Here is a 107,866-nt window from a genome sequence, read left to right as displayed (position 1 = left end):
TTTCTACAGTACAAAACTAATACAGAAAACACATTTGGAAAGATCACAGTGTTTAGAACATTGTAACAGCAGTTTTCAAAACAGTAAGATGCATCTCTAAGCTTCTGACTCAATCCTGCTTCTAAAGAGATTTCATTATACCATGCAGTGGCTGTGAGCAAACCCCTCATCTGAAGGAGAGGCAACATCAACTGACTGGAGCACTTCTCCCTCCAGGAACGACCAATAACAAAAGCTGAAATCTGATGAGCATTTGCAAGTTGATCCTTCTCAGTCTGCACACCAGATAACTTGTCCCAGTGACTATGCTTTATGTATTATCATTTGCCATTTTGTCCTTGAGAACCATGTGTGCATTCGAGCTTATGATTGCTAGTTTCCCTGTCAAATACCTAAATGGATTTTGACTAAAGATCAATTTAATGTCATGTATTGCATTACACTTTCTTGCTAGGACTGAAATACCTATTATTCTTTTTAAATATTATATACACAATAATAGACTTATAGAAAGTGGTTTTTTGGTATAATAATATGTAAGATACCAGAATACTTGAGAATTTGGTTTTATTATAAAATATAGTACGATAACATTTTGTGATACAGTAAAATTTCTGACAGAATGTTCTGCTCTAAATTTAGACCTAACTGCTACAGATATGTCTTTGAAAGTGACTCAAAGTACCCCTAAAGAAATATAATAATTAGCAAGAGGTCATAGAACCTGTTTTTGGCAAAAGGGCATTTTTAAAGAAGCCTCTCATTTCGTGTGCAAGACTTTCAAAATTTTAGTTATATACAACAGAGAATTGGTGTTGGATTTAATGCTAATGGAAATTAGTAGGATTTTAAAGTAATAATAACCCATCTCCATTATTTGGTGTATTTTTTTATAATTTTATGTTTTTAACTCTGCATTTGTGCTGAGGTAAATGTATTGCAAAGAGTATAATTTTATTAATAATACTAATTTATTGAGCAGTCCTTCAAAATTCAATAGTCCTTTAAATAATAGTATGTATTCATTCCTAGATACAATTAGGAATAAGCAGTTATATTCCACTGATAGATTATTCTTTTGTATCCCCCCAAATAATTAAGGAATTACACTAGTTTATTTGTGAATATGAAATGTATCATTAGAAAGGTGAGCTTTTTTCCTCCAATGATACAATCATATTTCTATAAGTATTGTGAATTGTGCAAAAATTCTTTTTGGTGAAGTAAATTCTATTCACTTGGGAAATGCACATTCTGAAACTAACATGTGATGCTTGACTACTCTCCACTATATGGCTTTGCAAAGTGTTTCCCCTAATAATTCGATTCTACAAAATCCATTTTAAAAGTTTTTGTTAATTTAGCGCCATTAAATCCATGAGATTAAAATGCAGACTTCCTTTCCAAGTAGAGCTCCCCCAGATGTTTAACGTTGGAAAAGCTGTTACCTTTTTAGAGAATAGGCTGCCCTTTCTTGTAGACAGATTCTAAAACCAAACTTTTGCACTTAGAATGTTCCACTCCTTCTCCTGGAGACTCCATATAAAACTCATGGTATACTTCGCATTTTCAAGAGCAAAAAAATTCTACTGCTGCTACAGTTTTCAGAAGATATCTCTAATATTGAAATACTAAAGTCCTAAAAAACAGAGACAAAACAGATCATTGAAATCAATCTTATTTGAATACATCCACATATAAGGCTTACCACAGTCAACTTGGACCAAATTCAGCGACAGAAGTTATCTAACTGGTAATTTCCACTTAAGCACAGATCGTAAAACAAAACTTATGGGAGCAGCATCAGAAGTCCCACTAAGACAAAGGCAAAAAGATCATTTGCTAAAGATTGACAGTTGTCAAGTATAGTCTATATCTTCTTTAAACTGATTGCTAAGTCACAGCTACTCTACAAAAACAGTACCTACTCAAGCATGTAAAATAACACCACACAAAACAGAAAAAGAAAGCATCAGCAGGAAGGATTACTCTACTTAAGAAACTGTATTCTGTGTTTACATGTATACACATTCAGATGGTTCTCCTCTCATCTTTTGAGAGTGCTCATAATTTCTGAAAGGCGTGTATTTGGGTATTTTCTGAAGATCTATGTCCATGTGCAAGACATTAAAGCCATCTGCTGGTTTCAACTTAGTAGGGGGTTCTAGAACAAAAACATATATCTTGGCTCTCAGGTGATTCCAAATACAAAGAATAAGTAAAGATAGGCTCCAAAAAGAGTGGAGAAGGAGGGGAAGACACCAAGTTTTTCTTATGTAGAGACACTTGTGGCAATTTCCAGATTCTTTTTCCCAAAAGTGTAGTAAAGAATGACTTCAGGTCTTTGTGAGGGCAAGATAATTAATAGGAATTAATGCTCTGGGACAGAACCATAGTTCTTGTATCTTTAATGGGCCTTGGGTGGGGAGGAGGGGAAGGGGTGCTCTGCAGAACAAACAAATGTTATAAGCATACCATAACCAACCATACCATGCCAGACTAACCATGTTTTTATAGTGGTAGCTGAGCAACAGTGACAATAAGGAGATTGAACCTTACAAACACAGAACTCAACAACTTTAAACACGTTTCTTTACCCAGGAGAGTGTTCTGAGAATCTGTGATATGTTAATGCACCATGTAAATCTCCAAAAGGGAGTAAAAGAATAGAACTTTCTTAATTTATTCAATCATGGAATCTATTTTTCCACAAGGCAGCTCTTGGGACTAGTGGTCCACATTTAGGGAAACAGCACGGTACTCAAATAACATGCAGTGTTTTGTTTCTATTTTCTCTTGTAACAACAAAAACATACATAAGCTGTATGTATCCATAAGACCTTATCAATACTATGAAACAGCAGTGGGATGCTAGCCCTGTGCTATGGCTCTTGAGCACTTGAGATGTGGTAGTCCAATTTGAGATGTGCAGTAAGTGTAAAATACACACCAGATTTTGAACGCTTAGTAAAAAAAAAAAAAGGTAAAATATCTCATTAATAATTTTATATTGATTACATGTTGAAACGAGAATATTTTGGATATACTGAGTTAAATACATTATTAAAATTAATTCCCCTTTTTTGTTTTACTTTTTTGATGTGGCTACTAGAAAATTTAAAAATTATGTATGTGGCTCTATTTGTGAAACTCACATCTGTTACCTTCTACAGATGGCTAGTCATGGCTTTAACCTGGCAGAAGTTTTAATGAAAATGAATGCTTAAGATAGACAACTAGAAGTGTAACTAGGGCCCTCATTAATTATGTGCTAATTTATTTGAAAGCAATTAACACACAATGAACACTCATTCATTAATCAATTTATGCTTGCATATATTCATTCACTCAGATATATTTAATAGCTAAATGTTGGGTTTTACTTCATATGTAATGCTGACTCTAAGTCTCTCTCTCTCCCTGTCTCTCTCCCTCTCTCTCTCTCTCTCTCTCTCACACACACACACACACACACACACACACACACACACACCACAGATAAACTATTTCCTATAGGGATGAAGAAAAACCAAAGAGGAAACAAAACAGGAATCCTTGCAAACTGTTTTTAGTCTGCGACAGTCAAGCCTCGTGTATCTTTTCTCCCTGTTCTTCCTTGATATTGTGCAGGGAGGAGAAAGGCAAGAAAAGAAAGGATCGTCTGCTCTTTTAATCATACTATCCACCGACAAACCCCCCAAAAGAACAAAAATATGGATGATTTGGTTTTCATTTTAAATAATTTTTCAAATTCAGTTCAGAGGGTTAAGTAACAGGTATACAAAGGCAAAAGAAGATGCAGGAAATTCTGCAGATAGGGGACTGCCATTTGTGGAAAGGTCTAGGTGAAAATGACACGGTTCAATACTTTAAGAAAATAAAAACAGGTATTTTTTTAAACCCTAAAGTCATCATCCATCAGGCCTCAATTCATTAGCACTTTCAATTAAAGAAACAAGGAGAGAGAGGACACCTCCAGTATGAGATTTATGATAATGCAGGAGGCCCAGATATTTAATGTAGCATCAACTTTGTTTTTTTTTTTTTTTCCCCCACAACAGTACAAATAAAGTGACCAGGTTTCTTTATGGAGGAGAAGCAGGATAAATGCAGCCGCCATTCTATTCTCATGCACAGCCACACTCTGACTGCAGAGTGGGCCTGACTCCTGCTGCTGCTGACCTTGAGGTCAGCCCTTCTGTCCAGAGGGGAATCAGCCTTCCTAAGCCTGGAGCTCTTAGCTACAAACTGACATGGATGGAAGAGATAAGGAGAAAACCTGCCCTCCCAGGCGAAAGGAGGGTCACATGATTAAGCAGACATAGAAAAAAAACATATTAGAATGTACTATTTCAAGAGGAGAAGGCAGGCAAGAAGTTGCTGAGTTGGGGGGAGGGAGGTAGAATTAGTGGTCCTAGGAAGCAATAAAACCCAGGAGTAAGATGATGGCTTCTTAGCGGCATTAAATGTGCATCCACAACTCACACTGAGATGCTGAGCTGCAGCAAGCTTCCCCCCACCCACCCCTTTGCCTTTTCATTGGCTTTCCTTGCCAAGTTTATGCAAAGATCTCATGGCCTTGGCGAATCTGAGGCTTAGTCATTTAGCCATTAATTTGGGACAGTGTTGAATAAATAACCCAGGTTCCCAAAGGAAGGCCTTATATGCAATTGAGAGTATATTTCTACTGCTATATGTCACACAGTTCTGAGGCCTGAATTAAAGTACAGAGCAAATTCAACCAAAACTACTTTATTTCCCAGTTCATTTTTGCTCTACACACCTAGCCTGTCAGCTCCTTTTCTCAGTTACTGGCACTTGAATCCTTTGTTTCCAGCAAGCAAAATAAATATTTGCATTAAAAGGAGCTCCCAAGCTAAACTAGCCTATTCCTATGTACTAAGCCACAGTGAATCAGACCCTTCTGAGGCACAAATGCTATAGTCAGGATTGGTTCTAGAATATAAAAAACATACACTTCGCTTTTACCCAGCAAGTGATCCAGACCCCCAAGCACTGCATCCACATATGGAGATTACATTTGGCTGAAATGCTTATTTGAAGTCATCATTGAGCATGATTTTCTATGTATGTAGTAGGTACTTAAAATACAGTTTCCTTTTAAATATCTAAAGGACCTGCATATTACAAATCTCTCTTATATCCATTTTATCTTTCACAACCTGTGAGGTAGAGAGAGTGATGATGATGATGATGATGATGATGATGATGATGATGATGATTATAGTGGCCCATGGAAGTGGCAGAGCAAGGCTTCAAGATTTCCAACATAGGGCTCTTTGCATTACATAGGCCTTTCCTTTTAATGATGTATTTCCTTAACACGGTTATAAATCACAAACTTACATTTGTTGCATTGAAATTATTGAGATTTGTTCTCTACAGAAATTGAAAGAATTTGAGTACTACCTTGCTTAAAATTTGAGTGTGTCAAAGAAAGTTAAAGATATAAATTACTGGGGCCGGCCCTGTGGCCTAGCGGTTAAGTGTACGTGCTCCACTACTGGTGGCCCGGGTTCGCATCCCGGGCATGCACCAACGCACCGCTTGTCGGGCCATGCTGAGGCGGCGTCCCACATACAGCAACTAGAAGGATGTGCAACTATGACATACAACTATCTACTGCGGCTTTGGGGAGAAAAAGGAAAAAAAGGAGGAGGATTGGCAATAGATATTAGCTCAGGACCGGTCTTCGTCAGCAAAAAGAGGAGGATTGGCATGGATGTTAGCTCAGGGCTGACCCTCCTCACAAAAAAAAAAAAAAAAAAAAGATATAAATTACCACGGAAGAGTTCCAGTTTAGCACAGACCAAGAAAATGACTGCTCCTTGAATTATCAGAAAGTAAAAAGTATTATCTTAACCGTGTAGTGAGTTACCTGAGGAATCACAGAGGAATATATGCTGTCAAATCTCCATTCTCAGTTTTCAGGTTACAAATGGAACATAAAAGTAAAAACTGACGACTGAAATGGGATTGTGCAAAATAAAGATATATATATAATGTTTTGGGCAATGTGTGGAAGAGAAGGTATGTAATTGTGTTAATAAAACAAAATACACAGAGTTGTAATATTTTCCAAAACTTCCTGTTCTCAAAGTATAATGCAGTCTCCTCATTGTTGAGAGAGTCTTTCAATCTATCCTCAAATATTTCCACTGTTACCTTCAGGGTTTATAATTGTTCATGCCACATATAGTAAATAATATGAAAGTTATACTAGTGGTGGTAAAAAATGCTCCCATAGCCTTCAAGAGGCAACATGCTTAAACACTATTCAAAAAAGAACGTTACTACATAGAAGGCAAGAAGTTAGTTAATTAAATAAGAAGTGACGTGCCACACTTTTCTACAGCAACACTTAAGGGTCTTTTTCCCCCTTCTTGGGAAAACAAGATAGAAGAGGACCTTCCCAAACCTATAATTCTACTCTTTCAGGAAAATGAAAACTTTCAACATGTTTAAGTGCTAAACAAGCTTACCCTTGTTTCTAATTTACCAAGGTGTCAATTCATAAAGACACGCCCAAACATGGCCTTTGCTTGGATTTGACACACAAAAGGGTTGCCTTTCCGTAAGTGTTAGCACAACAACATCATAGTCATAGTTACCCTACCGGACCTTAAAAGGGTGGGTCAGCAGGAATGACTCCAGTTTTTCTGAAGTTTCTAGAAATGAAACTGATGTGTTGAGCTAGATTATCCCTTCTTAGTGCTTTAGGTTTTAGGTGTCAAGGATGAATGGTGGAAGGATCAGCAAACAGAAAACAGAAGGTAACTTCCAGGGGTATTTTGTTCACTGCTGTATTCCCAGATGCTAGTCTAGAATACTGAATGAACACACTTGTGAAGGGAAACCCTGGGTTTGAATCCTCATTCTGCCCCTTCCTAGCTGTGAGACTTTGGATCAATTACCTAAATCACCTCGAAGTGTTGCTGGACAAGGAAAAAAGCATGTGTTCCATAAAGCCCTGTATACTGGATGCTTATTACTGCCAGCCTACAGGGGTCAAATGAAAAGAATTTAAAACCAGATGGTGAAAAGCAGGTACCATTATCACTTCAAAAGGAGACTACTTTGTAGAAGGCATTTTGCCTTAAGGCTTTCTGAGAGGTCCTTGACTATTCATGAAAGAACTTCTAGAACCCAACTTTGGGAGTCATGGGAAAGCTGCTATTTATGTGGTATTGCTCCAACCAGAGTATTTTCAAAGATGAACAATTTAAGCCAATTTTATATATTTATATCCGAGGATGTGAAAAAGAAACAATAAGCTAAAAAGGTGCATGCTTTTCAAAACCATTTTGTCCTCGTTTGTTCTGATGACTGCAAACATAAACAGTCATTAAATATACAAAGGTAGTTCTGACCTTCCTTCAGCCATAGATTCTTTGAGAATCTTATGAATGCTAGAGATCCTTTTCCCAGAAAAATGAGCACACACACGCACACACGCAAGCACATGGGCACACGCACATACATGCCAACACACACAAATATTTTTAGGCAATAGAGTATTCCCCAACTCCTCTCCAAATTCATCTATGAATCAAGAAGTTAGGAACTACTGAACTAAATAAGTGCCTGGGTTCACATGGGGACAGATGTGGAATATACATACGTATTTTACATGTATCACATATATCCAAATATTTAATGACTATATAAATAGTTGTTAAATTTTATACAGTATTCATTTCCTCCTCACTCTGATATATGAAATTGCCAGTGACCAAATTCTAGGAAAAGGGTAAACTCGTGGTCTGAATATTGAAGTAACAGATGCTCCTACAGTGTTCTGCAAACCACTATGTACTTGAAGTAGTTTTACAACTTCTATGTGTTTACAGCAGGGTTGAATTTAATATGACAACTTGGCTCAGTGGGTATTGTAGACAATTTCTAGTGGAGCCTGTGTCTTGGAAGGTAAGGTGATCAGCCAGGGAATTCACTCATCTTTTAATCTAATAGTATAAAATTGAGCAATGTTCTTCTCACAATCACTAGCCCCTTTCTCAGCCAGTGTCTGCCTGTCCGAGGGAACACAGTATTCCATCAAAGGCAGAAATGTCACAACTTTGTAGTGGTTACCCTGATCTTTGAGTATATTTTACCATGAGTATATTTTACAGTTCAGCTAATAGCTTCATAGGGATTACACAGGCATTTTAAAAATTACTAACAATAGACTATACACAGCTCACGCTTCAAATTGAGAAAAACACTTGACAGCAACATTTGCTACAGTATTTCCTCGCCTATAAATTTTACTATTCTAATTGAGTTTTAGGAAAGAAAAAGGAATCAATAAAAGGAGATGCTCTAAGGCCCAAGGAAACTTCAAATTTCAAGGTTTAAACTAAGTTATGATATGATTTCTTTAAAGTGCCCAGGGTAATGATAAAAAACAGAGATTCATATGCAAGTTTCTCCATTTAGTAAAAATCATGAATTTCAATAAGTAAAGGCATAGGACAACCAAGAGTTTCCTTTTAGTCCTTTAGCAACCTGACACTTCATCCTTCCTAGCAGTTTTCAGCTGGGCAATTACTTTAGTTTTTGATTTTTTTTATTTCTGAATTTAGGGGTAGAGGGTACCCACAAATGGTCAAATTCTCTTTCCAATTGCAAAGGTATTGGCCTTTTATTGCCATAGTCCACATTTCAGTTTTGTTTTCTATGCCATAACTGAAAAACATCATTTCTCTTTCCCTTTTTCCTCTCATCTCTGGTTTCACATTTATTCCATGAAATATTAAATATCTACGGTTTTTAGAAGGGTTGTCGTGTCTTTATTTTGAGATTCTCAGACTGTTCTCCCTTAAGTCTGGTATCATGTTACCTTCACCTGCCTGCTCCCTTCCTTCCTTCCTTCCTTCTGGAGGCAATGTTAAGGCTCATGGTAGTGATACCATTGAATGTGGCTTATGTGGAAACTGCCTCGGGTAGGCTCAGGAAATCTCAGGGACCTTCTCCAGGGCCACAGTGGGAGATGAAGCCTTCTAAACAAAGACACTGAAGAGAGGGAACTCTGCCTGACTGGGTTGCAGCAGATCGATCAGAAAGCACACCGTCCCGGAGAAGCCTTCATACAAGCTGTATATACTTTCAAGGACTCGAGAACCAGCCTTGAATTCCTCAGTAAATAAAAATTCAGCAAACCTAAAAGAAGAAGAAGAAAATATGAACAGTTTTAACATGAGTATTTCCATATTATTGGCCTTGGGTCGCTTCTTTCTCCTCTCTGCTAAGTTAAAGTTTTAGCATCATTTTCTTTCCAGAATTGTATAATATTTTAAGAAAGCCTTTTTCTTTGTTAAAAAACAGAGGAACCATTATGTAATTGTGTATGTTTCACAACAAACTATGTTGGCAAGCAAATTCAACTATTTTCAACATTTGCAAAGCAAAGCAGTTTGGCATTTTCTGAAGATTTCATTCCTTCTGTCATCCAATAATTAAAAGCAAAAAAGACAGATAAATAGCCATACTTTTATTTATCTTGACTAGAAGAAAGCTGATATATGACTGTTCCTTTAAAAGAGTAAATATGCTGTGTTTCTGCAGCCATATTATTTCAGAGCTAGGTTTCATTTATATGTGTCAGAGAGCAGAGACTGTGAAAATAAATGGGCGAGATTTTATACAATCTGTGCTTTGGGCAAACAAAGGAATAAGATGAATGGAAAAAGGCAAGCAACATTTTATAATCATGACATCAAATAGCAAACTTAGCTACAAGACAGATTATTTTTAGGACATGTGCCTTAAAAATAAATCACTGGCCTCTAAATTCTCTATGAAAGATCTTTTTTCTTTTACCTGTATTTGCTACAAATCCTATTCAAATTATTTATAATGAGGAACATTTTTAGTAGTTTACAACTTTTAAAGTGCTGTCACCTATGTCATCTCTTTACTGATCTGCTCAACCATTCCCATCAACAAAAATAATCACCAATTCAGAGGCTGGAGCGCATAGGTTGGTAAGGCCTGAGAGTTGATACTGTCATAAATTCAGATTATTGCTACTATAGTCATGCGTTGCTTACCGACAAGGATTCGTCCTGAGAAATGTGTCATCAGGTGATTTCGTCATTGTGCAAACATCATCCAGTGTACTTACACAAACCTAGATGGTATAGCCTACTACACACCTAGGCTCTACGGTACTAATCTTATGGGTCCACTGTTGTATATGCAGTCTGTCATTGACGGAAACGTTGTTGTGCAGTGTATGACTGTATACGGGGGTCCCATGAAGAGTAATTACTTATTTAATCTTTTTAGGACTTTTGGAATTATTGACAGCAGTTTAAAATAAATCAGCAGGAAACATACTGCAATTCTGTTTGGCACCATTTTTCTATCAACTGTTTTCCTGAATATGCAGCAATTTTTAAATAGAATTCAAAATTTTAAACAGTAGAATAATGATGCATCTTAAGAGTTAATCCAAAATTTGTAATTATACAATGAAACTTCATGGTATAGCTTCAACGAGTCTTATCCTTTTTAGTGCTACGGATCATTTGGCAGTCTGGACTCTTTCTTGGAAAAAAGTCTTCAGACACATAAAACAAAATAAACAGGATTCCCAAGGAAATTAATTATATTAAAGCACAGCTAGCAAAAATTTTAAAACCAAATTTGTGATACAGTAATATATATATTCTTTATTAATACATTAAATAACAAGTCTAGTAGTGGATCTAGTAACTGCTGACATTTCTAAGTAGTGATGGGAGTTAAATATATTTAATAATATCTGCAACAAGAGTAATATGACATGAGAATATCTATGACTTCTACTGGTGACAGAGTCACAGCTACTGCTAATTCTCCTGTGGCTTATTACCTACACTCAGAATTGAAGAAAATGTTACATTTTAGTTTGAGATGTAATACTTTTCTCAAGTAAATTTACAAACCCTAGATTAAGAAGCCCTGGTGTAGTAGAAAGAGGAAGAGCTCTGAAGTTACAATACCCAACTCAGATAATTTCATGTTACGTGACCTTTGGCAAATTTCTTAATCTGACTTTATAATGGTGAAGTTGCAGAACTGCCTAAGATTATCTGTAAAGATTAAAGATAACATGCATTAGGCTCTGAGCATACAGCAAGCATTCAACACATGGTGACTATCATTTTTTCACATTAACATATTAGAGCAGAATATTTGTAAAACAGAGACAACCATTCCACCATATTTTTTTGTGTGTGTGAGGAAGATCAGCCCTGAGCTAACATCCATGCCAATCCTCTTTTTGCTGAAGAAGACCGGCTCTGAGCTAACATCTATTGCCAATCCTCCTCCGTTTTTCCCCAAAGCCCCAGTAGATAGTTGTATGTCATAGCTGCACATCCTTCTAGTTGCTGTATGTGGGACGCAGCCTCAGCATGGCCGGAGAAGCTGTGCGTCGGGGCGCGCCCAGGATCCAAACTCGGGCTGCCAGTAGCGGAGCGTGCGCATTTAACCGCCAAGCCACGGGGCCGGCCCCCACCATACTTTGAAAAGAAACCCATAGTTACTTTTGCTCTCTCTTCTTGCAACCTTTTTTCCCTAAGCTTCAATTCACTTATTATATTATTGAAATTATAGTCTGTGTAATATTTAGTATTCTATATTATTTTACTTAAAAATAATGATAAACATTTTTGTGCTTTTCAAAATGATATATAGCAATTTACAAGAGTACCAGCAATGTATGAGAGTAGCAGTTTCATTGTATTCTGACTTATACAATATGTTGTTACATTAAAGTGAAAATGATTGTTTAAAATCTACCCAATGGTGCAAAATTCAAACTAACAAATTCATTTTTAAAAAATTCTGTCAAAATAGAAGTCAGAATGGTAATTATAGAACTAAACAGAATTACAGACACTGAGAACATTACATATCAAAAAATATTGATTATGACCAAAACTGAACTCATAGGAAAATTCATTGATCTGAGTTTTTATTATTATTATTTTTATTAGAAAGATGGAAGGTATTCTAATAGCATTTTGAAAAACTGTAGAAAATAACAAAATAAAAGAAACACTGGAAAATCAAAATAAAAGGCAGAAAATAATAAATTAGGAATCAAAAGAGAAAAACAAAAAGAATTAATAAACAAAACCAAAAGCCAGTTTCTTGAAAGAATGAACAACATAGACAAAATGCTGGTATGTCTGACCAAAAAGGAAAAGCATTAGGAATGCAAAAGGGCATATAAGCACAGAGATGGGAAATTTAAAGTATCACAGAATTATACTGTTAGAGCTTTATGTCAAACATTTGAAAATCCATATGAACTAGATGCTTTTAGGAACTGCCAAAATTAGGAAAGTCTCCACAATTTGGCCCATAACATATTTAACTTTGAATTATAATGAAGTGGAAATTTCAGTACTCTAACAATTAAATGCAATGCTCAAACAATATTTAGATTAGATATTACCTGTACATTTTCAGTCTATACCTGGAACTGAAAACTTTTAAGTTGTCTGAAGGGCCCTGGACCCCAGAACCTTATAACTAAGACTCTGTAAGTTAAGACTGGTCTGCCAGAAAAATATAGGCGTTGTTCTGACCCTTTTTAATAGGCTTTCTAGGGCATGACAACCTCTGATGAAATTTATCCCTCAGGTGATATTGCATTAGCCTAGATAAGATCCAAAATGACTTACTTTTTTTTTTTTGTGAGGAAGAGCAGCCCTGAGCTAACATCCATGCTGTGGGGGAAGAGGGAGAATCCCCCTCTGCCCTTTCCCTTAAGGTTCTTATGGCTGGCCAAATAATTAACAAGACAGGTTAGCAGGAGAAAATAATACCAAGTTTAATAACATGTATACATGGGAGAAACTCAGAAATGAGCAACTCGTCCCTCTGTCTAAGCTGCTTGCTTAAGTATTGTAGCTAAAGGCAAGGAAGGTGTTGGGGGTGGGTAGTGGTCTGGGACTTCAGAGGGCAAGAAGACAATTCTTTTCAGGGTCATCTATAGATAATGTGGTCAGGGAGAGATAGAGTTTTTTGATAAAAGGGGCTTGGTGCCCCTCCCATTGTAACATCTATTTTACATTATCATGACAGCCATCCTGATAGAAGATCTGTTCCAGGAAGGAGCCACCATGTCAAATTCTTTAGGCAGTTAGTGGGGGAAGTCAAATGTCCCTCAGAGAAAACAATCAAGGTAAAGAGATATATTTCAGGGTGGCCAAATCTTGATCTCCCACAATGCTAATCCTCCTCTTTTTGCTGAGGAAGACCGGCTCTGAGCTAACATCTATTGCCAATCCTCCTCCTCTTCTTCTCCCCAAAGCCCCAGTAGATAGTTGTATGTCATAGTTGCACATCCTTCTAGTTGCTGTATGTGGGACGCGGCCTCGGCATGGCCGGAGAAGCGGTGCATCGGTGTGCGCCCGGGATCCAAACCCGGGCCGCCAGTAGCGGAGCGCGCGCACTTAACTGCTAAGCCACAGGGCCGGCCCCCAAAATGACTTTCTTTTTCTACATTTGGGAATAAAGGGTCAGGTTGCAACCTAAACAGAATAGGTAGCTATGAATCAAAATATGTTAACAGAATTCCTAAACAATGGAGCTTCAAATAGAGGACTTACATATGCTAGTATTTTTCCTTCAGTGCATACATGCAAATATCATAAACGATAGTTTATGTTTTTTTTTTTCCTTTGGTGAGTGAGATTGGCCCTGAGCTAACATCTGTGCCAGTCTTCCTCTATTTTGTATGTGGGTTGCCACCACAGCATGGCTTGATGAGCGGTGTTGTAGGTCTGCGCCTGGGATCCGAACCCGCGAACCCTGGGCCACCAAAGCAGAGCATGTGAAATTAACCACTATGCCACCGGGCCAGCCCCCTAGTTTACGTTTTTTTAACATTGAATATTAGATAAGTTGGCTTGGGAAGGCCTTTCTGAGAAAACGACTTTTGAGTAAAGGTCTGAATGAAGTGAGGGAACTGAGAGATATATGCAGAAAGTGAGCATTACAGGTAGAGGGAACCAAAACTTCAAAGGCCCTGAGGTAGACTGTACCTTGCATCTTAACAGAATCACAAGGAAGTCACGTGGTGGAAAAAAACAGGGGGAACAGTAGCAGATGATATCAGAGAGGTAATGGGAGGAAAGATCATGTAGGGCCTTTAGTTCACAGGACAGACTTTGGCTTTTACTCTGAGTCATACCAGAAGACATCAGATTATCTTGAAAGAGGCGTGTCGTACTCTGACATGATATACATCACAAGAAGCAAATTTAAAAGATCATGGTGGGGCCAGCCCTGGTGGCCCAGTGGTTAAGTTTGGCATGCTCCACTTCAACAGCATGGGTTCAGTTCCTGGGGGTGGACCTACACCATTCGTCTGTCAGTGGCCATGCTGTGGTGGCGGCTCACATACAAAAAGAGGAAGATTGGCAGCAGATGTTAGTTCAGGGAGAGTCTTCCTCAGCAAAAAAAAAAAAGATCATGCTGAAACAAAGAAGCATTCCTAATAAAATCAGCATAAAGGCAAGGATATTTACTATCTCTCTTACTATTGAACATTGTTATGAAGATTCTGACCCATGCAATAAGAAATAAACAAAGAGTATACAAACGAGAAAGGAAGTAATACAATTACAATCATTTGTAGATAATATATGTGTCTATTTAGAAAACCCAATGGAATTTAATGAAAAACTAGAAATAGTAATGGAGTTCAGTAAGGTGGCCAGATACAACACTATGATATTTATCAAAACATCACTATGATATTTATATAAACTATTTATAAGATACAATGCAGATTTATATGAAAGAAGTGCATCTTAGGTTGCTAAACTGCAATAATATGTATGTTTTAAAAAGCTTTCATAAATACCAGTAATAAATGATCTGAAAATGTAATGGAGGAAAAGATTCCACTCACAATAAACATGGAAACATAAAATATCTAGGAATAAAATTAACAAGAAATATACAAGACCTTCTTCATTAGATCAAAACTTTATCAAATGACATTTTTTAAAACTTAAATAAATGGAAAACATACCATATTCCTGGATGGAAAACTCAATATTCTAAAGACATTAATTCTCACTAAAGTAAACTGTAAATTCATTGAAATTCCAACCCCAATTTCCATAAGATTTTTAAAAATTCAACAAATTGATTCTAAAACACAATTGTAAGAATAAATGAGAGACAAAAGCTAAGAAAAATTAGAAATAAATGAATAATGAAATACAGAAAGTCCAGAAACAAACCCATATAGTTACGTAAATTCACTTTATGATAAAATCGAAATTTCAAATCATTGGGGTAATTGGTCAACAGATGCTACTGGAACGTTTTGTTTTTTCATAAAAAACACAAAGAGGGGCCAGCCTGGTGGTGTAGTGGTTAAGTTTGCATGCTCCACTTCAGCGGCCTGGGGTTCACAGGTTCAGATCCCAGGTGCAGACCTACACCCTGTTTATCGAGCCATGCTGTGGCAGGCGTCCCACGTATAAAGTAGAGGAAGATGGGCACGGATGTTAGCCCAGGACCAATCTTCCTCACAAAAAAAACAAAAAAACCCCACAAAGATAGATACCCATCTGATACCATTAAAAATAGTAAATTCTAGATAAATCAAAGATTTAAATGTTGAAATAAAATCATAAAGTTACTCAAAGTCAACATAAGTTAATATTTTGTAATCTTGGAATGAGAAAGGTTTTTCTAAGCATAACACAACATCCAGAAATCTTGAAAGACTGACAACTTTGAAAAGAAAAATACTTAAAATTTTGGTCTGGCAGAAGACCATGAACTAAGTTGAAAGAAACATGGGAAAGTAGACAAATATTTACAGCACACATTGACAAAGAGTTATAATCCTCAATACAAGCATCACAATAGGAAAAAATGTACAAAAGATAAAGACAGGCTAGAAATACTTGCGGATCTAACAACTTGAATTCTAAAATTTCTCTGATAAGAAATGTTCGCATAAATGCACAGAAATGTATATATTGGATATTTGGGATAATTTTGTTTGTATTAGTAAAGACTGCACACATATCAAGTGTCCACTACTTAAAGATTGGTTAAATTAATCATAGTACATCTATAGTAAATAACTATATAGCCATTAAAACAATGACATAGATCTATACAAACTGAAACGAAGGATGTCCCTTAGAAATCGTTCACTTAAAATTATAAGCTGCAAACAGTATGTATAGTACTGTTATACATATATAACAGTACGATCTTATTAAAATATACATATATACATATATATATACATAGATATATGAACATATATTTATGCATACAGAAATGTCTGGAATAATATAACTCTAATTTTTAGTAATAATAATAGTGAACACTTACAGTGCAGTTACTATATGCCAGGCACTGTTCTAAATGATAGGTGAGGACATTATGCTAAGTGAAATAAGCCAGTCACAAAAAGACAAACACTGTATGATTAGTCAAACTCATAGAAGCAGAGAATAGAATGGTCTTTGCCAGGGGCTGGGGGAGGGGGAAATGGAGAGTTGTTGCTCAATGGCTATAAAGTTTCAGTTATGCAAGGTAAGTTCTAGAAATCTGCTGTACAACATTGTGCCTATAGTTAACAGTATGGTATTGTGCACTTCAAAATATGTTAACACGATAGATCTCATGTTAAGTGTTCTTACCACACAAACAAAAATTACAGCTATACATACCCTTTGGCATAGCAATTCCACTTCTAGGGATTTATCCTTTAGATCTACTCATACATGCGCAAAATGATATAAGGACAAGGTTATTCATCACAGCATTATTTGTAATGCAAAAAGTTGGAAATAATCCAAACATCCCTCTACATGGGACTAGTTAAATAAATTATTGTTCATTCATACAACATAATACTATGCAACAATAAAAATGAAAAGTCTTTATGTATGGATTTAGGGTGATCACTAAGATAGCAAGGTGCTACCATTTATATAAAAAAAGGACAAAATTTTATATATATGCCTATTTGCTTGTATATACACAGAATATCTCTGGGAAGATAGCTAAGAAACTGGTAACACTGACTGTCTCCTGGGAAGTGAAATAAATCGTCAGAGTGCATAGTTGATGTATTTCTTTTTCTACTTTTTAAACTATGTGACTTATACCTATTCAGAACATTAATTAGATTAACATTTGGAAAAAAAAAAATACGTGAAGAATGGCTGACCTTTGGGCTCGGTAGATGTATTTAGAGTTTCCAGTGAGCCGGTACAGCAGCAGGAAGACATAGGCACTGCCAGCTACACCATGGCAAATCCCTGGCCCCTTCTTTAGCAGGCCCTTCTGCCATGTGAGTTCCCCACACCGGATACATGTGTCCAGGTACTGTGGCTTCTTGGAAACCAGATAAGCTTTGGCAAATAGATAGGCAATTCCTGTGAAAACCATTACAGACATTAGACGTGACTTTCAGAGCTTAATGCTATAGAGCAGAACTTCTCAAACTGTAAAAGGCTCACAACTCATCAGTGTATTGGTAAGATATCCATTCTAATCTGGTAGGTCTGAGGTGAGGCCTGAGATACTGCATTTCTAACAGGTGCCCTTCCGAGGACCACATTTTGAGTAGCAAGGCTATAGAATCTTCTACAAGGGAGTCTTATTTCACCTGTGAGATTTAGTTTAAGTTGTTGTTGGAGAAAGAGCAACAAGTACATAGATTGATAAAATCCATAAGTTACAAATGGGTTAATATTTAATGATGAATACTCTAGCAAGCATTATGCATACCTAGCTATTTGGAATGGCTAAATATTTATACAGTTTGCCCATTCCCCCAGAGAGGTTTAGAATTTGTAATGTTAAAGTACCTATAATTATACACTTTTCTTAAGAGCAAAACTGGGAGTCCTTCCATCAACAACAATGATCTCAAACAACCTGGCCAAGATTTCTATTCCAGCTGTGAAGTGAGTCCTTCTCAACTTGACTGTTCCACGGAAAGACATTTCCCTTCAAAACTCCTCAGCAAAGGCAATCTCAATTATACAAGCAGGAAGAGAAACAAGAGAAGTGACAGCTATTAATAGAAATGATTTCCCCCAAGTTCCGGGTGCTCACATTCAGAGAGGAGATTAGTAACACAAGATCACTCTCTCCCGCGTGGCCTACCTTTCTCCTATATAAAGCGGGAAAGACTGGAATTTAGTAGGTATCTTGACTAGCTCATCCATCAGGATTATTTCTGCCTGTCATTGTCTTTGACTAGGCTATTTTACAACTCTGTAGAGACAGAAATCATCTTGTAGACAACTGGTAGTAATATAAATAATTCCTATCCCTAGAAACTCACATTCTGTCTGGTAGAGGTTGGATTGACTTCCCTCAGCCTTTGTGGAAGCAGCCAGTTTTGCATCTATTAGGCAAGTTCATGTCAGCATTCCTAATGGCCTATAAATATGTCTGCTCTTTGGATTTTCCGTTGTAACACCTTTCTTGTTCCCTCATTAATTAATGAGCTAAATAAAATCATTGCCATGTGTTTATTTTATGTCTGTATGAGAGTTATGATTATATTCTCTTTAAAATGTATCATTTAACACTCCCTATGTTTAACACTTACATAACAATAGCTTCCCTCAGCCAATGCTTTCCAGTCAATCAGTGATAATGGTTACCTATAGCATTGTCCGCCTTCAGTTTTAGGAGAAAAGTCTCTCCCACAAACTCAAGAATGATTTTGAAAGACTTGAACTTATTTAATTATACATTCATTCACTGCATCCATTCATTTGAAAGTGTTCATTGATTATCTACTATATGTATAGCCCTAGGCAGGGCTAGCTTCATGGGCATGTGACCTGTACAGTCCCACAAGGGCCCTGAGAAGTTTAATGCTCTGCTGTTACCATCTTGAAATTCTTAATCATTTTTTAAAAAGGGGTCTGCATTTTCATTTTGTACTGGGCCTCCCAAATTATGTAGCCAGCCTTGGCCTGGGTGATATAAAATAAATGCTAAACATGACTCCTGCCCTTCAGGAAGGCACTGTATAGAAAGGGAGAGAAAAATATGTACACGTAACTGATACATAATAGGATATGTAGTTCATGACCCTGTTGGGGCATAAAATGAATGGTACTGCCAATAATAGTAGAGGGATCATAAAGGTGGGAGTTTCCTGAGGGAGGCCGTCAGGTGAGGCCTTGGATGGAAATAGGGCTATCTTCACGACTTTGTAGGATGTATAGGAAACTCCAGGCTGAGGGTGAAGTCGAGAGAGCATTGTAGGCACCAAGATAAGCAAGGGCAAGGATTCAGAGCCAGGACAAACAAGCCACATGAAGACCAGTGGGGCAGTGTTCTATCCAATAGGACAATGGGGTGGAAGGTTAGATGGGCTCACATTATGGATGGTTTTACAAGTCCAGTTAGGCAGCTTGGACTGTATTCTGTGGGCAATAGGGAACCAGTGGGAGTGTTTGCTTTTTTTTTGTGGATTGGATTTTATTTGTAATGATGTGATCGATATTTTAGACAAAATGTCCCATGGTGATGTCAAGAGAGATCTACAGAAGAGCAATGGGGTAGTTATGAGCTGATCATCTTGGCAGAAAGATGGCAAAGAGGCTAATGAAAGAGATAGCTCACAGGATTAGGTGGCTGTTTAGATATTAATTGAGCACCTACTGTATGCCAGGCACAGTAGTAGGTGCTAAGGTTTTAAAAAGCCCCTGCCTTTGTGGTGTTTAGAACCTAACTGGAGGCACTAATTAGGCTATGTGAGGGGACACAGAGGTGTTGTGGAAGCACAAAAGAAGGCCCCTAACACACACTTGGAGGTAGGAAAGGCCCACTAGGGAGAGTGACCCATCTAACCTGAGTAGGGTAGAAGGATGACGAGGAATTAGCCAGGCAAACTGGAAGCCCTTGGGGCTCTGCTGGATCCCCTTTACCTTACTGGCAGGTGCCTCATCTCCCACTTGCTATGAGTTGGCTGCTAAGAAAGCTCATAGCTGCCTCCTTCTTGGAAGATTTGCCCTCAGCCAATGGGAGGCTATGCTGTGCACCTACCCCACCCCCACCAGACTTCAGCCAACTGACCGATATAGGGGTACAAAAGGTCAGGTCCCTTGCCTCAAGACAGACCAGCTTTGTGGTGTAATCTGTGCCTCTTAGCTTCCCCTTGGAATCCGGGTGAAGCTAATCCCCAGGTGAGACACAGCTCCTACTCTCTTCTCCTGCCTTTTCTCCTCCATTCCCTACTTGAAGCCTTTCACTTCAGTAAAACCAAACCACCCGCAATTCCCCTTCCTTCACCATGTGGTTCCATACCTCTGACTGACTTTTCTTGGAACTTCCCATCTTTCTTGGCCTGGACAGCTTACCTCAGGCATCACCTCCTCTAGGAAGCCTTCCTGAACCTGGAAGAGCACCAGGAATCTCTCCTCTGAGCTCCCACTGCTCACTATACAAACCTGAGTCCTTTTATAGTATCATATTAAAATTATCTCTTTATATGTCTGCTCCCCTAGTATAGTGCAAACTACCCAAGAGTGGGAACTCTATCTTGTTCATTTTTGCTCCCCTAGTCTGTGGCACGGTGTGTGGCACATGACAAGGGCTGCACAAATGTCTGCTGACCTTATAATGTCTCATTTCTCACCCCAGCACAGGCCAACATTGAAATGGAGATGAGAAATGTGGAAGGAAGAAGAGCTGAGATGGTCCAATTGCTATACCAGGCCGTTAGGCCCAGGCAGCTTAATAGGTATTGATCCTACGGTTCTGGCCAGAGAGAAAGGGCCTCTTCTTACAGTCTGGATCATGGAATGGTATATGGAAGGGACCTCGAAAAATTTCTTAATCTACTGTTTCCTAACCTGACCTAATGAAATCTGCAATAAGGCTGCTTAATTGAAAAGGAAAGAATGTTGGATTTCTTTGCTTTTGATGGGAACCATGTCATTTTGTCATGGGAACACTGATTATTGTGCATTGATAAGAAACCCAAGTCAGAAATGATCTATATCTTCACCAAATACAACTGAGGAAAGGAATCAATTATTACTTAAGAAATATGGTTGGAGAGACTAAATCTTTGAAAACATGCAACCTAGCAGAGCCTTGTGATAGCCTGACTTGGCACATATAGTTTCAACATACTGGAGAATCACCAGGCAGGTCCAGCATTGGGATCTGTAATTTCACTGAGGCACACATTGAACATTGTGCACTACAAAGCTTAGTGACCAATGACACCTGCACTGCACAAGCCCTTGTGGTTCTCTATGCAAAGTCACCTCTGCAGGAGCCTTTGTGAAATGATTGAAAAAAAATAGCCACACCTGTGCTTCAGACAGAGTAAAGGAAATGCACTGTCAGTGTTACCACAGTAATGATGTAACAACGAAATCTCGAGTTTATTTTAGCTACAGCATTTGTTTCAATGATTTTATAAATGACTTTTGTCCTGTATTTCAGAATCATTAAAGCCGTGAAGGGGTCATATGAATCTGGTATACCTCATTGCATTTAGTGAGAAAACCTATATGCCATACTGAGTATTCATAAATGTGTGTGTCTGCAAATCTTTTGGGACATATCTCTTAGGAATGACAAGCGTCCACAGTATAAAAGCGTCTATGGTGATAAAACGGTTGAGTTTCACTATTCCATCTCAATGTGCTCATTTCACAGATGAAGAAACAAAGTGGTTTTCTCAAGGTCACTTAGCTGGTTAGTGTTGGAGCTACAATTAGAACCCAGGGTTATTAATTTAGAGTCAAGAACTATTTCCACAGTGTAGAAATGATAACTAAGGCTGTCACCTGTAGAGGTGGGTTGGAGGAAAGTCAATAGGAAACAATTATAGGGGGAGATAAGGTATCACTGATGAAGTTCTACATTGTGGATTATCTCTGACAGGTTTTTAATCACAGAATCAGTGTGCTGCCCTAAACCATCTGCACTGTTCATAAATCTACTCTCAAAAATATTTTCCTCAAACAAGGGAAAATTATTTTTCTAGGTCATCTCCTGTTTTAGAATTTTTGGAGAGTTTACTGTTGCCAACTTCATAGAAATCTTGATGGTCTTTGACGTGCACTTATTAGATTTATAAAATCCCTCTTGATGCTGTTTTTAGCACATCTCTTTAAAAGGAAGACCAATACCCTTGAGGTGGGAGTGCAGCTTGGCAGAAATAATGGGCCCCATTTGGTTCTTTATTCATTTGTGAATTTGTTTATTTTTGGCAGTCCAGTAAATACGTGGGTTGAATGATTTTGCTTTGCAACCTATATTTAATCTTACCAAGATCCTGACCATGAATGATATATGAAGATAAATAAAGTCCCCAAGGTGATTAATCCTAAAATGTACTGTTATGGTACATGATTTACACAGACAGCTGGAATGTGGTGTACAAAAAGGATGGGATAACTGTCCTTCAAGACACCCACATCAATAAATTGACCCAGTCACTCATTTTAGTAGACTATCTTCCCATTCTTTACAGGGCTTTTACTAGCACATTGAGTCCTTTTAAAATATTCTGCATTTAACTTGGGACATCTCCAAAATTCAAGGATCCTGGGGTGCATGGAGGATATTCAAAAGACCATCACTGAAAATGATTAAAGGGAATGGGAAACGGGAATATTGAGCATAATATAAAGGGATATCATTTCCAGAATGGTAAATTACTGTTGTTTGTCTCCAAAAAGTTCAAAGCAAGAAGAAATGGGCTCAAATTATAACTGGCAGGAATTAGCCTGGACATAATGCACAATGCCCTGGCGCTGGTACAAGCACACACAGGAGCCTTTGAAGTCTCTTCCTTAGGTAAATGTGGCAGGCAGAGAAAATATAGCCAAGGAACTAAGACTTAAATTATTCATCAACTCAACCTATCCCAAGAAAAAAATGACATTACAGTTGGATTAAAGAACATTAATTAGGTAAGAAGAAGAGAGGAAGTAATAAAAATCTGGTAACAAACTAAAGAGAAATCAAATATATTTTAAAGCTGTGCTCACGGCATTGAGCATAGCCTTGCAAATCAAACCCACCCCTAATCCAAAAATTTTGTTTTATTTTGCTATTTTAAACCTCTCCCCTGGCCAATCAACCAAAATTAATTGATTTATTTGAATTTACCTTCTTTCAAATTGCCCTTTCTCCGAAGGCCTAATTAGCAGTGTAATGAGTTTTTTTTTTCAAAAAGGAAAAGATGGCGTCTGATAACTTTCTAGGCTCAATACCAGAGAGTTCACTGCAGATGGCTTCTCATTTCTCTAGACTTTTTATTAGGTGATAATGGAAAGCCTCATTTGAAGAAGAATTATCGAACAGTGCATCTCAAACTTTAATGTGCATACAAATCACCCAGGGATCGTGTTAAAATGCAGATTCTGATTCCGTGGATCTGGAGCGGGGCCCGAGACTCTGGACTTCTAACAAGCTCTCAGGTTGCCTACGCCACTAGTCCAGGGACCACATTTTGAATTGCCAGGCTCCAGACCTGCGCTGCCCAACGTAGCTATTGAACACTTGCAGTGTGGCTAGTCTGAACTGAGATGGGATGTAAGTACAAAATATACACTGATTTCAAAGACTCAATATGAAAAAAAATGTGAAATAGCTCAATTTTTAAATTGCTTGCATGTTGAAATAATATTTTGGGTATATTGGGTTGTAAAATATATATTGTTAAAATTAATTTCGCTTGTTTCTTTCTATGTTTTTAATGGGACTACTAAAAATTTCATTTCATATGTGGCTCATTATATTTTATTGGACAGCGCTAGTTTCGTTTATAAACAAATAGATATAGATCATATTTTTAAAAAATACAGGATCATTTCTGGAGATCATTTACAGATCAAGACTTTTTTGGCTTTGAAAAGTTTCATCTTGACCTTTTTATCTCATGTAATAACGACGTAAGATGAGAAATACTCGCACTTCTCAGAAAAGGCACGTCTCTTTGGCTAAGCCCAATGAAAGGCAATGTTTTCAGATAATAGTGTGTGAGACCTGGGGCGCCATGGCACCAGTGCACCAGCTCGTTCTCTCTCTCGATGGCCTCGCCAAGCTCAGGTGGCCAGTTGCAGTTCTGTTCCTGCTCCATGAGGAAGTCCACACTCTGCCATACCAGCTCCTGATCTGAGGGCTTGAGGTGCTCATGGTAAGAAAGAAGCATCTGGAGAATGGACGACAGACCATGAGCTGCTCCTATATTGACAAACAAAGCATAATTAATTCACATAATTGGGAGAAGAGCCAGTTTAATTTAGTGAACAGACAATCATAGTACAAAAAAAATGAATGGCAATATTGCTTGAAGGCATACATAGTAATATAATAGAGTGGCCTAAGAACAAGGCTTCTGGGGAGCATACATTACAGCAGGGGTTGGAAAACTACAGCCTGCAGACCAAATCTGGCTTGCTGCCTGTTTTTGTAAATAAAGTTTTATTGAAACACAGCCACGCTCATTCGTTTGTGTATTATCTATGGCTACTTTTGTGTTACAGTGGCAGAGTTGTATTTGTGACAGAGACCATATGGCCCACAAAGCCTAAAATATGTATTATCTATTCCTTTATAGAAAAAAGTTTAGGGACCGACCCGTTTTAGAGAAAAGACTTTTTAAAAACTTCGTAATTAACATATCAATAGCTTTTATGAAAATGCTTTTAAAGTAAAAATAATTTCTTCTAGGTATACTAACCATTCCTTCATTCATTCACTCAACATACAAGAATTAAGTACCTACCATGTGCCAGATAATGTTCTAGGTGCTGAAGATAGGTCAGTGAAAAAAACAGACTAAATCCCTTCTTCTGTAAAGTTAAACACTCGTAATTGGTATTAATTTACTTAATACTTCATATTTAGCACTGTGCACTGGGCATTGTTCAAGCCCCAGGGGATACACAGAGGAACATGACTTGGTCCGTATCCTTGAAGACCTCCCCATCCAGTCCAGTAACAAAGCCAGACTTGTAAATAAATAATCAGAACATGAAGTGATAAATGCTCTATCAGAGATGTGTACGAAGAGCTAAAAGAGAACTGAGGGAAGAGAGCTTAACTTGGCCTTGGCGTGGAGGAGGCACTAAAGGTTCCACACAGGTACTGTCATCTGAGCAAAGTTTTGAAGAATTCTCCTAGGAGTTCCAGCATAGGGTACTGTACTAGCAAAGCCCTCAGCCTGCTTTAGGAGAAAGAGTTAGCTTAACAAAGGTAAAAGTTTTCACTCATTTCTAATGAGTAGAATGCTGATTGATGGGTGGTACTGGGGTCAATATATTCTGAGGGCTTGCTCTTTAAACTCAATTCTATAATTTTAAAGCTTTCTTTTTGCACTCAGGCACTCAGAACTCTTGACTCCCCAGAAACAGCCTTATAGTTGTATCCAGTAAAAAATTCTATTCTTCCTAAAATTTGGTCATGAAACTTGAAGGTAATTTTCTTTCACTAGATTTAAAATTGTTAGGAAGAAGCTTGCTTTCCAGGAATATATTTAAGAATTAGATAGAAATCTGGTTTGTTCTATACATGTAAATGGCTGGAATGTTAATTTCTCTAAAAAGACAGAAAAATGAAAGGAATAGTTCTATTAGGGAACTCTAGCAGACACTGTCAGTGCCCTGCCCGTCACCTCATCCACACTCATCATTCTGCTGCACCTATCTTCCCCGCTTCCTACCACAAGCACCTATCATTCTGCCTGAGGCTTTCACTGGCCACAGCGGTGTGCCCAGCCCACAGGGAAAGGGCTGAAATCCTAGGGAATTAACACCTCTGTGAGCAGCCTTTGATCAATGAAGCAGGGAGTTGGTAGATGAATACCCCAGCTTCCTCATCCCTTGAGTGGGACAATTCTGAGGCATGTTCTATACAGACTCTAAGAGTCCCCAGTGGAACTGAGCCTCAGTTATTCATGATTGCTCACTATGACATCCTCTATTAACTTCTTTCTCTACCCTGCCTCACTTCCTCACTCCTCTATCAATACTTTTTTGGGATTACCTCCCAAATAAACTATTTATGCCCAAATCCTTGTCTCAAGGTCTGATTTTAGGGAAACTTAGACAAGAACTTAAAGGTTCTTTGAGAAAACTCTCAGAGAACTGCTAGTCTTTAAGCTCATTGCTGAAGTTGCTCATCAGCCATCCATTCATTCATTGGGGTACCCTCATTATGTATAGGCTCTTGGTAAAGGTCCAGGGATCACAAACAGAAATTAAAGAAATTCCTTATCCTGAAGGTGCACAGAGCCTGCTAAGGCAGTTAGACAGGTAAGCCATTAATTACAGTGCAATGTCATAAGGCCTTCAATAGAAGTGTGGCAGGGTGACACGACACTATCCAATTTTGCTTCAGGGTAAAGCTTGAAACGTGTGAATGTTTCTCCAGAAAGGGTTCAATAAACTCTTTTTCCAAAAGCACAAAGTTTCTCAATAGATCTAATGATGTTTCAGCAGAGTCTTGAAGTCTGGGTATAAGTATTACAGATAGATGAAGAGGTCAGAGGAAGCCAGGAGTTCTAGGCAAAAGGAATAGGCACAATGGTTACAAAGATATGAGAACACTTTGCTCGTAGGAGACTATGCTGGATAGAACCAGAAAGGGAGAGATAAAGCTTGAGTTTGGAGAAGGAGGCAGGTGATCTACAAAGGGCCTTGCAAGTCATGCTCAGGAGTGATGAGGAGCCACTGGAGGATCCAAAAGGATTCAAAAAGAAAATTAATCCAGAGTAATTAATTTTCACTTTACATGCCTCATATCTCAAAAGTAGCCATTGTGATTCACTAGTTTGTTATTAATCCACTAATACTAAAAACTTGAAAATGTTAGCGGCTGAATCTTGTTTCCCTGTGCAGAGGCACTATTTACAATGAGTGTGTAAACTGTTCACAAACTTTCAGCAAAATTAGGCCAATGAACTCACAATCTAGAATAAGGATTTTAGTCTTCAGTGAAAGTAATTGTTAAAATAGCTACATTTCTGTCAGGTAGAGTATGAAAGCAAATATTAAATTGTGATTTGTAATATCTATCAATATTTGTTTTTAAATGGCATTTTAAAGTGTTTCTATTTAAATGAATAGTGATACCTTATGTCAGAAACAAAATCTTCCAGTCTTTAGTCAATGCTGATATTAGAGACTCTCTTCATCCTACAGGCCCTTGCCAACACCTTCACTCACCCAAGTATTCAGTTCCATAGTAAGAATACATCAGGGGAAATGGTTTCCTCTTTTTCAGGGCATACTGCTTCCCAGAGTCCAGAATCGCCTGGCAAATTGATTTGATCTGTGCTGGGGTCAGCACCTGAGTAAGGAAATCAAGAAGCAAAAGTCAAATCAGATCTTCTTTTTCCCTCAGACACTGGATTTTCTTGCTTTAAAAGTCCCATCAGCATATCCCCAAAAGCTGTTTCTACGTGTAAACAAACTTAGCCAACCATAACTTCCTTTTTCTTAACCATTGATTCTTTGTTGTCAAGTTTATCTGCCCTCTTCAGAAAATTTGCTGTTTTGATGGGAAATACACACCTTTACTGCTATAGGCTTTTATAAAATGCAAAGACCACCTTACAGCTGTTATATCATTAATCTTTGTCACAGGAACAAGAAATTGCTCAGAAAAGAACAAAGACTGGTCCTAACAAAGCTGTTACTCCTGGTGTACAATGCAGGTCTGGGCCAGACAATGGGCCTTCAATCTGTGTCATTTAGACTGTGCTTATAAAGCTACCATTCTGTGACAAGCTGCTGTAGCCCTTTGCATTCCCTGAATGAAACCAAAGTTCAATAAGTACCAAGGCAAAATAACTGTTAATATCAAAATGACTGAATACAGAATGACTAAAATGCAATGACTTGAAGTCTCCCATATTTTATTCAATCTACCCACAGTCAGTTTGAGGACTGCAGAGATTAAAGTGTTCTCAACTCTACTAAGCATCATCGAGTTTATGAGGATTCTGCTCAGGTTTGTGATGTTTTCTGCCTCCCACTTTTCCTCAGGGCAGATCAGATGCTCCCTTTGGCACACTCCTGATATCACCATGACTCTTTGGTACAGCACTTACCAACCTGGTGTTATGTCTCTCTCTATACTAGATGATCAGTTATTTGAGGGCAAAGACTGTGGCATCTCATCATTTTGGTATCCTTGGTTCCTGTTATTTTGTGTGTGTGTGAGGAACATCAGCTCTGAGCTAACATCCATGCTAATCCTCCTCTTTTTGCTGAGGAAGACCGGCTGTGAGCTAACATCTATTGCCAATCCTCCTCCTTTTTTTTTTTTTTTCCCCAAAGCCCCAGTAGATAGTTGTATGTCATAGTTGCACATCCTTCTAGTTGCTGTATGTGGGACGCGGCCTCAGCATGGCCGGAGAAGCGGTGCGTCGGTGCGCGCCCGGGATCCGAACCCGGGCCGCCAGTAGTGGAGCGCGCGCACTTAACCGCTAAGCCCCTGGGACGGCCTGGGTATCCTTGGTTCCTAACCCAAAACCTGAGGGGGCCTTTGGTAACTGATGAGTGAGTAAAAAGTGTCAGGTTTACCCGCATGAAAAGCAGAGCCCTCCCTCCTCTCTTTCCTTTATCCCTTCTCTCCCTCCCTCATTCTTCCCTCCCTCCCTCTTTCCTTTCCTTCTACAATTATTTCTTAAGCCTCTACTATATGCCAGAAAAGCCTGTTCTAGATGCTGGAGATATGACAGTGAACGAGACAGACTAGACCTCTGCTCTGATGAAGCCCATCTTTCAAAAGTGCAGACCTGCACAGGAAAAGTACTAGTCAGAGTAACAACAACAAAAGTTCACCTCAAGTTCAGCCTTCACCTAATTGAATGAATCTGGGATCAAGGAAAAGTCCAGTGGATTTTAGCCTCTCTCCTAATACTCGCACATTGAATTTTCCTACCTGATATCTGGCATTAGTCTCACAGATTCCTTTTGAAATAAGGTACCAATGCTTTGTTAAATCATAACTTGCTTCTCTGATTTACCCAACATTACAAGGGTCAAATATAATCCAAGTTTTGGCCTCCACAAATCTGGCATTTAATTTGGAAAAATAATTAAAGAGGAAGCTGTTCATTAATTAATTTGCCAATTAACATTTACTGAGCTACTATTCCAGTAAGGCCCTGAACTAGCTATTGTAGGGAAATTCTAGAAAGCCTGGAGCACATTTTTCTCCCTCCAGGGAACTTACTATCCAGTGCTAGAGATGAGACACAGACAAACGTCTACAATAAAGCAATTAAAGCTCAAGAGCCTAGGGGTGGAAAGAAACAGTATCGCAGAGCGTGTAACACAGACAATGAAGCACTGCTCAGCTCCACTAAGACTTTACTATACTATCTCCTCATTTTCCAACTGGTTGCTCAGAAACAACTGTCATGGCTTTCAACTTAAATTTTCCTTTTATTAGCTACCTATCTTTGTCTCTTGGGTTCATTCCTCCTTTCTGCCTAAAATTGCCAAAGACTCTATTTGCCCATGCATTCCCACTGTCATTTCAGGGCTCAGCCTCAGGTCTTTCCTTAGTTGAATAGCAAATTTCTCCTAAATGATTTCCTACTCTGCATCTATTCAAATTGCTACCAAAATTTTCATTTGCTATTAAAAACATCTTCTTCTTTGTGCCTTTATCAGTACCAACTAATCTTACATTTAGTCTTACTCTACTTAATATCTTGCACCCAGAGTCTTATATTAACCCCTCCATCCTGCTCTCTCAGAAACTAAGAGCCTTGAAGGGCATGAACTTAACAGGACTCCAACCTGGTCCCATCCTATAGTTTTGTGGCTTTTCAAATATATCTAGCTTTTCAACTGAACTTAGGTCCTGTCTGCCAATATTGGCCTTAAATCCACGTGATGGAAGCAGTTTTGTGATAGGAAAAGGTCACTGCATTTTGGGGGTATGTACTCATTTGAATTACTAAAATTCTTCCTACATGACTTCTGTGCCAATCATTGAAAATCAGCTTATTCTTTCCTCAGTTGAACTTATTCATGTTTCCCCCCACCACCGTGTGTGTGTGTGTGTGTGTGTGTGTGTGTGTGTTCACCTGCTTGTTTGTAACCCAGAAAAAAAATCAACTTAGGTTATATGTGGTGCCCTCTCCCTTTTTTTCCACCCCTAATCCACAGCTCAGAATAGAGAATGAGTTTATAAAATATTTCAAAACCTCCCCAGTCATGCATCATGTCTGGGTGGTTTCCTCTTATCTCTCAGAAACACTGTGAAAAACAAAGAGAAACCACATTTGTTCGGCTGGATAAAGACCAGTGATGCATGCAGTTCTTTATCTCTGGGAACAGACAAGACCTACCCATGGGTTTATCGATCGGCAAATAAAAAGTGAAAACACTGCACATTAAAAGTGTGTGGAGGGGAACATTGAGGTAGAGGGTGCTCTTTTTTTCCCCCCTGAACAAACAGTACAGAAAGGAGATGAGATGTGAGGGGAGGGGCTTGTTCTTGCTCTCTCATTTGTCTGCTTTCTCAGACATCCCTCCATTCCCCACTCCTAGCACATAGGAACACATGCATCAGCACACACACCACCTCTGAGAAGATGGCCTCCATACTTTTGAAACACCCTGAGACCCTGAGAATGAGGAAGTGGCATTTCCAGTGGGAAAAAAAAGTGACTGAGGATGGAGAGAGGAGCTCCCTGCCCATTATGCCTTTATCAAAATAAATCCAAATTCCTTCTCCTGTATTTGTAGCACATAAGGCCTATGCATGTGTTTGATATCTTAGATGGATTTGGTTCTTTAAGTAAACTTTTTTTACATTGAATTAAAATAAACTAAGATAACTCAAAAATACAAAGCAAGTCTGTGGTGGTTTGGTTTAAACAGTTTAACCAATTCTCTTCACTTATCCTCAAACAGAGGTGTTTGTTGTGCAATATTCCTATTGGGCAGGGCTCTGAGTATGAAGAGACAAGAGACCAATAAAGCCCATGCTATGTTTCTTGGCCCTGCCTGAAGGTCATGCTGTGATTGAACCACCTCCATGCTGAGGAGAGATGACCTTTGTTAAGGAAATGAATGAAATGGACCAAGCCACAGAAAGCTTGCCTCACCACAGACTCCTTTCCAGAGCAAGTGTCCTGCCCACAGGCCCTCTGAAGTAACAGTCTTTGCTAGCTATATATCAAATATATATCAAATCTACATGGAATACAGAAAGTCACTCCAATATCATGTCCAACATATATGTAACAGAGTAAGAATCTGATATTAACTTAGGTGTTTTCCTCCAGCAATTTATTTCACCCCAATCCTTTGTCCCAGGATTCTAGTGGTAGCACAGGCTTCTGCTCAGAGAAAGAAACAAGCCATTTGACTACCAATGAACATCAAAATGACTTTTGATACCCAGGGACAATAGCTTTGAGGAAAAAGGCTTTTGAGTTGTTAGAACCTGGGTATTTTAGTACTTAAAGTTGACACCATAAACAATAGACTCGAAGGATATGTAGAGTCAGGATGGAGCTAAAAGCTGTTCAAGGTGGGAAGAGTTGACATAGAAAGGAAACCAGGAAGTTGCAAGTCAGTGTGGAGTTCCTGCTTTTCCTACCTACACCCCCTTGTGCCAAGCCTTAGGAGAGATCCCCTGGATAGGTTTGGGGATCTATAGGTAGTGAGAATGTGTTCCCTCCTCCCACCTGGAATTCGGGGAGATGGTAGCCTCAAAGATGTGTATCCTGCCTGAGGGTCTGGGGCCAGTAAAAGAGATATCACTGCGTGGCATGTCCCAAGACAGAGCCAGAGACAATCCTGAGTTTCCTGTGGGCACCATGGTGGAGCAGAAAAAATCTTATCCCTGAGAGTAAATTTATTCAAAAAAGTTCCCAGTCCAAATAATTTCAAATTAAAAAGTTAGGGAAGGGGCCGGCCCGGTGGCGCAGGCGGTTAAGTGCGCGCGCTCCGCTGCGGCGGCCCGGGGTTCGCTGGTTCGGATCCCGGGCGCGCACCGACGCACTGCTTGGTAAGCCATGCTGTGGCGGCGTCCCATATAAAGTGGAGGAAGATAGGCATCGATGTTAGCCCAGGGCCGTCTTCCTCAGCAAAAAAAAAAAAAAAAAAAGAGGAGGATTGGCGGATGTTAGCTCAGGGCTGATCTCCTCACAAAAAAAAAAAAAAAGTTAGGGAAACTGTTTTGTACAAAGTCAATATTCACAATTGGTTAGATTTTTACTTCAGATGCCTCTTTGGGGTTGTGGTTCGGTTGGAACCCACTAGTTCCAGGAAAGAGCCAGGCCTTCAGGAAATGTCTGGAGCAGGCAGAGATTTATTTCAGGTGTTGAGAAGACAAAAACTCAAGAGAGCTGCTTTGACAAAGAAGCCTAAAGAGACAAGGTAGGGCTAAGCTTTCAAGCCGGAAACAGATATTGATGAATCGAATAAATCAAATTATGTGCAAAACTTGTGCTAGGCAGTTGGAGGAAAGATGTAATCTTAATAATTGGACTAAGTTAACACCTGTACCATTTAAATAATAAAACATTCAGCAGTTGTTTAATTTCTAAAAGTCATGACCTATAGGTGTAAGGTGGAGGGAGTAAATATTGGGGGCTTCACAGAGGGAGAGGGATATGAGCTAAGCTTTAAAGGACAAGTAGGAAGTGAATTAATGAAAGTAAGGGGGAGAGAGGCCATTTTAAGCTGTAGGATGACGGGGGAAACCCTGTGTATTAGGGCAATGCTTCTCAAACTGCAATGTGCACACACATCACCTGGTATTCTTGTTAAAAATGCAGATTCTGATTCAGTAGGTATGGGATGGGGCAGGATCCTACAGTTCTAACAAGCTCCCAGGTGATGCTGTTGCTGCTGGATCCATGGAACACACCGGAAGTAGCAAGGGATTGTGGGAACAGAGAGGCTGGTTGCAGCCAAGGATTTCTCTTGGGAAGGGTGAGAAATTAGACTGAAGGAACTATAGGAAGTTCCCAAAGACATTCAAGTAAGCAAGAGGGAGCACCAGGTAAGAACACTGCACACCATAATTTAAATGATCAGCTTACCTAGAACAGAAAAGCAGCAACAATGGGAAATTCTCTTCCACTATACTGTGTGTAGGAAAAACGTGCCCAAATTTGCGAACTCCAGTGGGGAGCTCTCTTAGCCAATGTGGCCAGGTTTGTGATTTTCTTAATTAGTCTCCAAATGGGGCACGTGTGCTGGTGCAGAATGAGTAAGTCCCTTCCATCTGGTTTTCCTGATGCTCCCTGACCATTATTATGCTGGGCGATGAGGAATGGGAGGCAGGTTGCTCTAGCTAATCATTATCTTCCAGTCATTAACAGGATGCAGCAGGGAACTGCAGTTATAAACACTTGGTCTCAGATACAAAAGTTGCTTTTTTCCCTTCTCATGTCAAGAAACACAAGCCAATAAAACACTGGAAACCAGAAAAGAAAAACAGGTTTTACCCCATTCTTGCAGACTGACTGCTGGCTTTAAAGATTTACTACAAGTACCTAGTAACCCAGTCTGCACCAAGTGTCATTAGATGATTTCATTGTTTCCTGCAAGATACTATCTCAGAGCCTGAGCTTCCTTATCTACAAAAAGGGGATCACAATAACTTGCCCCACCTACCTCCTCAGGTGATGGTGAGACTCTTATGAAAAAGCAGTTCCCAGTGTTTGGCTGTACACTGGAATCACCTGAGGAGATTTTAAATATCCTGGTGCCCTGACCACACCCAAAACCAATTACATCAGACTCTCTGGGTGTGGAACCCAGGCATCAGTAGTTTTTAAAGCTCCCCAGGTGATTCCAAAGTGCAGTCAAGTTTGAGAATCACTACTATGAAATATCGAATGAATGCAAAAATAGTTTTTAAAAGAAAAGTAATAATATAATGATGATGATGGTTAGAACTAAAGAGAAGACAAGCAAAAGACCTACCAAGTGAAAGATACTCCCAGGTATAGAGAAACACCTTTGGTCTGAGTCATGGGGGAGTGGAAGGGAGAAACCCAATATGACCATGAATGGACATGCTGGGTCAGGTCAGAGGTCCACTGAACCTCATCCAGTATTCTAACATAGGCACCAATGCACATTTTATGGGAGAATAATGGGGAAACCATACAACACAGCAGATAGTGCACTGGACAAGGATTCAGAAGATCTGGGCTTGAGATCCAACTTTGCCACAGTAACCACGGTTAAGTCATCAGAGCTCTGTCTTCTCATCTGTAATATAAATGGACTGGACTAGAATCTGTCCACTAAGTCAGTGCTTCTTAAATTTTAGTATGCCTAAAAATCACCCAGTGAGCTATCTAAAACAGCTTCCCAGGCCTCACCCTGAGAGATTCTGATTCAGTAGCTGTGGAATGGGGCCTATCTTACATTTCTAACAAGCTCTCAGGTGATGTGCATGCTGCCGGTCTGGGAACCACCCACTGAATAGCACTGTATTAGGTGACCTCTAAGGTTATTCTGGGCTCCAAACTCTCTGGTTGTCTAAAGCATTGGAGGAGTCTGGTTCTTGAACTGAAGAAAGATCATAGCATGGTGATCAAAAACATGGGCTTTGGGGTCAGATAGACCCAAGTTCCAAACTTAGTTTCACCACTTTCTAGCAGTGTGGATTTAGGCAAGTTACTTATACTTTCTGAGCCTCAGTTTACTCATTTGTAAAAAGCAGCAATAATAAGACCTACCTACTTCATTGAATTGCTATGAGGATTCCATATAAGCACTTAACACAATTCCTGGCATAAAGCACATGCACAATGCATGTAAGCTACGGTTAAAACAGACACGCGAAGTCTAATAGTGAATCAACTCCCACCATTCAGCACTACAGGCCTTGGAGGGCTGTGCTCAGGATATCTCTCATAAAATAACCCTGCTGTTGTTCACCTCCCACCCCCCCATCCTCCACCCAAGGACCAGCTTGTGTCAGCTTGCATTCCTAAACTGTTGTAACTTATAATTCATAAACTAGTAACATGTGGCCCTTCATGTCTGTGTATTTACTTTTTTTTAACTAGTCTTATCACCACACTTTGAGCCCTTCACTGTCTCACTTTCCCCAAACCACATTTCTTTGCTCTTTCAAAATACTTCTCAACTTGATCTCGTTTCTAGACAAGTCTCCGTCACTAACTATGTAACTTGAGACCAATCACGTAACCTCTCTGGACCTCAGTTTCCTCATCTGAAAAACAAAGAGTTAAGCTGAGGTGGTCTTTAACGGGCCTTTCAGTAATACTATTCTGTTATTTTGCGATTCAATACTTTATGACAACTATTCACAAATTATATATACTTATTTGAGCTCTAATTCTGGGATGTGGATATGATGGTGTTTCAGTGGTTTCGTTTCTTACAGGCTAGGCAAAAATCCTTTGCAATGAGATGATAGCACATGTTTAACTTGTCCTCTATTCTAGGAATTTTATCAAGCGCATATTCTCTTATGTACTTTCTTCCTAGCAGAAACCTTAAAGAACTAGAAGTTGTTTTAGCCTCTTGGCATTGGCTACTTGAATATCTGGAGTCTTTGGTCTCCCGATGCCCCCAAAGTGAATGACTACATTATTAAGGCTAGATGCATAATTGACCGTTTCACATCAGACCCTCCTCTAAGCCACTGTCTAATGAATATGTCATTGCAGTATTCTCAAATCATGGTTCAACAGACATTTTTCAAGTACTCACTAGGTGCATAACACAGTGCTAGAGAGTATAGAAATACCGAGATGAGTAGTTGTGTATAATCAGGTATACAGTAAATGCCTTTCTTATTTGGAAAGGCCAATTCTGATTTCATATTTTTGGGTTACACTGTTAGCAACTCAATATCCATTTTCCCCTTATTCCTAACTGCCTCTCAATTTTATTAGGGTGACAATTGTGTTTAGCTTTAGGTGATAGTGAATAGCCTCAGCCAATCATGTCAATCTCATTTTTGCTTGCCAGATACTCAGTTCTTAGCCTTCCTTGAAGCTAGGGTTGGCTATGTGGCCTCATTTTGTTCAAAGGGGAAATCTGCTGGGGCTGTTACCTGCCTTTCTTCTTTTTGGTACCTTGAATATTTATGTGAGGCCTGGAGCTGTAGCAGCTATTTTGCATCCTGAGGCAATGAGCAAGTGGATGAAAGGCCAACATTCAAAGAATGATGGGGGAGAAAAATCCTGGGGTTATGGACATCATTGAACATGTGTAACAGAACCAGGACCACATATCTACAGACTCTTATGAGAGAAAAATTATTCCCTTTTTTAAAATCACTGTTCATTGGATTACTTACAGCCAAACTCACATCAACTGGGCAGCCATAAAGTGCCAACCTAATAGCATTGATAGCATCCACTTCCCTATAAAGCCATTTTTGCCCACATGTACCTCTGTTTCCACGGAAACCTCTAGCTCCACAGCTCTCTAAAGAGAGGCTGACTGCCTGAGTGGACAAATTCAAATGCAATTTCCAGTTCTGGCTGCACTTACAAGGTTGTGATTGATTTTTCTTAAGTGCTATCCTAGAGCCCAGACACAAAGCCTGGGAAACACACTGTCACCTCTGCTGCCATTGCCCTGGGTGACCTTCCTACTCCTTCCACTTATCCTGCTCCAGGTCAGGGACAATGGACACTGTCCAATCTGCTACCATGACAGTAGATCCTCAAAGTCGATCTGAGAAGACAGAGAGGAGGCCTATGGGAGCCTCAGCAATAAATGCTGTAAAGCATTATTTTCTTTTCCAGGAACTGCTGTCACCTCAGCTTAAGTGACTGTATTATGTACTACCTACCCTGTAACTTTAGAGAGCTACTCATGAAAATGGTCCTAGAACAATATGTGAATAATCTGTGACATTTTAAGGCTCAACAACTCTTTCATCTAGACACTTTCAACAGAACAAACGGAAAGGGTTTCTTTTGCCATGCTCTTTGACCTGGGCCTGTGGGATTAATGGGTGCCCTGAAGGTCAGAAACAGGGGAGGGAAGGCAGAGACACTTTAAAACTGCTTAGATTTTTCTTTTTAATTCAACACCTTAAAATACATTTCTTAAAATGTGTTCCTTGGGGCTAAGAGAAGCAGTGTGATATAGTGCAGGTTTGGCCATGAATGGTACCTTCTCTGTGTGCAAAATGAAACCTAAAGCTACTGGGGCAGGGGTTGGGGTTGGGGCGGGCATTGGGTGAGCGTGGTTGGGAAATTCAGAATTTCTGGCTTTGTCATTTTATGGCGCTGAACAAGTGATTTAGCCTCTCTGGCTTCACGGTCTTCATTTGTGAAATCAGGTGGCCGACCAAGTAACTTCCCAGGACCTCTCTGGTTCATGATTTATATGATTTATAAATATGTATCTAACTTTCCTCCTCTTCTTGATTTCATTTAAGTATTGTAGAGAATCCTCTGTGTGATCATGCCCAAAGTAAGTTTTGTTATGTTGACATTGTGTTTTCAGGTACTTTAAAGAGAAAATGATTCTAGTTTCTTATTTTCTGGTTTCTTTTCAGAAACAGTTGTAGCCAGGGATCTTTAGGAGAGCTAGATTATAAAATTGAGATAGAATCACTTTCTATATAAACACATCAAAAAAGGAGATTTGGGGTTACCTAGGCATGAAAGTGTGCCGAAGGGAGCTGCCACCACCACCCCTGATGAGGGATCAAGCAGCCATGATGAACAAAAGTGTCACAGTGGCTGGTTTCAATTTGCATTTTATGCTAAGGGGAAGGAGAAGGAATAGAATCTCAGGAGCTGGCTCTGTGGCTGAAGAGGAGATACGAGTGAAGTAAATCAACACCTCTACTCTGTTCAAGACAAGAAGCTCCCCAAAGCCTCTTCCTTAGATTTGAGCTTCCACAAAATTTTCCAAGCGGTCACTGCCCAAGGAATGCAGCTAGGGAGACTTCTTCCTGGTCCTTAGAAAGGCTGGGGTGAGCAACTGGGATATATAACCAGTACTAAGCAAAGCAAGATTTATAACATTGTCAGGTAGTAACGAAGGTCCTTGTCTTACACAAAGTTTATTCCATAAACATTTATTGAGCCCACTATGGCTCACTAGGAGAACATCAGCGAGCAAAAGAGAGAAACATCCCTGCCATCGTGGAGATTACATACTAGTCTGAATAAATTCATATTGTGCTGCATATTTTAGTACCCAAATATGTCTTATTCAGCCACTCTCCACAATTTGTTATTATTTTAATGGGGCTGTGCTCATAAAGAAATCAATAGTAAGTAAATTGTGTGCCTCATCTCATGTTGCCTGGGGAAAGTTTAACAGGAGATGCAATCCATTCACAAGTTCCAATGTCCAACTGAGGGTAATCACCAGAATTGTAAGGATAGGCATAGGAAAGAAATGGTAGCTGCTACAGCATATAATCATATGGAAAGGCTTAAAAAGATGTCCCACTCTAAACCAAGATTTTATAGGGGTAGAATCTGACACTCATATTTTTTAAAAAGCTCCACTCGTGATGCTGGGACACAAATTGCTTTATAGGGCTTTGCATTGCAAACCCAGCACTATTTAATATTGCAAATAGCACAGGTAGTTGGAAAAAGGAACTCAGCTTAATCTTATGTGGTTCACATAGTTTTGCTGTATTTATTCCTGGTGACAGACTAGACTCTCAATTACAAGCTTAATGCCAGGTACCCTTCCTATAAATTTGCTTCATTAGTTATAACTCAAAATACTATTGACCGTTTACCAATTTTTAAATAAACAAAAGCATGTTCCTCATAATACTGAGAGAGTAGCCTCACATTTAATATGTAAAGGGAGTAGGTACATTAAATAAGTAATTAGTTGTGAAGAGGTGCTTACAAAATAGAGTCTCCTCAGGCCGGCCCCGTGGCTTAGCGGTTAAGTGCGCGCGCTCTGCTACTGGCGGCCCGGGTTCGGATCCCAGGCGCGCACCGACGCACCGCTTCTCCGGCCATGCTGAGGCCGCGTCCCACATACAGCAACTAGAAGAATGTGCAACTATGACATACAACTATCTACCGGGGCTGGGGGGGGGGGGGAAAGGAGGAGGATTGGCAATAGATGTTAGCTCAGAGCCAGTCTTCCTCAGCAAAAAGGAGGATTAGCATGGATGTTAGTTAGCTCAGGGCTGATCTTCCTCACACCCACAAAAAAAAGTCTCCTAATTACACTATGAAGGAACAACTTAAGACAAAATTTATCCAAGTGCATGCATGTGAGATATATATATGTTTTACTGTGAAAGATGTGTAATTTGGACTTCTACTACAGTACATCAGTGTCTAAGGGAAATAAGTATCCAGGTCCACTTGTATATGAATGTCCACAGCAGCTTTATTCATCAGAGTTTATTCATAAGACCTGGCAACATCCTAAATGTCCATCAACAGGAGAATGGATGAATAAATTGTGGTACATTCACACAATGGAATACTACCCAACAATAAAAAGAGAACAAATTATTGATACATGAAACAACATGGATGGATCTGATGAACATGTTGAGCAAAAGAAGCCAGGCACAAGAGTACTTGCTAGGGCTGGCCTCGCGGCTTAGCGGTTAAGTGCTGGCACTCCGCTGCTAGCAGCCTGGGTTCAGATCCCGGGCGCGCACTGACGCACCGCTTCTCCGGCCATGCTGAGGCCATGTCCCACATATGGCAACTAGAAGGATGTGCAGCTATGACATACAACTATCTACTGGGGATTTGGGGGGAAAAAATAAATCTTTAAAAAAAAAAAAGAACACTTGCTATATGATTCCACTTATATGAAGTTCAAGAACAGGCAAAATCCAACTATGGTGATAGAGGTCAGAAGAGTGGTTACCTCTGTGTGTCCCTTGTGTGTGTGTGTGGGCAAGTGGTACTAATTGGGATGAAGGGACTTTCTGGAATGGTGGAAATGTTATTTTTCTTAATCTGGATAGTGAATATATGAGCCACACAGTGAAATCACTGAACTATGCACTTAAGATTTGTACAGTTAGCTAGATGTAAGCTATTTGTTGTTAGTGCCATCAATTCCAACTCCTAGTGACTCTGTGCACAGCAGATAAGAACTCTGGCCGGTCTTTTTGTGCCATCCTTCACCTTCTGGCACTATATCAGACAATGCTCTGCTGATATTCATAGGGTTTTCATAGCCAATTTTTTCAGAAGTGGGTGGCCAGGTCCTTCTTCCTAGTCTGTCTAGTCTGGAAGCTCCACTGAAACCTGTCCACCACAAGTGACCCTGCTGGTATATAAACTATACTTCAATTTTAAAAGCAAAATAAATCAGGGTATTGAACAGCATTTCTATCAAATGGTAGAACAAATGGTTTAGCTGTTACATTTTGTCTGAATGTCCAGGTCCTTTGGTTGTAAGACACCTACTTTACTAGCTATCCTGAAGAAGGGCCTTCCTAAGTCTTGTGTGAAACTTTAAAAAAAGGCGTGCTCCCTTCTGGGCAGATAAATTGCATAAAGAAGCACATTACCTCTGGGCTGATGCAGCCCCAGGCCAAGGCTTAATGACCAAAACATGGAGGCTGGATTTCACTTCCCTTACCTTTTTGTCCAGGTGCCCTTGTGCAGGGCACAACTCTGCCACTCACACAGGGCTGCCTGGATCTCTGGAAGGAAGCTGGAGCAGCTCATGGAATCTGAGGGAAGCCAGGTCTGAGAAGGGACTAATACTTGGATCCAGAAAGCTGCCAGGCCCCAGTGTTCTCTCTTGCTGACATTGGTCTCTGCTTTTCTCTTTCACTTCCTACAGACCCATTTTCTCTATGGCTGAAGTCGACTTCTCATCACACCATAACACACACCAGCTCTCAAGTTTTACAATGTCCTTCAGTTTTAGCCACACTGCAGGATCAACTAGAACCACTGAAACCCAATTTCGAATTCCTAAGAGAGAGAATCTGATTGGCTCAGCCTCAGTCAGGTGCATTTACCCCAACTGCATCAACATGGGTGCAAAGATTCACCCAGACAGGGAGCAGGACAGTGTTTCACAGAGAACTGGGGTTATTTTGAGCTAGGCAGAGTTTCCCAGAAGGGTATACTACACTTGTATCAGGAATGTGTTTATTAGAAAATCTGACTTCCAATGGCTTAATCAAATAAAAGGTTATTTTTCTCATACAATGAAAAGTCTGGGAAGTGGCCAACTGCTGATATTGTTTAGTGGTTTGTGATGTCAGAGGCAGAATGTCACACTTCTCTCTTTCTTCCCTCATATTGGCCCATAGGCACAAAATGGCTGCTGTAACTCCAGACACCATGTTTATAGTCAAGGCAGGGAGAAATGAGGAAAGATAGCACCAGTCATATCCATTCTCTTCTATCAGGAAAGCAAAAGGTTTCCTAGAACTCCCAAGCAGACTGACTTTGACATGTCATTAGCTAGTACTGTTTGACATAGCCAACCTGACAGAGAGGTTGGAAAATCAAATAATTATCCAAGAACATTCCTACGCTGGACAAGATTAGGGTTCCATTAGTAAGGACAATGTGGAAAATGGATATCTGGCAGGCAACAGTGTCTCTCACCACACTGAACTATAGGAATCCATATTCTCTGAAAAATTTGTTAGCCATTCATGATCATGTCTGAACACAGGTGAAGGAAAGCACACAATTTTTTTTAATTCATTGCTTCTCATCACACACTAAGCCACTATATATTCAATTTTCCACTCACCACCTAGGATCCTTTGGCTAGCATTTGCATTCTATTTCAAAAGCTGTCATGGAGGTAACTGGTCAATGCAGGTTTATCGGCTCCCAGTCTAACTATCCAACCACTACACAAATGCCTTTTCTACACCATAAGATAATATAGGATTGTAGGAAGCAAGATTAAAGGAGCTCTGCTTTCTCTAAATACACTCTTTCAGAAGTGATCTCAAAGATAATTATTTCAATATACGCAAATAAGTTCTATTCCATTTTAAATCCGTTTCCTAGTGTGAAATGGGTGCAGGAGATGAAGGGAGACTGAGTAACCAACTGAAGGCAGTCTTCACCTTTAAAAGGAACGAGTGGGACTAGATGGCTTCTAAGCATCCCTACGTGCCTGATATTATGCTTTCTAAAGGGACTACAATCACAGTCTCTCCAAATCACGAGGAACATTTCCAAGAATCGAGTCTAGATTAATGTTACTGTTCAACTGAGAGACAATGTATTCTACGAGGTGAGAAAAATGCCATGGAAAAGGACAGAATGTACCCACCCACATGATAGGTGAAGAAATTCAAATCTTCTAGCTGATTTTCACATATAAATAAAATTGTGTTAAAAGGCAATTACCATTGCTTTTTAAGTATTTCATCATAGCCACGTTTAAAGGCAAAATTTGGGTGGAACCATGTTATTTGTGTGTGGGGGAATCTTGTTGAGATATTTGTTCATAGAACATATATTCATGTTACAGCATACCTATTTATGTTAATCTTGTTCTTATTTCAACTCATATTCTAACTTAAAAGTATAAGGAAAAGAAGAAACTTTGGGGGATCCATTTATAAACCAATATGAAAAGGAGTTCTAAATGTCTGCAGTTGGAAACCGTGTTAGTTATCTGTGAGTCCTTGGGCAAGTCACTTTTGCTGTCTGGATCTCAGTTTTCTCATCCATGAGATGGAGACATTAAAGGACCTTAAAAGCCCTTTTCTTGCTCTAAATTTCCAGGTTTCTATTACTCTGTTTAAAAAGTTTATCCAGATCAGAGTTTGCTCTGGTGGCATAAAGTCTTCACTTCCAGTTCCCAAGATCCCCATGCTGCCCCGAGTCTTACCTCTCTTCCTTTAATTCTGTGAGGTTCCCCAGTATTCTGTTAATAAAGCCCCCCTTTTAATCTATTTTTATTTTTGTAAATTTTTAGTATATAATTCCAAAAGGTTATAAGAATAGTACAAAATTTCCCATATACCATTTACTCAGTCATCTTTTGTTAACATTTTGACACATTTGCTTTATCATTCTCCATTTGCGGAGGAGGCATTTTAGAGTAAGTTGCAGACATGATGCCCCTTTACCCCAAAATACTCCAGTATATATTTCCCATAACAAGGACATTCTCTTACCTAACTACAGTGTAATTATCAAAATCAGGAAATTTAACATTGATATAACACTATTATCTAATCTACAGTCCATATTTAAAAATTTTCCAATAATCCCAATAATGCCCCTTAAAGATACATTTTTTTTTTTTCCTGTTACAGGATCTGATCCAGAATCGCACATTGCATTTAGTTGTCATGTCCTTTAGATTTCACTAATCTGGAACAGATCCTCAGCCTTTCTTTGTCTTTCTTGACTTGGACATTTTTGAAGTTTGGGCAATTTATTTTACAAGATGTCCATCAATTTAGATGTGTACAATGTTCCTCATGATCAGATTCGAGTTATGCCTTTGGGGCAGGAATATCCCAGAAATGATGTCATGATATTTGATCCATATTGGTGTCCCCCTTTTAAAATTAAGCTACTTCAAGTTGAATTTCTATCATCTCAGATTTTAAAAATTATGACTAATTTTAGGCTTTAGGGGCTGAAGACCCACAGACTCTTTTAATATGGCCTCAACAGTAAGGTGTGTCATCACTTAGGCCTGGCTACATCTCAGCTGGGAAGGACTAGAACTTAGGAGTTTGACTGGGTTGAAGAAGACCAGCTGACAAATACACTATGGAATGCAGCTAAGTCGGTGGAGGATAGACAGGTAGGTCCAGGAAGTCCGAGTCCGTGAGGTCAAAGTTGGCAAGCACCAGCCAACAAGGATAGTAAGCACTGATTGCAGGGCAGGGGTTGTGGGCTCACTGCCCAGCATTATAAAGACAATGGGTGGAGCTGGCCCTGGGCCCATGGGTGTTAGTCACAGACCTCAGCTGAGTGTAGGAGTAAGGTGTTCCTGGCTATGACAGATTCTGAAGTGCCAGCACTATCTCACAAACCTTGGGGTTGGCATTACTGTGCAATTTCCCCTTACTCTAGACCAGTGCTTCTCAAATTTTAATGTGCATATGAATTCCCTGGAGAGCTTGTGGACATGCAGAGTTAAATTCAGTAGGTCTGGGGTGAGGTATGCGATTTTGCATTTCTAACAAGTCCACAGGTGATACCGATGGTGCTGGTTCAAATCATACTTTGAGTTTCAAAGCTGTAGGAGAACACTGCTTCTGGCTGTGGCAGAAATGGAGGTGCCAACACTACCTCACAAACATTGGAGTCGGCATTACTGTGCGATTCCCCTCTACGCTACACCATCACATAGAAGCTTCTTTTAATCAATCAATTCAGAATTCATTGAATACCCTACAAAGTCATTTAAATCCAAAAAGTGACTCCAAAATGATGGCGAGATAAGAAAGGACAAGGAGACATATTTGGCACACTGCTAAGCCAGAAATAAAGTGAAACTCCATAAACATTAAGCAGTAAATAATGGCTTTATAAAAAACAAATTCACATAAAATCTCATTTTGATAGCCCTGAAAACGTGTGTGTCCTGAGAAAGGGTGGCCCTCCCCTGGCAGGGGAAGTGTTGGTTTTGCATCAATCCTTTTTCTATAGAAAATTATAGTCTACCTACATAACATAACAAACCTGGTGAATCAGGCTATTTTCCTTTTAGCAAGCACCTCTAAATAGACCCGTCACAGCCTTCCCATAATACTCCCAGATGTTCTAAAACTGAGAAGGTTAGAATTGAAATAACAAGGGCATTACTCACAGGAAACAAGAACCTGCTTATTATTAACAACTCACATTTCTGGCAAATTCTTTAAAATCAGTGTCTCTTGTAAGGCTCTGTTTCGAAAAGGCAAGAAGTACCGGTTGGTATTATTTAGGACACGGCAGCAGAAACACTATATGAAAAGCCAGTCTAGCAATGCAGCAAATTGTTTATTCCATTTGCTTTCAATTAAAGGGAAAGGATCTTCAGGTCTTTAGAAAAAAAGATGCCATTTTACTCCAGCAGAGGGAGCCTATGAAACAGCCAAAATCAACCCTAAAATAGCAGTGTCCATATGATCTCGTCAGAGTGAATTAAGGGTCATTTGTCAAAAAAGAAAAAAAAAGTTACAGTTTATTGAAGCATGAGAGCATGACAATGACCTTGAAATAATGATTTCAGGTGTTCAATGAATGCTTGCTTAGTAAATAAACCGTTTGCCTCCTCCCTCAGGGAGTCTTCATCTTGGTCTTATCCACTCATCAACCTCATGAAATGCCAGCATTAAATCACACATCTGACTTCCAGGATGAACTCATGTAAAAAACAGAGTTTGGCGGTAGGGGCAGAGGGCTAACTTTTGTTAAGAGCCTCCTCTGGCACATAGTTTAACAAGTACATGCAATACTTTTTAAAATGAAAATCTAGTTCATAAAAATAAATATAGTAATATAATAATTGAACAGCCCATAAAGGTACACAGGAAAACAAAAAACCTAATAGCCTTCCTATTACTCTAGGAAAATCAATGCATTTAAAAGGATAACTTTTTTTTTTTAAACAATGATCTAGTGATTAGACTGTGGAAGGTTGAATTTTCAAGGACTATCGAATTTCATTCAGTAGACAGAGAATGACCTCAAAAGCAAACTAATGACCGTTTTTCAGTCAGTAAGGGAGGTAGGGTTATTTACATAACTCTGAGGACACAGGAAAAATAACATCTGCATTATCTTCATGGCTCATCTTCTACTGCAGAGATGCCAAAGGCACAAGACCCTCAAGTTATGCCTACAGTATGACTGGTCCAGAAGAATTCAAGTGTTTCTGAGGCACTGAGCCATTATGTTAAATTAGAAAAAAAAATCCCACAACATTCGTTCTCTCCTTAAAGTGGAAATAAGTGTGTTGGCTTTCATGGGGGTAAATGCAGAGCAGCTGCATTCTCAGGGAAGAACTGAACTGTACCACCCTCTGCAAAAAAAAAAAAAAAAAAAACCTGCCTATCAAAAGGTGCCACTTCTATGGTCGAATGAACATCCTGTTAGCCATCAATCAATGACGAGGTGTTTAGTGCATTTCCTATATCCTCAGAGAAGCTAAGGAAAAACAGTGCAGTTGGATGTGATATGGTCATGCCTTAAGGGAACGTACAGCTTCGTGGTGGGGACATAATTAGGTCTTAATCGAGGCAGTACTGGAAACAAGGTTCTGGCAGTTGGAGAAGGGAGAAGATGGATAAGGCTTCACACAGGATTTGGAACATAAGCTGTGCCTAAATGTACGAGTATCCAGGTGGGTAAAATGGCATGAGCAAAGGCCTAGAGATGGACCGCCAGCAAACTGAGAAAATGGACACCAGTGGAATAGTACATCATGTAGCGAAGGAGAGAGAGAGAACGTTCAGGTAGAATAGAGAAGCTCAGTCCAGTTTGCAGCAGGCTTGGAGGCCACGTGGAAGTGTGCAATTCATGTGTTACCCATGTGTTTACACATTCTGTCCTACCAGATGATAACAGATCAGTAGAGGGAGGAAAGGGAAGGGTCCTCGTCCTTGTGGTTCAATATTTGAGAAACGCTAGGTTAAAAGTTTTCTTTTTCCACTGTAGGATATCTCAGTGTAGTACGAACGTCCAAAAGTGGGTTAGAGTTTGCAAAGGAAACGTTTGACAAAAAGTCCCTTTTTTTTGCACAACCTTCAGTAAGTATCACAACTCTGGGAAATGCCAGGGAGGCAACAGAGAACCTCTACTGATTCCAGAAAAAGGAAGTAATGCAAGGACTTGCACAAGGTCTATAAGCTGTGGGCTGTAAAATGAGTTCAAGTATTGACATGAAAACACTGGAAGTTCTCCTTTATGAGTACACAAGTTTCTCTCCAACTTGAGTTCCTCTCACACACATATAATTCTGACACCTTTCCACCACTCAAAGACGTGATACAAATGCCATGTGGGAGGTCAATCCTGTAGGGGGCTCTTAGAATAAAGAGGGAGCTGAGAATTAGAAGGTAAAACAGATGGTCAAGAGGAGTAGAGGCTTTGCCAATGGTGTCCTGGGAAAGACAAAGGAAGATGAGATCAGCCTAGGCCTCAGAACTGTAAGCTATCCTCAGGGGGCACCTGAGAGACATGTGAGAGGAGCTGATGGTAGTTGCTTTGGCTTGAGCTATGGGGGCCAGTTAAGGGGGCTGTGGGCAGGAGCTGAGCTGGATCCACATCAACATAGCTTTTTCTATCTCAAGCTTTCAAGTGCCTCTACATCCCTGGGATATGGTGGTTCATTAAGGTGGCCACTTAAGTGTTCAAGGTCAACAATTTTAAGTCATAAAATCAGAAAGACTGAAATTCTGCACATAGGACCAGACACAGTCTTTTAACAAGTGAATATTTTCTGCAACAAAGCAAAACAAGTCATTCTGTTGAAATTGGATGGAAGAAAGACATAAGTCTCAAGCAAGCTGAGGAAAAGAGAAAAAAATCACCAAACATTAATTTAAGGTGATAAAATGTTATTGGTATTCTTTTTATTTAGAATGCTGCTTTTACTGTTTTATTTCAGTGAATGTGAAAATATTTGTAATGGGTTGCCATTGATCCACCCACACTTATTTCCACCATAAAGATGACCTTCAACCAGGATTTCCTTTAGCAGAGGAGTTTTCTGGAACTTAATGCCTACAGCTAGAGAAAGACTACACAATTGATCTTCTTCAGAATCGACCAAATATCTTGAATTGACTTGTCAAGCAATAGTATCTGTGTGTTCTGCAAATTCTGTGTCAAGCTGTGTAGAGTCTGAAAAACTAATAAAAGACACAGTGCAGGACCTCAAGTATGTATAATCGGACAGGGGCAGGGCTACACAAATACTGCATGACCTGCCAGAGCTGCAGAGACTGCCTGAGGAGCAAAACAATGGAGGGAAAAAGACAAGGAGCTTGTTACTGAGATATCCAAAAGCCAGCTTGGTCCAATCTGGAAGGGATGAAACCTTGTATTAAGATTTTCTTCATTTGGATTTAAACGAGACGAGGGAGCTCTTGATGTGATAGAAACAAGACTGTGATCTGTGGGGATCAGGGTTGAGAAGTTGTGAGCTAAGAGTCTGCTGCCACTTCCCTGGCCCTTTGGGTCATTCCAGGAGTATACTAGGAGAGTGCATGTGATGGCAAGGGCCTCTTAGCTTTGGCAAGGACACTCCTTTAAGTCAGGCACGTGGGGTTCAATGTTAAAGAATAAGCAAGAATCCAGATGATTGTTCTGAAGACAAGATCTCATTTATCAGTTTTCAACAGCTGTTATCACTGAAGATATTGTGGAATATAGCTAAACCCCTCAGTCTCGGCCATGGTCTCATAGTTAGTCCAACAGTCTGGGCCCTATTTGCAAGATTCCTACCACACTGGGAAGTAAGACAGCCAAAGGAATGCTGGGATTTCTGGTTCTGGAAGTGGGGCCACCAGCAATTAAAAACTGTATGGGCAGGAAGGAGTTTGTGCTGGAGTGGTGCCCCAAATCCAGGCTACATTGGACTTAAAAGTCTTTGGAACTTCTCTACAACTTGTCCCAGCTTCTGTAAGGCCACATAGATTTTGGAGCTGGTCCCCATTTCCCCAGACCTGATGGGAACTGGGTAGATGAAATTCACTGACCCCATCACAGGCCTGAATATCTGCCTCCTTTTCTTCTTTAGGAGGGGTTTTGTCCTTCAGCGGCCAAGTGGTATCCAAACCTACACGCGTGCCCTGTTGGTTGCAGTTGTCTTCCCATGTCTGAGACCCCAAAAGTCATCTTCTCTTTTGCCTTGGGCCTTCTTTCTCTCGTGACTCCTACACACTATACTTCACCCTAGAAATTAGAAGGATTATAGGGTAATAGAATTCCAGAAAACCCCAACTGGTCAATAATGATGAGCACTTCAGGCATGGCAAACTAGGAAGGCTACAAAGAAAGAGAAGGGAACCAAGCTGTGTCACTTGATTTGTTTACCTGTCTTTCTGCCAGCTTCCCCATTTTATGTCTTTCAGTATGTGCTCCAAAGCTCTCTCCTTGGCTAAGTCTTGAAGGAAGAAGTGATATATTTTGGTAGAAAATTAAGAGGGAAAAGCATTCTAGGTAGGAGTGACAGTGTGAGCAATGGCAAAGTGTCATGCTTCAAGTGCTCTGAAGAAGAGAAATGAACAGAGCTTGTTGATAGATCGGGATAAGGAGAGAGAAGAGTTGATGACACAAATAAGAGTACAGGGAGAGTTGAATGGAGGTTCTGTGCAGCTGTTGTCCATTTCCAGGGAAAATGGAATAAGATGAAATTTCCACTAAGAGGAAACACCCTTAACATCTGACAACATGGATGAATGCAAGAAAGTGGAGAGACTACAGTCTACACAGTAACTTCTTTTTGCTTTCTTGATCAGGAGCAGATTTTGTCACTAAGAACTAGTATTTAATTAGCAGGTTTCAAAGTTTAATAATAAATTTTGTCACCAAATTAGGAACATATAATCTAAAAATAACTTGGCTCAACCAAATTTTAACCCCACCTTTGTCAGTGCCCTTCCTAAAAAAAAATTTACAATTTTTTAAAACTCCATTTTATATTTCTTCATTGTTTCATTTACTCTCTCTCTCCATCTTCCCTTACTTGGGTTTCAGCTCAGTGTTGCATGAAATCTGCTAAATTTAGGAAGATCCAGTTACATCTGTAAGTAAAGGGTTTTCTGCAGACAATCCTGTCAGAAAACATCCTCAAGGAGAATTTATTATGAAGTAAAAGTGGATGTGAAAAAAGATCTTGACCACTGGCAGAAAGGAGTATACTTCCAAATGAGAACCTGTGTGCAAGTGCTATATAAATGGTAATAGTGGTAATAATTATAATAATTGTTATTCAGTCTTTTGATTCTACTCTTTTTTATTCAAAGTTAGGATCCCATGCACAAGATTGAATATAGGTAGAAAGGTAGTCCCAGTGCTCCTTTTCATACACCATTCTACACAATTATCTCTTCAAACAGAACAGTGAGGATGAAATATTCCTTGAAATAACCCACTAAACTCTAGTGGTGTAAGAGTTAAATGACTGGACCGTGGCCACTGGGATCAAGAGTGGGAGGGGAAGGCCCCAGAGAAAGGGAAGTGGAGGTTTGGAATATGGGATGTTATGGGTTAAACTGTATGCCTCCAAAAAGAGATGTTGAAGTCTTAACCTCCAGTATCTATGAATGTGACCTTATTTGGAAATTAATGATTATGATGAGGTCATTAGGGTGGGCCTTAATCCAATATGACTGTGTCCTTATAAAAGGTAGAAATTTGGACACAGAGACAGACATGCACACAGGGAAGACAACGTGAAAGCATAAAGGGAATATACCATGTGAAGATGAAGGCAGAGATCTACAAGCCAAGGAACGCCCAAGATTGCCAGCAAACAACCAGAAACTAGAGGAGAGACATAGAACACATTCTCCCTCAAGGCCTCAGAAGGAACCAACCCTGCGGACACCTTAATCTCAGACTTCTGGTCTCCAGAACTGTAAGACAGTACATTTCTGTTGCTAAGCCACCAAATTCATGGTCTTTGTTATAACAGCCCTAGGAAACTAATACAGGGTGGTAAGGGCAGGAGGTGAGGAGGCAAACCACTTCGCACAGAGAATAGAGTTCCCCTTCCTCTGGTTGTTTCCCCCAAGATGCTCTCAACTGTTTCAGCGATTCAGTGTCAGGAATAGGATTAAGGGGTGCAGGGCCACGTGTGGTATTTGCAAAGAGCAACACCATAAAAAAAACCACACACATACCCAACCTGAATCATTATATTTTCTATACATACCTGAGAAGTTCCAGTTTGAGGCCAAATGGGTGACTTTGCTAAATGTGCCTCATGGCCTCCTGCAAGGAGAGGGCTCCAGAAAAACTTGGGTGTGGCAGGGTCAAAGTAGAAGTGTCTGGGGCATTGTTCTTCAGTTTGGCCTTCAAGAAGCCCTTTCAGCACAACCTGATGGCTATAGTTAACAGTGCTGTTTGGTACATTTGAAAGTTGCTAAAACAGTAGATCCTAAAAGTTCTCATCACAAGCAAAAAAATATTTTTTTTCTTTTTTTTTTTGTATCTATATGAGATGATGGATGTTTAAACTTATTGTGGTACTCTTTTCACAATATATGTAAGTCAAGTCATTATGGTGTACATCTTAAACTTATACAGTGCAGTTTGTATTATATCTCAATAAAACTGAAAAAAAAAAGCCCTTTCAGCTGGGATAGGCTAGAGGCTGAGCAGGCCAGCTCCAGGCCTCCCATCCTACTTCTGACCAAAGCAGCTATGCTTTCCTCTCCTTTCTAAATTGGGCTTCCACATATGATTCCAACTTAACAAAGGATTCCACAGATTAAAAATAAATGTCTGGAAATTCCTTCATAAGACCTCTATGCTTCAGCCAAACTCATCTACTAACCACTCTTCACAAACACTTCACCCTCTGTGCCTTCGTTAATACCTTTCCCTTTCCTGGGAATGCCCTTACTCCTGATTCCACTGACTGAAGTCCTCCTGGGCCATACGGTGCTGGTGGACTACCCAAAAGCTTTGCCACTTAAAAATACTTCTTCTCTACTAAAAGCAGCCTGATTCTACTTGAATATTGGGCTAGGATTCCTAGAAGCCATGGAAGGCATACCAGCCCCTGGTGTACTGGGGGTCATATGCCCCAGTTCTAGTCAGTGAGGCAAGGGGGAGGTTTGCTGGGAGGACTCTAGGAAAGAGTTGCCTCCTTGATAAGAAAGCAGAAGAATTCTGTGCCCCATGCCCCCCTGCTTCTTGCATTTGAATACAGTTGCATGAGAACGTTATTTTCCGAGCTGCAACAGCCATCTTGTGATCTTAAGGGGAAAAAAAGAGGGCCGCAGAGACACTGACCCAGAACCCTGACATCCTTGAATACCTGAATCAGCACTGGAGGCCGCCTACCTCCAGACTACTTCTTGTGTAAGAAAGAACAACTCCTCTTCTTTAAGTTACTCAATCAGGTCTTCTGTTACTTACAGTCAAATGCACTCCTAACTGATATACTTCCTGTCCTCCAAGGTCCCCTCCAGGAAACATTCAGCGATATCCCCACCTGCTCCCAGGCAAAATTTTTCTCTCCACCTTCCTCCCTCTTCTTTGTTCCTACAGTCACATCTGTTAATGTTCTTTATCACATTTGATTGTTCATATTTAAAATTCATTTTTTCTTTTAAATTACAGGCCCTTGAGGACAAGACCTTAATGTGTTCTCCCTCTGACAGAAGTGATCTTTTAAAACAGTGCTTCTAAAATTTTAATGTGCATACAAATCACCTTAGGATCTTGTTAAAAATGCAAATCCCTGGGCCCCAGCCACAGCACTTCTGATTCAGTGGGTCTGGGGCAGGGCCCAAGAATCTGCATCTCAAAAGTTTCCAGATGATGCTGACACACAGTCCAGGGCCACTCTTTGAGGAAACACTGCTCTAAGACACCATCTACCATTTGTATTGTCCCTGTCACATACCATCTCTTACTGGTAATCTCTTCCCTTTTTGTATTGTATCCTCAGTAATTTTGTGAACTCCTTGAGGGCAGGGACCATGTTTTACGCTCCTTGGTACCTCCCGAGTACCTAGGCACAGTGGCACTCGACAACCTTTACTGAGTAACTGAATGAAATGAATGAATGAATGAATGAATGAGTGAAGTGAATACAGCCACTAATCTTCAGGTCTGGTTTCTTATCCCCAGCAATGACAAGTATGAGACGAGCCAGTATCTCAACTAACATTTCTGTAGAGCAAGTAACAGCTTCAGAATTCTAGTCAATAAAATGCAGCCAAGATTCTTTTTCTTATCACTGGATCTCATTACAGTATAGAGACGCTAGGATTTCACCCGATTTCCATTGCATGAAGTCACATATTTTTCTGAGTCACATATTTTATATTACACACTTTTTTCCCTCTGGTTCTTTGAACCAAGAAGTGCCTCTTAAAATAATCTAATAAGTAAATAAATTTCCCTCTAGGCAAAGCCTCTTTGTCACATATATGCATCATCTGGTTGGAAAACATTATCTAGAGTGGTTGGAGTGGGTAGAGAGTTCTTCCTGGAACTTGTAATGATTGAATTGTCACAAGGAATATGAAATTTGATTCTTATTTTGTTCTCTGATGGGTCTTGTTCTCAGGAGGCCCTTCAGAGTAAATCTATGGTATTAGGACAGAGTGGGGGATGGGAGCCTGAATCTCATCCACTACACAATTGCATTGAGCGTGGAGGTCAAGGCTACTGATGGAAATATTTCCTTTCATCCAAAAAGTGGAAAATAATCTCTGTGCTGATGACAAAATCTTAAATAGTGGCATTATTTTTGAATGAATATTGCTTCCATATGTACTGGTGCTGCTGTTCAGACAGTTTAATAAGAAATATTCATGTCAGCAGGATACCAGGTCTGTGCCACTTTTTCAAAAAGGCAATGGCAAACAGACACACAGAAAGATGTCCCCAACGAAAATTTGCTGAGCTGTTTCCTTCTTGTTCCTGTAAACAGCAAGGGTAGAACAACCTGTTTAGGCCATGGGAAGAAAATGTGGTGAAGATAAAAACTGATAGTAGATTCATTTCCAAGGTGTAGAAAGTACCGATGAAAGATATATAATTACCTGGGTTCTATTCATTACATTCCAACCTTTGACTATACAATGGTACTCTGTTGGACCCAGCACCCAATGTCAGTTTACTTATTCATTCAGTAGCCATTTACCAAGCACCCAAGTATAGTGGTTAAACAATCACCTCTGCGACTCCACTGCATAATTCTAATTACAGCTTCACTGTGTATTTACTGTGAGAAGCTGGTGAAACCACTATTCTCTCTCAGCCTCAGAGTACTCACCTAAAAATGGGGACAGTAATAGAAATTATCTCATAGAGTATGTCTGATACCAGCCCTGATATCAGTTCCCCTATGTTAAACCCAGCATATATGGGGTTAAAACCAAAAGCACTCATCTCCTTTCCCTCCTTCTCTAAGTTACATTCACATGTACAGACAACCAAGGACACCCACTTGTGATTCCCTTATCTCGCCATCCTCCTCCCTGCCAGTAGCCTCACAAGGCCAAATGCAGGCTGGTGGGAAAGCCTGCATTTCCCACAAGGCCACATGCTCCCCCTCCCTACAAGCAGCTACGTTCCTCACAACCTTTAAAACCGCATTGCCTCCCATCTTTCAGGGAGATGGGACAAATTTGAGAGCTCTTGTCTCCCGGTCTACATCACCTGAAATAAAAACTCTGTCCTTGCCATAAGCCTGGCGTTCCAGTTTTATTGGGCCCCTCTTGTGTGGCAGGTAAAGAACCTGGGTATGTATCCAGTAACGTCCTTGCTACTCAAAATGTGGACCATGAACCTGCAGCATCATCACCACCTGGAAGCTTGTTAGAAATGCAGAATGTTAGGCCCCACCCCAGATATAGTGAGCCAGAATCTTCAGTTTAACAAGATCCCCAGGTGATTTCTATGCACATTAAAATTTGGAAAGCACTGCATAGATAAGGAAACAGTTTCTTGAGCCCAAACTGCTTGACTCATAGTTCTACCCGTTACCATCTGGGAGCCCTTGGTATGGTAGTTAACCAACTTGTGCCTCAGTTTCTTAATTCATAAAATGGAGATAATAATAAAAACTCAACTCATTGTTAAGAAGAGTAAATGAATGAATACATGTAAAGAGCTTAGAAAAGGGCATAACACAAATGTTCAGTAAGACTGTTGCTATAGTGAGGATTGAGTTGTAAATGCTCAATGAAGTAAACAACGAATAAAAAGTAGTCAGTAAATGTTAGCTGCAGTGGACAAAATACTGTTGGGTGTTGTCAGGAAACAGATGATTAAAAAATAGACCCTGATCTCATGACACTTGTGACCTATTTGTGCTAATTCTGCTTATACGTGGTGCCCACTAAAAAAAAAAGAGTCACAATGCCAGTCTTTCAGAGGTAGCCATTCAATGGTAGGCAAGGCATCCCTGCCACAGCCTGGGGTTTAAATGACGGATCTAAATTGTAATTCATGAGCCAAACTTGAATTAATACTGCTCTAGACACCATGGAGTAACTAATATGGTGGGGGGAAAAAAGCCACATTTCTTGACTTCCTCAGTTTCAAGCAGTTCCCATATAAATTGCTCCCTGAGATTTATAAAGCTGACAGCATTCAAAAGAGCCCTATCTAGTAAGTTATGTGGAAACAAGTTGATTCTGCCTGATGAGGGGAAAGAGGTTGAGCTGATTCTATACATCTGCACTATTTCCTAGGATGTGTCCTGCAATGGTTCGCAAACTTGGCTGCCTATTAGAATCATCCAGAGTGCTTTTCAAAAATAATAACACCCAGGCCCCACTCCCAGAGATATGGATTTAATTGCTTTGGAGTGGGGCTCAGGCATGAGTATTTTCTTTTAAAGTTCCCCAAGTGATTCTAATGTGCAGCCATGGTTGAGAACCACTGCTATAAAACACATTAGGCCCAAAAGTGCCCCCAGTTAGTGGAGGGAATTAGCAGAAGGTGAACAAGAATCAAAGACAAAAGAGGAAGAGAAGGATATCAGAAGGGATAGCTAATCAGCATTCTGCTTCTATGTCTTGAGATGAACCACCAGGAACGTGGCTTTGCTCTACCAGGCCAACTAGGGGTTTTGTAAAATTTGATTTAGTTCCAGACAGACATTACAGGTCCAAGCATAAATCAGAACCCTGAAGTAGCATGAAGATAGAAGACAGTTCCAGAAATGCAGGATTGAGAAAATGGGATAAGGAATAAACCATCCAAAATAGTTGCCATAAAATCCAAGTCCTTTAGTCACAGAGCCTTGCAGGACCATTCTCATAACTCATTTTGCATAGTAGCTAAACCTGGAAACAACCCACATGTGAGTAGAATGGGTTAAATATATTGCAGTAAATTCACTCTGAATATTACAAGCAATGAAATAAAACATAAACTGCTGTGACACTCAACAACATGGATGAATTTCACAGACATAATATAGAGAAGGCTGACACATAAGAGCACAAACTACATGATTACCTGTATATGAAATTCAAGAACAAGCAAAACTAATCAATGGTAATAGAAATCAGAAGAGTGGTTACCTTTTGGAAGTGGAACTGACTGGAAGGGGTCTGAGGGAGCCTGCTGGGTGGGTGCTGGAAACACTCTGTATCTTGGTCTGGGTGGGGTTGTAATGTGTGCCCATATATACACTATTCATTGAGCACTTAAGATGCTTAAGATGGGTGCACTTTACTGTATGCAAGTTATAGATCAATAAAAAATAAAATTTATTTGCTATTATTATTGCTCACTAAATAAATATTTATTAAAAGCAAGCAGGGTAAAGGGCTACAGTGTGTGTGTGGGGGGGAGTGGGACATGCTATTTTAGATGGCAAGGTCAGAGAAGGCCTTTCTGAGAGGACAACATTCCAGCAAGTTCTGGGTATCTGGTTTCCAGCCCATAGCAGATTAGAAGCAGTGCATTAGATGAGGATGGGAATGTCATTTGAAGGCAGACAAATTGACAGAAGCAAGGAAGGTCAACTGACAACAAGGGAAGGACACAGGAGCTATAAACTAGCAGACCCAAGCACTCAAAGGGCCCAGCATAAGAGCCACGTACCTTCCCACTTCATTAGCATTTAGGATATCTCAACGATAAAGCTCAAAACAGCCTTCTATTCTATCACTTCTCTTACTGTGTCATCGCCATTTCCTGGCCTCTGCTCCGCTAGACAGTGAGTATCTTGAAGGCAGGGATTTGGTCCAGTTTGTCACTGTATCCTCTGCACCTACCACAATGAGGGGACACAGCAAGGCAGTCAATAAACATTTACTATCTGTCTGGCTGTCTCATGATGTTGAGTCACCTCGAAAATATTACTGCAACACTACTACTATTTCCAGAATTCTCTGTGTAAGCATGTAATAGAATTTAGACTTCAAAATGAATAATATATCAAGTTTTAACTTTTAAGATTGGATGTTTAAAACAAGAGGAAAGTGTTAGCCATCTGGAGAACTCACTTACAGCAAACTCCTCATTTCCCAAAGCTGCTGGGGAAATGAGGTGTTACCGGGCTAATCAATCCTGTCTTGACATCACCTAATCTCTCTCTCTGCCTCTCAGCCTGGAGCAGTGGTGTTCAAACTTTAGGATGTCTATGAATCATGTGAGGGGCTGGTTAGAAATGCAGATTTCCAGGCTGCATCTTCAGAGATTATGATTCACTAGGTCTGGGATATGGACAAAAATAATCATAAAAACAATAACTAACATTATTGAACACTTATTGCCAGGCATCATTCTAAATGCATTTCATGTTCTATCTCACCTAATCCACAAAACAATTACATGACGCACTTTACAAATGAGGAAAATGAGACACAGGAGGCTCAAGTAACATGCCCAGGGTCACACAACTAGTGAGTAAGCTCTGGGATTCAAACTCAGGCACTCTGGATCCAAAGCCCATGCTCCAAATCTCCTCAGTCAATTACCACCCTGTATTTACATCAAGCAGGCCAGTTATGCTGGCGGTCTGGGAGCTTCAGTTTAAAAATACTGGCCTATATCAGTCATTTCCTTCAATTCCTGCATCCTCTATCTATAACCACTGTTACCTTGACTGTGATCATTTAGGGAACCTCAGAAGGGGACCACAGGCCCTATCCTCTTTGTTTAAAATGAAAGGATGACTAGGCCAACATCGCTGGGAAAGATGGAATACAATACAAATCATGGTAAGATAAGTAAGCATAGGCACCTCAAACCATGGTTTGGGAAGGAAGACAAAAAAAGAAATCACCACAGCCATTGAGCAGAGGAGATGGACAAGGAAGGGGAATGCTGTGCGAGAAACAGAGCAGAAAAAGCTAATCAGCATTCAGCATTCTGCCTCTCTGTCATGGACTGAACCAGCAGGATCATCTGGGAGATAACATAAAGATTGGTTCTCTCTGCCTGAAGTCTTTCTCTGGCTTCATGAGCGTGTTTGGTCTGGGCATGGGGCAGGGTGGAAGTGTCAGAGTTAATGCCCCCAACCAAAGAGGGACAGGAATTGGTGAATAAATACTCCACTTCTCTCACTCCTCCTAGGGTACAACTCTGCGATGTGTTCTACACCATCTATCAAAGGTCCCCACGGGATTGTGCCCCAGCTGCCCACAGGGGTAACCTGCTTATTATCACACACTTTATTGGCTTTCCTCCCTCCCCTACCTCACTTTCTACTCCCCTCAGTGTGCTTCCTGGGATCACCTTCCAAGTAAACCACTTGCTCCCAAATCCTTGTCTCAGGGTGTACTTTAGGGGAACTCTAACTAAGACACGGCAATATACACAATAAATAGAGCGGCTACTACAAGTGGAGTTCTAAAATTGGTGAATCTCCTAGTGTGCCAGAGAGGGCCACTGCTGGTCGGAAAGGCCACTGATGAACACTTGCAACTTCTGCTTCTCTTAATTCTTTTAAACTCTCTCCTTTCCAGCTCTGTGACCTGAAATATTTAAAAATGGCCAAAATTGACCTCTTAACGATGGGGGATAATTAGGGGTGCTTCTAGGATTGGACGTTTAGTAAGGGCCAAGCATTCTGTTGATAGGGATAAAAGGAGGGAAAGGAACAAGGTGAGAAACTGAGACATCTGACTTTTGCAAACACTTATTTAAAGCCTAGTACATGCCTTAGGTTCCCCTGCATGGCAGATTATATTATCCAAATATGTCCACAATAGCCCATCCACATGCTTTTCCAGAACCTTTCTACACCCCTTCCTCTTAAGCCTCAAAGGCCACTGTGACTGCTTTGACCAATAGAGTACATCAGAAGTGACACTATATAACATCCAAGGTTAAGTCAGGAAATGCCATGCACTTTTGTCATATTCTTTTAGGATGCTCACTTAATCCAGCCACCATGCTGTAAGAAAGCCCAATCAGTCTGAGGCAAGGCCAATGGGGAGAGGAACCAAGGCTCCCAATCCCAGATGAGCTCCCAGTAGACAACCAGCACCAATTTGCCACCCATGTGAGTGGGTCATCTTGAAAATGGTTCCACTAGCCTCAAGTTGAGACCTCCCAGCTGACAATAGGAGAAGAAATAAACCATCCCTGCTGAACCCTACCCAAATTGCAGATTTTTAAGCAAAATAAATGATTGCTATTATTTTCAACTACTGGGTTTTGAGGTAGTTTGTTATGCAGCAGTAGAATGTAAAGCTGACTCAGAGTTTTTACCAAAACCTTTTTTTTGGAAGCCTGTAGTCTCAAGTTCTCCCCTGGACCTCCATGCCCCTACCTCTTTCACTAGTTCTACTAGAGCAATAGGGAAAGTTTCCCATCTTAGCAACAGCAAGAGCTTTCATGTGACTGTAAATATTTGTTAACTGATAGATAGGCACAGTGCTCCTCTTATCCCATCCAGGCTGGTTTCCTTGGAAACCTAATTTTCCATGGATTCCCTTGATTTCCTCTTACAAACAAATTTTATTAGAGCAGAGATTGAGTCTTAGGTACTTTAGGTAAACTTAATAAATCCAAGGACACATGTGGTCCAATCTTGGAGCAGTGTCTCTTTTGGCAGCAACAGATCATTAAAAAGCAGCTCCTTTCTTTACTCATCTTTCAAAGTACAATAACAGAAATGCATTCATAACCCACAATAACACTTCCTCAAACTCCTTCCTCATTCTCCAATTCCTTTGTCCCTCACAGCTGCTTCAGAACCTTTTACCCACAAATGATTTCTTGAGCCCCAGAATCCATTTGGGTTCTTTTTTCTCTCTCTCTTTTCTCTCTCCTCCTCCTAAAACCTTGATTTAGCCTCTAGGTCAGCAAGGAATAATTTTTACCCACTCTAGGAAGGTGAAAGGCACAATCAAGAAGGATGCTGAACAGGGAAATATGGGATTCTTTTAGCAGGTAGGAGTTTTCTGAAAGGAGGTGGGAGGGAAGATTGCCACCATCAATTTTGATTTTGTCTCAATATATTATAAAGCATCCATTTTAATCTAACTAGCTAATGAATACTGACAAAAAGAGAAAAACAGGAAATAAGTAAAAATAAACTTTGTTAACGAAAAGATGTGCTTAGAATCTACCGTGAGAATTTGGTTTTTAGATTTAATCTTAATATCAGGAAGACTTCCCATTCTGTAGCACCAAGGAAAACTTAAAGCACATTTCTGGCAACAAATTCATTAACTGGCCCAGACAAACAAAATTTTGGAGGAATTAAATTCCTGCTTTAACTTTAATTCTCTTTGTCAACTCAATTACCCAATGTTTTTGTTGTTTTCAGTCATCATTTCTGGCTCTCTTTTTCCCTATGTTAATGTGAATATTCATGATGAGTAAAGGCAATTTGATGATTTCCTGGTGAGGATCTGGATTCTGAAGAGGTATTTACAATCAACAATTATTGCATATTTTAAAATACCTCTTAGGGATTTTCTTTTCCTTGGCATTGGTTTGCTATGGTCCTTTTTACCCATTGTCTAGGCCCCCAAAGGGTCATAATTCTTAGTCAGGTAAGAAATTTACCGGGCATCTGTGCTTACAGTAGAAACCTTATTTAAGAATAATTACAAGTGCAATAGGAAAAGTAAAATTACTAACAGACCTTCTATTCGTCAAGTACAAAGATATTCACGACTAGCTAAAATCAATAATTCTTTCTTCATCTGCAGAAAATCCCACATTTATTCTTAGTTTCCTGACTGTCTCCTCCACCCCTTAGTCTCAAAGTGTGGTCACTGGACCAGGACCATCAGCATCACCTGGGAACTTGACAGAAATGCAAATTCCCTGTCCCTATCCCAAGTCTATGGAAACAGAAACTGTGGAGTTGGGCCCAGCAATCTGTGTATTAACAGATCACCTCCAGGCGATTCTGATGCCTGCTGGATTGCAGGAACCACTGTCTTAGAAGATAAAACTGTATCAGAATGGTACAATGACCTGAAAGTCAAAGGACCTGAGTTCTGTTCTGTGCTCTGCTATTAGTTTACTGTGTGGCCTTCATCAAGTCACTGCACCTCTCTGGACCTCAGTTTTCTCATCTATAAAATGAAAGACCTGGGACAGTTCTTTCTAGGACCTTACCAGTTTTTCATGTCATATTTTTTAAATTTTCAGGGAAGGCTAACCCAATCTTGTCAAGATAACTAAATACTTTAAACAGCTAGAAGCTGTATTTAAAATGTTTCTGTCAAGACCAAGTCATTTGTTAAAGTTGCTGGTGAATGCTCCCTGACAGTTTATCTCCATCAGAATTTATCATTTCTCAGCCAGAAATATTAATTTATCTGATCAGTCCAGGAATCTTGATGTGCAATTATTTTTTACTTGCCCTAAGAATAATTCATAGTTCCTCTTCCATTCAGAAGAATATTCTCCCTGTACAAAAGTGACTCAGAATTAGTTAGGATTGTTATTAAGATGCCAACATAGCACATTCTATTAGTAGGAATAATATATCAACACATTCTTATAACAATATTAAAACTTAATTTTGATGACAAATGTTACATAAGATTTATATTCTAAGATGGTACTATGATATTCATTTTGAAAACATTTCATTTTTTCCTGCTGATAAATTCAATTTGGTATTTTTGAGCTGAGACCAATCTTAAGGAGAGACACAGAACAGGGGCTGGGTGCTCTTTGTTGAATTTCAACAAATGATTCATTCTATCAATTTGTCAAACTTCAGAATGTGACAAGCAAGCCTCTGATGAAACAGACAGACTTTCCAGATGGGATGAAATCCTTGACACAAATAGTTTTGAAATTAGTTTAATCTATTACTGAGGGAACTGGAAATGAAAAATGAGGTTTTTACCTGAAGAGTCACTGATAATAGGTAAACTAAACAGCTTACATAATCACAGTGAAAATGCTTCAGGATCTGGAAACAGAGAAAAAGAAGGAAATGTATATTGCATGGGGATGGGGGAAGTCCTTTAACATGGCACTTTTGCCTTTAAAAATAAACATTAAAAGAAGAAACTAAGACACTGCTTGCACAACCAGATACCGGTAAAGTCAAATGGTCCACCCAGGTCAGTTTTTAGTCTAAACTAGTTAAAAATGTTTAAAGACAATATAACATTTACTTAGCACTGTGGAATGGCAAAAAACAAATGTGGTGATGAGGGAAAAACAGGATCAAGAGATCTGATCCTCTCAAAGCAACTAACTAGGTTACGCTGGACATATTGCTCCTGGGCAAATGGATTCTTGAGGGAGAAGGTCCTTTCCAGCTCCTATGCTACATGATTCTATCATAAGAGTTTTGCATTTTGTTGAGGAGAGAGATTTACATGTGAAACAATCAGAGAACCAGATTAGGGTGTGGACGCTGGGCTTGCTTCAGGTCCCCTGGACAGGGAGTTGGCTGGATGGGCCTGCTGGTTCAGGTAAAGCCCCATAGGGGCAAATCAGGACATTGTTCCTCCTTTGCATGGTATTTCTGCCATAGAAAAAGTCCACTCAAGGGCCTGGGTTCCATCTCTTCATTCAATAAATACTTACTGAGCACTTACTATGTGTCAGACACTGTTCTAGGGGATACATCATGGAACAAAACAAAGATCTCCGTCCTCAAGGAGCTTATATTCCTACATGGTGTGGAGAAAAGAGTTATCATAGCAGGCCTGAGACCGCCATCCTTAGAAAGGCCTGCTTGCAAGGTTGGCCTTGGCTGGCATTTGGGAACTTGGATTTCCAGACGACCATTTCCAGCACTAGCAAGGGTGGCTCACTTTGCCTAAACTGTTTGTGCAAACAATCTAGTTTATTCCGAACATCTGCTTTCCTTCTGGGAGTCTGGAACTTTGGTATGTGCTGGGCAGAGGGTGCCTACATGACCAGCCCCCAATAAAAACCCTGGTTACTGAGCCTCTAATGAGCTTCCCTGGTAGACAATATTCCATACATATTGTCACAACCCATTACTGGGGGAATTACATGCACCTTTTTTGACTCTGCTGGGATAGCACCCTTGGAAACTTGTGCCTGGCTTTCCTCTAGACTTTATTCTGGGCACCTCTTCCCTTTGCTGATTTTGCTTTGTGGCTTTTCACTGTAATAAATCATAACCATGGCTATGACTATATGCTGAGTCCTTTGAGTGAGTTCTCTGAGTGAATCATCAATCCTGGGGTGGTCTTGGGGACCTCCAACACACAGGAGGAAGAAGTTCAGACAATACACAATTAAAATTATAAACGAGTAAATGATCTAGTATACTAGAAGGTGGTCAGTGTTAAGGAAAGAAGATGTAGAGCAGGGAAGGAGGACTGGGATGTTGTGGTGAAGGGGTGCAGTATACTGTATTAAATAGGAGGGTCAGTGTAGGTCTCACGGAAAAGGTGCCATCTGATCAAAGACTTGAAGGAGGTGAGGATATTAGCCAAGGTGACGTGGGAGGGAAGAGTTTTTTAGGTAGAAAGCACAGCTCATGCAAAGGCCCTAACGTGAGAGTGTGTACCTGTATGTCTGAGGAACAGTAAGGAGGCCAGTGTGTCTGGAGCAGTGAGAGCCAGGGGGAGATAGGTAGGAGATGAGGTCAGAGAGGTGAGGCCAGGAAGGGAGGATGCCCATCATATAGGGCCTTGTAGGCCACCATGAGGATAACAAGAAATAAAAATAGGAGTAGGATAACTAAGATGACATCAAGGGTGAGGTGAATATACAAAAATACGTGCACCGTGGACCTTCACAGCTGGTAAGTGGGCTGTATATTCGTATTGGTCTGAGGGGGAAAATCTCAGGTGTTAAGTCGTTGTATTTCAATCTTAAGGCAAGAGCTATGTCAAAAGCAACCATATAATAGCTTAATAATTGGGTTGAATAATCACTATCCATTTTTCACTTTTCATGTGAATAGCAAACAGCAAAAGCACATCACTGAACAATACCACATCCATTCTGGCCTCACTCTACAGTTATATCCATTTAATATCTAGCACTGGCCTTATGGAGGGACAGAGTAATAAATGGTCTGACACCTGTGAGGCAAAGAAAGCTATTTGAGATTACTTATGGTAGCCCAAAATGAGGGATGCTGAAGGCAAAGGAGACATGGGGGTGTGGAAAACTCCACAGCACCTGCCCCACCCCTTCTCCAATACACACATCTCACCACACTTCCCAGAAGTCTAGAACCCTGAGAACACACATCCACACATCCATGCCCAACATACTACTTCATGTTGCCTCTGACATCACACACTGTGACCGACTGCAAAGCCTGCCATAGAGTTTTTCCCTCTCTGCATCCAGGCCCTTATAATTTTACTTAGTAGTCCCTCTCAAGTTGTGGAGTCTAGTTTTCTACTCTTTGAAACTGGACTAGTTGTCTACCCTTTGAAACTGAACTGGCCGTGTGACTTGCTTTAATCAACAGAATGCAACGAAAGTGATGATGCACCATTTCTGAACCTAAGCCTCAAGAGGCCTTGCATGCTTCTATTTTCCCTCTTGGAATTCAGTCACCCCTATCACCCCAACCAAGAGCTGGCCAACTGAAAGACATAGGTGAGGCCATCTCAGCCCAGCTAGTTAGTTGGCCTTTCAGCTAACTGCAGACACGTGAGCAAGCCCAGCCAAGTTCAGCCAAGCCTGGCCCAGATCAGCAAAACCACCAGATGGACTTGTGAGCAATAATAATAAACAAAACATAAGCCATTAAGTTTTGAGGTAGTTTGTTTTGCAGCAATAGATAACTGACACAGGTGCCCAAGCTTGAGTGTCTCTGAAAAAGTTCTCCAGATGACTCATAACAGAAGTTCGAAAGCTAAAACCACCTCAGAATCTCTCACAGTATCTCTTAGGACAAAGGCAGATCTGACTACCACTTCAAAGCCAGAAGGACTTGGAGGGAGGCCACTCACTTCAAAGATGGGATGCTTAACTTCAGAACAGCCCTTACATTTTGGCTTGAGAATCCAACAGTTGTCACACTGCTTCTCTCTCTCTCTGGCTCACAAGAGGAGAGCAATTGAAATGTTGGAAACATTCTCTGCTCAAGTACAACAAAGGGCAGATTCTCACATGGCTCAGGGAGGCTGGCCTTTGGCAAAGTGAGGAACAGCAGGAAGGGCCCAGACGCCAGAGCAGCTGAGAAAGAACTCAGTTCCTGGGTGAAATGTAGGCAGGCTGCCCAGCAGGGAGGCTGGCATCATTTCAAAATTACAGCCTCATTTTGTAGAGCTGAGAGAATATTTTCATCTCCCAAGAATAACAGAGCTGCCCATGGTATTGTATGTTTCTTAGGCAACAACAGGTAAAGCTAATTTAAAACCCAATTGTGTCCATGCCCATCAACCTCAATACTTATTTCCATTCTCCTCATTCCCTTTTTTTTTTTTTTTTTTTGCTTTACTGCTGCACAAAGTATTCCCTCTAATCATTGTGCTCTGAAAAGAAAAGGTCAAGATTATTTCAAGTACCTTTCAAAGTCATACCAAGAATTCTCTCGACACAAGTTGAACAAGTATAGTGAAAGCAGGCACAACTTTCCAATGAAAATGTGGATCATAAAATGAGATACAAACTCAAATCTAAGAATCACAGTGAGGTTCTTCATTCATTTATCAATTTATTTGGTACCAAGTATGGTGGTAAACAAGACAGGACACATGCCTTGCCCTCTGGAGTTTGAGGTCTTGAGTCTTCTCTCAAAGAGCTCTCAGCCCTGGCATAGCTCAGGACCCCAAGTGCCAAGTGCTACAATGGAAGCAGGTTCCAAGTTCTGTGCCAACACAGAAGAGGAAGTAGTGCTTACAAGCATGTCAATAAGGGCAGAGAAACCAATACGAAGTTAGAGCACATCACTCTACTTCAATGTTCACATCTCCCAGGGTCCATGAGTTCAGTTCCTTCACTTGGAGATATACACAACAAAACCTGAAATTCTACTTTGTCCTATCTCTGCCACACAATCCCACCAGGACCCTACCCATCCATTAGACCCTGACACAAGAAAGGGAATTCTCTGTAAGAACTAATCTCCTAATTCAAGATAGATCAAAAGAAGCCCACCCATATCTTTTCACAATCGCCATCTTCTGCCAGAGTCTAAAATCTGCACAACATAGAAATCATCAGTACTTTTCATCCAGAGAAAGAGGATTAAACAAGGCAATCACCTTCAAAATGTTACAAAGCCAAGTTGAAAGCCTGATCTCGACCACACATGCTATGTTTTTAAGCAAGAAAGAGAACTACATTAACCACCCCCCCAAAACTGTACTTGTCTTCATCTTTAAAAGAGCTAATGCCTAGCAACAAAATTATCTTAAGCTTAAACGAAGAAGAAAAGAAAAAAAAAGCAGTTACCCAGCTCAACACTGTGCAAAATTCTTATCTAATACAGGTCTAATTAACTCTAACTGATGCAAAAGGTTGTCTAAAAATCAACAGCAAATATACAGTAACATCATTAGAAAGATATTTATTATTTAAGAATCAATACCCAAAGAACATTTTTAAAAGGAATATCTCTCCAAGATTTTCAAGTTCCATGCTGCTCATTCTTTATCAAAAGACCTTGTCAATTGCTCCTTATCAAGAACTGAATCTTGAAGTGTCCCAAGAGGCATTTTAATTATAATTAATAGTACAAGGTTTTCTTTCAAAATCATTAGGGATTCATTAAGCTGACAACACAAGCTGTTTAATACTTGAACTTTCTAATAAAACTGCAGGATAAAGGGTACCTCCATATTTATGACTTTGGAAATTCTGCTGTTGAATGGCCAAATTACATTGTGTGCACAGTGTGATGCTCACATACCTTTCCTTTTGATTTTAGGTGTAATTTGTGCCTTCAAAACCCAATGTGTATATGTATCTTACTCGGAGGGAATGGAGTTTGGATGTTGAAAGGCTGTTTGACCTTCGCTTCTTCCCTCTACCAAACTTTCCCCTGCCATATACTCACTGTTCCTAGTAATAAATATTGGATTCTGCTAAGAAAAGAACAAAGTTTAATCACAGAAGGCATGGAAATTTTACTTCTAGTTACTTTAGGTGTGGCACACAGTTAGTTGCCTACCCCATTTCCATTTCTCCCCTCTTTCTTCCTAACAGAACCCCAATAGTTTTCAAGGTGGCCCAGATAAATGTGAGCTTTCCCAGTCTCTCTGTGTGGCCATACAACAGTTCTGGTCAATAAATATAAGGAGAAATTTGCTAGATATTCCTTGGACAGCTTTTGCTTCCCTGATAAGTTCAAACATACTTGGTACGGCCGTCCCTCTTCTTCCTGCCTTGAACATAGACATGGTATCTGGAGCTTCCACACGGATTCTGCAACCATAAGGCAGGAAAGGCAAAGAAGTGCAGACACTGGTCCTGACATCACCAATTCACTGAACAAATGCCATCAGCCACCTAATTCCAGACTTCTTTACATGTTAGAATAATAACCCTATCTGTTTAAGCCACCGTAAGTCCGATGCTCTATCACTTAAAAATCATTGCTAACTGATACATTCACCCAGGAAAGAAAGACAGCCCTCACCCTCTGATCTGAGTAGATTTCACTGTTTAAAATAATCCATGTTAGGTTACTATAATTTGCTCCTTGGGAATAGAAGCATACGAGGGCCTCACAGTGAGCGACAGCTGCACATAGGCTCTAATAAGTTCTCTCATCACTCCTGTTTCGCCCCAGACCAAAGCAAGCAATGAAACTATTTTATTAAAGCAGTACTCATTCTCATGCACCACTGATCAATGATCACAAGTTGAAGTTGCCAAATGAAAGCTGCGGCCTTCCCAGGACGTCATTAAGCGGCATAGCACAGAGCTTGCATCATATGTCTCTCCCCGGATTTGCGATTTTTTTTTTCTCTGATACTATGCTATGGAATTACCTTCAATATGACATTCACGACAATTCTTCTTCCCGGCAGCATTTTCTGATGGAAATAAATTTGACATTTTTAATGACCAAGGTAAAACGATCTTAAAGGATAGAGACATAAAAGGAGTGGTTTCCAATGTGAAAACTGTCCACAGAGTAAGCAGAATGCTTTTAGTAAGTGAACATAAGGATGCAGGCAATGACCATTTTGGGTGACGAGGCTAAGCTTCTGGGTGAAGGGCTACACCAGTACCCCACTTGCTAGTTTGCAAGAAGGGGTACCCCATAAAAGCAGATGGGTCGAAAGTGTTTAGGCATCTTGCTACTCAACGTGTGGTTCTCAGACCAGGAACACTGGCATCACCTAGGAGCTTCTATGAAATTCAGAATCTCAGGCCCCATCCCAGATCTTTAACAGGTTCTCCAGCTGATTCAGACGCATATAAGTTTGAGAAGCACTGGTTTAGAATTCTAAAAACGTTCCTAGCATGTTACAACACCTGAAATCAGGAGATGTTAATTATTCCCACTCCAGCAAATGTAAGGCATTGTCCAATATTCAGAGGGCCATAAATGTTGCCTGTGGACACTGCAAGGATTTACACCATTTGCCATGGCAGCAAAAAGGAAATTTACTCTGCCCGTGGCACCAATGATTAATATATTTGACTCATCTAAAGATATTAATTTTTCCCTGAAGGGTCATTTATCAAGGTCTCTGAGGTTAATATATATTTCTCAAGATGACAGTGATAACAACAGTTGTTGCTGGAAACTATGCTATGGATATGCAATACATATTTTTCATAAAGACATTTCCCCCTGTCACCTCAACAAGGCAACACAAATATCTTAGAAGTCTGGTATGCTACCTGGTTTATACCACTAGAAAGGATTATCTTGGGCATTTGTGCTACTTGGTCAGACTCTAGAGTGCCGTCAACAGATCGTCCATGGCATTATCAAAAGAACTGGGAAGTTATTTACACCCAGTCACGGCACCAATTCACTTAAAAAGTAAAATGCACATTTTGCTCTTCTAAGAAAAGTGTGAACATCTAATCAAACACGATCATATTCACCCTGCAGCCTACATTCGTTGTGCTAGCCCTGAAAGTCAGTGGTGCTCTGAACAGTGCACCAAGGAAAGGAGATTAAACAAAGTGAAGTTTAGAGAAGTTATTCTAAGTTCATTAAAAGTAAGAGTGATCACTGAAAGCCGGAACTTTCCAAGAGAGCATCAGGATTTCTTGTCCTACAAACCAAGCTGGAAGTCCTTGGCAATAAGATTTCTGCTTCCAGCAGTATGGTGGTCTAGGGCAGTGGGTTCTGGAAGTGTGGTCCCTAGAACAGCAGCATCAGCATCACCTGAGAACTTGTTAGAAATGCCAATACTGGGGCTGGCCCAGTGGCGTAGTGGTTAAGTTCGCACAATCTGCTTCAGCGGCCGAGGGTTCGCAGCTTCACATCCCGGGTGCAGACCTACGCACCACTTGTCAAGCCATGCTGTGGCAGGCATCCCACATATAAAGTAGAGGAAGATGGGCACAGATGTTAGCCCAGGGCCAATCTTCCTCAGCAAAAAGAGGAGAATTGGCAACAGACATTAGCTCAGAGCTAATCTTCCTCACCAAAAAAGAAAAAAAAGAAATGCCAGTACTCACACTCCACCTCAGACCTACCTAAGGCACAGCGACCTGTTTTAACAAGCCCTCCAGGTGATTCTGCCAGAAGCTAAACTTTGAGAACCATTAAGATCAATGCTACTCAAACTATCATTGTTGAAGGACCAATTTTGTTTTGTATTTTTTATTTCTAAGCAATCATGGACTGATACTTTTGTAAAATAACATACTGATACATTGCCAGAAAAATAAAATAAAAAATACATATGAAATACAAGTCCCAATTTTTTATTATTAGACCCAAGTGACAAAAAAGTACTTAAAAAGTTCCTAAATGCTTACTCTCAATTTCTGTACTTATATCCTTTTAGATCAGTAACAAATTTGCAGAATGGCACTGGCCTGCAAGCCACACTTTGAACAGCACTGGTCTAGATACTCAGAAAGGCTTTTCTCTATAACAAAGGAACTACATAATTTTATTGATTCTAAGATGCACCTTTTTTTTTTTTTTTTTTTAACATTTTAACATCTCTGAAATTGAAATGTATCTCAAAATCACTATCTGCCTGGAGGCAGTAGGTCTTAGCTCTCGTGGTCTGTGCATGTGCATCAAAACCTCCACAATGGACGTCAACCACTTGGAAAAAGTGCCAGAGACAAAGTGGGACACTCTTGCAAGAAATGCTGCATCACCAACGCTTTTAATGGCACAGAGGACAATATTTTGTGGAAAATCACAGACATGAGTAACTCTAAGGAGAAAGTAATTCAGACCTGTTGGAGTGTGAATGTGAGAAAGTTCTATGAATATCATGACCAATTTATTTTGCTTATGTTTTTCTTTTAGGTATACAAAAGAGGGATATATGATAAAAATTAATGTCAAATAACTCTAAAAGAGCTCTTTCAATAAGTATAAAATCCTAAGTGATAAGAAGTATTGTGTCAGTTTAATGGACTGTTTTTTCTCTTTCTTACTGGTACATAAAAAATGCATCTTATAATTGGCAGAATCTTATAATTGATTAAACACTGCAAATCCTTTATGAGACTTATTTACCAACACATAGTTAGGCTCAAATACAGTAAAGGGAAGCTCCAAGTTCCCCTAGAAAAGCAAAACAAAACAAAAAACTTGAGCTGAAGTATATGTGATAAGCAAGGCAAGGTTGCCCTGAAGGCAAAATATCTTCTGCATCAAGCTGGGGACCCAGGAAAAAGGCTCAAGTGGTTCCAGGCTGCCAGTACCCCTGAATCCCAGGAGCAGCAAACACAAATCTCTGTAAGGAAGCATCCTCAGTTTAGGCACCACATATTAAAATCAACGGAATATATGTGCATAGTGAAAGAGCAAAGACCCAAGGAAACAAGCCACTATGAGTGACAGTATGCAGAAACAACAAACAAGAAAATTAGACCACCAAGAACTTCCAATATTTAAATTACCAGATATTAAATACAAAAAATAAAATGCATTAAATGCTCCAAAGAAAGGTAAAATCGCAAAACTTAGCAAGCCATATGAAACCATGAGAAAGGCTTACCTAGAAGTTACAGAAAAGAAAAATAAAATTGATAGATATAAAGCTCAATGGATTGGTTAAACAGCAGATGAAACACTGCCCAAGAGAGAACTCATGAACTGGAAGATAGATCTGAAGAAGTTACCTAGAATGCAGCACAGAGAAATAAGTAAATGGAAAATGTAAAAGAGAGGATAAGCAATATGAAGTGATGTGAAGGTGTAATATATGTCCATTTGGATCCCAGGGAGATATAGAGCAGTGGTTCTCTATCTTGGTTGCACAATGGAATCATCTGTCAAACTATAAAACTATTGATGCCTAGGTTACACCCCAGGAGATTCTGATTTAATTGTTCTAGGGCATGGCCTGGGCTTCAGGAATTTTTTAAGCTTCCCAGGTGATTCTAGTGTTCAGCCAAGGTAGAGAAGCACTGATATAAAAAGTGGAGACGACCATAAACTCGGTTTAGTCAGTCTTCTTAGATATGACACCAAAAGCATGACTAACAAAAGAAAAAGTAGATAAATTGGGCTTTATAAAAATTAAAACTCAGGCCAACCCCAGTTGCCTAGTGGTTAATCTTGGCACGCTCTGCTTCAGCGGGCCAGGTTCTGTTCCTGGGTGTGGACCTATATTACTCATCTGTCAGTGGCCAGGCTGTGGTGATGGCTCACATACAAAAAGAGGAAGATTGGCAGCTGATGTTAGCTCATGGTGACTCTTCCTCAGCAAAAAAATAAAATAAAATAAAACTTTTGTGCTTTAAAGGAAACCTTCAATACAGTTAAAAGACAACCCAATAAGAGAACATATTTGCAAATCATATTTCTTATAAGAGACATATCCAGAATATATAATGAGCTTTTACAACTCAATAATAAAAAACAAATAACTTAATTGAAAATGGGCAAAGGATCTAAAAGACATTTCTCCAAAGATGTGCAAATGGCCAATAAGCACATGAAAAGATGTTCAACATCATCAGTCATCAGGAAAATGCATATCAAAGCCACAATTATATACTACTTCACACCCACTTAACACGACTATAATCAAAAAGTCTGATAATAACAAGTGTTGACAAAGGTGTAGAGAAACTAGAACCCTCATACGTTGCCAGTATCAATGAAAAATGGTGCAGCTGGTTTGGAAAACAGTCTGACAGTTTCTCAAAATGTTAAACGTAAAATTACCACATGACCCAGCAATTCCACTCCTAGGTATATACCCAAGAGAAGTGAAAGCATATGTCTACAACAAAAACCTGTACAGGAATGTTCACAGAAGCATTATTAATAATAGCCAATAACTGGAAATAACTCAAATGTTCAACTGATGACACAATAAATCAAATGTGATGTATCCATACAATAGAATATTATTTGGCAACAAAAAGGAATGAAATATTGATACACGCTATAACATGGATGGACCTTGAAAACATTTTGCTAAGAAGCCAGTCACAACAGATCACATATTGTATTATTCCATTCTTATGAAATGTCCAGAATAGGCAAATCCATAAAGACAAAAAAGTAGATTAGAGATTGCCCAGGGCAGTGGGGGTAGGAGGAGGAGCTGAGTGGAATAGAGGAGTGACTGCTAATGACTTCAGGGTTTCCTTTTGGGGTGATGAAAATCTTCTAAAATTGATAGTGGTGATGGTTGCACAACTCTATGAACACATTAAAACCATTGAATCGTATACTTCAAATGTGTAAATTGTATGGTATGTGAATTATGTCTCAAAGTTGTTAAAAATGAAGAGGCAATATTTGAAGAGACAATGGCTGAGAATTTTCCAGAACTGTTTCAAGACACAAATCCACAAATACAAGAAGCACAACACATAACAAGTAGGATAATTAAAATGAAATCTACTCTGGACACACTATGGTGCAATTGCAGATAGCCAAAAACAAAGAAATCCCTGGCAATCAAAATTTAGAGGGCATTGTGAACACACTGAAAGCATCACAGTATCTTAACTGCCAGAGAACAGAACAAGGGACTACTCAGAAGGTACCACTTTAGGCCTGAAATCTCTAGAAAAAACAAAACACCAGACAGTAACAGAAATCAAAACAGTATTGTTCTGCTTTTGATTCACATTTGGACAGGAATACAGCTTGCCTGATGGAAAACATAGAATGCCTTAAGCTTAAAAGCTAAATGTTAAAAGCCATTTGACACAGTAATTTTAGTTAGATTCTTTAAGAAGTCACTGAACCAAGAATTGGGAACTTTTCTGACTGCTGGAAATACTGATGAGGAGTTAGTTACATGTTGGTCAATACTTAACAGTATAAATCAGAAACAGCTGTGCTATACAGGGTACCACCTTGCTAATTAAAAGCTCATGCTAAGATGAAGAAAAATATTGTCATAGTATGCTGTAGAAAAATTCTGAGGGTCCATTTTTCCTTCTAATTTCCAATTTAATTCTCTCTTCAAGTATCTGTTTATTCACAATGGGAAGGACATGATAAGGTATTCATTTCTCAGCTGTAGTAAAAGTATACTTACTGAAAACTGGCTTTGACTCTTCTATACATATATGATTCATAAATATTTAACAACTATTTGAGGAACAGTATTTTAATATACAATTAAAGTGACAGTTTTCTACATTAAGTTCTCTTTTCTTCTTTACAGGAAAAGCATAAGTCCTTCAAAACAAACAAAAAAGAAATTCTAATAGCTGATTAAGTGTCTACATCTGTCAATGTTTAATTTATCAAGAGTGAATGCAAGCTTTAAACAGAGGGAGACAAAGGTTAAGAAACATACACAAGATTTTATCACCAACATAAATATAAAAGTAACAGATTATTTTAAAAAGCAAAACAAAAATCTTTTTAGATGTCAGGTATTGTACAAGTCCAAAATTATAGTTTCCTAAAAGGTATCTTTAATGTTAACAATCAGAGAGTTCTACGTGTCAGCACAGAAATACATAAGTGAATCATTTTGACCTGTCATAAGCTGGGCACATTTCTCATTTTGTAATGTAAAAGTGGTAGAATTTTATCAACCTTTAGCTGTACAAAGGCTGATTGTGAGTGAAAACATGACAATATTCATGACCAACAAAGTATCCTGTACATCAAGTACTTAATCTTAAGAGGCTCTGCTATCAGACCCATAAAAGCTAAAACATATTTAGGTAGGAGCTCCTTTTAAAATGTGGGTTGTCCCTTCTTGAGCTTCAAATAAATGGGCTTAGTTTCACGAAATTAAAAACGTTTCATCTGCATTCCTTCCTTCCTTCAGTAAATGTGTATTAAGAATCTTCTGTTTGCCAAGAGTGTGCTCAGTAGTAGAAAAAAGGGAATGGAGATGAAGAGCTCGGAGATGCCCCAGTTATGCTGCAGGAAAGGCTCCCTCAGAAACATGTAGGATGAAAACAAACACGATATGTGCAGCGAATGGTACACCCAAAAGGGCAGCCAGAGATGCCGGGGAAAGGGATCGATTAAGAAAAAAGGCTTGTGGGCCGGCCCCGCGGCTTAGTGGTTAAGTGCACGCACTCCGCTACTGGCAGCCCAGGTTCAGATCCCGGGCACGCACTGACGCACCGCTTCTCCGGCCATGCTAAGGCCGCGTCCCACATACAGCAACTAGCAAGATGTGCAACTATGACATACAACTATCTACCGGGGCTTTGGGGAAAAAAAAGGAGGATTGGCAATAGATGTTAGCTCAGAGCCTGTCTTCCTCAGCAAAAAGAGGAGGATTAGCATGGATGTTAGCTCAGGGCTGACCTTCCTCACAAAAAAACAAAAAAAACAACAAAAAGAAAAGAAAAAAGGCTTGTGAGAAAAATAACAAAAGAAACTCAAGGAACAAATGTGTTAGAAACTTTCTGCTAAGGATTATTTATCTCATGATTTGCCATCTACTTTTTAAAAAAATTTTTCCAGCTTTATTGAGACATAATTGACATATAACTGTGTAAGTTTGAGGTGTACAAGATGATTTGATACACATATTGTGAAATGAATACCACAATAATATTAGCTGTAGTTAACATTCCCATCATTTCACATAGTTACCATTTTTGTGTGTGTGGCGAGAATATTTAAGATCTGTTCTAGCAACTTTCAAGTATACAACACAGCATTGTTAACTATAGTCACCATGATTTACATTAGATCCCCAGAAATTATTCATCTTATAACTGGAATTTTGTAACCTCTGACCAACATCTCCCCACTCCATAGCCCCTGCCAACCACCATCCTCTGCCAAACACCAAACTCTCTGTTTCTACAAGTTGCCATCTACTTTCAGTCCTCACACTTAATCATCCATGCTTGTCTGCGATATCACACTACCAGTTATTTTACCATGTTCTATTCAGGAACTTCATCTGTACCTGAATACCCTCCAGACACTTCCTCTGAGTTTTCAAGCTACAGTGAGGAATCTGGAGTGAGAGTGAGCAACTAATTCAGTCCTGAACCCCCAGGACTGATTTAGAAGCTGTGCCCACTCCCTTGAGGGTTCTCTCAAAGAAAAGAAACAATTATTTGCCATTCAGTCAACATTTATTGGTATATTTACGGAATGGAAAATTTTAACACTAATGGTACCACCAGCCCAAGGCAGCAGAAAGATCACAACTTTGGAGAAGAACTTGAGTTCTAGACTAGATTCAATCCCTTATCAATTGGGAGCCATAAGTCCCATAGGTAAATGTTGCTTTATATTTCTCATCTTAGATTCCCAACTGGTTGGTTACTATCAAAAGTATCCTGCTTAGGCAATAAATGTTATCATTATCCTTCTCATCAACCCTATATCCTTAGGAAAGTTATTTAACTTCTTTGCAATGTTTTCTATTTTATATTCTGAAAATGGAGGTAGTAATAATTTCTAACTTGAAGAGATACTGTGAGAATTAAATGGGACAGCTTATGTAAAAAGTACTTAGCAGACTTAACGTTCTACATAATTATTAGTTATTACTGGTTGCAATGACTTGGAAGCATTTTAGGATCTTGGAGCATCTCAGGGCCACTGTCATGAAAACAACCCTTATTTTCGTTCTGCTTTACATAAGTGGTTCAACCGGTCTTTATGTATTCTAATCATCTATATTTTCACTTTTCATTATTTTAACTGCAGTCTCTCCTCCTCGTTCCTGGGTAGAAGCTTAATAAACGTAGCTCTGATCCTCATTATTTTACTCAATACTTTATTAAGGCAGGCACAACTATTTAAACCATATGAAGATTTTAATTGACACAGACCTATTCAACCATTCAAACTAATAAAATGTCATCATTAAACCCTAATTTAGTGTTACTTATAAGGATACAAGGGATATACCAAGCCATATTTTTGATGGGGAAATATCTGTTGACAAAATTTATCTATAAATGACATTACTTTTATTAGGTAATATTCCATAAATGTTCTCTGAGAACATTTTTTAATCATTGAGCAGGAATAGGATAAATGTGAATAGAACAGAATATGGAAAAATCACAGCCAAAAGGCACCAGTAAGGTTAATTAAGAAAAAGAGTAATTTACAGTGATGTACCTCATAACGTTTCAGTCAACAATGGACCACATGTACGATGGTGGTCCCATAAGATTAGTACCATATAGCCTAGGTGTGTAGTAGGCCATACCATCTAGGTTTGCGTAAGTACACTTGATGATGTTCGCACAATGATGAAATTGCCTGACACATTTCTCAGAACATATCTCTGTCACTAAGCGATGCATAACGGTATTTTCTTGTTTATATTTCTTAAAGAAATTCATGTGTATAGTTTAAAAAGTGAAGAGTTCCTCAAAATAATATCAGGCTCCTGCCCCACCCCTCTCCATCCACATTCTGACTCCTCTGAGGCAAAAACTTAAAACACTTTTATCTGTATTTTGTTATAGCTACTTATTTCTAAATGACATCCTTATACAGCTATTTCTTGATTTTTCCATTTTAGGTGATATCTATTAATCTCCTAACATGGAAGATGAAGATTTAGCTCTCTTATAATCTCTCCATATATACATCTTCTTTCTCAAATACCCAAAATAGTTACATCACATTTTTGACCAAAACAATATTTGGTTAAATCAATATTCATTGAGCAATACTATGTGCAATGATTATCATTTCCTTTCTCCTTCTACTCCCCGCCTCCTAAGTTAATAATCACCTTTTCTTTTTATATTGTTGTTCGGTTTTCTATTTGTCTATAACAAATTTGTGCTCAAAGTTTCCAATAGACCTGCAAAACTCCTCTAGGTACAGCCAAACACATCAGGTAAATTTTTTTTCTCTTGGCAACATCTCAGCTGCAGTATTCACGGGCTGCTTTCAAGGCCTGATACTCAGCTGTCATCCTGGGCTGTCCTTTACCATCACTCTAGAAGTTTCCTGTGATTCCACCTGTAGTGGAGCCCCTGGTTTTGAGATCCATATTTTCCTATTTCTTGCTTCATTCTCCCTTTGCAATGGACCAAATGTTTTGTCTTGGGAGACCTTGCAAATCTCAAGACATTTTTCTACTCTCATACTTAATTGATCATTTTGACTACTATAGAATTCTAGATGGTAATTTTCTCTGAATTTTGGAAGCCTTGCTCCTTTGTCTTACAGCTTCCTAAGTTGCTATTCAAAGTGCAGTGCTAATCCTTTTACAGAACCAGTTTTGTTTTTCTTGGAAGCCTTTAGGAGCTCTTATTCTTTTTCCGCCCAACATGTTGGGAGGTCCCTTAAATCTGGTAACTCACGTCTGTCACTTGTGAAAAATATTTTTTTCATAGTTTTCCCTTCCATTTATCTTGTTCTCTTGTATTGGGACTGAGTACTAGACAAAGGTTGGACTTTCTCTAACTAGTCTTTTCTCTTTTTATCAATCTCATTGTCTTTTGGTTGAACTTTCAGGGACATTTCCTCAACTTAATATTCTAATCTTTCTACTGAATTATTTTTATTTATGCTATCATATTTTTAATTTCTAAGTTTTCTGTTCTCTGAATATTGCTTTCAATATCCTTTCATTTCATATATGTGATCACTTTCCCCTCTGACAATATTATAGATTTGAGCACTTAGGAAGTTTTCTTCTGCTCCTGTTCACTTCAAGTTCAGTTTTCCTATTTATTTTGTTATGATCACTATCTTTCACATCAGATGCTTCCTTCAAGTATCTTTTGATTGACAGTTCCTATGTAAGAGTCTCAACCTAAAAAGCTCATTGGGAAATCTGGGTGTGGGAGAGGGCTAGGCAACTGGTAGGCTTTACTGTCGGGTGACAAGGCAGTGTAACTGCTTTCTCATTGGGAGGGGATACCCCTACAAATGTCAGTATTTGTGGTTCTTTTTTGTTGAATCTATTTGACAACCACAGACCCTCCTTCAATCTACCATTCAGTAGACGAGTGTGTCTGCCAGTGTTCTTGTAGTTGAGCTGAGTAACAGGCTAGGCATGTGGGGGGATGGGAGTAAGAGGGATGTCTCACCCTTCAGCATGTAATCTTGCTGTTTTTAGTGAAGTACGTCATCTCTGCTCTTGACTGTGTCTTGGGCCTCAAAGCTCAGAGCTTCTTTAATTCAGTCTGTCAAGGTGAACTTCAGGGCGTCTACTAAGGTCAGGAGGACCCATGTATGGAAACTGTGGATGTTCCTACCAGAGCCCCTCAGATCATTCCCATTGATTCTATGAATCCATCCCCCAGTGTCCATTTGCTTTGCCTCTAACAACTCTCACCTGCAGCCCTCTTCAGAGTCCTACTTTTAGGCTACAAGAGCTACTTTGGCAGCATGCAGAGCTGGAAATTACCTGGAAGATTATCTCCCCATCTCCTAGCTGTAGTAAATTACTGATGTGCGAGTGTGTCTCTAGTCAAGACAAACTCTGAGATGTAATTTATACTCCAGAGCTCCCCTGCAGGGTGAGACAGAGGCTGGAACTTAGCCTAAAATCACACCTTTGCTTGGCTCCCTACCCTTCATTGTCTCCCCCACTCCCATTCTGGTTTCTCCTTGGAGCACTTCCCTAATGAAGCACTTCCACATAAATCTACATCTCACAGTCAGCTTTTGGAGAATCTGGCCTAAGACCATCATCTAGTTGCTTGGGTTTGGGAAAGGATCCAGGAGTCTAACCACTCTTTATCAAACTTGCAACTAGTTCTGTTTTCAGACCTGACCCAAACCCTCATTACCACCAAAGGTTTCTAGGACCTCCAATTCCTGAACCTTTCTAATGTACCAGGAAGCTGAGACTCACAGGCTTCTGGAAGTTCGGAACAATTGTAGAGCACTTTCCTATACTGTCATTTTTATTCAATTTTAAGTTAAATTTCAGAAACACCTTGAGCTTCAGAGTCGAGTTCAGGCTATTCTCCCAAATGTCTTGGCAGTACAACTCAGTCTCCTCTTGGCAGTGTGTACTTAAGCAGAAAAACATGCAGAAGTCTTAACTGACTTAAATTTCTAGAAATTAAGAAGCTCTAGAGTCAGACAAATGTGAGTTCAACTACTTTACCAGCTGTATGATAACAGGCAAGTTACTAAACCTCTGTAAGTCATAATTTTCTCCCCTGAAATGAATATGCTTATTACAGTGCCTGTCATATAGTAAATCCTATCCTTTGAGTTATTTTCTAGGGGTAATAACAAGTTTGTAGTGGTACCATCATATGCCTTCACCTAGTTTTCACATTTCAGAGATGTTTGGCCATGGTTAAGGGTATAGTCTAAGACAGTGGTTCTAAAAATGTCTCCAGACGAGCTGCAGCATCACTGGGAACTTGTTAATAGTGCGAAGTTTCAGGCCCTACTCCAGACCTACTGAATCAGAAACTCGGGGGATGGATCCCAGCCATGTGTGTTATAACAAGCCTTCCAGGGGATTCTAATGCACACTCAAGTGTGAGAAATACTGACCTACGGCCACAGATCAGAGAAAAATATAACAGACCCCCACGGAGACAAAGGCCAAGACCTAGAGCCAGTTGGTATGGTACTGAAGGTTGTAAGCAGAACTAATGAATATATATAACTCAAAGATTAGGGATAGGAGGAAGCCATAATTAAACGTTTATTATTAATAGTGTAGTTGTAAATATTCAGGTCATCATGTTACAAATAGGAGCTAGGAGCTAAAGAGTAAAATGTAGATTTAAGTTTGTAAAATTGACAGTGAGTCTATACCACAGTCTTGAAATGCAAATAGAAAAGTGCATTAATGTAAGAAAAACAATTTCTGGGTCCAGAAGCTGAAGAAATACTTGAAAAAATCCTTAATTGTATTAATCCTTTTCTGAAACAAGCTACCAAATATACATGATCTGGAACATTTGCTGAGGAAAACTCATTTGAAGTTGTCACCTCGCCAGAGACACAACTATTGAAATTCATCTGAAATTCTGAATTAGCGCCATGCAAGCAAATGATCTTTAGAAGCAAAGAAGAGAACTTAACAGCAAGAAAGAGCTTCTTGAATCCGCCACTCAGATTCTGGGGGAACACAGCAAGAAACAAACGTTCCAACATCACCTGCATAGCAATTTATAGTCACTTAAAGCTAATTACGTGATTTACTCTGAGGAGTACAAATCAGACACAGGAAAGCCAATTCCTAGATTAAGTTCACAAAGAGCCAGAAATTTTAAAAAGAGAAAAGAACAGTTCTTCTCCTGGAGAAAGCAGAGTGCAGAGAGTAACTTGCACAGGTTTGTGTTTCAGGGGTGATGACCAGCCACTCAATTTACTTTGACACATAATCTCTCTGAGCTGCTCAGCTTAATCTCCTGCATGGCAGAGCAGAGGATATTTCCCTCCAGCCCTTTATGGCCTCTGTGTGAAGAACTCAAAGCTTTGCTATTGTGATCCAGGGACACAGCAGCTCTGAATACCACCACAGGGAATATTAGATAGACTGGTTGAACGTCCAAAAAACATACCTATGTTATTTAGCCAATGCAGAGTCTCGCTTCACATTAATGATAACACTTGAAATACTAATAAAATGATGGCTGACTTATACAGAGTCTTTACTCTGTGCCTAGCAGACCCTCTGCTAAGCACATTACATGCACCTTCTCAGTGGATCTTCATAACACACCTATAAGGTGAGTGCTGCTTGTGTTGCATTTTGCAGATGAGGAAATTAAACCTCAAAGATGCTAAGCAACTTGGCTAAGGTCAACCAGTTACTATGGTGGAGCCAGGATTCAATCCCAAGGCTACCTGACTTTGAAAGCTCTGTTCTTAACCATGATGTTTTAATTTCTTCATTGAGAGTCCAATCTATTTCAACAATTTCAACTTGTGATACATGTGCAATTCTCTTTGCCTCACAAGAAAACATTTCAAATAGCAAGATTAAATGACTGAAATGTGCACGAGGACAATACTTCCCTTCTGGTTGAGCACTGAATCTCTTCAGCCTTAGACAGCTGTAAAGTGTGTTAGGAATGTGGCTCCCTCCTAAAGTCATTGTATGAGTGGAGATTCAGCTGGTCCCCACAGTGCTTGCTTTGAGATTGGCAATGCTTTGGTTGCCATGGACACCAGATTTCAACACACCACTGAGCACAGGGAATCTATTCCACGCAAAGCAATGGAGCCAGCAGATGGGCACAGTAACAGCTAACTGCACATAATGCTATGACCAATATTTGTTTTGCCACCTCTCATTTAGATGATGTTCTCACCCGTGAAGTCTGTAAGACTGACTCTCATCTGGGAAACAGCTTCTTTATGGCCAAGGTAGCAACACTCACACTTCAGCATGTCAAAGTCATTCATTTGTCTGGGTTGTTGAATGGGTAAAGCTATTGAGAAAGGGAAATCTGATCTTATACAAAACACTTGTTTGTTTAGCTTGCTAAAAGAAGGAATGGATCAAATGACTTCTTGAAAATTCAGTTTGTCCAAGTGGCTAGCACCCCAAGAATAATGAGTCTGTTAATTTGGTAGGTTTCCCTAGTAACTAAATCCATAAAGAAAATAATTAGGAAAAGACAGTGGCACTTAGATATATATAAATAATGCATGAGAACAACATGTTTTTCTTTGAAACAAACTAAACATCCAAGGCATTGTACTTAATTAACGAATGTAGGTCAGAGATCAATTAGTAAAAGTGAATCACGAAGAGAAACACTTACTTGGACACATCATGGACTGTCGGCAAGTTTACCAAGAGACCATCACCACGTGGGGATATTAAAGGACCTCCCTGCCACATGAAGGGAGTCTATTGTGTATTGTGTAGGAGCCAGTCACATGACAAACACCACTCATTAAATTAACCAGCAAAAATGAAATTAGCCAAGTTAATAAGAAATTAATAAAATCTATCATTTTCACATTCAGAGGTCAATAAAATATAGTGACATTCCATTAAAACAACCTCCTTCTAGAACACTGGGGGGGGCCGGTCCGGTAGCGCGAGTGGTAGAGTGCGCGTGCTCTGCTGCGGCAGCCCAGGGTTTGCCGGTTCAGATCCTGGGCGTGCACCAACACACTGCTTGGCAAGCCATGCTGTGGCAGCGTCCCATATAAAGTGGAGGAAGATGGGCATGGATGTTAGCCCAGGGCCAGTCTTCCTCAGCAAAAAAAAAAAAAAAAAAGAGGATGCTTGGCAGATGTTAGCACAGGGCTGATCTCCTCACAAAAAAAATAATAATAATAGAACACTGGGAGGTTAAGTCACTGGCAAAATAAATAATTCAGTACATTTAAAAGAATTTTTACTATGCACATTTCCCCAATTTATTTATTCAGTAATAAAATCAAACCGTGCTCTCTTCGAATAATTATAATACAAATAATAAGTTTAGGTTTTAGTGGAACGTATATTAATAGATGAAAAGGTATAAATAAATTATATCTAAGGAAATCTGGATTATTTTGAGTAGGTCTGTTAAATCATTGTATCAGAAAAATAAAAAGGAAAATGTGTAAGTATCCTCAATTTAAATTAATTTAGAGTTGGAGGCAGCACTACTTTATGTCACATGGGTAAATTTAACTGAAAGATTCTACAATGGGAGTGGTTCCGTAAGCATCAAGATCATGTTTTCTATCTGATCTAGGAATGTTGTAATAAAGTGTCTCTTATTATGAAATAATTAAAAAAATTTAAAACTGCTGGAACGTAGTCTATTTGAGCCTTTAAAGAAATTCTAAAAAACCTTGTGACCTTGTGTATATAGTACAAAATTACATTTATCAGAAAAAAGAAATCTATGCATTCACTCATAGATGTTAACAAAGTCCTTAAAACTGCAAGGAAATGCGCCAGGCAGTGAATCTTTCCTTCAGCATAAACTACCAACTGGAGAGCTGATATTCTGACATTTATGGAAGAAATCATTTCAGTACAAAGAACGAACAACGAAAATCATGAAGCTTTGCGAGATCAAATGTATTGATAGGCAATCCTATAAAACTGGGAAAAAAATAGTGATCTAGAGCTTTTTACTCATGTCTGCTCAATGAACCAGCAGCAGCATCACGTGGGATCTTGCTCGAGATGCAGTATCTTGGGCCTCACCCCAAACCTGCTGAATCAAAACCTGATTTTTAACAAGATCCCCAGGAGATTTGTGTGCACATTAAAGTGTGAGGAGCACTAATTGCAAGCACAGATTTCACAACCAGCCTATGGGGAATGAAACCCCATCTCTGCCACTGACTAACTGTGTAACCTGGAACAAGTTTTACAACCTCTTCGTGTCTCATTTCCCTCGCTGGGTAGGATGGAGATAGTAATGGTGCCTATGTCATAAGGTTGCTGGTAGTATTAAATGACATAATATATGCAAAGTGCTTACAACAGTTCACAATAAGTGATCTATCCATGTTAGTTTTCATATCCTTTTAGAAATCACAGGGTTCTGGATCAAGAGTAACAAAGAATCTAAGCTGTAGCCCATAGAAGTGCCCCACTTCCTGGTGGGTCTATACCGAGGCAACTAGGAACTGGACTCAGCCTACAAAAGTCCAGCTTCCCCAACCTGCTGCCATTTCAAGCCAAAACTTCAGGGTTTACTTATGCAGCGCATAACACACAGCTGCTTACAAAGCATGGATTCAAAGAAATCCTGCATATGCATTTTGTTTGGTGAGTGTTGAGTGGAACAATAAGGGAACTCATTTTCCACCCTAGAAAACCTCCATCCTCATTTTCTACCCATCAGTTTGTCATATTTTAAAACATCTGATGAAACCCAGTATTTAAAATAATGTGGAAACACTGGCACTCCCAAACACTGGTGGAGGGAATGGAAATTGAAGTAACCTTTTTGGACAGCAGTTTGATAATCTCTATCAAATGAAAAATATCTGTAAACTTTGACTCAGCAATTGTGTTTTAAAAATTTCTCCTACATACAGTCATGTGCCACATAACGATGTTTCAGTCAACAATGGATCACATATATGACAGTGGTCCCATAAGATTAGCACCATATAGCCTAGGTGTATAATAGGCTATACCATCAAGGTTTGTGAAAGTACAGTCTACGATATTTGCACAAAGATGAAATTGCCTAACAACACATTTCTCAGAGTATTCCCATCATTAAGCGACGCATGACTGTATATACTTGCAACAGAAGGCAAAGATACATATACAGAAAGAAATATGTATGTATGTATGTATATACATATTAGCCAGCCCTGGTGGTCTAGTGGTTAAGATTCAGTGCTCTCACCACTGCACCCTGGGTCCATTTCTGGTCAGGGAACCACAGCACCCATTTGTCAATTGTCATACTGTGGCAACTGCATGTTGCTGTGATGCTGAAAGCTATGCCACTGGTATTTCAAATACAAGCAGGGTCATCCATGGTGGACAGGTTTCAGCAGAGTTTCCAGATTAAGACAAACTAGGAAGAAGGACCTGGTCACCTACTTCTGAAAAAATTGGCCATGAAAACCCTATGAATAGCAGCAAAGCACTGTCTGATATAGCGCCATAAGGTGAGAGGATGGTGTGACTAGACCAGGCAGGTTCCCCTCTGCTGTACACAGGGTCATTAGGAGTCAGAATCAACTCAACAGCACTCACAACAAATGTACACATTACATGTAAACATTGTATATGTATATATACATATTATATGTATGTGTGTACTCATTAGAGCATTGGTTTTGACAGCAAAAAAAGAAACTTGAACTTAATGTCCACCAATAATGGTTAAATTATGGTATAGCCATTAAATCGAACCAGTATAAAGAATGAGACATCTCTCTATGCAGTAATGTGCAAAGATGCTCAAGGTACACTAAGCAAGAAAGCAAGCTATAGGATATATATATCAAATATGATCATTTGTGTAAATGGATAAAAATATAGGTATTTTATGTAATAGAATATTTCTAAAGCAAGAACAAGAAAATTTTAATGATTATGTTCAAAGACATTTTGTTATATATCTTTCTGTATCCTCTTACTGTTTGAGTTTACCTTCTGAGTATGACAACAGTAATAATTTTTTAAGAAAAACTAGGGAAAAAGAAGAAAGCTCTCAAACAAACGACCTAACATTTACACCTCCAGGAACTAGAAAAAAAGATAAAACTAAGCCCAAAGTTAAAAGGAAGGACATTATAAACATTAGGGTCAAAATAAATGAAACAGAAAATAGGAATACAATACAAAAGATCAACGAAATTAAGAATTGGTTCTTTGAAAAGATAAACAAAATTGACAAACTTTTAGCTAGACTAAGACAAAAAGAGAGATATGAAAGAGAAGACAACTGATACCACAGAAATACAAAGATCACAAGAGACTACTATGAACAATTACACACCAACAAATTGGATACACTAGAAGAAATGGATAAATTCCTAGAAACATACAACCCACCAAGACTGAATCATGAAGAAATAGAAAATCTGAATAGACCAATAACCAGAAGGAGATTGAATCAGTAATCAAAAACCTCCCAACAAGGAAAAGCTCAGGACCAGATGGCTTCACTGGTGAATTCTACCAAATATTGAAGAATTAATGCCAATCCTTCTCAAACTCTTCCAAAAAAATGGAAAAGGAGGGAACACTTCCAAACTCATTTTATGAGGCCAGCATTACCCTGATACCAAAGCCAGGTAAGGACATTACAAGAAAAGAAAATTAAAGGCCAATATCCCTGATGAATATAGATGCAAAAATTCTCAACAAAATACTAGTAAACCAAAGTCAATAGTACATTAAAAGGATCATATGCTATGATCAAGTGTGATTTATCCCTGGGATGCAAGGATGGCTCAACATGTGCAAATAAAAAATGTGATACATTTTTTAATAAATAGGTGAGGTGATGGATGGATTAAAAGTACATGGTGGGAGGGCCGGCCCAGTGGCACAAGCGGTTAAGTGCGCACACTCTGCTGTGGCGGCCCAGGGTTCGCCAGTTCGGATCCCAGGGGTGCACCGATGCACTGCTTGGCAGGCCATGCTGTGGCGGCGTCCCATATAAAGTGGAGGAAGATGGGCACGGATGTTAGCCCAGGGCCAGTCTTCCTCAGCTAAAAAAGAGGAGGACTGGCAGATGTTAGCACAGGGCTGATCTTCCTCACACACACACACACAAAAAAAGTACATGGTGGGAATCCTTTCACAATGTATACATATATCAATCACCACAATGTACACTTTAAATATCTTACAATTTTATTTGTCAATTATACCTCATCACAGCTGGAAAAAAATGAAAAATGTATACATAGTCCAAAGGACACTGCACAGCACATAGTCTGTGTTCAATAAATAATTGAATGAGTGAATGAAAATTTTTCCCTTTAAAAAAATATGACACATTACATTAATAGAATGAAAGATAAAAATCAATCATCTCAGATGCAGATAAAGAATCTGACAAAATTCAACATCCTTTCATGATAAAAACTGAACAAATTGGGTATAGATGTACCTCAACATAATAAACGCCATATATGACGAGCCCACAGCTAACATCATACTCAATGATGAAAGGCTGAAAGTATTTTCTCTAAGATCAGGAACAAGACAAAGGTGCCCACTCTCACCATTCCTATTCAACATAGTACTGGAAGTCCTATCCAGAGCAATTAGGCAAGAAAAAGAAATAAAACACACCTAGATCAGAAAGTAAGTAGTAAAACTGTCTGTTTTCAGATGACATAGTCTTATATATAGAAAATCCTAGACTCTACCAAGAAACTATTGGAACTCATCAATTAATTCAGTAAAGTTGCAAGATACAAAATCAACATACAAAAATCGGTTGTGTTTTGGGGCCAGCCCAGGGGCATAGCAGTTAAGTTCGTGCACTCCACTTCGGTGTCCCAGGGTTCACAGGTTCGGATCCCAGGTGTGGACCAATGTACCACTTGTCAAGCCATGCTGTGGCGGCATCCCATATAAAGTAGAGGAAGACTGGCACGGATGTTAGCCCAGGGCCAATCTTCCTTAGCAAAAAGAGAAGGATTAGCAACAGATGTTAGCTCAGGGCTAATCTTCCTCACACACACAAAAAAATCAGTTGTGTTTCTATACACTAACAATGAACTATCTGAAAAAGAAATAAAGAAAATAATCCCATGATAATAGCATCAAAAACAATAAAATACTTAGGAATAAATTTAACCAAGGAGGTAAAAGATCTGTACCCTGAAAACTATAAGACTTTGATGAAAGAAACTGAAGACAGAAATAAATGGAAAGACATTTAGTATTCATGGATCAGAAGAATTGATATTGTTAAAATGTCCATATTACCCAAAGCTATCTAAAGATTCAATGCAATCGCTATTAAAATTCCAATGGCATTTTCACAGAAATAGAAAAACCACCCTAAAATTGGTACAGAACCACAAAAGATCCTGAATAGTCAAAGCAATCTTGAGAAAGAATAACAAAGCTAGAGGCATCACACTTCCTGATTTCAAACTATATTACAAAGCTATAGTAATCAAAACAGTATGGTACTGGAATAAAAACAGACACATAGACCAATAGAATAGAATTAAGACCCCACAGATAAACCCCCGAATATATGGTCAACTAATATTTGACATGGGCACCAAGAATACTCAATGGGGAAAGGATAGTCTCATGAATAAATAGTGCTGGGAAAATCGGATAACCACATGCAGAAGAATAAAACTGGATTCCTATCTTACACTTCTCACAAAAATTAACTCAAAATGGATTAAAGACTTAAACATAAAACCTGAAACTGTAAAACTCCTAAAAGAAAACATAGGGAAAATCTCCTTGACGTTGGTCTTGGCAATGACTTTCTGGATATGATACCAAAAGCATAAGAAACAAAAGCAAAAATCAGTAAATGGGACATCAAACTAAAAAGCTTCTGCAGAGCAAAAGAAACAATTAACAAAATGAAAAGGCACCCTACACAATAGGAGCAAATATTTGCAGACCATATTTTGGATAAGGGATTAATATCAAAAATATATAAAGAATTCATACAACTCAATAGCAAAACACCATCTCAGTTGGGGGCCAGCCCCGTGGTCAAGGCCGCTGTGCTTCGCTTCAGGAGCCTGAGTTCACAGGTTCAGATCCTGGGCATGGACCTACACCACTTCTCAGCCACGCTGTGGCGGCAACCCACATACAAGATAGAGGAAGACTGGCATAGATGTTAGCTCAGGGTGAATCTTCCTCACCAAAAAAAAAAAACAAATAAACCACCATCTCAATTAAAAAATGCACAGAGGAAACGCATAGACATTTCTCCAAAGAAGACATACAGAAGGCCAACAGGTACATGAAAAGGTGCTCCAAATCACTAATCATCAGAGAAATGCAAATCAAAACCACAATGATCGGGTTGTTCATTTTTTTTGTTGAGTTGTATGAGTTCTTTATATTTTGTATATTAATCACTTATCCAATATATGATTTGTGAATGTTTTCTCCCATTTTTCGTTTTGTGGATGGCTTCCTTTGCTGTGCAGAAGCTTTTTAGTTTGATGTAGTCCCATTTGTTTATTTTTTCTTTTGTTTCCATTGCCTGAGGAGATATGATATTCAAAAAATGGGCAGAGGATATGAACATTTTTCCAAAGAAGATATAAAGATGGCCAACAGGCACATGAAAAGATGGTCAACATCACTAATTATTAGGGAAATGCAAATCAAGACTACAGTGAGATAACACCTCACACCCGTCAGAATGGCTATTATTTAAAAGCCAGGAAATAACAAAGTGTTGGAGAGGACGTGGAGAAAAAGGAACCTTCATACACTGCTGGTGGGAATGTAAACCGGTAGAGCCACTCTGGAAAACAGTATGGAGATTTCTCAAAAAATTAAAAATAGAAACACCATATGATCCAGCTATTCCACTTCTGGGTATTTACCAAAAGAACATGAAAACACTAATTAAAAAAGATACATACCCCTATGTACAGCACTACATACTACAGCATTATTCAAAATAGCCACGACTTGGAAGCAACCTAAGTGCTCATCAAAGGATGAATGGATAAAGAATATGTAGTGTGTGTGTGTATTCAATGGACTACTACTCAGCCATAAAAAAAGACAAAATCATGCAATTTGTGACAACATGGATGGACCCTGAGGGTATTACGCTAAGCGAAATAAGTCAGATGGAGAAACACAATTATTGTATGACTTCTCTCATATGTGAAGGATAAACACATAGATACAAAGACCAGATTGGTAATTACCAGAGGGGGCAGGGGTTGAGGGAGTGCAAAAAGGGCAAAGGGGTACATGTGTACAGCGATAGATGGCAACTAGACTTTTGGTGGTGAACATGATGCAGTCTACACAGAAGTCGAAATATAATGATGTACATCTGAAATTTATATAATGTTATAGACTGATGTGACCTCAATAAAATAAATTTTAAAAAAACACAATAAGCTACCACCTCATACCTGTTAGAATGGCTGTCATCAAAAAGACAAGAGATAAGTGTTGGCGAAGATTTGGAGAAAAGGGAACCCTTGTGCACTGTTGGTGGGAATGTAAATTGGTACAGCCACTATGCAAAACAGTATGGAGTTCCCCAAAAAAATTAAAAATAGAACTACCATATGATCCAGCAATCCCTCTTCTGGGTATTGATCCGAAGGAAATGAAAACAGGATCTTGAAGAGATATCTGCGCCCCCATGTTCACTGCAGCATTATTCACAACTGCCAAGAAAGTAGGAGGTCATGAGACAGACCTTGCCAAGGAATACCAAGTGGCAGACACTTTGGTAACCACTAAACAGCCATTCCCCTCTTCTTTCTTCTCAGAACCTGCATCCAATGACAGAGGTTAGAACTGAAGGACACTAACCTTCCCAGCCTCCCCTGAAACCAGAAGTGGCCAGTGACCAAGTGCTGGGCAATGAGGCAGAATGGAAATTCTTCAAGGATAGAACGTTCTATATGATAAAAAAAAATTATGAAAGAAAAAAGCCTCAAACCCTTCCTTCTTACTTCAGTTGTATGGGAACACGATGCTTGGAACGGCAGCAGCCATCACGCAACCTTCAAGAGTGATACAGCTCACACACCGAGAACGGCAGAGGAAAAGGTTGGAAAGGCTTGGGTTTTGATGACTTTTCTGAGGCTGAACCAATCCTGGAGTGGTCTAGCTTTACACTCCCTGTAAAGTGAGGTAATAAATCTTCCCATTATTTAGATCACTTTTTATTGGACATCCTGGTATTTGCAGCTAAAAGCATCCCCACTTCTACCACTGCCAACCACCTACCTTAAGAATGAGCTGAAGACCCAATTAACAATCTAACAATAGTTTTGTTTTTTTTTTTTAATCATGGCAGGAAGATAGATTCCTTGTATGGGGTATAATTTTCTACGGGAGTTCAGAATCACTTTTGATTTTCTGTTAGCAGAAGCAAAAGGGAATAACAGTGATTTCATTAAGCAGCTCCTTTGTGCCAAGCACTACACTAGGCACTTGATCTAGGGTGAGTCAGCACAGCAACTTCCAGACCAGTCCTTTTGGCTGGGAAAATAAAACCCTATCTATATTTACTCAAATCTTATTTAAACAATTTAACATTTCCTTTCATTACAAATGCAGAGCACAAGCCACCAGTAGTACTTGTGACTTTGCCACCTATAGAAATCACGAATATATTCATATCACACTGCAGTTGTTGAAGATATCTCAAAATATCACTGACCCTCATCACGTTTCAAAAGTACCATAATCCTTAGGCCTGCTGCAAAATCTTGTTATTTAATATGTTAATAAAGCCTGTGCTACTGCATTACACATTTTTTAAATGTTTTCATAACAATGTCAATATAATTGGCTTCCTTTGTAATCCTATGTGTTTCATTTTATGCATCTAAAAATGTTATTCTAAGAACAAGTACTGCAGGTTTTACCAGATTTACAAAGGAGTCCTTGGCACAAAAGGGGTTTAGATCTCCTGTAACCAGCCCCTCTTGCAACCCATTATTAATGCTGTTCAATCCACTCTGCATACAGAAAACGAGGGTCATCTTTTCAAAAGTTAAATAAGACGAAGACATTCTCCTGTTTAAACCTGAAACAAATGCAAACTCCTAACTTTGACCGACCTGGCCCCACAGGATCTATTTTACCCTGCTCACAGCGCTCACCTGGTCTCCAACTCCTCTGCCCCACCAGCCATGCTGGCCACCTTGCATTTCTCTGAAATCTCCAAGCAGTTTCCCACCTTGTGGGCTTTGTCCTTGCTGTCCCCTGTGCTTGGAATGCCTGCTCTTAAAGCAGCCACTTCATTGTCACGCTTCAGTGATGAGCCAGGACATCACTTCCACAGAGAAGCCTTCCTCACTAACGTATGCCAAGCAGCAACCTTCCCCTCTCCGGCCCCGCCCCCAGTTATTTCCTGTTTACTTCCTTCAGAGCACTTACAACAACATAATTCTATTGATCTTTGTTCACTACTAAATCCTGGCATCAAGCAAGGATGCCTGGCACACGTAGAAACCTGAAATTCAGTGAATGAGTGAATAAATGAGAGAATAAGTGAATGAGGAAGCTATTATTAATCCATTTTACAAGTGAGGAAATTGAGGCTCAAAGATGTTAAATTATTTGTCCAAGGTCACCTAATGGCAAAGTTATTATTTTAACTATGGTCCCTAGGCCTCCCCTTTATCCTTCCATTTTTTCTAACTTCCTTTTCCCTGCTACATTTCCACAAATCTAGAAAGCAGAACAGACCCAATACAAGTTTTTATGGTGTGATTTCTTGGGACTTCAGTGCCCCATTGCTCAAGGACATCTGCCTAACAAACCCTCAAAGCTACTTCCCTTGAGTATTTCCAGAGGGCCAAATTAAACAAAAATATATTACCTGGATAGAGTGGTTCTTTCTGTCTCTGTATGTCTGTTTCTCTCTACATGCACACACATTTTTCTTCATCTCATAAACACAAATAGAAACAATAAAATCAAATGGAAGGAAGAAAATTCAGAAAAGGGTAAACTAAGGAAGAAAAAAAATTAGATAAACCCGGGGTAAATGCTAAGGAAACAAAAATACATGTGAGAAGGCACTGTACACAAGTTATGTGGACCACAATTCTGGCCATACGCTTCCTAGAGGCCAACATAAAGTGAGAAACACCATCAGCTACATGATACATTCTGAAGATTTAAAAAACTCAATTTCCAGGATGAACACAACTGTTCCTAAGTCCTGAGAGAAATTCCTCTTGTGGGTCCTTATAATGAAAACATGGTAGGATACAGTAATCAGTACTCTAAACTACAACCTTATAAATATATCAAGCTTCATAGAATGGTGTCTTATAACATACCTTAATAGACATGGCTACTATAATGCCAAAACCTATGCAGCATTGTATTGCCTTGCTACTCAAAGTCTGGTCCCTGGACCAGCAGCATCTGCATCACCTGGGACCTCGTTAGAAATGCAGAATCTCAGGCCTGCGGAATCTGAATCTGTATTTTATTAACAAGATCTGCAGTTGATTCCTATGAACATTAAAGTTTAACAAGCACCAGTCTAATGGTTAAGCTTGATCTGAGACAAAATTTGTAAGAAACTAGTATTTATTCATTCATTCAACAAGTATTTACTGAGACTTTGGCGGTAGGAAAGGATTTTTCAAACGTGACACCAAAAGCACCACCATAAAGGAAAATATTGATAAACAGGACACCATTAAAACCGAGTGATAAAGGTGGACAATATTTGCAACACCACCAAAAAAAAAGGAAAGTTGAATACCTAAATATCTATCATGCCCCGTCTTAATGTTGGGAATACAGCAATGAAACAAAAACTCTCTACTCGTACCAAGTTTACATTCTAATTGGTGAAGACATAAACAAAGTAAGCAAAATGAAGCAAGAAAGGGGCATAAGTCAGGGGACTGGGTTGCAATTTTAAATAGGATGCACAGGGAAGGCCTCACTGAGGAGGCAACGACCTGTACAAGGTCAGGGAGCTGGCTATTAAAATAGCTAGGGGAACAGTATTCCAAGCAGAGGGAACAGCGGGTACAAATGCCCTTAGACAGAAGAATACCTGAAACAGCAAGAAGGCCAGTGTAGTTGAAGCAGAGCAAGAAGTGGAGTAGAAACGCAGGGGGCCAGATCATGTGAGACCTTGTCAGCCATTTTAAGTATCTGAGCTCTAACTGCGAGATGACGAGCCACTGGAGAAAAGGTAATAGGGAGCCATTGCAGGATGCTGGGCAGGGAAATGACATAATGAAGTGTTTTTAAGAAGACTGGTTTCTCAGAGGTATGTGGAATGGCTTGAGTGAGAGAATCTAGCTCAGAGGATACTGCACTAATCCCAGTAAATGGTGATTCATTCATTCAACTATTAGGTGCCCCCGATGTGCCAAGTAGTGTGGGGAGGATCCAGCCTAGGGTGATAACTGAGGGAATTGCCAGAGAAAAGTGAATACAAATGACGTTGGAGGGAAAGAAACCCAGAATATAATGACAGATTATTTATAGAGAAATAACGGAAGTTCGCAATTCAATTTAATCAAGGTTTATGGATCATCTACTGAGGGCAAAGCCATATGCTGGCTAGGACAGGGGGGTGGAGATGGTGCATAAGACTTGTGTTTTCCCCTCCAAGGGCTTCCAGCCTGGCATGCTTAGCCCCTGCCCTGCACCTTTCAAGCCCGAACTTCTTAGATTGCCGCAGCTGAGGCTGCTCCTGAGACAAGCTAATTTGCTCAGGTTAAGAGCTGTTTTTTTACCCTCAGAGCTTGATCTATCTCCAGGGAGCAGGGGACAAAGCGCCTCAACTTGATTAGTATAAAAAGACAGATTTGGTTTGGCAGGAGGGCAGACGGAGAGGTCTTACTAAATGTTTTTGTGGATCAGCATTGCAGACTGGCCCTGGGCCACTAGTTTTGGGGAAAGGAGTCCTTCTGGTCTGTTTCCACCTGTATGACCTGATGGGTTTCCCACTCTTCGCCATTCCATTCTGGAGAAAAGGCCCCAAGGCATGGAAAGGGAAAAAAGCAAGTTTAAGGAAAACAACTGGGGGGAAAAAAAGAATTTGAAAATTGCGTAGTGCCAGACTGCAAGGTCTGAGGAGCAGATGCAAATGTAATGCAAATAATATGTAAATAGCCCTGTGGCCTTCTAAAAGGTTTTATACAACCGGAAGGGCCCTTGGGAAACTGCTAGCAGATAAGTGACTCAGAGGGAGAGTGAACTATTTCAAGACAACTTTGTCACACAGACCTTTGCTGCCCTGCTAGCAGAGTGCCACAGCCTTGAGTAATCTTTTTTCTCACTTGAATCAACCTCACCTACTATAAATAAAAAAAAAAAAAATCAAGTCTGCCTCTGTAGAGGTTATCTAAATTAATTACACTTTTAAAACACGGTGTACCTTTTTTTTTTTCCCAAATGCCTCTCACCCAAATAAAACCAAGTTAAATGTGTCACTTCCTCCCTAGAACAATATTTGGCTCCAGTGGGTTATGAATGAAAGTGACTCTCTTTCAGTTCTAGTGACTATGATCCCTTGGAGGATTATTTTTTTCTTACTCCACAGAACTGGCACATTCTATTATCCACACACTGTATTCGAAGTGAATCCGGAAAAAAAAAACTCATATATAGTTGTGAAACCTAATTCACTTCAAGGAGCCACTGAAAAGCTATTCATTAAGAAAACCTGCCCTGTCAAGTATGCTGTCCTCTTGACAATCCTAACTACGCATTTTAAAAAGAAAAATGCACATTCAATTACAATGTGGTAAAATTCCGTCTACATTTATGTATTTAAAAGAGGACACCTCCATCAGATATGCATTTTATAAGAGCCATGAGATGAACTGGATAGTAAGCAACACAGTAAGCACATCAGGCCTACAGCTGGGCAGTTATTTGGGGTTACAGACCCGGCGGGTCACAGAAGCAACTTACCTCCACATTAGTGAGGGAGACAATGATAGCATAATCAGCCCCCAAAACTTCCATTACTTTTCTAGTACTCGAACATTCGAGGGTGCTTCAGCTTTTGACAGAAGGGTCAAAGGAAGGGAAATCCCTTTCATTTTTGAGGTTTTGGTTTGTTTTGTTAGTTGTTTTTTATCTCACTTGTAAGGGCCTCCAGAATGCTACTGGGCACAAAGGCATCTGGGGAGATGCCACGTTTAATGTAAAACACCAACAAAGCGCAAAGACGCGGAATCCCAACAAATGAGAAACTGAGAGAGAGAGGAGGGAAGACGGACAAAAGCAGAAGATAAACTTTAAGAGACTGAATAAATGACAGCGCCAGACAAAGAGTAACCAAGAGAGATGGAGAATAGCCAGGGGCGCTGCTCCCGGAGCTGGGAGTCCGGGGAAGGGCGGCGGGGCAGGGCCGGGCAGGCAGCGAGCGCCCCACCGCGGCCGGGGCTGCCTCTTACCTCCTGGGCGAGTTTCTGCTTGAGCACCAGCGCGGCGCAAAGGTAGCCCGCGCGGCCCACGAACAGCTCATCGGAGCCGCACTCCAAGAAAGAGACTGGCGCGCAGACGGCGCACAGAGCCCGGAACTTGCCCAGCGGCTGCACGTAGTCGGACCGGCCCAGGGCGTGGTACACGAGTGTGGCCACGGCGTACACGCCCGCGCCCCCGAGCAGGAAGGCAGCGCGGGTATCGGCGTCCGGCTCGCCCCACTCCTCGGCGCGGGCGCACGCGTCTATGAGGCGCTTGGCCGAGCGCAGGTAGCGCTCCCGGGCCCCGGCAAAGAGCGGGCTCTGCGAGACGTGATAGAGCATGTAGGCCACCCCGGCCACGCCGCCGTACAGCCCACCCTGGCAGCTGCTGGTCGCGGCCGCCGCCCCCCGTGCCTCAGCGCCGCCCCCGAGCGGGGGCAGCTCCTGGAGGATGCGCTCGATGGTGGCGGTGACCAAAGGCGCCACCGCCTCCTCACACTGGCCCGCCAGCAGGCTGCCCTGGTAGTCATCGAAGCGGTTGGCGAAGCAGCGCTTGGTGTCCATACTGCTGCCCGTGCCCCTCAATGCCGAGCCCGGGTCCGCTTGAGGGCGCGCCCTGCAGCCCCACGCACCGCCTCTCGCTGTCTGAGGCACTGGGATGGCGCTGGATGCGGCGGGGATGGAGCAAGGATGCTGAGACGGGAGGTGACAAGAGAAGGCGGGCGCGGGGAAGAAGCACAGAGCGGATTGCCAAGTGGGGCACCAGGCTGCCTCGAGGCTCCCGAGTGGCCCTGGCGAGCGCGGTGGATGCGCGTCGTACGCCCCCCTGCCAGAGGCCGCGCCCTCGCCGAACCCGCCCCCTCCTGCGCCGCCGCAGCTCGGCCGCCTCTCCAAGGGGCCGAGGTAATCTCCGGCAGGACCCACGCGGGCCCGCGCCACTCCTCCTGCTCCGCCCCCGGCTCCTCCCCTCCCGGCGGAAGGCCAGGGACGCGCGGGACACGGATCCGGAATGCTGAGGCTGGCCATACATACACCTGGCGATGGAGGTGAAGACAGTGAGTCTCTTGTATACTCAAAGTGTGGTCCTCGAGTCAGCAGATCAGCATCACCTGGGAGCCTGTTAAAAATGCAGCAGCTCAGTCTTCGCCCCAGACCTACTGAATCAAAATCGGCATATTTAGCAAGATCCCCAGGTGATTCGCATGCATATTAAAGGTTGAGGAGCCACTGAACTAGTCTAGAGTACTAGGAAAAAACTGAGCGCCCTCCTGAAACTTGTTTTTCATCTTGGTCGCTTTGGAGTTCTCGTTCTGAATGTTTCAATCCCAAAGGCTGAGGAGTTTGAGTGCATCACATTTCATGCATTAAGATGGTGAAATGCCCCACTGGGAAACTTTCTTGGCATTGGTTGTGTTGTTTTTCTTGGAGTATACAGGATTAAAAATTCAAAGAACCACGCCAGGTTAAGGTAAGAGAGTGGGGGTTCTTCTACTCTAGAGAACCTTCCCCCACCCCGTGCATGTATAGTAAGAGCCCAATAAATATCTTGAGGTCATTAACTAGTTAATATAAGGGTAAACGCAGCGAGATTTTAATTAGGCTTTTTTACCCTTTTCTGCGTGTTTTTAGTTACCCCCTTCCCTCCTTTTCTTCTTTCCTATGTTTCTTCCCCTCTGCTTTCCTTCCACAAGTGTTATTCAGGGTCTCCTATGTGTCCTGGACCCTGGAAATAGATGGACAAACAAAATAGACATGGTCCTAGACCTCTTGGAGCTTACAGTCCAGTGGGAAAGACAGAAAATGAACAATTACACAAATGAATTGCCTTTCTTTTGCTTAGCTGTTTTAAAATCGTTCTTCCTTTCCCAAATGACCATGGAAGATCAAAGAGGTTACCTCTCCCAGGGGCATTTGCATTTTGATAGAGACTGTGCAAGATGCAAAAGAATAAACTCATGGAAAAGTTTCTGACACTGTGGGGAGAGCAACTGCTCCACTTACTTGAAAGGCCAGTGTTGTTTGGAGGCAAGTATTTCCTCAAAAGTGTTAATTGTCACAATTATTTGGAAGCAGAGATTAAATAGCCTGCCCCTCCGTCCTTGCTTGATGTATTCTGGAAAAGGAGCTCAATTTGCCAAGATTACTGCCAGGACTGACACATCCACATAGTGGTTGGTATGGCCTCTATCCTCCTATAATGCTGCCAAAACAGGTTTATTTTTAATTATAATAAAAAGGCTAAGTCCACTTTGGGGCAGGGAGCTTGATGGGTTAAGGGCATCAAAAGAGCAACTGGAATGTTCAGTTTCTCCTTGCATCTTCTTCATCTTCCCTCAATCGTAGTGGGCATTAGGAGTCATTTTTGTCCCTTCAGACAGGAGACATGAAATGCAAACCTTCACAGGCAGAAATGAAGCCTTATTTCACTTCATTCTTCCACACCTCCCGCTTGTCATGACTAGAGAGGCAACTCTGTTAATTCTGACTCGGATTATCCTTCCACACAGCCCAGAACCAAGGTAGCACCAGCAGCAATGATAGGGACCTGGGCTGACTGGCTTTAAAATGAAATTATAAGCAGGTCTCCAAGAGAAGGAGCTCTGACTTTACCCAGTTGTGTCATCCCTCTGTTGCCCCAAAATGCTACATAACAAGCAACCACAAAATCTTGTCGCATATAACAATAAGTTTATTGTTTGTGCATCTGGGATCTTGGTTAGGCTCATTCATGTGGGCTGGCTGTTGCTTCGGGGGACTGAAGTGACTGGGCTCTGGTCCACATGTCTCTCATCCTCCAGTAGGCTAACTCCAGCATGCTTGCATGGGAATGACAGAGGGGCAAGAGCACAAGTGGAAACATGCAAGACTTCTTTAGATCGAGTCTCCGAACTAACACGCTCTTGTCTGCCCTATTCTATTGGCAAATCACAGGAGGAAATATAGGATGTCTTTATGGAATGCCAAAGTTACATGGCAAACGGTGTATGTACAGGATGGGGTGAAGTATTGGGGTTCCTAGGGGTTTCTTTTGGGACCGTGATGCCAACAAGTAGAGCAAAGGTCACGAGATGGATATGAAGCAAAATGATTTGAGAGAAGCAAGAGGTTAGCGGTATCCAGAAGCCCTCTTAAACTCACAGGACAAATTAACCCTTTTACCTATAAAATTCTTTCCCAAACACCTCACCACTTTGTCTATTGTGCAGTCACCTGGCAAAACTTCAGCCCAGAACATCCTTCAGGGTGGAGCTAGCTATTTAGATCACATGAAGCGTCGCCTCTAATTGTCATTTACTTAATTCACAAGTGGTGTTATTTATTTTAATATCATGACTCCACTAGAATCCACTCTCCATGAGAGTAGGGCTTTTTGTTACATTTATTTACTGATATGCACCAAAAGCCTAGAACAGTCCCTGGCACATGTAGTAGGCACTCACTAAAAGTTTGTGAACTGATGAATGAATTGCCATAAGAGCACCATTAGCAAGGTAACCTGGAGTGTAGAATGCAGAGTGAAGCCTTTATTGAAACTTGAACCTGACTTTGTTTTCAACTCCCACTGTTTTCTTGGATTCTTTTGTTCGGGCGAATGCAAGAATGTAAACATTCTGCCTCCTTACTTCGTGTGTTTCTCCACAAAGTCTGGTGACTTCTATAATTTACCTTGAATTCAGTGACTTCACACGTTCTCTATTTAATAACTAACCCTGTGTAGCAGATTATATTTTCCAAATATGGCCCCAACAATATCTCCTATGCCACATGCTCCTTTACAATGTGACCTTGACATTCTCTCATCAGGAGTTAAGGTATGCGTCCCCTCTTCTTGATTCTGAGTGGGCTTTTAACTCACTTGTAACAAATAGAGTGTGATGGAAATGACACTGCATGACATCCAAAGCTAGGTCATAAAAAATGATGCAGCTTTGTTAAAGGCCGGAACACTCATGTTTGGAGCCTTGAGCCACCTGGTAAAAATCTGACTACGCTGAGGCTGCCATATTGTGAGGAAGTACAGACAACAAGAAGAGGCCACTTGTGCTTGGTTCGACAGCCCAGCTGACAGCATCAACTGAGCAAAATAATATGAGCAAAATAAAATAGTTGTATTAGGCCACTAAGTTTTAGGGTAATTTGTTATGCAGCAATGGTAACTGGACTATCCTGCTAGCTTCCCATTATCCAGTGCCTTAGAAGTCCCCTATAATCAATAGTGCCCACTCAACAGGGCAACAAGCAGTTGGAGAGAGGCATATTTTGGGTGAATCTGGGCCAGGAGACAAGAAGGATGCAGGCACACAAAGTTGTGTTCCCAAATAATAATTCTAGTTGGATTCTTTAGAAGTAGCAATGACCCCACAAAGAAATATGCAGCCTATACAGAATCTTGCCAAAGCCATTTATTTTGCCCTTATCTGCAAGATTTGTCCTGATATTTACAGAATCTCTAGCAGCATTTGCTGACAGGCAGCTCCCAACACATGGTTTCTGTGATCTTGCTGAATCGTCCAGTTTCTAGTTCTTCCTCAGTATTTCCTTATTATGCAGATAATGCAAAACTATGGATGAAAAATAGTTTTAGTGGGTTTATCAAGGAAATCACATAAAAATGATGCAAAACTATCCTGGAAAAAGTATTAAAATCAAAAAGTTCTTTTTATGTAAATCATTGCTATCTAAGGGTGAATATGAAAAAACATCAGTAATTGAATAACTGTCAAACTTCAACACTTAAGGTTTAGTACATTTTATGGGATAAACCACCTTAAAAATACTTTCAGAAAGTTTTCCAAAGTTTTACTCACAAGGTGCATTCTGGAAATGGTTTAGATAAGTGAGTCAGTGTTATCTCCAGTCCTTATAGCCCTTTCTTTTTGCAGATGCATCTCTGGTTTGTTAGCTTAGCAACCTAATTAGAGACTTCTCCTGCTTCTGCTCTTTCGCCCTCTAGAGGCCCTTCTCAAAACAGCAGCCAGAATGACATAAGTCAGATCCTGTCTTCTGACTGATGTCAATGTTTTTTTTGCCCGTCCGTCAAAGTAAACTCCAGAGTCCATCAGATGGCCTGAAAGGCCCACTGCCATCTGGCCCTCATTACTTCTCTGACCTCTCCTCTTATTCTTCTTGCCGTTGCTTCTTCAGTTCCAGCCACGCCAGGCGCCTTAATATTCCCCAAACATACTAGTCAGTCAGTCTTAGAGGATTTCCTTTGCAGTTTCCTCTTCCTGGAATACTCTTCAAAAGATACACTCATGACTTTCCCCTTCACCTATCTCTCAGTGAAGTCTTCCACGACTTATTGCTTTAAATTACAACCCTTCTCCCCAACCATTAGTATCTAATTACTATATATTTTTATTGATTTATGTTGTTTCTTGTCTGTCTCCCTCTGCTAGAATGTAATACCGATGAGGACAGGAATTTTTGTCTCTGTTGTTCCCTACTTTATCCCCAGCATCTAGATTAGTGCCTGGCACACAATATTTCTTCAATAGATATTTATTGATGTTTGCGATACCCTTCCTAATGTCAAAAACTTCTACCAATCCCTAATTGATGGCTGAGCTTTGCTGTCTGCTTTCTTGACCAGTTTCTTGATTGTGCTGCTCTGCATAAGCAACCATAAAAACGTGTACTTTTTTATTGAGGTATAATTAACGGATAACATTATATTAGTTTCAGGTGTTCAACACAATGATTTTTATATTTGTATATATTGCAAAATGATCACCACAATAAGTCTAGTTAACAAAATGTGCATTTTTAACATAGGATTTTATTCTCTTTCTTGATTTTTTTCCCTCTACCTCCAGTATTATCAATTTTAAGCATGTTTTTAGCCATTATAGGTCAAACATGATCATTAGTACACAATGTAATGGCAGAATTAGAAGCCAGGTGCAATAAGTAAGTGACCTGGCACTCACCATTCCACCTGAAGGGGGGAGCAGCCCAGTTTGATCAGTTACATGGGCCAAGAGCAAGTATTAATGCACACCCTAGCTTATTGGATTTGAGAAAAATATGTCAATTATACCTTTGGGCACTATAATGTATGTGTGATTTGAACACACTATAATAAATCATTGCTGTATGGGGCAGTGCTGAAATAGACATGACTCTATTTTAAATTGATGAATCTGTATAAAGTTACCTTAAATTGGCAAGTGGAGATGGAGGCGTTCCTTTGGTTAGAGTAAATTCTTTAACTTGAAAATTATAGCAGTTTCCTATATGTAGTCATTTCTCAGGTTTTGTCCAGTGTTCAGGATATTAGGAGGAAAGGAGTGATTAAGAATCCCTATGGTGGTATATAGTTCAACAACTGTTAAATAATAACCTAGTAATGAATAATGCATTAACACTCCTGCTTTTTGTCTTATGATAAACCGATATATCCACTTCTACATGTATAGTTCTCATTGTTGAAAGAAGTTCCAATGTCAGAAATATAAGATAGAGTTTATTCTCTGATACAGTCAATTTCTAGACATTTACATGAATGCAGTAGGTGGTAGTTAAAAGAGCAGATATGTCTCAATTTATATTGATTATGACTCTGGAATGCCCTGGCTTACACTTTTCTAACTGTTCTCAGTATGAGATGACTGCTCAAGATAGCTTGGCCCAGTGTTCCCATGAGATACAATAAAGAGTGATATCCAGAAAGAAACCTGTGTCTCAGCGCATAATCCAAAAAGCAGAAAAATCCGTTACTAGATGACCAAAGAAAGCTGACTGCTTTAGGTTGGCAAGGATTAACAGAATCATGGAGCTGAGAGCGTCCAAGAGATCATCAATTTAACCCTTTCCTTTAACAATGAGGAAACTGAGGCCCAGGGCGGTCATGCAACAGGGAGTCACCCAATGGTTGTAAAGAGGAAAGTGATGGGATAATACCTGTGATTTAGAAAGATCATTTTTCTGGAAAATTGGAGAATATATTTGAAAGGAGGAATATGTGTCAGGATGGTAAGTAGAATAATCAAGAAATGAGAAAATCTGAGCTAGAGCAGTAGCAGGAAGGATGGAGAGATTTAGAAGGAGCCAACAATATTAAGCAGGTAGGATTTCCAGGATCTGGTGACTGACTATGTGGCAGTAAGGAAGGATAAGAGTCAAAGATTATGGCTGTTTTCTATTCTGGACAATTGGGCCAGTGGATACAAGAAGCAGAATAGGTATGGGGCATAAGGGGAAGGATAATGGCTAATTCAGTTTTGAAACTGTTGAGTATGACTTTACAGTCTTATTATGGGAAAAACATCGTATATATATAAATTTCAGCACATAACTCCTGAAGACGCAATCAAAATTCAGTAAGTCTGATTAAAGGAGGCTGATAGAGGTAAGCTTTGGAAATGGGTAAATATAGTGGTAGTATGGGAAAAGGCGTGCAGCTAGACTTCAGAACGAGGTCTGTTGTGCTTGCCAACCCAGCTTCCATTCCCTTCTCCTGTCAATAATATCTTGTTTCCTTTGAGAAACAACCATCCCCCATTCTCTTAACATGTGATTTGAGAGGAGCTAAACCATTCCCGTGTCCCCAAGGGTGAGCATATATCGCAGGCCTGCCCGAGGAGAAGCAATTCTGAGCTTTCTTGGCTAGAACCGTTGGAAAAGCTGGGATTGCTGAAGTAGAAAGACTGAACTTGCAGCTGCTGGTGGCCATCCCTATGACTGCAAGGAGAAAACAAGCTGAGGATAAAGACACACAGAGGAGAGCAGAACTGAGTAATAAACAAAAACTGTGACCTGATGACATTGTTGGCACACCTGCACTTGGCTTTACCTGAAGGACTGTTCCGTTATGGGACCCAGTACATTCCTTCTTTTGTTCAAGAGGGTGTCTGTCACTTGCAAAAGAAAGGGATCTGGACTAATGCGGGGTTTTGATAATTTAGTTTGCAGTGATTTGTTTCGAGAAGCTGGGTAGGCAGAGAGGGAAGCAAGAAAAATGTTTGGAAAGGTTGTAGAAGTCATGTTTGAGGGGATGATTGAGAACAAGAGCTGAATGAGAACAGCTTTTGAGCAATGAATTAGTGGAGGTGTTGAAATGAGACCTGATGTCAAATCCTGCTCCACCAAATCTAACTGTGTGACCTTGGGCAAGTTATTTAACCTTCCTAAGCCTCAGTTCTCTCATCTATAAATTGGTAATGATAATAGAATCTGTCTCACAGAATGGTTAGGATAATGCCTATAAAGGGTTTAACTTGATATCTAGCTCTGAATAAATGTTAGCATTTGTCCAAAATCATTATCATTCTGCATGTAGTTGCTTCAAGAAGTGAATTCTTACTGCCTGCTTACCACCTAACCTCTTGTATCTTCCTCTTTTCCTAAGCTGGTCCTCCTTAGAAAAGAGTCATGGGGTTTTTTGTTTATTTGTTTTGTTTATTCTTTCTCAATGATTCTAAATCAAACATGTTCCATTTATAAGCCTGAAGATTTTTTTAGTGTGACAAATTCAAATTCTAAGGTGAAAAAAGAAATCATGCTGTGTTTTTCATCTTTGATGTGATCACCAGTAATCAAGATTCAAGTTGACAAATTTTGTTGCTGATGCATAAGACAGAATAAAATTAATCTTTTTCAAGGCTATCTGGTTCTGCAGTGCTAAGAGTAGGCTGGAAAGTAAAACCATAAAGCCATGTGGGTGAGCAGATCTGCAAAGAGAGGATAAGCAGGCAATATATGAGAGGGATGTTTGACTCAATGGTTTTCGATCTTTTAACTACAATGGAAGCTTTCCACAATTTCTCCTTACTTTACCAAACTCATAACTTTGAAAAAAAACATGCAAGATGTCTTTGGTTGTTTTGGTTATTTGAGGTGCTTCTGGAAAGATTGATAGAGAAATTTGGTTTATTATTGGCTAGAAGTTATATAAGACAAACTTAGTTAAAAAAGAAAAAAATCACTATCTTCAGTCTCTATATTTTCTCTTTCAATTAAGATGTTCCAGAAAATTGTCAATATTATCTTTCTATTTAACATGCAGGTGAATGGCTCACACATAATTACTTGAAATTCACAATTAGAACCTCCACATAACTGAATCTCCAGGCCACCACTACTCAGTAAATTTGGCTTTTATTCAGATGGTGACATTTAGCCGTTTTTTGTCAAGAACACTGTACATTTGGATTTTGAGTTTTGCATAAGACATCTAAAATTGGAATTCAGACGTAAAGTACTAGTGGATGCATAAGAGATAAGTAGATAGGTACATATATGAGTGTAAAAGCATCCAAAAGATTGGCCTTCTATAAAAGGGAGCCTGGAGATAAGTCAATGGAATAGAACATCATGACAGTCTAATAGGTTCCTGCTGCCAGATAAATGTCATGGAAAAGCAGAGATATTTATCTCAGCTCAATATTTATTTTTAAATCTGAGGTCTGTTATCTCTTCTAATGGCTTTATTTCATTTACCAAATGAATAAATATAAATAAAATGAGACTATATAGTACAAGCTGACTCGGGTTTCTGACGCAGACTAAGTGTCCAGACCAAAGAAAGATGTGGAGTATGAGGCTGGCTAAGGGGTTAACATCTGGATGTCTGCTCTGTTCTTCCTAATTAACCAAAACAGCATGAGAACCATTGTTTTCCTATGGGAAAAAACAAAAATAAATCAAAGAGGAGGATTTGCTTTCCTAGGAACTACACTTTTATATATTTTCATTATGTTTTTGAACTTCCTCTTTTTCATAAAAATATTCGGGAGAAGAAAAGTACTTCGAATCTTAGATTTATATCATCCTAGGTTTTTTAAGTTTTAAGACTTTATCTAATATTATCTACCACCCAAAGCAGACATCTGTCTTATCTTCATCCATTAGGATTAGATTTAGCTGCTTAAAAATATATATATCAAAAAAAAATTCTAAGCACAATAGAAGTTTATGTCTCTCTCCTATTAAAAAAAAAAGTCAAAAGTATAGAGAGTGATGTCAGCAAGATGGTGAAATAGAAGCCCCAGACCTTCCTTCCTCCCAGGGAGATATTGATTTAACAACAATACATCGGACAATTCCCTCTGTGAGAAATCCGGAAACCAGCTAAGAGGCTTCTATACCCAAGGCAAGCAGGAAACCAGTCACATTGAAGCCCATAGGAAAATGCGTGGCAATCTCTTGCCATAGTCTCTCTCCCTGGCACAGGGCCATGTGATCTGGAGCAAACTCCTAGCTCCTGGCTTTTCCCTGGGGAAGGAAAGAGAAGACTGGACCATACATCCAATGTTATGACTTTTAGGGGACTGCCCGAAGGACTGGCTTCTGTTTCACCTGTCTTGGAGGACTGATGGGAACCAGCACACTCTAGATACCTGGAGGTTGCTGAGAACAAAAAAGACAAAAAAGCTCTAGACAGCATGCTAGAGCTCCAGGGAAACCACAGGACAATAGACAGAGGCTGATACAGCTCGGCAGCCTCTCTTTTGGCAGGGGAAGAGAAGAGTGGGGCATGTCTCCAACATTCTGGATTTTTAGGGGGCTTCCTGAAGGACTGGCTTCTGTCTTACCTATCTAAGAGTGTGGATGGGACTCAGCATATGCTAAAATCTTGGGGGGCCACTGAGAATAAAAAAGGCCTGTGTGGCATTCTACTACTCCAGAAGACCTGTGGCACAGCAGACAAAGGCCGATACAGCTTGGTGGCCTCTCCCCCAGAGAAGAGTGAGGCGTGCATCCGACATTCTGGCTTTTTGAGGGGCTGCCCAAGGGTCCGGTTTCTGTCTCCCTGTCTCAGACCACAGACAGCAACTGGCATACTCTAGATGCCTGGGGGCCACTGAGAGCAAAAGAGCTGGCCAGCATGCTGCTGCTTCAGAGGGCCTGCGGTACAGCAGACAGACACCAGAGGGAGCAAGAGATTACATGCTCCTGAAAAAACAGAAACCAGCAAATCCCTCTAATTAGGAATTTATATGCATAAGTCCGGAGAAGACACATCCACAGAAAAGATTTGAGAGGCCCCCAGAATCTCTAGCTGGGCTGATTGGTGGAAATATTTCCCTGTATGAAGCCAGTCCATAAAGACTGGGAAAGTTGACTGTTTTTTCAAATGTGCATATACTACTACAAAGTTACAAGGAATACAAAGAAATAAGGAAAAATGGCCCAATAAAAAGAATAAAATAAATCTCCAAAAACTGACACTAAAGAAACAGAATTACATGAATTACCAGGCAAAGAATTCAAAATAAGTGTCATAAAGATGCTCAAGGATCTCAGGAAAATTATGCCTGAACAAAATGAGAATTTCAACACAGAAATATAAAATATAAAAAAACATACAGAAAATTTGGAGCTGAAGAATGTAATAACTGCATTGAAAAATTCCTTAGAGGAACCAGACATGAATAAGCATAAGAAAGAATCAGCAAACTTGAAGGAAAGGTTATTTGAAATTGTCCAGTCAAAGGAACAAAAAGAAAAAAGATAGAAAAAAAGTGACAAAAGCCTAAGGAAATTATGGGACATCAAAAAGATGACCAATATATGCATTATGAGAGTCCCAGAAGTAGAAGAGAAGGAGAAAGGAGAAGAAAACTTATTTAAAGAAATAATGGCTGAAAACTTCCCAAATATGGGGAAGGAAATCAACATCCAGATTCAAGAAGCCTGACAGATCCCAAATAAGATGAAGCTAAAGAAATCCAAACCGAGACAGAGTATAATCAAATTGTCAAAAGTCACATATGAAGAGAAAGTTTTGAAAGCAGCAAGAGAAAAGTGACTCATCACATACCAGGGAACCCCCATAAGAATATCAGTGGATTTCTCAGCAGAAACCTTGCAGGCTAGAAGGGAGTGAGATGATATATTCAAAGTGCTGAAAGAAAAATCTGCCGAAC

General features: G+C 39.9%; 1 protein-coding gene across 1 annotated transcript; it reads right to left on the bottom strand.

Annotated features, from left to right (window-relative positions):
* Nucleotides 1-8,127: 8,127 nt before the first annotated feature.
* On the bottom strand, nucleotides 8,128-96,726 carry LANCL3 (LanC like family member 3). The gene is made up of 5 exons (XM_058535625.1): nucleotides 95,988-96,726; nucleotides 27,228-27,351; nucleotides 24,046-24,243; nucleotides 17,234-17,441; nucleotides 8,128-9,183 (listed from the first exon to the last, which is right to left on the bottom strand). The coding sequence occupies exons 1-5, from the start codon at nucleotides 96,558-96,560 to the stop codon at nucleotides 9,024-9,026; spliced, it is 1,263 nt and encodes a 420-aa protein (XP_058391608.1). The 5' UTR covers nucleotides 96,561-96,726; the 3' UTR covers nucleotides 8,128-9,023.
* Between the last annotated feature and the right edge of the window lie 11,140 nt (nucleotides 96,727-107,866).

This window comes from Diceros bicornis, chromosome X, assembly GCF_020826845.1.
Source record: "Diceros bicornis minor isolate mBicDic1 chromosome X, mDicBic1.mat.cur, whole genome shotgun sequence".
Lineage (NCBI taxonomy): Eukaryota > Metazoa > Chordata > Mammalia > Perissodactyla > Rhinocerotidae > Diceros > Diceros bicornis.
This window is presented reverse-complemented; position numbering and strand designations above follow the sequence as displayed.

Excerpts from the sequence above, each read along its gene's own strand:
- LANCL3 (XM_058535625.1), bottom strand. The coding sequence starts at position 96,560 with ATGGACACCAAGCGCTGCTTCGCCAACCGCTTCGATGACTACCAGGGC. Across the intron at positions 27,352-95,987 it reads AGCAGAAACTCGCCCAGGAG|GTGCTGACCCCAGCACAGAT; the intron begins GTAAGAGGCAGC and ends TTCCTTACTCAG. Across the intron at positions 17,442-24,045 it reads CTGGTGCCATGGCGCCCCAG|GAATTGCCTATCTATTTGCC; the intron begins GTCTCACACACT and ends TGGTTTTCACAG.